This window comes from Phymastichus coffea, unplaced genomic scaffold (assembly GCF_024137745.1).
Source record: "Phymastichus coffea isolate CEN01 unplaced genomic scaffold, Cenicafe_Pcof_1.1 PCOF00053, whole genome shotgun sequence".
Lineage (NCBI taxonomy): Eukaryota > Metazoa > Arthropoda > Insecta > Hymenoptera > Eulophidae > Phymastichus > Phymastichus coffea.
In genome coordinates this window covers 898,267-1,011,003 of record NW_026706864.1, presented here as the reverse complement: position 1 = coordinate 1,011,003, position 112,737 = coordinate 898,267, and the positions used below count along the sequence as shown (strand labels likewise).

Genomic DNA, 112,737 nt, shown 5'->3' with positions numbered 1-112,737 from the left:
TCGAGGTATTCAATAAGAAAACCAAACGAGTAAAATATCCAATGCAAATAGCTAACGTCCTAATTTATAAACTTGGTGGGAAAACCTTTTATTTTTCGCTAAACTTGAAAAGCGGATTTTATTGAGATGTTTAGCTTTTTGAAATAATTAATGGAAGGGAGTAACTAATGAACTTTAATTAGTTTTGTGACGGACATGATGCATGCGCAATGTTGTTGCGCAACGTCCAAGTACGCATGGACATCATCACATATAATAAACAAGGCTCCTACTCTGGTCTATACATCATTGCATTTTGATCAGGGCAGCTAGGGATATTCAACAGACCTGGTTAAATGTCTCAGGAACTTAATCAAGTCTAAATTCCAATCTAACTAAAATTTTCTGTCCTGAATGCGATGCGAGAATATTAATTATTTAGGTTAATTAGCTCGCCAAGTCGTACACGTGCGTGTGACTACGCGTAAAATGTTTTGTAAAGCATTAGCATTTAGGATAAAGTGTAAAATTTTAATTAGTTATTAATTAAGCATAATAAAGGAACAATGCTTTCTCAAAGTCAAAATGCACAGACGTGTGTTGTTTGTGGTGGCAACAATTTTTTCAAGGAGGATGGATACTTTTTTTGTAGCAAATGTCAAACTCAGAATGAAGTAAGTTCATTACTTTTGAGTTATACATTAAATGGTTTAGAATATTATAATGTTCTTTTAGGAAATAAGAGAAGAAATACACGATACCAAATATGACCCTACAACCAGACTCCGAAAAACTAGAGTCAAAAATAAAAAGTTAAACGATAATAATGGTAAATAAGTTTTATTCAAAGTCTATGTATTATGATATTAATGTTTTGATAAAATAATTTTAATATTACAGATGTTATTGGCTGGACAAGTTGGGAACTGTATAATCTTGTACTTATTGGATTAATTAATGAGTTAATAGAAATTGGTGCAGATCCTAAAATAAAATTAACAGTTTTACAATTATGGACATATTATTTATCAAAATTAGAAGTATCATTTACTTCTAAAACTAAAAAATGTATACCTAGGATGGCTCGAAGGTTTCATAAAAAGTAAGTTAAACAATTTATTTAATTACTTTAACCAATAGCTATGTATTACAATAAGAATTCTTTTGAAGGGATGCTGATATAATTTATGGTAAAATTCAGCAGAGAAAAAGGAAACGTAAACAAAATAAAAGCAACACCAGTGCATCTTCAATGAATTCTATTTTTAAAAGTGATGGAAGTACGTCAGTGAGAGAATTAAATAAAAATAAGGTAAGTTCAAATGATATGGTTTTTCAAATATCAATTAATAATAAATAATCATTTTTTTTATTTTCAGAAATTATTAGCAGCTGCAGAGTATGATAATTATGTACAAAGCCAAGCTAGTTCAGATAATGATGGAATGAGTTCCTTAAATCAAAGTTTGATGAGCCTCAAATCAAGTATTAGCCAATCTTCTAGTACAGCTATTAGGTAGTAGTTTATTTCATTCACTTATGGCAATTTTTGATAATTTAATGATAATTTTTAGAATAAAATATACCAAGAAAGCTAAATCTGAGGCAAAGAAAATCAAAGTATTATCAATGAAACTACCTCGCCAAAAAAGAATGGAGTATAGAAGGACTCATGTCACTACACAGTATGCCATAGGACCAGACATTATCACTCCAATGAAACTATGGTCTATGATTTACTTAGCCCTACGAATAAACTGTCAGGAAATTCATCTTGCTGATATGTTAAGGTATAATGCTTCATTTGTGACTCCTTAAAAAATTCTTTTTAACAACCAATTATTTTAATAAACGTTAATTTACAGATTTAGTAAAGAAGGTCATCTTTCATATTACAAACTAGATCATTTGTTACCACCAGAAGTTGCACTCACTAAAACTGATGTACATCTTTTAACACAAAATAGTGATATAACACATAAGGGTATGCGTAGAACTATCGCCAGTTTGGCTAAATTTTTGAATGTCAAAGAATTTCCCACACCTAATTTGTTGGGTTTGATTGAAAGATATTGTGAAGACTTAACATTGCCAAGTACAACAATTTCACATTTTAAAAGTACTTACTTTTGTTATAGTAGACATTACAAGATCTTTTATCTGTTTCAGAAGGTATTATGTTATATGTTACAAGAGTATTTTTATCTTCTCCAAGTCAGATGAGGTTCACACACAAATCTTCATTATTTCCAAATTATGAAGGCAGAGCAATGGCTTACATCATAGTGGTATTGAAAGTTCTGTTTGGTTTGGATGACATTACAGAAAAAGAAATTAGCCATGTAACTGATAAAATAAACAGGTAAAATGTTATATTTACTTTCAATAAATGTTATGGATTTCCAAATGATTATTTAATCTAAATGTAACTTTCTTAATTTACAGGGTGGCGAATGAAAAAGAAATATTGACTTCAAGGCTATTTAGTTTTTGTGAATGGCAAAATTACATTGAATGTCGAAAAACTGTTCTAGTCAATCTGCATTATCCATCAAAGATAAAATATGATCCAGAGCGTGTAGGAACATCCCACTTATACCTCAGGTTTATGGGATTAATGAAGTCAAAAAGAGATGCTGAGCCTCCTGAAATTTTAAATTTCAAGCACGTTTTGCCACAAAGCCTTGTTGATGCATTTTATCAGAGTATGGATAAACTTAATGATACTACAATACCATTAAGAGAAATGGAAGTATTTGCTCCTTCTTTCACACCACTGCGATCTTACATTGCTCAATTATTAGATAATCCACATTATGATATACCAAGAATTTTAAGGATTAACTTTCAAGAGACAAAAGTTGGTTTTATGACAAAGCCATATATGTAAGTTTAAAATTTACTCAAGGAATAAAACTTTCTATTACAACGTATTGTCATTAAAATATTTTACACTTTTCTAGGTTGACTGAATTGGCTTCACAATGTGGTATAGAACTTAATATTGTTGATAGAAGTTTACAGTATTTGGAAAAAATTGTTCCTCCTTTTGAACAACCAAGAATGCCAAGTTTGAAGACATTGAGTGAGCTGGTAGAAGTAGAAAATTCCAGCTTAAATATAGAAACTAAGCTACCAAAAAGTGAAAGTTTGTTAGATTATAGTCATAAAACTCGTCCATGTAAAATGAAAATAAATTTTGAAAATTTAAAACAACTCAATACAGTGAGGCATAAAGTACCTGAACTTGATGAAACATTTAATTTAGAAGAGGATAGTGGTTTTGATCAAATTTTACCAGATGGAAGGCTGAAAATTTTTGAAAACAGCGATTCAGATAATGAAGTTAGTGAAGTTGAATTAGAAGCACATGAATTTAACTGGACTGATACTAGTTGTTTGCTGAAGCCAGAGTTTTCCGTGAAGTATAATATTAAATTGTATAATCATGAAATAGATTCAATATTAAATGCTAAAACCATTTTGAAAGACAAGTACATTCCAGTAAGAGACAAGACAGGTAAATTTGTAAAAGTTGCATCTAGAAATTTAAGGAGGAACCAAAAGAGTTTTTCAAAGACAGAAACTGAACAAGCAGAAGAATCAAGCGAAGATGAAAACAAAGTGCCTAAACGTCGCGCTAAAAGAAAAAAATCCAAAGATATCAGTCAAAATATTGTTGAAGATGATTTAACACAAAATCCTATTGATTGTTTAGATTTAGCTGACTCAGATATTTCAATTTTACAAGATGATAACTATGAAAATAAAAATCTAGAAAATGCGCCGATGAACGATACTGAAACGCTTTTCAGACCATATAAAAACTATTGGATGTATCATGGCATTTTTAGTAGGGTTAAGAATAAAAATTTTGAACTATTTGAAAGAGAGTTACCAGAGAACTTTTTATGGCTTTTAAATGAGTGTGCTAGTATTGTTGAAATGACGACTGAAGATTTATACGAGGAAGTCTGTTTAATTGAAGCCTACCATTTCAATATACTAAAGTCAAAAGAATCTAAAGACGATATAGATTATGAATTTTATGACTGCAAGTCGAAATCATACTCAAACAATATTCTAAACAAATGGTGATAATGTGATTCATATATTTTCTTTTGTAATACTTAAGTATTCAATGTGAGAAAGTGTACAAAGCCTATTTTTATTTTTGTCAACGCTTGTCTAGTATATAAATTAAATTATTTGTTATGTTTTTTTAATAAACTTCGTTTTATTTATTGATTCGAGATAGTGCTTGGTTTCAGAGCACAATCTTGAAATTTTTGTATTTAAAAACTCACAACATGCATCTAAGGATTCCATCCACATTGGCAATCGATAGAGCAAGAAAAAATAAGCTGACATAGTCATTTTCGAACTTTTTCCGCGGTTTTTCAGCAAGATAATCGATTTTGAATTTGCTCTCCTCTCGACGAGTCCTATAAAAAATAATTTTTAGAGCGCCAAACGCAATCTCATAGCCTCTCTCATTTGTGCATGTTCGAATTTCTATTTATAGCTTCATAATTTTTTCTTTTATTACCAAAAAGTACGAAAAAAAATGCTGCATGCAGTGTTTAAGGACAATATTCATTATTCATAATCGTGAATGTGATTGTTAATTTTTTTAATAAAAATATTTTTTAACTAAATTTCTCGCCAAAACCAGATGTCAAATAAATAAATATTATTGTTTTTGTATTAGGATACTATGAATAAGAACTGTAAAATATGGCCTTATAACAAAATCCGATATAGTAATTTATTTTAAAGGTAAAAACATTGTTCACGTTTGTTCATAATCGAAAAGTGGTAACATTTTTTTATTATAAATTGAAAAATGTGTCAATCAATGAAGGGAAAAGAAAGCCAGTAAATACAAATAAATTTACTCCTTATTTTTCCAGCAACGTTTCATCAACAATTTCGCTTACCATCAGACTGGTCTATTAATATCGCGCTATGTGTAGGCTAAAGAATGTTTTTCATTGTTAGTCGAAACTGAATTTTTTTATTATAATTAGAACTTCTAGGGGCAAAAAAAGGGTGTGACCAATGTTTGCCAAGATGAGTCTGAGTTTTTTTTGTATCTAGTTGTCAATGACTTGGTAAAAATGACTTCAGAAAGAGCGTATCCTTAAATTGAAAATTTCGCGAAATGGTGTTGAACTAATGAATTTTTTCGGGGATTTGGTCATAAATTAATTTTTAACTATCGTTCAATTTTTAATTTTACAAATTTATTATTTTATATAAATAATAAATATATATTACTTTATCGAAAACTAATAAAAATAAGTTATTAGCTGTTTAGTAATGCTTTGAAGGTTTTATAAGAATAGATTATTTTCAAGTCTTTTGAAGAATATTTGTCCATCTTACAATTATGTGTTATATTCAAGAAGCAATTATGAAATATCGACCACATTAACGATACCATCTCTATAGAAAAAAATCGATCGATTTATTTAGAATTTGACAATGCGAAATCAAACCTTTTAAAGCAAATTTCCAAAAGTAATAAGACGTTCCGTTTATAGATTTTTTAATATAGTTTTACATAAGAAAAGCGAAGGATCTCTAGGTCACCAATTTACCAGCAATTTCAAGGAATGCTTTTACGTATCAAAAGATGTGAAAAGTCGGTCATTCAGTCGAATACTCGATCCTTTCATATCTATAAACTATTTCGTATATATAATTCGAAAAAAAATAGCTATCTTTTAAAGAGAAAATAGTATATTAACTAGGTCGTGGACATTTTCACAATGTCATGCCAAATAAAAGCTAAGATCGAATCACGTGAATAAAACAAGATTTATGCAAAAGTAACGTGATAATGAAATTTTATTAAATAATAACTAAATTTTTGACAAAGCATTTTCTGAGATTTCATTGAATATTTTATAAACAGCATAACTTTTGAAATATAGAGCTTAACTTGATAAAATAAGTTCATCTTATTTAAAATCTTATACTCTTTAAAAGGAAATTACGATCGAAATATTGAAATAGGTAAATATGTCTAAAAAAACCTGTTGTTAAAATAAAAATTAAAAAAAAAACAGTTGTCTTTACATTAAATTTTTTAACGAAATCGAATTATTGTAGATGGTTTAAGAAGCTCTGTAGCAAATACTTGATTCCTAGAAGAACTCTGTTGTTCGCATGCCAAGTCTTCGAATACAAAGGCTAACACCGATTGTATCGTATCGTTGTTGATGAAAGTAGTATTAAAGAAAAGTTGATCCTATTGAATTCATCATTCTAGAAGCTTGTTAAGTAGTGCAACTTTTAAAATACATTTTGAGTTAAACTTTGTTGATTATAAAATAAAACTCTTAAAACTATTAAAAACATTTCATTTAAGAGCATGCTGGTTAATGATAAAATTTAGCTTGAAAAACAAAAGAACTTTATTTTATTTAGCACAAATGATATTACAAGAAGGAAACTGCTATTGCAAGAACAAAGTTCAAATGAAATTGTTTTATCGGTTTTCAAATTAATCAACTTACAATAAATGAAGAAGGCTTATAATGTTGATCATTCAGAAAACACAATAATTTTATCAAACTGAAAACGTAAGCAGTTTACAATTGACCCCAAAACTATATGGCGGTGTTGCATAGATCACTACCTATTTTCAAAACTTATAAAACTACAAAAGCATGCATCTTTTGTTATGTTAAGAAATTAATTTGAAACGTCATATTAATAAATATTGAAGAATTACCACAATTAATTTAATCAAATATAATCTATGAGATAATTAATTCGTTACTCACAGGTAACTAACATTGAAAATGCAAGTAATTAATGAATATCATAAGTGAAAAATCTTGAATTTAATATTCAAGCAGTTCGTAGAATAATATGGATTCCACTGTCAGTGTCTGTTGGTTGTGAAATTTCGCCTACTTTGAGGGCAAAAGCAGCCTCCTCAAATGGCTTTTGCATAGCACCACGACAAAAGGGACCCAAATCTCCATTGCGCTTTGCAGAACTACAGTCACTGTATTTTCCAGCTAGGTCACCAAAATTTGCTTCTCCTGATACAATTTTTTCCCTGTAAGCTGTTTGCAACAATATTTCTTTAATTTTAATGAGTTATTTGGACAATATATCAAACACAGTTTTAGAATATTTAAAGGTCTAGCCGTAATATTTAAAAGCAAAGCGTGAATATGAATTAAAAACTATGAATGAAAATAATTTGTATGAATAATATTTAATTAATAACCAATATTAAAAACTGAATTTGATCAGAATATGAAACTCACATTTGACTAACTCTAAAGCTTCAGCTTTAGATCTGGTAATATTTTGTTCTCGCCAAGATGAGGGACGACGAGAGCCAGAATGCTTGACAAGTATATGTGAGCATTGAACCTCTTCAGTTGAAGGAGGTTCAGCTGCTTTCTCTGGTCTATCCCATTGGCTTTCTTTAGTATAGACATTCAAGTAATAATGTTGACCTACAAAATAAATAATATACCTACAATCTGACCTTGCATCTATAAATATAGAGGTATAAATATAATTATTGGAATTAATGTACATACCAGTAGAGCGGCTCAAACGCTTCTCCCAGCCAGAAGGTAATTCCTCATCACTCATGATTAAAATGTATGGAAACTCAAGGTTGCTTCAATATCAGTAATTTACTCCAATCTCCTATAGCCCTGCACACCCACACTTTCAAAATGTCCAAGTACTCTGAAATCAGTAAATCGACCGTTAATGAATATTCTACTATGGGCACTTAACAGACTACATGTCTCGCATATAAAAAAGTTTATCCTCTAATCATGGCTATCGCTGTAACTACAATCTAAACAAAACAAGTATAAGTCAATGGAAAATTACCAAGGAAGCAACGTGAGTTCAACGTGTGCGTACGAAAGGCATTAATGCATATTCGCTTGAACTCTGTTAAATCGTAATCTTACACTCACCTTTGACTTCCTATTTCATGTCTCAATTTACCCCAAAGATAAATTATCAAGCAGCCACTCTTTTATTTTGTAAATCACAAAAAATCTTGATTTTTTCTTATTCGCGAGAAATGCGAGCATATATTTCCATGCAGTTAGCACACCGGCACCTACACTACACCATAATCCTTGCGCGCCGAGCGCCACGCTCTCTCGTGAGGGGACGGGCATGCATCATATATGCGTGTACTTTCGTCGATAAAGAAGTACAAAGACGCCAGGTTATTTCTGTAATTCTGTTCTGTATAAAAATGTTTCTGTTCATAAAATAAGATTTTTAATTATTGCTCTACAAATATTATTTATTACTTTAAATTAAAACATGAATATTTATTATTATTTGATTAATAATAACCGACAATATCGTTGATAGATATTAGTAATAACAGATAATATTTATTGGTTACATGTGAAAGTCGCATCTTGAAATTTAGCGCGTTTCAGCAGACAATTTTTTTTCTAATTGTCAACAAAATTATATATCACACTACGCGTACACATTGGCGGTGTTCTGTTATTATTACTTTTGATGCTACAAGAAATGAAGTTTTACTAAACTTCAAGAGAATAACTCAAATATATCAGCTTTTACATACTAAATCACCGATTTCATCAGGATTGACAAAACGTGAATTGACCCTTTGCGAATAGTGTATGATTACTAATGCGTTGAGTTTGATAATGATACTCGCACAAATGATAAATTATCAAGTTAAATATAGTTTTTAGTTTGTATTTTCAAATGTGATCGATAGAAAAATGTTTAACAGTTCATGACAGCCGATTGTAATCTATTCCAGAAGCACTAAATTTTTTGTTACCAATGTGTCAAAAAGAAGAGTCAATCATTGAGAAATTCAATACTGACCTTCACCTTTCCTATACAAATTCCTCACTTGCTGCATCAGCAATCAGGCACTTACTAGACAATGGAGCAAGTCTCAAAGTTAAAGACAAAAATGGAAATAGTTTGTTACACTTAGCAGTAAAGAATGACATCAAAGATGTAGTTAACTTACTTCTACACAGAGGAGCTCCTGTGAATGATCAGAATGAAAATGGTAGAACACCTTTGCATATAGCTGTCGAATGGGGAAGAGAAGAAAACATAAAGCTTCTTTTGAAAAATGGGGCAAATATCAATGCCAAGGGTAAAGACGGTAGAACAGCTCTTCATCTTGTTGTTTGGAAAGATGTTTACTTTTATGGCAAAAAGATTGTTGGAAGATTTGACAAAATTACAAAATTACTACTTAGAAAAGGATCTCATATTGATGAATGCGACAATATCCAACAAACTGCCCTTTTCACTGCTGTTATTGCAAAAAAAGTTCAAACTGTACAGTTACTTCTGAACAATGGGTCTAAAATTAATAGAACAGATCATTGTAGTATGACTCCACTTCATTATGCTGTTATTTCTGGTAATAAAGATATTGTGAAAATCCTTTTGGATAGAGGAGCAGATATCTTAGCAAAGGATAATGTTGGAAGTAGTCCACTTCATTTTGCAGTTGAACGTAACAATGTAGAGATAGCAAAGTTTCTATTGGAAAAAGGATCAATTATTGATGATATAAGAAGAGATCGTTACACAGCTTTACACATTGCAGTAGATCTTGGGAAAGAAGACAGTATTATACTTTTATTGAATGAAAATACGAATGTTAATGCAAAAGAAGAAAGTGGCAAAACTTCATTACACTTAGTTGTAAGAAAATGTTTGCAAGGTAGTACCAAAGAAGAGGTTCAAAAATTCAAAAGAATAGCAAAAATGCTCTTGATAAAAGGAGTCAACATTGAAAGGTAATAGATTTAATTTTTAATATTTTAATTTATGAATTACAAAATCATAATGTATTTTTGCAGTGTTACAGATACTGGTCAGACTGCATTGCATACTGCTGTATTAGCACGTAATAAAGTAATGGTAAAATTATTATTAGAGCATGGGGCAAGCATTAACAGTAAAAATAATTATGGAGAGACACCACTTTACTGTGCTGTAAAGTCAAAAAGTGATAGAGTACTTCTTTTTCTACTGAAAAAAGGTGCAGAGGTAAATGTGAAAAGAAATGATGGCAGAACAGTTTTACATGCGGCTGTTGAAACAGAAGACATGAATATAATTTATATTCTTTTAGAACATCATGCAGATATAAATATTAAAAATGATCAAGGTAAAACACCCCTATCACTTGCTATTATGACAGTAAATTATACCTGGCTGTCCGAATTGTTAGCAATGTATTTGGCAAAATTAACTACTAAACAAATATGTGAAGAAAATTTAAAATTGCTTATAAGTAGTGAAAAATTAAATACATTTTATAATAGCTGTCTACTAGAAATCAATAACATGAAGCAGCATAAAATTTGTTATAAAATAACAATTTATAATGTTCTAAGTAAACCTGAGAGAAACTTAGGAGCATATGCAAGAAGTCAAAACTTAGTTAGATTTTTTAAATCTAATGAATATAAACTGCAATATCCAATTTATTGTACAATTTTAAGAGAACGATTTTACAAAGGCTTAGAGAGAAAAGAACTATTAGATCTAGTAGAATATTCCTTGAATTTTTTGTGGAAGTATTTTAATCTGAGTGATCCTTTGATACAACATATTTTGTATTACTTAAGCTTTGAAGACTTGCAATTTATGGCAACGTCTATTTAGAATGAAAAATAATATTGTAAATGAATCATTATCAAATTATTATTAGATAGTTATGAGAAATATAAATATTCTAATCTATAATTCATTTGATTTTTTCAAATAATTCTATTTACAATTATCTGCTATAATTAAAAGACCATGTGTATATTTTTGTAATAAAAAATATATTTGTTTGAAAAATATTTATAATTATTTATTATTTTTTACTTTTATATTTATTCATGATTTTTTATTGAAAAATAAGTAACAAATTCGTTTTCATTTTTCTATGTTGCTCAGCTATATTTTAGGCATGATGATTGACGAAGTAACGGTATTATGACGTCAACAAACAGCGCGGGCTGCCTAGCAATTGTTTATCCGTTTTCGTTGAGCAAAGTAGCTCTCACAAAGACAATGATTATTTATTAATGTATGTGGTTTTTGTCAGTATAAATGTGTGTATAAATTATTTTATAAGATTCAAGACAATGTTCATTGATAAAGCTGATAATTGATTTCAGTATTAACGTGTAATAACAAAAATAAGAAATTTATTTTATAGGTTAGACTAATGAGATAATGTAAGTTTTGTTTATATACTTTTTGTTTGTTTGTAAATTTTTAAGTAGTATCGAATAAAAGTAACTATTCAATCGCTAATCATTGTATTTTTAATAATTACATTTTATTATCTATGTAGAGAAAAATATGTGTACATAGGAAAAGTTCAGTGATACTTTGCAAATAGATTTTGTTTACAAAAAACAAAGATGAGTGATACAGAGCCAATGTATGGGACAACATTGTCCACAGAGTCTATGAAAGTTATTGCAGAGAGTATTGGTGTAGGTAATTTGCCAGATGAAGCTGCAAAAGATTTAGCAGAAGATGTTAGTTATAGGTTAAAGGAAATCATACAGGTAATAAAATAAAATATTGCACATAGAACAATTATATATCTAGGTGAGTGTTCATTAATTAAATTTGAAGTTGATTATATTCCCTGTATTGTTGTAGGATGCTACTAAATTTATGAGGCAAGGAAGACGACAGAAACTTACAACACACGATGTTGATCATGCCTTAAAAGCAAAAAACATTGAGCCAACTTATGGCTTTTTTGCCAAAGATCACATTCCATTTCGTTTTGCATCTGGTGGTGGTAGGGAATTACACTTTATAGAAGAAAAAGAGATTGACTTAAACGAGATCATTGGTATGGCTGGTGGTGCTAACTGGCCAAAATTACCTTTAGATACTAATTTGCGTGCTCATTGGTTGTGCATTGATGGCATTCAGCCAACAATTCCAGAAAATCCTCCACCTGTTACTAAGGGTAAGATATCAAATTGAATATTTTGTTATAACAAAAAATATTTTTGCTAAACTTTTCCCTCATGTGTACCAGAAATACAAAAATTAGAAAGTGTGGATCCTATAAGTAATAGAAATCCTAATTCAAACATTGGTAAACCTGGTGGCAAGAGTCATAAACTACGTAATGTTGAGACTGTACATGTGAAACAATTAGCAACACACGAACTGAGTGTTGAACAACAATTATATTATAAGGAAATCACAGAGGCTTGTGTAGGTTCTGATGAAGCAAGAAGGGTGGAAGCTTTCCAATCACTCTCTGCTGATCCAGGTCTTCATGAAATGTTAGCAAGGATGTGTACATTTATAGCTGAAGGTGTAAGAATCAATGTTGTCCAAAATAATCTAGCAATTCTTATTTATCTAATGCGTATGGTAAAAGCATTACTTGATAACCCAAGTCTCTATTTGGAAAAATACGTAAGTCTCGTCTAATATAAAATGTTACTACCTGAAAAATATTAACTACAATGGAAAACAATTTACATTGTTCAGTTACACGAACTCATACCATCAGTCACCACCTGCATTGTATCCAAGCAATTGTGCTCTCGACCAGAAGCGGATAACCACTGGGCTTTGCGTGATTTTGCTTCGCGTCTTATGGCGCAAATTTGTAAAAATTTCAATACGTCTACAAATAATATACAGACGAGAGTTACGAGAATGTTCAGTCAAGCACTGACAAAGAGTAATCAAGTAAGAATTTTCTTTATCAATCTTAATTAGCTCTAAGCTTTGTTTACATTCTAATAAACGTTTTGCAGACGCCATTAGCTACGGTATATGGTGCAATGCACGGACTTTGTGAATTGGGTCCAGAAGTGATAAAAGCCTTAGTTCTTCCTAAAATAAAGTTACTGTCAGAGCGCATCGAGGCGAGCATTGATGGGCCAAATGCCACTAATATAACTAAGGATGCTGCTGGTCACATAAAAACACATATTATCGTCAGTTAGCAATATCATAATATATATATTTTCGCTTAAACATTTCAACTAACACCGAAAATAAATGTATAAATACTTTGCAGAAATCGTTAGCTCCAGTGATAAAGACTCTTCGATCTCCTCCAGATATCGTAGAAGAATACAAACAAGATTACGGATATATAGGTCCAGCGTTGTGCACAGCTGTAGCTAAAGCTCGTACTCAAATAATACCGTCAACCCCGGCTACCTCCGTGACTATCGCCAATAACACCAATCAACAGGGCACCGTTAATGCTGGTAAAATAATGTCACAAGGTACATCAGATCTATATTGATGTGCTTTGTTTTTTAAGTTTTTTTCGATTCAATGCTTTATTTAATCATATATTGTTGTAAAATTATGAATAAATATTCGTCGCGCTTATTTCAAACTTGTGTGCTATCGCTATTCAGTCAGATTTATATTTTTAATACGCAAAAAATATTCAAAGCGAAATATCATTAGTTAATTATTCATTTCATTATTTAAGGAGCGTATTCCATGTGTTCAAACAAATTTATGCATTTATGTGAGTGTTGAAGACAAAAGCATATTTGTAATGTCATATATAGTGAGACTGCCTTTAAAATATTAAACTAATATTTTAAACCCAGACTAAAATACAGCGAATTCTATCATAAAATACCTTAAAATAATAGAAAACTAAACAATGAATAAAAATGTTAATCAAATGTATAAAACAAAAATATCGGATTCAACAATAATTTTGTAATATTAAGAAAATTATTTTTTAAATAAACTATAACGTAAATATAAATATTAAAAAATTATTAATAATGTAAAATAGCTTTACAAATCTTGTCAAGAATTTTATTTAATAAACAAAACTTTAAAACTAATGTGTGTGAATAATAAAGTAATATCCAAAAATACTATCATCTTTAACTCGAGTATTTTAAAAATATATCTTCAATGTTATAACAAATCCGTGCTTTGACGGTATAATATCCGTTTAAATAAATACATGATGCTAACACTTTTTGTGACAACAGTCAATAAAAATAAAATTTAATATAAATAGAGATATGCATAATTAATCAATTAAAACCCATTCCATCCAGTTTGCAAAATAAGTCATTGTAAGTTTGTCTGACTTATACGAAAATAAATTCATACTCCGTTTAATTTTTTTAGTTGTAATTGGAACGAACAGAAACACCGCAGTACCAACAACAAGCGGAGGTCAAAAATATGTGATTGTACAGCAAAGATCGCAAACTCCAACGAGTCAACAGCAACAAGTGCAAGTACAACAAGTACAGGTGCAGCCAAAACCTGCCCAAGCTACGAAACTTGTCGTCGTATGTATGCCTTCGGCAAGTCACGCACAAACTACAGTCACGCAGGTATGCTAGCAGGAATAAATTATTCAAATTTTTGTAATATTATTTTGTTTTATTCAATTATTAAGTAACTTGATACATATTCCGATTCGCTTGATAATTTTTTCAAAAAATGTTGTTTTCTTAACTTACTATTATCATTTATAATTACATTGTTCTCGAAGAAGAATACTGCAAAACCGTAATCGTACATTATAATTTCCTGGAGATTTTAGCATTCCAATATACATATATCCTATTAACGAGAAAATATTTTTAATTCCAGTCGAATCTGTCGTCGAAACCACAAGTTTTCGTCACGCAAAGTAGTGTTGATCAGTTTTCAAATAAAATGGAAGAATGATACACGGCGAAACTTTATGGAATAAATTATTCTTGTACAAGATCTTTGCTACACAGATGATAATTAATCATCGACGAATTCTACACTTAAATTATAAATATCCTATCTAACACAAAAGGCAAAAAAGAATCATGTCACTTAATTTTGTATGTACAGTCTTTGTATAATTTAAAAATCTTTTTCGAATGTGTCACTTTAAAAGTTGTTTTGTTTTTTTTATCGAAAAAAAATATATAATATGATGTACATATAATGGTCGGTTTACGTTATTTCTATAATCGAGTGTAGGAATTTTCCGATTCGAGAGTCAACGTACTGTCCGTTGTCGACTCGTCGTTGATGTCAAGACTACGCTGTTGTACGTTCTGCAAACAAGCTTCTTCGGCGAGTTTCGCCAACCTTTTGGACATCTCTTTTCCCGTTTGGTTAACCATCGTTGAAAAGGGGCCGTTTGGATTATCCGTCAAAAGATCATGCGGGCATCCAAATTCCTAGATGAAAAATTATAAAATTGTTGTCATATCAATTTCTAATTCATTTGTACTCTAGTTGATAATTTTAAAATTCAAGTAAAAAATACATTATGGATAAACGCAATCGTGTACGTTAAAAGTATAATAAACTTTAAGAAAACTTAGATAAATGTTGAAATAACAGACAATTTAAGGTTTGCATAAATGTGCGTTAGAATATCGTAATACATATTCACATACCACTATAGAACCAGCATCCATGACGATTATCCTATCGCTGTCGATAATAGTGTTCAGCCTGTGAGCTACCGTCAATACTGTGCATTTCGCAAACCTCTTTCGTATCGTATTTTGTATAATAGTATCAGTGCTGTAATTGAATATTATAATATTAAGTTTGTTATATATTAATCCGATTTTGTTTATAGAATTCCAAATGGACGTTGTCCTAGATTTCAATATATTTCTAAATTAATTAGTATTATATATTTACAGAAAAATAACGGTTTTAATGTACAGTTACTAAATCGCTTACAAAAGAATGAAATCGCTAATTATTCAGAGCAACTGGTGATCGTCATGAAGTATTCTTTTCTATACATATGCAGCTTAAAAAAATCCAATAAAACTATTACTAACTTTCTTAATTAGCTGTTCTGTCACCGATAACCATTTGAATGACAAAGTAATCTTTTGACTGTTAATAATTAAAGACATTTCCTTCTAAAAAAACTTAAATGAATAAATGGTCACAGTTTTTATCATTAAGATATCCTGGCGGCATTTATATGGTTTTCTAGGCGTCCTGCCTAGAATTCAAGGCTTGTATATTCCAAGATAGTTATGCGTATTTTTTTTCGATCGAGTATAGTTACATTCAAATTAACCTCGTGAAAATAACAATTAAAGTCAGCTAACTCATGAATATACGATTATTCCAATCGCGAACGCGAGTCTCCCGTCGCCCTCGATCTTTGCTGTTATCTTGTCTAAATCAAAATTGCATTGTCGTGAGCATTGAGAAGAAAACAATTACAAATAATCTCGAAGGCTTGTGTAATTGCAGCAGTTATCGTAGAGGAGAGATTTCAATTGGTTGATCGGACTGTAATAACAATAAATCTGCGGAACGCTTAAGTATATCAATCACGCCTTAAACTGTTATTAAGATTACTTCATTGCCTTAGCAAATTAAACAGTTTTTTGAATATTTTGCTTTTTATGTTATTTTATGCAAATACAAGTGAAACTAATTGACGTTTTTCGAATTAATTATGCCTTTCTAACATTACGATTATTGCAGCTATTCAGATTGAAAAAATGCATCACAATTGTAACTTATAGCATCTTCTTGCATCAGCGAGTAAATACGAACTCGCTCAGTAAAAAAAGATATTACCAAGTCTTACCATATTCGTTTGTAGCTACTCAATTTTTTATTGAAAGCAACTATTACTATCAACTGACGTTCACCGATAGAACGAATACAAATTTTTTTTTTCTCGTATAGCAAGCCTGATTAAGTAACGTAAGTCAGCCTGATTTTGACGTAGCTGTACATAGCATCAATCAAATTAATTTAAAGAAAAGAAAATTGACTTCCGAAATTACTACTACGTATACAGGAAAAAACCTTCGCATAATAGTATACTGACTGGGTGTCGATGTTTGCGGTGGCCTCGTCGAGTACGAGTATCGAGTTCTGACGAATGATTGCTCGTGCAAGACATATTAACTGTCGTTGACCAACGCTGAAATTACTACCCTTCTCGGCAACTTGCTGATCCAACGACAACTCGTTCAACTCTACCTCGCGCAATGCCTGCCACAATGTCGTGTCGTCATATTGGCCGAATGGATCCAGATTGTAACGAAGACTTTGCGAGAATAGTACCGGTTCCTGTCGATCACACAAGTCACAATGAAAACAATTGTCGTGTGCAGAACATTTTTCTGAATTGAAGGATTAGAAAATCGCAAATAATGAAATTTCTTGTTTTCAAAAAAATGAAAAAGAGATTTTTTTATTTGAATAATTCGTAAAAGAATGTTCCTTAGCAAAGCTGAATCTTGAAAAATTCTCTCGAAGCAAGAACACTGTTCTTGCTATGAAAAATGTGATTTAGAAATGATGTAAATAATGGATAAAACGCGTACGTACCTGAGGAATGATCGAGATCCGCGTACGTAGATCGCGTAGTCCGATATGGGAGGTGTCAATTCCGTCGATAATGATCTCGCCTTCAAGATTAGCGCCGGTCAAGCGGAATAACGCTTGGATTATCGATGACTTGCCAGCTCCGGTTCTGCCAACGATGCCAACCTTCCAGCCTGGCATCACCGTTATGTTGAGATTCTGCAAAGCACTCGGTTGATCACTCTCCATTCACGCGATTGTATTCTCACTGCTCTCACCTTCAGTACGTACGGCTGATTGCTGTCGTAACGCATGGAAACTGCGTGGAAGACAATGCGTCCGCGCTTCGGCCAAGCGTCCGGCAGTGGAGTCGGCGAAGTCAACGGATACTCTTTGGGAAGATTGGTGTATTGGGCGATTCTCTCGACCGAGGCCAGCTGAGAGACAACCTCGATGAACAATCGAAATCCATACTGCACCATGCCGGTGAGAATCATCGCTTGGGATAAGGCCAGACCAACGTTACCGCCGAGCATGTCGCCTATCAAGACGATCGTTTTTACGCCAAGACTGTGCATAATAATAATGATAATGATCGACGATGATCGATCCAAGTACCTTACCCGCATTGCCTCCTATGAAACTGAAAGCAACGACAGCCTGGAACGCCACGAGTAGAACGTCGAGAAACAATCCGAACGATATCGACGTGATGATGCTCAAGAACCATGCGCCCGAATGTTCATCTTGATAGCGATCGAATTCACGAATCAGTTTCTCTTGTATGTCCGGACCATAACTGTGTATTGTCGTCAGTCCGTTGAGAGATGCGTTCACGTGCGTAAATACAGGACTTTTAGCTTCAAAAAATGAAAGCGAAAATAAAAAAACCAACAAAGTCATCGTTATTCCCTCGAAATTCTTCAAGCAGGAATATAACAAGTGAACTTACCGGCAGTTTCCAATCGTTTGATCTTCTGAGCGCAATTCAGATAAATCTTCTTGGAAATATAGAACAACGCCATAACTAAGGCGATCGGTATTATCATCCAGTAATTTACGGTGACGATCACCACAAGAATGCCAATCATCACGGAAAATATTTGCACAGCCTCGGTAAAATTACGCGATAGTAGCTCGTCCATTGCACCAACGTCCTTTGAAAAGCGATTCAATATACGACCTACGAGATTCATTATTTTTTTTCAATTGAACGATCGTTAGTCCCGTGCGACATGAGATTTGACGCAAAACTTCACGAAGTAAATATAAATCTAGGTACAATACAATCTGATGTATCGTTTGAATATAAAAAAGTTGTTTTTTAGGTAAAAAATAATGCCGACTTACCGGATGGATTACTGTTAAAGAAGTTCATAGTGGTCTCGAGTAAATTGGAAAACATGCTAAAATGCAGATTAGCGCTCGACTTCATGCATATCTTGATGACCAGATAGTTCCTCAGCGAGCACAAAATCACGCAAGTTATCAAAATCCCAGCGTAGATGTAAATGCAGTCGTAGGTCGACAACAATTCCACGTCTTCGTCGTACAGCTTCTCGCCCGTTCCGGAGTACGAGAAATACGCTTGTCTGCTCTTATTGTCTGCTCAAACGAATAGTCGAATTATTGTCCAGCTCGATTTTGGGACAATTGACCAACTAACCATCGTCCCGAGTGATCGACTGGTTGCGAAGTTTTTCGCGAAACATCTCGACGTTAGTCCAGTAACCAAGCCAATAGTCGACGCCGCTGGTGGATACTTGAGTGACTATCAAGACCAAAACGTAGAAGGCGACGAGGAACCACGAGGCACCAGCTCGAAAGTAAATTTTGAATAATTCGAGGTTGCCGTGAGCAAAACTTGTGTCTTCTTCGTTAGAGCTTGTCGTTGTTGCTGCGCTACCTGCACTTTCGGATACCTAGAGTCGTTTTTTCATATTACATATTGATAGTCCGCAATAACCTCGGCAAATATTTTCCTTTCTCCTATTTAAAGTTTGCTTATTTTTTTTAATACTGTACTTTGAGTCGCTCTATTGTCGAGCTCAAAATTCTCAATGGGTGTACTTTGCCACATAATAAACAACTTCACGCATGCAGTAGAAGAAATATTAATTTGTCGAAAAGACGCATTAATTAGAAAAAATGGAAAAAATATTTCATGAAAATAGTCTGAACTTAGATATAGCATGCCGAAAGATACGATGAATAAAATGTTCAGCCCTCTACGGCTTTCTCGAGTCTGGGTGAAATTTCATAAGTGCACTCTCTCTTCCTAGAAAATATTGTCAAATAATAGTCTTTTCTGAAAAAAGAAGAAAACACGCGAAATAGATATCTCCGAATTGACACGTATTACGTATATTGTAGAGCATTATCAATATCATTGATATTATAACGAAGAGATCCATGGTTTTACTTGATTCCTAAAGCTTATCTTGTGTACAATTTCAGGGATTTCCAGATTCTTTACGCTAGTTTGCTTTCCAAATTTAAATATATTTGGAATAATAATGGGATTATGAGACTGTATAATCATCATTGCTTTTTAATCAATGCAACGACGAGAAAAAAATAAAAGAACACTTGAACTACTTTGTCTAAAATGATATGTAACTGTTCTGCGCAGCTATATATGAAAAAAAAAGATAAAAATCCACGTTCTCGCTCACAACGGAACAATCGTCATTAATTACATAACGGAAGAATATATAAATCTATAAAGATATGTGCATTTGAATTGGAAAGTCATCGCGCGACATTCATTCCTAACACATTTACGCTCGAGAAGCGAAGAGAGAAGATTCTAATCTCATCGTTTACGTATATTAGAAAAAACGAACAATAGACTCGGAAAATTCTCTTACGCACTAATATACGTATACATGTACTCACGTCGATGGACTTGATGCTGGGTGTATCCGCGTCCTTCGTCGTGATTTCCGTGGGAACACTTGCGTCCCCCTCGTCTTTTTGCTCCTCCTCTTCTTTAATTTTACCCAATAGGTTCATCATTCGTGGATTTGAATTGCTGATGTTGTCGTAGCTACCGTGATAACTTACGTGACCCTGTTGAATTTATATAAATACTTTCAGAATTCACTCGAAATTAATATTTTTTATCGCGATGAATTATGAAAAATTGAGATTTTCGAAAACGAATGTTGCACGCGCGATAAAGAATTCAATAAAAAAGGATACAGCCATTATAATCGACGTCGATTCATCGTTGAACCAAGGCGCGCGAGTCCATTCAACTTCGTGATTGTGATTGTAATCCGAATGACGACAGCATCTTTGACGCTCAGTTGCAATCTGTTCTGTTTTGTTTTTTTCCCTTCTGCGCATACGTGACTCATCTCGCGAACGCCCCCGCACCTACGGATACGAACTTGCATGCGCGGCCGATGATTTACGATGAAACGGAAATTATGGAAATATAGTTGGAATTTTTTTTTTCTGGACAATCTGTAGTTTAATAAAAGTAAGAAATTTGTTTCTACTTTGAATTTTCATTCAACATATTCAGTTGTTTTGTGCCCAATCTTATAAAAAATGCAGCATCAGTCGATAATTAACTATTTGAGAAAATCGAATTTTTCTGTGCATAAACGTTTACCGGGAAGCGCTAAAAACACTTTCAAGGAGTGAAAATCTCAATCAGTGTTTCTCGGCTTCGATTGTCTTTCATTTGAAGTCTGAACGAGCGACGTCAAATGAAAATCATCCGTGAAAAAGTGATTGCTCAGCCCCATCGCATACGTAACACACCGTGTAGCATCGTCGTCCCTCACCCGTTCGAGATAGACGATCGTGTCAGCCTGCCTGAGAAACTGCAGCTGATGCGTGACCAATACACGCGTCTTGCCACGCAGATAGCCGTTGACGCAGCAGTCGAACAGGTGTCGAGCGACCTTGGGGTCCACCGCGCTCAGCGGGTCGTCCAGCAAGTACAAATCGGCCTGCCGATAGACGGCGCGCGCCAAGTTGATGCGCGCACGCTGGCCGCCCGATAAGGAGGTGCCACGCTCACCGACTATCGTCATGTCACCCTTGGGCAGAAGCTCGAAGTCACGAAGAAGGGCGCACGCCGAGCTCACCTGCGACAAATTGGTTATTACGAGCGCACCCGCGTCAAATCTAATTGTATTCCCGTGAGCAGTCGCGCGGCGTACCAACCTGCTCGTATCTCTCGGCGTCGTAAGGTTGCCCAAACAGAATATTACTCCTGACAGTTCCGGAGAACAGCCAAGCATCCTGACTGGCATAAGATATCTGAAGATTGTCGTTGTCCACGTGAAAACCCATCCGTCGATGGCTACCAGGCTCCTGGTCGTCGCGTCGCTGTCTCAGGGACACAGCTCCCGCGCCCAATGACAACTCGCGAAGCAGTAGATTGAGTATCGCCGTTTTGCCGCTGCCAACGCTACCAGCTAACGCGCACAGTTGACCTGGCTCGATTCTGAACGTTACCTCGTTCAGCGTCGGCGGTAGATTACTCGGCACCCAATTGGCCGAGGCGCGACGGAAGATTACCTGCAGCTCGGCAATGCCAATGTCATGTTATCCGGAGATGATCTCTGACAGCATAGAGAATGATCGTATACCTCGACAGGTGGCAGAGCTTTTTCGGGCACTTTGGCTTTGTCGACAGTCACAACTTCGCTCTTCGTCAACTTGTCGGGTCGGTTGTTCAGCTCGCACTTGGCGCTTTTTATCTCCTCCAGCAGCAGAAATTTCTGCGAGTCAACCAAGGAGAAAGTGTACGAACGCTACGGGCAATGTTTGCGTCGGGAAATTGGTTCGCTTACCTCGATACGCTTAATAGACACCGAGGCTTCACCCGCGGCGATCAGTCCGCTGGGCATCATGTAGATGATGGAGAATTGCAGGATATTGAAGTAGGTCGCCATTACGAAGGACACCTCCGACGTAAGTTTATTACCCAGCAAAACGTAAAGCACGAGGGTGACGAACAACGCCGTGCGCTCGGTGTACACCATCGAGCTGTAGAATATCGCCCTGACGTGCGACGTCGTCGTTATCTTCTTCATTTCCGACAGTCGGGTCATGTTGACGATCTTCTCGAACGGCTTCTCCCACGCGTACATCTTCACCACCTGGTGCACGAAAGGGACAATCGCATGACATTCCTTGTCCACGGCTGGTCACGGTGTCACGTGATCATAAGTACCTGGATGCCCGAGACGAGCTCACTCATGAGCTGCACGCGGCTGTCGGTGAGCAAGGCGATTTTCGCGCGTAGAATTTTACTGGTGTATACGACGATCGACTGCAGTGGCACGGCTATAATTATCAGAATGGCTATACCGACCAGCAACATCTCGCCTATGCTATCCCACATTATCGACACGATTATTACGATCTACGACGAGGAATTAAGTTTTGTATCGTTTGTTTGTTGATAGCCGATGCCGAATAAGACTACGATCTTACTTGTATGGGTGTTATCCATATGAAGTTAAGAAATTGGAATAACGAGTCGAAACGACTGACGTCGTTACTCAGCAAATTCACCACCATTCCGGCTGCCGTGTTGTCGACGACCGATTTGTTCAGACGGAGCGTCTGAAAAACAATTCGAGCGCGTGTCCTTATCGTAGACGAGTTAGTCTTGGAAAGAGAATGCATGGTTGAAAGTGACTCATTATAATGATATACAAACCATTCATTTTTCAATCTGTTAATTGTTACTCGCCGAGGCAATTTAAAACGTCGCGGAGCTTTTTTTCTTTTTTCATTGCTCATTGATCGAATTCTAACGTAACGTCTCGTTAGCAGTTTGCTCGTACCAGTCGCGTCGAGACACTGGACGTTATAGAGCGTTAGCGAGAAAAGGACAAATCTTCGCTCAAATCAAGGATAAGAGACAAGTTTCGAATCGCGCATCGTTATTCGTTGTCCAAACGGTTCGATGCGAATGCCTTCGTCGTTGATGATCATTTTTTAATTGTCCATAGCTGAGCGCAATTTTCGGAGCGTTTAAAGGCGCCACCTCGATTATTCGAGAACGCCTTCGCGAATGTATACGCAAGCGCGCGCTTATCAGCACACTTGAACTCGAAAAAGCTGCACTTGAGAAGTATACGCTCTCTGTCGATACACATCTCCATCTGTCAATTTTTATCCAAGCGACTGATCTGCGCTGCCATTTGTCAATTTCGATTGCTTATGAAGCTGTCGAATTTCGATCGCTAATAATGAAAAAAGAAAAACGATGCTCGCCGGGCGACAAACTTGCAGCCGAACGCCCGAACACGTCGCCATCAATAACACACGTACGCCTTCGCTATCGTTTGCGCGCTCTCCCTACGAGTTACTCCGCGGTTGACAGTGTATCGCTTGCACGTAGAATCAAATCTCACAGTGCGCATTACGGCAAAGTGAATGGGATGATTTACCCGCGTGAGAGTTGCCGTGAACCTTTCCGGAACTACTCGCTCATGAGATGACGTGTTACTGGTTCGTTTTGCTCTATCTCTCTCGAAATGATTTTTTTTTTTTTTTTGGCAGACGCACGATTGAGCGACTCTTGAGTTCACGGCCTTCGATTTACGTACATCTACGGGAGAACGAGCTTTATAACGCAGGTACAATGGGAGGGCTTTGTGCAATATTTTCAAATAACCTTGGCACGTTTCGATCTTTGTGTGTGTGTGTGAGTGTGTGTGTTTTGTGCTTTCTAAACGATTCGATTGTTTGTCTATGTAACTCGGATACTATGTGAATCTTGAGATCAAGGAAAAGTATTTTACGAACGAAACGTACTTCGAGAATGTTCTTTTCATCCTTTTGTTTAACGTGTTGTCAGTACTCAAGATATGTGGTTTTTATAGATTTTTCGACGGACTATGCGCTGACAAAATTAATGAAAATTTGAGGGAGAAAAAAGATTGTATGTAATGTTAACGAAGCTGAAAATCGATTTTAAATGGCAAACTTGATATCTTGGGCCGAGAGTTGTCGAAATGTCGATGAAAAAGGTACATCGAGCATTCGAAGACCTCGTGGGAACAATTAAAATCACTCACCTTTCTGTAGATCAAGGCGCAACAAGCAACGCGAGCGCGCAGCCCCATGCTCCACGAAATGCGAAAGCAGTGATGCATGAGGAAGGTGGCGATGAGCTTGGAGAGAACCATGAAGCTGGCGTTGGCGTAGGCTTTATTGCGCTCGACGTGGTTTGGATCCTCTTCGATTTTAAAGTAATTGATGAGCATACCTTGAAAGATGGGCATCATTACGGTGAAGACCGAGAAGTTGACAACCGAGAGCAGCGACAGCCACGTATTTTCCCAGAAGAACACACGAACGAGAGCCCAGGCGAGACTTGGTTTTTGCGATGATCTCTTGATCTTTTGACCCTCCTCGCCTACATCGTACTCTTGCGACTGACCTTTCAATAACTCGCGCCTCCATTCTCTGCGGATCAATAACACAAGTATCGTTATACAGTCGAGTCGGATGAAGAGGCCGATAGCGATGCACGTTTTTCATTTCGTAACTACCTTCATTCGCCGCGCTCTGAGGATCTATAAGGATCTTGTGAATTTTTCATCGTCGCAATGTAAATGAAAGACAGTAATTACTGTATATACTCACTTCTCAAGAATATCTCCCAAACGTTCCGATTCGTCAGTTTTCATGGGATCGTAAATGTCATCTAACGTGATGTCTCGGTTGTTGCTCTTCCAAAAAATCTCACGCGTGTACCTGCGCGCGAGAGAAAATTCGTAGTCAGAGCCATTGTTTCCACGGATAACAGCGTGCAATTGTGCTGTGCACATTAATGAATATTCATTCAAACGTGTATGTTAATTCGCCACAGAAATCATGGAAAGTAATCAGTTGAAAGTGTGTCAGAAAAGCGAATTGAAGTTATTGGCGACATTTTTATCGATGCTTGGTTTAGCTCGCGACGTCAGATACCATTATTTAATCGAATAAAAATTAATATCACATAAAATAATACTTTAAGCGTAAATACGAATTCATATTTGTGCTACCAATGCCCCCATAAAGCCGTGACTAAGGATTAATTAATTTTCATTTTCAGACACAACAATTAAATAATTCATATTTGCCCAACAATTATTTCGTAATTTAACGTATGTCGAGCGTTCAAACAATTATCATTATACATTTTCTTCAAAACTGTAATTAAAAACATTGCTGCGATGATAAATTTAACAACAATTGAATTATTTTCAATATTCATGAATTAATAATTTCACGCACGATGGAATAATTTTACATGTGTAATTTTAGATTCTATACGACAGAAATTGACAGCATGATATGACGATAATAATTGTGACTAAAATAACAGCGAGCAATGTCGATATTAGGTAATTGATACAACAATTAAATAATTTAACAGTCCACGTGTATCGTACTGCATTCAACTTCATTTATTTAAATTAACTTTATTCTTTGAACATATGTCGAAAGAATATTTCTCAATTGATTTAAAATTCAATAACTAAAACAGATGCGAAATAATAACAATCACGAAGCTACTTTCCGTCAAAATATTCCGATTGGTTTTCCGAGTATCGATGTCTGAGAGATTTTTTTGTACCACGCGTCACTTTGCCATAAATATCACCTAAAAAAATCACTCACTGAAAACCATCTCGCAGTTGTAAATGGTAAGCAAATACCAGCCGCGCGCGCGTTTTTCGATAAGCTGCAAGGATATCGCTTGCAAAAGAGGGAGAAAAAATACTGCAAATATATCAAATATCTCATTGTGCCGTACGCACCAAAAGAACAGCTTGTTCAAAGGATTGGCCGTAGCCGCGGGATTGATCTTCACGCTGCGGGTTTTGCTGTCCATGCTGTCTGCGGAAGAACGCACGGGCGAGTTGTAAAAAAAGCGGAAAAGCGAGCTGCGCGGTGGTGCCCGCGACGAGCGCCTACGTGACACTAAATGCTCCTACAGTCTATTATGAGTCGTTACAGGTATGTCTTGGAAGTCAGAGAGAGAGAGAGAGAGAGAGAGAGAGAGAGAGAGAGAGAGAGAGAGAGAGATAGGCTTCACGTGACCGTATGTATGCATGCTTCGACATGTGCGCTTGATAAAAGCCGATAGTTGCCAAACGGCCGTTTGTTGGCTGCTTATGGTTGTTTGTATTTTAGTTTCACGTGAGGTTTTTTTTTCCTAAAATTTAGTTGACATATGCTTTCAGGCCGAATACAGTAGTGGCAAATGGTCAAGAGAAATTTGTTTGTACGAAATGCAAATTAATTGGATTATTATAAGTTACTATTGTATCTAATTCATGCTATGTTGATTGTTCGTTGGTAACAGTCGAGCTTACGAACTTTTCACGTATGTATAGATACCACATAAAGACGTTATGCAAATGAAGCAATGACAAATAGCGGTCCGATTTTTTAAGAGATTTCCAGGCGAAAGTGTATATCGGCAATGCCCTTGAGTGCGAGTTATATCCTTGCCGACGGCAAATTGACCACCCGTAGAGACTAAATGTATAAATAAGTGCAGTTCGCTTTTTATTGCGCGCGTCAAAAAACTTCTATATATGCCTGTATCGAGTGATTTCCCTTGAGAAATGTCCATAGTCGCGATGAACTTCTTCCGCGAACGACCACTGAAAATTACAAAGATGCAGTGTTACAAGATTAATCACATTTATTCATTTTTAACGGTCCAACGTTCATGAAATTTTATTGACACTACTCGAAAAAAATTACACATTCAATTTTTGTGCAATTACTTTTGTTTTTTTCGACAACGCGAGTTACCGTTGACACATTTTTTTCACATTTACCAACGAACTTCAGCATTTTACTCAAGCCTTTAAGTTTCTTTTATTTATTTTAATCTTTGAGTTATTGGGTTATTTAATTATTCATTCACTCCTAACCGGATTGTATTTTTGAACTTTAAAAAGTATTTTCATGTGGAATATCTAATTGTCTTGCAACTAGAAATTGCTAGTATTTGATTTCTTAAGTGGAACATGGATGAGAAGATGATCATAAATAAGGCATTTGTCTTGATATCTAACATTCATGCAAACAAACTCATTCACTTTTCTGCAATTTGAAATTGGTTTTTTCGTATTATTAGTTTTGTTCGTTATATACATGCAAAGTTATCATATCATCATTTTCATTTTTATCATAGTTCGTCGGGAAAAAATTCTAATAGTAATTCGTCGTAGTAACAGAATGTGAAAACATTCTCAATATTCTACGTACAGAAGATCGGACAAGTCACTATATTGCCTAGCTATATGTGGATATAGTGTCATTAAAAAGATAACTTTATCTAACAGTCATATTATAAACAATTAATAGTCATCTATTGTTGAATTCCATACAATCATTGTATGAATATAATAAGTGAATATATAAAACATCAGCATCGAATGCATGTGCAGCTCTGCGAGTTTTCAAAATCCTAATTATTTTTCAAGCTTTCGCGTCCTCACGAATAAGTTCTCGTACATGGTTCCAATCACCCGAATACTTTTGCGCTTAAAAAACATGCTCTAATAGTTTTAATTATCCAAGCTTTTGTTAACGCGCTCGAGTTTCAACGTAGTTTTCATCGGGCTTCAGGAATAAAATAAAAGTAACTAACAGAAAACTTCGTTTAGCTCTTATACTTGATGCAACCCTATTCCATCATATAAATGCATAAATCACTTCTACCCTTTACGATAATAAACTTCTACAGTTGCCCGCAACAGGCGCCACCAAATAGGTATAGTTCCGCGCGTACTTACAGGTTAGTGAGGTTAGATTAGGTTTCGCCGTTTGGCATGTGTGGTGCGCACGAAGTGGCGAATGGTGATATTGCTATAGATTAAGCGCTGCAAAAACGACTAAAGTGGATTGTAATGAACGTCGAGTAAAGACAATTTATAGACAACAGAAAGAAAAAATGCAAAATATAACAATACAGCCAAAGAGGCCAAGAGAGGACGATGTCCTCGAGTGCTTCCTCTATCCGCGATTTTGCTACACCCTAAACCCTGACGAGGTCAGCGACGACATGCTGAGCCAAGAAATTCAGACTTTCCAAAAAGACATTGAACCGTTTGTCAAGGATTACCTTTGGCACCGGGATGGTTTGAAGTTTCAAGCAAGGACCAAGCAAGCTTTGCAACTTGATAGTGTTGTAGAGGGTTCCTCCAGGGCATCTGGTAATTCTTCACCTCTGTTTATCATTATATTAAATTAGCTTTTTTTGCTCCTTAGCTTCAATTTCAAAAGTATATATAATTTTATAGTGCAAGGAATTAAGAAGAACTGAAAATTGAATACTAAATGCTGAATAGATCAATTAATTATTAAATAGCACTTATGAATAAAATTTTAATGATTAAAACTGTATGGGATCTTAAATTGCAGACTTTGATCTACTGCCGCACATACATGTGTTGTTGAGATTTGATGAAGATATAGGTGATGAGTGGTTTGTTGTCTTCCTCGTTATGAATCTCACCAACAAATATGAAGGCCTTATTGCGAGAATGGTTGATTCCGATGGTGAATTTCTACTAATTGAAGCAGCAGATGAACTTCCTGTCTGGGCAACTCCAGAAACTTGTCACAATCGTGTCTTTATTCTAAATGGTGCCATTCATGCAGTACAGGATAAACAGAAAATTTGCATAAATATTTTAAACAGTGTCTATCAACGTTCTCATATATTCAAGATGTCTGATAAAGTATGTGATTATTATCTGTTATCCACTTGATTAGTTATTTGTCAAGCAAATGTTACAATATTTTTATGAATCTAATTACAGGTTCAAGTTGCCATTCAAAAAAGAATTAACATCTATCCAGGAGAGACTAAAAGAAGAAAACATAAAGCAAGAGCTTACTTGCCTGAAAAAGCTGCTCATATTCTTCATAGAGAGCCTCAAATTATTGCAGCAGCGATAAGATCTGTTTGTCATTCAGATCCTTTGGAAAGAAAAGTTTGCCGCGCCATGCGTTATTTTCCTCCAGAACAGCGCATCATGACAAATGTTAATATGACCAAGTGCCTATATGCAATGGCCATGCATTGCAGGTAGGAATTAGATATATTATGCAAGAAAAATCAATGTAATATAATCGTACTAAAGATTAGTTTAACACCATTATTCATTCACAAACTAATTTAAGTATCGATTGATAATTGTAAATGAAATAGGGCTGGTCAGCGTGTATTACCAGTATGGTAAGTTTTTGGTAATTTAACTCACTTAAATATTCATGTGAATGGGTGAGTTAGGTAGAGCTAGCTGATTTCTAGTTTTCTATGTTGACTAAAGTACTGTACTTGATAGTATTGTAAATTTATAAAATTAGTTATATTCTTTTAGAATATGTATAGAAATATTCATAATTTTTAATGCTTGGATTACTATATAATTCTTTTACATTCAAATTTGATATACAACATGTGAAAGTAGATAGGATAAATAAGTCAGATTTTTCAATAGCTAGTTAAATAGTCATTACATGAATGTTATCAATGTTATCATTTGAAATGGATATGTACCATGTTAAAAGTAGTTCAATTATAGTTAGAATATGTAGCCAAGGCAAAAAGATTACTAGATTTCTTTAACAAAATTTCTTCTATTTTTCTGCAATGTTTTTCAAATTGCAGTTCTAAACCAGTGTCTATGTTTTTATTTCCCTAAAATTACTAAAATATAACTCATTTTACTTAGGTATACAGGCGACCCGCGAACAGGATGGAATTTACCACCAGCAAGTAGCCCAAAATATAACGCCTACCTACTTGGAATTAAAATTGCTTGTGGTCTAGAGATGCTGGTATCTCGTGGTCACGAGAAACGTCGTAAGCATACTACTGATAGCGAGATGAAGAATAGTGTTAACGAGGAAGTTTGGACTGCTTATTTGAATCGCGTCGAGGCAGCTGGTTACTTCCAGGACCTGTTGAAGGGTAGTAAGGAACACGAACAACGGTTGAAAAAAGCTAGAGACTTTTACGAGGAATATGTAAGTCCTAGCGAAGCAAGCAAGAGGTTGGAAGACAACGAGGCTACCAACGTGCTTGAAGTATACAGAGATATTCAAAGCAATGATATCGAGATTGAAGGTAAGAACATTGCTTCTATGAGATATTCTAGACATATTTTTTAGTTTATGAGGTCTTCATTAAAAATTGTAAATATTGATTTTGTAGCGGAAGAAATAACTACTTTGAGTCCCGAAGACAGTGATAGTTGGTTGAATGTAGACCCTACTCAACTTGAGGCGATGTTAAGTCAACAATTTGGACTCAGTAGTAAACCGGCAGAACAACCTTTAGGTTTGCAAGGAAAAGTTGAAGCCTTCATCAATAAAAAAAGTGGTATCGAAGGTGTTCAATTTTATGGGTAAGAATAATACGCACAATCTTTTATTTTAAAAGCATCTATAGATTATCATTAACGAACTCGCCTTATTGTAGAGAGAACGATGCTGATTCGAAAAGTGAAGACGTCGAAGATAACGGCCGCATTGAGTTCGATCCAGATGTCTTTGACACTGCTTTACGAGACATTTTAGACTTGGTAGTGCCAGGTGGTGATGGCGAGTTCGACGATAGCTCGGAAGGATCTTTAGGTGGTGATGATGAGGAAAAAAGAGAAATGGAAAAGTATATGAGATTACTCGACTCGGAGCTTCAAGAACAGATGCTCACTGCCGATAGTAATAATGTCGAAGCAAATCTCCGAGGCAGTATTCAAGAAGAGGCAGGTGGTTCTGGCCCTCTTGGAAATATTATTGGTGGACCTATCGAAAGATTGAAACACCTTCAACACGATACTGCTGACAAATAAACGTGTGAATTTTCAAGGACAACGCACGCTGTAGTGAAAGTTCGATCACTCTTTTAATCACTCGGGAGCCTTCTTTTAATGGTGCCATTTAGTCGTATATGAGACTGAGTTCACGAGAACTTCTTTTTCTAGGAAATGCGAATTACATACAAATTGTTTTATTAAGTATTCGGGTGTTTTTTTTAATTTTTATACTAGAATTTCATTTTGAAAATTATTGTATTGAAACTTGCGTTACTTTTATATTTGAGTATTTTGCGTAAATATTTAAGTTTGACGAATACAACTACAAATATACAAATACGCATGCACGCATGTGCGCGTATATCCAGTGGTTAAATTGTCAGAAATCTAAAGAACAGTCATATAACGCAACTGTGTTATTTATACATAATGATACAGTCGACATTTTTTTAAATTGAAATTGTGTTTGAATTAAAAATCGATAACATTTCTATAATTGATCAATCAAATCAAACATATTCCTAAGTTAGAGTGATTTCATATTACCGAATAAGACAAATATATAGAATAGAATTTTGTTACTTGACAGAACATTTATTGTTTTCAAAAGTTAATATTTTTTTTCAACTAATTCAAATGAAAAAGAGGACAATTTCGAAAACATGTTTAAGGAGTGGACCAAACTTACATCAACTTTGCAATCCAATAATTTTTCAATAAATGGTCTACCTCGAAAACGATCAATCATATCTATCAATTAATTAATTATAAAATGACGTTATTTGAATAATCTAATACTCTAAATAATTTATACAAACGAATGAAACGTTCGCAATGATATTAATGTTAATCTATACATATCATCGAATTAAGATAATAAGATAACATAAATATTTTGCTGTTGAAAGTGACATAGAAGCTTTAAACCTCGAATTTGTATTTGAAAAACATATATGGATGCCTATGAGCATAACTGAAATAGTGTAGATGTAAGATGCAAATATTCAAACAATTTTTCAACCGTAAGATAAATCTGTTTTTTAATCTAAATTTCAAGTATAAAATTTGTCGATACAGAAAAAGTATGCTTCAAATGACAATGCCTTTCAAATAGCAAAATCTTACAGACGTGAGAAATAATTCTCGAAACAAAAATAAGTATATAAATAAAAATACAGTCGCTTAAATTCATTCAAAAAATAAAAAAGATATGAAAGCCTTGGCGTTTAACGCATCTCATAAATCGCATTTTTATCTCTTGGCTAATCTGTGATAGATTTTATAATATATATTGCTGAATCTAAATAAAGTCTAAAAAATAGAATTTAATCATACAAAATTACCCTAAAAATATTATTTACAGTATTAATATGAAAACTAACAACCTATAACATTTATTCTGTAGTTCAATAAATTATAAAAAGTAGTCAGTATATAAATTAAAAAAAAATTTCGATCTTTTTATAACTGCTAAAAGCTAACATTTTTACAATAATTCGCTTCTCAAAAATAAAGAAAAGGTCCAGAAAGAATATAACTTGCAAAATGATCCACTTTTTTATAAATATTTTAATGAACATTGAGAAAAGTAATAAATATATAGAATTGCCATTTTTTGAAAAAAAATATTTTCGATTCCTTGCTCAATACCATAACGAGAAATCTATTAACAAGTAGTATACGGTCAATCACGCGCGCCTAATGTACTTACAATAGAAATAAAATTAAAACCTTCGCTCAACATGCGTTCGATTAATACTCTTCGAGCTCGAACCACTGTCGTGCTTAATCTTTTTTGGGTAACGGACGGGCATTCGTACCTTCCATTTCTGGCATTTGCTCAGGTATTGGAGTCTCCGGAGGTTGAGCAACATCCACCGTCATTTCTGTGTCATTTCTTGTGGTTTTCAGCCTGCAAGTCAAATAATAACGATTGTAATTAGTCTTAAGACAAATCATCTTTATTATTTCTATGAACTCTTTTGATACAGTTTTGTTATGCGAATTAAAGCAATGTATCGCCACACACACACACACACACACACACACACACACACACACCATATACCTGATTTTAAGAGCCTGAATGCTAGCAGCAGCGGGATCAGTCAGTTTGGATTTGATGTCAAGTCTCAAATCGGAACTGCCGGAGTAATGAATTATAGCACTTGGTACGAGATCCTGGTCAATCAGATTTTTTTTTGGGCTCAAATTACAACGAGGCGGTGCTGTATCTATGGCAATAGTATACAAATATAATTATTATACGTTGTATCTCTGAGATATTTGAATAAAGACTTATATTGAAAAGCGTTTTCAAAAACAAGCGTATTTTCATGGTACATATACCTACATAGCGTAAAATCACTTTCTGGATTTTCCAGATATTTCCGAACAAAATCCTTGACCGCCTGTATATTCTCCAGAGGCCTGAAACGTCCTTGTAGTATCAACTGATTTGGAAATTGTATTCTTATAATAGTCTCTTGATACTTATATAAACGATGTAATCGTCCTTTATTTTTTTCCAATTCTCGTTGAGCTTCTGTTAACAAAGGTGTTTCTTCCAAAGTTGATTGCATTTTCTTTACGTCACGTAACAGAGCTTTCGCGTCATTTCTTGTTAACTCGAAAAAATCATCAGGAATATCGGCTTGCTGAATCGTTTTTGCACCTGTTTGATTGAACAGTATAGCATCTCTGTCACCCAACTATGAAACATTTATTCTAAGAAAATATTTTGTTTTATCCAATTGAAGTCATTATGGATAAGTACTTACATATTCAACTTTCGGCTCTTCTATCAATTCTTCAGTTGGCAGTGAACATGATTCTACATTGCCATCAATTTCCATGAGTGTTTCATCGATTTTTTGAATTAATTTATTTGATCCATCATTTAATACTTTCTGATATGTTTCTTTAGTTTTACATTCTTCTGATTTTGCTTCTTGTGATGTTTCAGGCTTCTGTTTTTCAGATTTAATAATCGAAAGAGGATTTAAAGCTTTATTTTTGGGATCAACCAATGGAGCACGTTTTGGCTTAGTTTCGTCACATTCCTCAATCTTTGGAATTTTTGGTTTCTGTGATATGTTATATACATGTGCTTGTTCTTGGAATTTTTTAGGATCACGTTGTAGAAGTCTGAACAGGGCTTTACCATTTGTTAACCCTAATGATTTTATCGTTGTTGTTTCAAATTCTTTACTATATATCTGAAAACAAAATGTTTCCAAAAGTTATCAAACTAGTTAATTATACATACAATGAACTTCCGTTTTTAAGATAAAATCTTACCTCTTTATGCATAAAAATTATAATTGCAGTCTCAGTATTAAATTCAATACCTAAATTATCAAGAATTTTTTCAATAGTTACTGTTGCTGAAAACACTCCTATCTCTCTTTTTCCATTTTCCAACTGAACACAAATGGTTACATTTGATACTTTTCTTGGAATTTTACATTTCACCATTTCCAAATAAGCATTATTTGATATATTGGCATGCGCAAAAGTTAAACTAACATCAAGTATTGAATTATGATGCCTAAATAATAACAATTATAAGTATACTATTAATATCACTGAAATTAATATATTATTTAGAATTTTTTTCTTACTTTAAATCATATTCATCTGCATTGAAATCATATTTTTGACAAACTTCCTCGAGTATCTACAACAAATAAACCAATAATTTTGATAACTTATTAAAACTTTTTCATAGCTACACAAACATACTTGCAATATTGTCATGGAGGGTAATACTTTGACAGTGGGTCTGCGACCATGAGGTGTTAGTACAATGACACTTTTCTTAGCAGCCATTGTTGTTTCTGTCTTCTAAAAAAAACACATTACTAAATTAAAAAATGTTTCATTATCATCAATTTTTGGCTTAAACTTACAACTACTGTAAGTATCACATTCTAGAATATTATATCTTTTCATAATCCAAATTTTTTTATAATCTTATTTTTACGTGACAGTGAAAAAATGAGTCATATTTAACAGCTGATCGTTTGAAAAGAAAATTAATTGTCATTGCCTAGAAAAGTTGCGAAGTAAATTTGGTACATGTGTATAAAGTATTTTAAAAAAATGTGATTTGCGAAATAATTTACGGTTATATATATATATACCTAATGAATTTTTTGAAATGATAACTATTGTATTTACACTTTGACTCCTATTTCATCAAGTTATAGCAGTATTTTTCGTATATACACTAACCTACAAAGTCATTCCTTCATCACATATATATATTACATACACAGCAAAGCTCAAGGTGTGTGTATGAACGTGAGGGCGCAAGTCTTCAGGCTCCGTTTCTACCAAACGGAAAATTAGCCGATAAATTTTTTTGCACAACTGTCATTTTTTAATATTTAATAACACCAAAAATTTTTAAAAAGTAAAGAATTTTATTTATTGTTTTAACATTTGTAGTTTATACAAATGTTTATCGATTGCGAGCATTGATATCGAGTCTCTAATTGACTATTGTATTGTCATTGTAATTAGATAAAAGCTAATAGCTGATAAATATAGTTGAGAGCGAAGAATTCCCCATACATATACACAAATCACACTATTATATAAAAACAGTTGAAATTTTATCCGCTCAACGCTGTGCAGTGCAGACGTATATATTTTACCGTGAAGTCGCTACCTAGGTAACTCCTGTCCATCCTTCGTTCGACATTGAAACGTCTTTCTCTAATAAAGTGCGTTAAATGTAACATCAGTGTTAAATAATAAATAAATATAACGTGTTTCAGTGCAAAGTGAATGATGGCTGATCCTGTAGCAAATGTCAATAATGTCTCATTGTTAACGTAAACATTGATCGGAAGCATCAATTTTTTCCGCACTCCCATGCTTTAGACAGAATCGTCCTGAAGGTAAATAATCGTGCTACGGAACAATCTAGAACGCATCCGTATTCTCGCGAGGTGTAACGTACATATAGTTCTTTTCATTTGGATTTAACTAATTTTCTTTTTCGTTATTTTTACTTTTAACGCGTTTGTTGCACTCATATCGCGAGTATTCATGCAATTTATAAACAATGCAATTTTGTTATTGTTTGTGTATAAAGTTGATCAGGTCATGCTTCGTAATCCCGTCGCCATATAGGGGTCACAGTGGCCTTTTTAATTAAGTTGGGGCCATCATGACTTTTGTATTTTGACCGGCTGGAATTTGAAGAGTGGTTTTTGATCCGACGGTTGGGTAATTTGTTAAACAGCTTGAATGTTTAAATCGCTCTGTCTTTAGAACTAAAAGGGACATAAACATTTGCCCTAGAAACGCCAACTAAGCACGTATATGGTCGCGACTATACTGATGAAACGTATCTTTCAAAAGTTTTTTTTAATGTTTTTTTATGTATTAACATCACCTTTAATAAGAAAAGATCTCAAATAATTTGTATTTTGTTTCACTACGAAGTCAAATATAAGCTTTATAATTGAATTTGAAATATTGAACACCCGAAAATTTGAAAAGGTTATTCAAACGCAGTTAAAACAGCGCTTTTGTGCACTAATTGCGTCGTTTCTGTCTCTGTAGCACGGTGAATCCTCATTGTTTTTTGCTAGACGAGCGTCGTGTAAATTAGCAGATACAAACATAGAGCAAGAATAAGCCAGTAAAAAAGCAAATCTTTTGTTATTTCATTCAATATATTTTTCATTTCGGATTACATACGTGTATGTGTGCGTGTGTGCGTGTGTTAAGTAACGTATTGACCAAAATATATGGGGAGTCGTGAAATTTGTACCGAGTGTTTAGCGAAAATGACCACGATGAAATTTCAAAATTAGAAATGATGTTTCCGTTGTATTATAATTAAATCGTCCTAACATTAGATAGTTCAGGCAGATTAGGAGAGTCATCAGTAATATCTGTAAGTAGCTACATAAGCTTTGGAGGGAAGATGTGTACGTCCGGCGAGAAAAAATGACTACGCTAACAATAATTAGCGAAAAAGAGGTAAAATCTGATTTTTTCACTTTTTGACGATGAATTTTCATATGCAATATAATAATTTCCATGCGTAATTTCTATCCTTTTTCGGCACTAAATTTACCTGCTATGCGAAATAAATAGTCAAACGTTAAAATCGAATAAATATTTTTTCTTTTTTTGTAAAAAGAATCATACAAATCAGCTATTTGTTTATTAACTAATGGCTTTTGCAAATTGATAGATATTAATGGAAAAGCAATATAAATTGCGTTATGACTGAATGAAAATAGGTTATAAATTTCAATAACAAATATTAATAACTTTCGTTGTCAAAGTCACTGTTGCTAAAAAAAAGGCTTCGATTAAACATAATTTCTTGCCTTTGGAGATGTCCAAAATCGTCGCCAAGGCTATATAAAGTAAAGCGCAGGCTAGTTATTTCCGTGTACGAAAATAAAGTTTGGACAAAGTCTCTTTTCAATATAGTTTCTTTTGAACCATATTTCTTTCACCATGATAGTATACACCTTGCTTTCAAGAACTATATCTACTTACAGTTATTGTTGATTTTGAATGTTGTTATTTCCAGGATGGCTGGAATAAGAGGTTTCAGTCCTTCCACGGTTAATTTATTTAGTTTTATGATCGATATTTCTATAAATTTGATATATAGGCATTCCGAACTCGAGCAAAGTTACTTGCATATTTAATTAATTCAATATACATCCGTGTGTATGTAACGCGCCTACTTATAGCTTTTTCTTAGATTAACGTAAATAACTTTTAACACGAAACCGCCAATAAAATTTAATCCAATCTTGGATGAATCTCGCTGTTATTTTATTTCTGTCGGATTATTCTTCTTATATCCTTTCTATAGCTATTTAAGAAAATCACTTGATCTAAAAATATAGAAAAAAGGGGAATAATAAAATATCGTGGGGGAGTTATAGCTGTTGAAAATTTTCCACGGCGGAAAAAATTTGTATATATTTGTCAAGAAATAAATACTTTAGTGATCAAGCAGTTGAAGAGTCGTCTTGCATATATAATAACAAAAAACACTGTGTTTTCGTAGTTGCCTTTAGAAATGTTGCTGATGGAACCTCACCTGCGACGACCACACACATCTTCCATTAGCTCGCTTCTGATAAGCGGAATGCAGCAGCAGCAACAGCAGCCATCTACGAGTGCGACTGAGTTATACACCGAACCGAAGAGACTTACGGCACTGGAAACTTATTTGTCTCAAGGAGTCCAACATGTCGACTCGAACTCCCCGTTGTACAGTGCTAAAACTTTCGAAGAGCTTAATCTGTAACTTCATTTTTGATTATGTTACTTTTAATTGGATGTTTAGATATATACATGTGGAAATTTAAATTTATTCTAGGAAGACAGAACTACTAAAGGCTATTTATGAGATGAAATATAACGCACCCTCGAAAATTCAGGAACAGGCCCTACCCATTCTGTTAGCTAATCCGTAAGTTTCTTTTTTAAATGCTTTTTATTATAATGATAGTAATTATACATGATTTTCATGTCTAAAATGTGACAGAGACATAATACATCTACGATTTCGGATTATTACAAAAATAAATGATACTCTATACGTTTATTAATTTTTTCATTGCGTGTATTTTTATGTATTACATATTACCATAAATGTTTTTCGTTTTATTGTATTTTACGTATTGTTAATATGCTTAAAACAATATCAACTGCTAAAGCAATATAGCAAGTATGTTACTGATATAGTCAAGGAAAATTGTGTGCCAAGTTTCTTCTTTTCGTGCATTTTTAATAATTTTCCTTATTCCTTGTGTGTCTTTAAAACTTGAAATGCGCCACAGCGCTAGCCTTTTCGAACGAACTCTTCCCGAACTACTGTTATAGTGAAATTAACAGTTTTAAACTGATCTGTCCTCTTAATGTTCTACTCTATAATGTAGAATCTAATTATTCGCAAACTGAAAAACAGAAGGTACAAGGAGTAAAACTGAAAATATGCATTTTTTCCAAGAGTTGATGATGCAACTTTGATTGTCGATAAATATTACGCATATATGTAGGACGGCTCAAATAAATAGTCTTGTCTTCATAGGTTTTTTCAAATTGATAGTTTTTTACGTGTATTTGTTTGTTATATGTAATGAAATATCAAATTCTATAACGTTCAATGCATTGAAGAATCGAGGGACTTAGCGTGAGAATGTCACGGAAAATCGTGAACGTTTTGTACATGTACATACGAAGTCCTTACTTCGACTACACGTTACATGTGATAAATTATTTATAGCTTATAAAACTAAATCGCTCGTATAATATTCAGCAAAACTACCCTGAGATAAAAACAAAAAACTTGTTTCATCCTACCGCCGTAGCCCAAAAAACTTGATCGCGCAGTCGCAGTCAGGTACAGGCAAAACAGCAGCATTCACATTGGCACTGCTCAGTCGAGTAGACTCTAGCAAACCGTATCCACAAGTTTTATGCCTCTCACCAACTTTTGAGCTTGCACTTCAAACAGAAAAGTTCATTGCTTCATTAGCTAAATACCTTCCTGATATTAAACTAATATTAGCTACTAAAGGAGAGAATCGTAAGTTTATTACGATACTTGAATTCCAGTTAAAATGTATACATATGAAAAGGTAACTTTCGAATTTTCAGTACCAAAGGGTACTCAAATCAAAGAACACGTGGTGATTGGTACACCTGGAAAAGTTCTCGACTGGGCGTTAAAGTATCGCTTTTTCGATCCCAAGATGATCAACGTTTTCGTTCTGGACGAAGCCGATATTATGATTTCTATTCAAGGATATCAAGATCAATGTCTCAGGATTCACGGGTCAGTAATATAAAATAAACAAATACCACAATTAGTCGACTTTTCCACGAATTTCCGTATATACGTTTTTTTTAGACAACTTAATTTCGCATGCCAGTTAATGTTCTTTTCAGCGACATTTAACGACGAGATAATGCTATTCGCCGAAGCTATCGTCACCAATCCGGTAATTATTAGGCTGAAAAAGGAAGAGGAAAGCTTAGACAATATCAAACAGTATTACGCATTGTGCCAAACTTTGGATGATAAGTACGAAGCTATTGATAACATTTACGGGGCTATATCGATTGGACAAACAATTATTTTTTGTCATGTGAGTAACTTATACGACCAAATATACTTTTTATATTGATAAATTTCTCATTTTAATTGTAGACGAAAAAGACGGCAAATTGGTTGTCGGATAAAATGACAAAAGATGGCCATTCTGTTGGGATACTCTCTGGCGATTTGACTGTCGAGGATAGAGTGAGGGTTTTGCATAGGTTCCGGGAAGGACTTGAAAAAGTGTTGATTACTACAAACGTATTGGCAAGAGGTATCAATGTCTTTCTTTTTCGTAGAAAAATGTTCATTTGATCAGCCTCTATAAGCACAATAATTTTGCAATGCTGTGAATTTGTATTCAGGAATCGACGTGGAACAAGTGACGGTTGTCGTGAATTTTGACATGCCAGTTGACCAAAATAACAAAGCGGACTACGAGACTTACTTACACCGTATCGGCAGAACTGGCCGATTTGAGAAGAAAGGAATTGCCATTAATTTGATCGACTCGCAACATTCCATGCTAATCTGCAGAGATATTCAGAATCATTTTCGAAAGACAATAGCTCTACTAAACGTCAAAGATCCCGAGGAGATTGAAAAGATAGGATCCTGAAAAGCTATCTTATCAAAATAGATGATCACAGTTTCATTTGTTCTCTGATGTGTACTAAGTATTATTAAAAGTAAGCTCGATCACAATTTGACTGCTACCTCACGTATAAATAATTGAAACTATATATCAATTACATAAGGTTTAACTGGGATATAGTTATATAACTTAACAATAACGATCGAAATGACTATCCTTTTTATTGTCTTAATGATTTCATAATAAAACAATGTTAAATATTAAAGTTAATATTAGACTTATTTCAATTCCAATTCCATGCGTATCAATGGACTCCGTCGCGCGAATTGTTTGTCAAGGATGTGCAGATTTCAAAATGAACGCCATCAAATAATAATTGGTAGATGGCGACATCTTGCGTTCTGTCGTTGACATGGTTCACGCCTTAGGGTGCTCTTACATGGGAGCGGAAAGCGGACAAAAAGAGAAAGTTTTGTCCGCTAACGGACAGACGCACGTCTTACGTGGTGTAACATCCCCACCCTTGCCGTTGGCGCGAACAAGGAATAATTTGTATTTAGTTGTAAGCGCGGGATGAATTTGAACGTGACTCGATAAATAAGGAATGAGAGCGTTCATTGACCGACTTTATAATTTGGGTAGCGTGGAAAATTCAAATGAAAAGAGAGATCAGTGATACTTCAAACTGCCAATTGCTTTTAATGATGTAGAATACAAGAAAAATGTCACAAGTTTCTCTCGTGAGGGCTCTGCTCTGACTGACTTGTCGTTGTCCTGGAGCGTCCTCCTCGGCGCTCCCCTCTGTCACTCCCAAAGGGGTAGGTTTAGCATCAACACCTCCAAAGAGAGGGAGGAGTAAGAGTTTTTTCGGCATCCAGTCATTTGATGAAGTGGGCGTCATCCTTTCTTCGAGAAAGGCCTCGAAGAAAGGATGCAGTAAAAAGGGAAAGTTTTCGCGGCACGTTCGGACCTACGTGCTTCATCCTTTATTGCCGGTTTAGAGCATTTTTTCTGCTGTTTGCTCCGATGCCAATCTTGCGCTCGCAATTTGTCCAGGTGAGCAACATGTGTAGCGCAGACGTCGGCGCGCTCGAGTAGATGCCGTAGTCGAGATTTATTGTAGTGCAATAAATCTTTCTTTATTCGTTTGTTTTTTTTTTTTTTTTTTTCCTTTGAATATTCGTAGTAAGAGTTGCATTTTCAAGTGACCATTTACACGTTTTCGCTTATATTATCGACGTTCATAAATCTCGCGGGTGTACATATGCTGTTTGCGCTTGCGCCTTATTTCATACCTGTCATATACATATGTTATAGACGCAACGTGACGTGTCCGTTCGTCACAGTGGTGCATCCCTCTCCCCCCTCTCCTCTTATTCGTAGCGTCCCTTTCTATTATTCTAAACATGCTATAATTATAATTTTTCGACACTCCGTGTGGAAAGTGCGTTTTTCTCGCACGCTCGGCAAAAAACGTGCGTTGAAAATCGCACTTTCCATACGTCATATAAAAAAATACGGTACGGAATATGTTCGGGAAAGAGTTTCTCGTCACCTTTCTTTCTCTTTTTGTCCGCTCGAATCGGCTATCTGCAGCTGTCCGCTGCCGCTCTGTCCACTTTCCGCTCCCATGTAAGAGCACCCTTACGGTTACTTCGCCGCAAAAACTTAACCTCTAAAATATATTGTCAACATGAATGGTATCAGAAAGTGGGCATCATACATTTTTTTTATTTAACGATTGACTGCCAAGAATCGTCAATCAACTTTATTAAATATGGATCCCCGGATTCACCGTCGAGTAGAGCCACAAAAGAGTACCGGAGATACAGTAAATATTCCACAGCTTGTTATTTTCATTACCGTTTTTTTCTGTTGATTAAACGAAGAAACTTCGATATATTTTTAGTTGTTATTTGTTATTTTGTGAATTTCGCAGGTTGTAGAATGGCTTAACGAAGCCGCTACTACGAATGATGATAATTTAAAGGTACAAAACTTGTACAAAGTGCAGGAAATTATATTAAACAAGGAGCCACTTTTGTTGGATAATTGTTTAGATGAGATTTTGCAATTCGCGGTTGACAGAAATTCAGATGTTAGAAAAGCTATTGCTGGCTTTATTGAGGATGCTGGGTATGAAATATAATCATTTTTTTACCACTTTTATTATGAACAAAAAAAAAATACAAAAAATTTATGTATAATTTGACAGAGAGAAAGCACCAGAAACAATCCCAAGGCTCATTTTAGTTTTGATCAGACTAGTAACGGATACCGCTGCAGTTGTAGCCAAACGTGCTTTGCGAGCAAGTGGAAGAATATTTAAAGCCACTCTGAAATGGGTATCGTTTGCCCCAGTTTTTACACCAGATATGGAGAATGCATGGGGACAAATAAGTAATTTGAAGATACAAATAATTAACATGATTGACAGTGTAAATGATGGGTACAAATTTAACATTCCATTTTATTTTTAACATATTATTATTTATTTATATTTCAATTGTACACTTATTCCTCAGTATAAGGACTCAAGCGATCAAATTTCTCGAAGGAGTGATTTTGATCCAAAGTTACCCTCAAGAAAATTCTCTCAAAAAGGATGATGACTTTTCTTTGGAAGATGTACCTTTGACTTTGACAACAATTCGTAGAAGAAATTTGGAAGCTGAGGCAAAACATGTAATAGCTCTCTTAATAAATTTCTTCCACTCGGTTCATGTCAGCAGTGTTAATCTTATAACATGCATGGGATCTTTGTCGCTCATTGCAAAGATGAGACCTCAATTCATGTCAGAGATCATCCAAGCAATGCAAAAGTTGTTAAGTAATCTACCCCCCACTTTAACAGACTCTCAAGTGACAAGTGTACAAAAGCAAATGAAACTGACTCTGCTTGGTTTTCTAAAACATCCAGCTTGTTCAGATTATCAAAATGTTGGTAAACTTTTACTGCAGCTAGGTTGTAAAGAAAATGAAATTGCTAAGTTCATGCCAAAGCCTGAAGAGTTGAGAAAAATTAAGAAGAGACAACAAGAAAGCATTGCTGCTCAAACTATTAAAAAAGCTAGGATTGAAATACCTGTTATTGAAGAGCCCGAAATAGTACCATTACCTGTTCCTGCACCACAATTACCGGAGTTAATTGAACTGTCAGAAGGATACATAGCTGATAGACTGAGCGTTGAGATTGCTACAGAATTGGTGATGAGCAGTATGGTAAGTTGTATAGAAAAAGATATTGATACTGTTATTTGAAATTGAAAAATATCTTAAATCATGTAATCATTTACAGCCATGGGTACCTGATTCAGTTACTGTACCACCTACCTTCATGAGGGAGTACCAACCAACATCCACAACTGATATTACAGTACAGCGACGAGTAGTGGCTAAGCTTTTAGCTAATCAAATTAAGCTCACAAAAGCAAAGAAGTCTAAGCCAGATACAAAAGATGAAAGACTAGAAACTGTGATGGAAGATTTAATTAAAAATCCATCAATCAGTGTTGCAGAAGTTAGAAAAGAGAGAAAACGTGAGAAAGATAGAGAAAAGGAATTACAAGCTAAGGCTGCACTGGAAGCTCATGAAAAATCTCTGGCTAAAGCGAGAAGTAGAGTTAAGGCACTTAAACTTTCAGAAGTAACAAAGCCCCTTACTAATAATATCAGAGATAAAATGCTGCTGATGGCTGTAGACAGGATTCTTGGCACAGAGAAGAGTGTCATTATAGGAGGTGTTTCAAATATCAGGTAAATAATCATTTCCATTGTAAAAATAATTTTCTGCCATAGTACAATTTTCATTTGATTTTCAGATTGAAAATTTTGACGACTCTCGCAGCGACTTTCAATCCTTACGTAAAGGAGTTAATTCTACGACACATAACCGAGGATATGCGGACGCGTCTTGAATTAGCCATGTGTTGGTTATACGAAGAATACGCTTTGCTACAAGGTTTTCAACGCCGAACAATTTTACATCAAAAGCCATTGGAGGGACCACACCAAGCGTACAACAGTTTATTTTGCACTCTCGTCACAGCAATCGACAATATCACTGGCAAAGATCGTGATATTTTACTTGCCAGACTATACTTAGAGGCACCACTTATCACCGAAGATGCTGTGGAATCATTGAAGATGATCTCGTGCGATGAATCCAGAGGACTCGGACCACTACACCTTCTGAAAGATTTAGTAATTAGGAGGCCAATCAAGCAACTGATTTTCTTGAATGTAATAGAGTGTCATACAGGACACGAGAGTAGTATGGTGAGTTGGTCAAGTGCTCTAGAAGCATTTCAACATTGATAACTGATCTTAATTGTAGATTCGTGATTGCGCCATTCAACTAGTAGTCCAACTCTACGCACGTCCTGAACTCAGCAAGCTTATTGAAGAATACGCTGTCCTCTATCTTGGTTTCCTACGAGTACCCAATCCACCGGAAATAGTATTCGGCTCGGATCGTGGTAGGCCAAACATCGAGGAGCATTGGACTGAGTCTACGACGCGTGCCTGCCTTGGACTTTATTTGGCATTGCTTACCGAGAATCATAAACTTATCCACGAGCTTGCACGAGTCTACACTTCTATGAGCGCTGAGGTCAAGAGAATTGTACTGAGGCTTGTTGAAGGTCCCGTGCGTGCTATTGGAATGGCTAGTGTCGAATTACTCGAACTCGTTGAGAACTGTCCAAAGGGTGCAGAGACGCTCATTACCAGGATTATTCACATTTTGACAGATAAAGGTAAGTTTTTACTTTGATAAATGGAATCGGTGAAGTATACATTTTTCTTGTAGGCGTTATGCAAATAATACATTTAGTTATAACTTTTTTTTTTATTGAACAAATTCATTATTTATTTGTCGTTACAGCTCCTCCTAGTCCAGAGCTTGTAGCCAAAGTCAGAGAACTGTATCAAACTAGAGTTTCGGATGTTCGGTTTTTGATACCCGTACTCAATGGTTTGACCAAAAAAGAGGTCATAGCTGCACTACCCAAATTAATCAAATTAAATCCGATTGTTGTGAAAGAGGTTTTCAACAAACTTCTAGGAACTCACAACATTGAAGGCGGAGCAACTCATACTTCACCCATCACACCTGCCGAGCTTATGATCGCTTTACATACTATTGAGCCGAATAAAGCTGAATTGAAAACGGTTATTAAAGGTAAGTTCAATTGTATAAAAATTATTTATTAGGGTAGTTTAATGAATTCATTCGTTTTATTATTTTAATTTTAGCAACGTCACTGTGTTTTGCTGAGAAACAAATATTCACACAAGATATAGTAGCAGTAGTAATGCAGCAACTTATGGATATGACTCCACTACCAACGCTTCTAATGCGTACAGTAATTCAGAGCTTATCGCTATATCCACGATTAAGCGGTTTCGTGATGAATATTTTACAACGTTTGATATTGAAGCAAGTATGGAAACAACCGAAAGTTTGGGAAGGTTTTGTTAAGTGCTGCGAAAGAACTGAGCCTCAAAGTTTTTCTGTAATACTGCAATTGCCACCGGCGCAGCTAGTCGAAGCTTTGAAAATGGCTCCTAACTTACGTCAACCTTTGATCGATCATGTTGAAGCTTTTGCGGATAATCAGGTATACGTTATATATTTTATTGTTGCATATTTCAAATGTTGTTAGAAAATTTCTAACGTTTGTCTTAATGTCTTGTTATTTATTTGTAGAAAGCTCATATACCACAATCTATCATGGATGTGATCAAAGGGAAACCACCCATACTTATGCACGACGAATTTGACATCGTAAGTTTTCTGTTTATCTGCGAAGAATATGATTTTATAATTTCTATAAATAATTGCATAAATCTATTTTTTATAATTACAGGCTCCTCCTGGAGATTTTCACGAGCGTCAAGATACTAATGATCTCGACAATCTCGAGCCTGCACCTCCTGGATTAGACTAATAAATAATTGGTATAAATGTATATAATATAATTAAAATAGACGCCCAAGCGTAGATCTTCGTTGACGTAATTAAATGTTTTTTTCTGCTTTAAATCTTAGTTGTGAAATATAAAATTTTATGAATTGTCAAATGATTGTAAAATAGTTTTACTATTTTCTAAACTTCTTTCAATAGATCATAAATTTTACAGAAAAAAATATGTATGTGCATACAAGTGTATGTTTTAGTTATAAATGAAATATTAAAAAACTCATTCTTTCTAATAAAAGTATCATGAAGCAATCATGAAATACGCACTCAAATTGAATCAATTTATTTCCTAGATTTAATTCTTATAATTTTCTCTAAATTACAAAAGAAATAGATTTTAAAAAGTATTGCACAAAAAATATTAGACAGACAAATAAATGAAATTGAATATAATTTACTGTATGACAAGTATAAAACGTTTAATTTGATTTATATTTTTAAAATATGATATAAGTAAAATATAAATAATAAGATGTGCACTTAATTATTTGATTCAAGATTACATTTCTGATAATTCGTAAGCGATTTACAATTCGATCCATCAATAGAAATTTCAGAAATAATAGTGTCTTTTGCTTTCTCGCAGTCTGTAAATTTCTCGAAAAAGTACAAAATAATATAATATATTTCATGCAGAATGTTTCAATAGATTCTAATTCTTTTTCTATACTTATATATTATGAATATACAATCTCAATGATCACTGATAAAAGTATGTTCTTTGAGATTTTCTTGGTTTAGCTCTATTTAATCTGATGAGGAATAGGCTTGATTGAAAAAGTTTTTTGCCGAGCGTGCGTTGAAAATCGCATTTTCCACACGTCGTATAAAAAAATACGGTACAACACATGTTCGGGAAAGAGTTTCTTGTCTCGTGTACCTTTCCACGTTCGTTTCACTCTAGCGTAAACGTCACACGAGACAAGAATCTACTTTCCCGCACTTGTATCGTAACGTAATATTTCCGCACTAGTTAGGTAATGTACTTATTACATTCGAAAGTTGTTCATATTTAAAAAAAAAATTAAATGTATTTGACCACACATGTAAAATTAACTCCGTATTATTAATAATAATGCATACAAAAATCAAGTCGATTGCAAAACCTCTGTTTTGAAGTCGGCAAAGAGATATATAATATATAATGAAAAAAATCAAACAAGGGTATAATAGTAATATAATTTACAATATTTTTACAGATTTTTTAATCTATATGTACGTCTTTATTACTTATAATGTTACTCAAATTGCAGTGAATCCTTAGTTAAATCTATTAATATCACTTCATTATCATATAAAATAAGTCTCTTTTCGTTTATATTACAATTAATGTATCAAATGTAATAAATCTTATTGTTTGATAAACAGTTATGATGCATTCATTAAAAGTTTTTATAAACGCGAAATTATGCAAAATCAACACCAGTGTCTAACAAATCTCGTAACATAAAAGATACTTTCTTTGGCAATATCCTATAAAATAAAAATCAATATTATTAAAAAATTTAATGCCAATTGACACAAAAATGTACTATCAGTTACCTTAAGATATGTCCTAAATAAAGCAAATACCCTGGAACACTAAATTCTGTATAATTTCTCCTGACACCATCTAAAATTTGTTTTGCTGCTTCATTTGCTTGCATAGTACCAAAATAACTAGGTATTCTGAAACAAATCGTAAAATTATTTTCTTTAATGCACACTTGGTATAAAAATCTTATGACAATAAAAATTTAAAATTTCAATAACCCACCTGAATCGAATATCTTTAGCAGCTTCAGCTCCAATAATGAATGGATAAACATGAACCAAAGTTACCATTATATTATTATTGGAATGTCTTAATTCAGTCTGTAATGATTCAGCAAAGCCTTGTACAGCAAATTGAGCAGTAGACAGAGGTATCCTAGCTCCTCGACTTGTTCCTCCAGATAAACCAGCAACTGATGATAGAACAATAATGTGACCTTTACCCATTCTCTGCATACTTGGAAGTATTGAGTTTAGTAACTAAAATGTAAAGCTTTGTAAGTTTGACTTGAAATAATTTAGAATTATATGCTGATTTAATTGAGCTACCAACCCAAAAATGACTTAAAATTGAAATATCCATAGTCTGTCTAATTTCTTGTGAATTTTGAGTTAAAGTACGAGGACTTGGAACACCACAGCAGTGAAAAAGCATTGTAACCTCACCTAATTCGATTCTTATTGCTTGTACTATATCCTCTACTTGTTTTTCATTTGTAATATCACATGTGTATGATCTTGCCGATCCAGACAACTGTAGAGCTTTGTTCACTGTAGTTTGACAACTTTCCATATTTAGATCAACACAAGCTACAATAACTCCAAGTTGTGCAAGTTGAATTGCTATTTCTTTGCCAACCCCTCTGCCAGCACCAATTACCTAGAATGTTACATACTTTGTATTATTTAATTTTGAAGAAAATGAAGTCGATTGATATGAAATTATATTTTTATATACCATTGCTACTTCTCCATGAATAATTTTCATTGTTGGTGGCCTAAAAGTTCTATAGACAGCCAATATCACAGCAAACCAAATACCAATGAATAATGTTACCAGATCTAATCCAAGAACAATTAAAGAGTATATACGTAGTAGCATTTTTGGTGGTTGAAATTGTCTTATGGTAGCCTGCAAAAGAAATATATTTCTTGCTAAACACAATATTATTTGATACAAAAAATAAACTGCAAAGTGCCCTAGCATTTCTACAAGCAACATAGCATTCCATGCTTTTTAGTACAATTTAAACGTTAATGACAATTATATTCTACTAACCATTTTGATGTAAAGTTGTTGAAGTAGTAGATCATTCAGTAAGTTTTCTGAATAATTTATGGATAAATGATACAAAATATTACCTATATGAATATTTTTATGTTACATATTTTGATCCAAGTATGTTGCACTTACAGATGAGACTGTTTAAAAATAATTTATTTAAAAATAAAAATCTTTTAATATTTAAAATAGGAATTTTTATATTTTTATCACTAATTGACTAGCACTTTTAACAACAAATCTTACACCAAAATATCTAAGTTAACAAGCAGGAACTTGTTTCACTATTTGAACTAAAACTTGCACAATAAACTATTACAAAGTTTCTTTATTATACAACTTTATGTTAACTTTAATAAGAGACTTTTTCACGTAAAACAGATATCAATACCTTTATTCGTAATTTTTTCGGCGACCTTAGCCGGTTTATTCTTTTCTCCCTCACACACAAAATAATGATTACTTAAAAATTGATAAGACGAAATCAGTAGGTGTGGTATATGTAACGCTGATTTGGATTTTGTTTGTTTCCTCACTTGAATTGAAAAAAGATTAGGCTCCTCAACGAGAAACGTCGTTTTAAGTCATTGACAAAAACCTTTGGATATAAATATAAAAAATAAATCTCACACGTGGTCACAGAAAAGTCTCACATTCTAGTTTGTAATTAACACAGAAAGTCATTTTTCAGTCTAAAATCAGGAGTAATGAAGAAAGTTTGTTTAAATGAAAAAAAAAAATAATCGTGGATTACTTAGTTATTAGCTTGCGGAGACAAGCATGATATTATGCGGCGAACATGATCACATTAATTAATTTTTTTTTACTCTAGGTTAGGTTCATCGCGGCTTTATAGATAGTGTAACGACATCAAATAATGTATTGCGCGCTTAAAAATTCTATTTTTATACTTCTATTTTTCCAAGTTATTTGATAAATTCGATTTTATTGTTTGACGATTGCAATTTTTTTCACTTACAGAGCTGTGATAAATAATCAATTAAAGCTGATTTATAAGTGAAACATAATTGCAATATCACTTCTAATCTCTGTCGTCTCTTTAGATAAAAAATTTAAGTTTTGATGTTAATGCCCTTAAATTAGTTTATAATTCACATGAGTGGATTTTCAATGCTTTCTGACAATTAAAATTTATTTTAATTTATTCGTAGAAATAAAAACGTAAATATCGAATCAGAACATTGAAATTCATAATAATAAAAATGTTTATTGTCCTTTCAATAACAAACTTTAGTTTTTCTATACAATAACTTTTTTACACATTCGATTTACAAACCGTCTAAATACAAAATTATTACATGCATAAAAGTGACTATAATAGTTACGAAAAACAATTATCTTATCAAACATAAACAAAATAACTTAAAAATTGTAATTTTGCGCGTAACTACGACGCATGCACCAAAATTCATGACGTCTGCTAAGTCATGCGCATTTTTGCCGATTTTGATTGGTTGCTTTCTAGTTGCTTTTTGTTAACCAAAAAAAATCATAATCGACAAGTGTTGAAAATTATTTTAGATAATTATTTTTAAGTTTCCATCAAAATGTGGTACGAGGTTTTACCATGCATGTGTATCATTGGCACACTCGTTTATTCTTATCAAATCACTGGTTGTCTCATTAATAAGGCTATGTTTGGAAATGTAAGCATTATTTACGTAACTATTTTAGGTTACATTAGAACTTTATTGAGGTTTTTAATGAATCAATGTTCAATTTTACGTTGCTTAGAAGGTATGCAATTATATTTTCGTGCTTTTCAAGATCTTGCTTAGTGCATTACATGCATTGTCGTGAATTTTTATGTAAATCTAATTGTTTGAATGATACAAACATTGTATTTCTAATACATATAGTTGTAAATATGCTCACAATACTGACTGACTTACAAATTTTATGTACTGTTTACAATCGATTATAAATAATGTAACAACATATCCATGTTAATCAATCATCTTTGTCTTTTATAGCCATACCGTAGAACACTGGAAGAAGTATGGCAGAGAACTTTCTTTGATAGGGATGCCAGAATTGCAGGTGCACCATGGATAACCCCTGTAAGTCATACTAGACTATGTAATTGTGAATATTAATAAAAATTATACAATTAATTCATTTATGTAGCCAGTTATAAAGTGCTAAAATACAACATTCATGTAACTGTCTTGAGAACATAACAATTGTTATATTATACAATTTTTCAGATAGCTTTAGGAATTTCATTCTTTGTATTAAATACAAATACATATTTTAAAAACTACTTTTACTAATTGTTTGTATTAGAGAAAATTTTACTACAGATTATCTATAGTAGAGATATGTTGAAACTTTTGGTTGAAACCTTTAGTTTCAACATACGTAGTTATTTTTTAAACAAATTTCTCTACAGCAACCAAATTATTTATCAGTTATTTAATTTATTGAATTTTTTTGAATAAATGACTTCAAAAATCTTATTAAATTTTTGTTAAGTTTAATTTTTCATTTATAAAATATTCTAATATTTTGTAACAAAATATTCTGATATTTTGTAATTGAAAAATTAAATTTAAATCCTGTTACCAATCAGAGTATTGAAAGGTTTTTGCATTAAAATTTTCATGATTTTAGAAAAGCAAAAACAAAACTGATCTAACAAGCTAAAACAATTTTTTGATTCATATGATATCATTTCAGGGACTAGAGAACATTCCCGACGACTAAACGAAGTAAACCAGTCAAACAGCAACAAATAGAGTAATCATCAGATTACAATTAAACAAAGCTAGCTTCGCGAATTGTCTACATCTAAGCATATGTTTTTGTTAAAACAAAAAATAAATAAAAATAAACGTGAAAATGAAAAAAAAAGAAACTGTCTACCACGATGTGTTGTAATGAATGTGCCCGAGCGATACGAACATGCAAAGAGGGATTAGTACACGTGCGTCTGTAATACCATCTTTATTCCTGAAAGGAGCTTAGTCGTGGAGGGTAGCAACTCGATACCGCATGCACCACCTGACGACGCCGGCAACGAACAAAAAAAAAACGAGCCAAAATACCTCGTTGCTGCTTCTCTTTATCGATCTGTGTCTACGATGAATCAGCCCAACCCCTTTTTTCGTGTCAGTTCCGTTTATTGTTGACTGTGGAATTAGGGTGGTGTCATGGTAACTATGGTTTGTCCATATTACTTTCGCGAATCATCGTGCATTTCCTTTTCGTTTCAGTCGCTTTGTAAAGACTATAACTTATAAAAATATATAATAATTTACTTTAGGATGACGTAATAGAAATTAGGATAGCTAAATTTTTTCAAATTAGAAAAATAAGTAATTGCTCGAACATAAGTTTTTACTACCTATTGCATTAATGTTTTGGTTATAGGGATACTTATAAAATATAATGCTTGAAAAATTAAAAATAAATAATAAAGAAAAAAATACCTATAAAATCTAAATTGCACTCTACCAATGTCAATCGAACATTTTGTTTACTCCTCTATTTTTATTTATATGTATTGACATAGCAATCATTGACAATACAAAAACTCATTCGACAAAGAGAGAAATGTAGCTTCTGTCATTTGCACCTGCGCACCATTCCATATAAATCAAGTGCTTTTCGAAAAAAGAAGACCGAGTTCAAAGAACACATATATTTCAAACATCAGCGCGTTACACGCGATACTTAATATGATTATTAGATTGCAACTTATACGAAATATTGTAATGAGATAGGACATAACATGAAATGTCAGCAGGAGCAAAAAAAAAATGTTTTTTTTTCACTTCATTGCCACGTTCGAAGCTATCCGTTGCGATGAAATATATCCGAGCATACGAAGCATATACAGTTACTGTGCTGGCGTCAGTAGAAAAAAATGCTCGCGCTGTTGCTGCTTACTTTGTCTTTATAAATTACGCATATATTAGTCATTTGACGTATTCATCATTGAAAATAAGGCAAATATCATTTTCATGCGCTTGTCAATTAAAACGCTCGGCCAAGTAGTTACTTCCTCCGTTTTTTCATCCATTTTGCTTTTTCGTAAAAAGGTACGCTTTAACAGTTACAAGCACATTTAAGGAGGCAACGAAACACTTGTTCATAAACTGAACGTACGTTCGTTTGTCGAGTCGAGAAAAGCACGACTTTATGAGCGGCATGTGAAATAGCACTTGGTATCGCACAAAGGCTGGTGTAGCCAAAGTCTCAGTCGTCGCCTGGCAATCTGGAATTCCGGCAGTATATATTCTGGGGAAAAACATTTCCAATGCAAAACTCCGCCTTCAGTTCTCTTCTCTCTTGGGGTATTTGTTATTTTATTTACGTGTCTACGGAAAAGCCTCGTATAACACGCTCAGCTCTGTCTCTCAAAAGAGGAATCGAATTTTAAATTTAAATCCAATTGACACGTGAGAGAAATTCTTCGGCCCGCATGTGTATACCCTCTCTCTCCCTCTATTTCGTTTCAAACGGCTTCTGTGTGCATGCACGCGTGGGCGCGTGTATTCGACGAGCGGCGCAAAATTGAGCCGCAACTTTTTATCTCTGCCGTTCATCAAATGCGCGCTCGCGCGAGGATCGTATCACCTAAAAAGGCCCCGTAAAACGGCTCTAACTTTCAGCGAGAGGAAAAGGGCTGACCGTTTGAGAGAGAACGACGCTAGAGCTCAAAGCTCCGCTCCTATAGAATTATTTTCTTTTCTGGTACGATCCGATGGGTTTTTAATTTTTTTAGCCTTGTTTTTATGGGACGGAGGCCGACATCCAGGCATTGCAGATGTTTTATCGGCATTTAGAAACGTATTTATTTTCTTTTATGATTGCCCTCTGCGAAAACTTATTCTCTTAGGCAAGTCGATTTATGATCAGAATTGTAACTTTACGTAATCGAAAAAAAATTCACAAACGAATTATAAAATCTTGTTCAATTGAGTATGAATTAATGTATAATGATCGTGTCCGTGATTTACAGTATGCGTACTTGCATGCGCATTACTTCTGTATTATCATTTTCCAAGTGGTACAGTTTCTCGGTAAAATATAAAATATAACCACGCAGAGAGCGACTGCTGAAAATTTTCTATTTATTAAAATTGAAGTTCCACTGTTGAGTGCTTCGAGTTCACAAGCCTCGCCTGATCGATGTATGAGCGCTTTTGCGGTTTTGCAAAGCACTCGTTAGTGATGACCTGTGCACGTACATACCGTAATTATATGCATTATTTTAACCATTATAGGTTTGTTACTGAGGTAGTTTTTGAGCAAATTTATATCTTTCATTATCATTGGCACGCGTGACTTTATTACAAATGATTTCATTAATTCGTCCAGTTTTTAAACATCTGTTCATTAGAAATTTACCATAGGAAGTATTTGACCAATATTTGAAATTAAAAGTTTTTATTTTGTTGAAAATTGAGCAAAGTTCACCTTTATTAACTGCATATTGGATGCTTTATGAGATTATTAAATTAGCAACCAATTACACAGTAATATTTATGAGCTTCGTGCAATATCGATATTTCATAAGAATTCGTCATATGAAACGAATTTGAACTAGTAATAACTCTTCATATACAATTTAAAATTATAATATTACCTGGAAGTTCGATTGTCATTCAATTATTATACAAAATTTTCGATTAATTGTATTTGCGAATCAACGACAAACATTACTTATTAGAGTTAATCAAAACCAATGACATCGTCATATAAAACTTTCGTGCATAAAAGCTAAATATTCCGACGCGTTTATGTAAAAAAAAAGATGCAAAGGTTCTCAAGAGCTGCCAACTCGCTCATAGCAGAGAAAAGAAAACTCGTGTGCAAGAGATAAAGCGTTTAAGATTAAATCCATTCTTCACTGCGTCGCCACCTTCCTTCCCTTCTTATCTTTCTCAATTCTCTCAAGAGCCTTCCCCGGCAGTTCTTTTATAAACTCGCCTATGAACGACAATTATATTTCCATATCGCTGTTTAGTAGGTTTCATTGGCAAACACGACAATCCTTTTAAAAGGCCAGCGGCAGAAAAAGAGAAACGACAACAAAGAGTAAAGCCAAGCATCCATATAATTAAACTCCTTTCGTGCGGTGCGTATACGTATCATTACACGTGCAACTGCACATCACATATCCGCACGACTCGAGTGGAAGCTCCCGTCGTTCTCTCTGTTTTTTTTTTATGCGCGTGCAAACGAGATTCACCGTAGGCTCTCCTGCGAGGATAGTTTTTTTCCATTTCGTCGTGAACGTCGGTTCGTTTATTGCGGATTACCGTGTGGAATTGGAATTCAGTCGCTCGGACACGTGTCCCTTTGTCACGTCCAAGAGACAGACATATTACAATAGCGTTGATTAAAATCATTCAACGCAGCAAAAGACGATATTTATAGTCCGCGACGCTCAAATGCCGTAATCAATTTTCGAAAATTCCATGTGCGCCGTATGATACTAATAGCAGGTAAGATCGAGCCATAAACATGGGAAGGGGCGACATGTGTGTATATACCTGCAGCTGAATTAATTAAATGTCTGTTTGAGCAAGGCTCGTCAACCGAGATATTGCTCATCTGACCAAACAATTCGATTGCGAAGACGCGATCGAAGTCAACCTGCCGCGAGATATGAATTGATATATGGATAACAAAAAGAAAAAACGGTTGGTTTCTTTTATTGTTCATAGATTACGCTTCATTACTCTCGACTCTGCTTTATATATATATACTGCTGAGATAGAAAACAGCGAGAAGAATAGTTCCGTCATAATTGTTCTTGCGTGAGAACAATTATCGCAGTTGGAAAAATACTGAGTTGCCGTTGAAGGGTTTGAGAAGGATAAGCCTGTATAGCAGGATCACGTGTGAATTCGCGAAAGTAAGGCGGGTCGTACACTTGGTCAGTCAGCCGGGTGCTGTTTTAGAAAATCGCAATACGCGTCGTAGATCAACTCTATACAATACTACGTCTACTAGATTTTTAGCCGAAATCGAATCATTCTGTTGAAAAAAAAATAATAATCATTGTGAACAAAATCACTATTTATGAGATTTTCATAATAAATCCATACGTTTGAATTTTCGTAAGTTTTGGGTATTTGTCATGGATAGAAAAATTAAACCAGCTCAATTACTTAATGAATCATAAATTTCCAATTATTTTAGTTTTTTTTTTCTTTAGTTTACGACATTCCTGTTAGACTTTATTTCTACTGTCATGGCGACACAGGAACAAGAAAAGAATACTCACCTGTACGCGAAGAAAATTTGATAATTTCCAATGGCAGAGCCTAATTCTAGTTGTTTGATTGTTCGATTTTCAGTTAACGTGAACTTATTCGATATTTCGGTAAACTTAGAATAATCGACCATTCCAATAGAGTTATTATCAATTTGCATAGGTATGCTAAATCAATTATTTATAAGTCAATAATAAAGGCAAGCATCAACTCTCCCGCATTCACGTCCTCCGTAATATTCTGTAGTGTTGTTTAACGAACGTCAGATTCGAAAGAGTATGTTCATATGCCACAGTAAGCTTTACTAAAATACAAGTAACTTCCTTGAGTGAAAATCGACCAATATTTGATGAGCAAAGCAAATAATGATAAAGTAATCCGAATAAAACTGAAATATGAAATAACAAAAAAAACAAGTGCATAAAAGGTTTCCTAAGAATATTTACTCGAGCAATCTGCAATCATTTTAAGGAATCCACTCGTAGGAGAGAGAATAGGCTACTTCCGAGCATTGGTGCAGCCAACAGAAAGTGTGCCTTGCAGGAGAGCCAAGATAGTATGATTCCCAAGAGAGTAGAGTCTCTCGGAAGGAGCGTGCGGAGGGAGAGAAAAAAAGGAAAGTTTCACGCGCGATCGAATCGGAAAACGAATAAGCGGCGCCCTCTCTTTTCCCGCCTGTGCACGCTGCATGACTCTACAATTTAAGGGAGCTCTTGTTCATAATGGCCAGGCATTACCAACAAAGCCAGACGCAGTGGCGGAATTTCACCTCGCGCCTTTAGAGCGAGATCAAAAGCGCGCGGCTCTCGCCAGAAAGCCGAAATGTCGCTGCTCGTTTCCTCGTCCCGATCGCAATTTTCCCCGTGATTATCGATAATTTTTCTTTGCGCCTCTCTTACGCCGGTCCTTTACGTAATTCGTCCGAGCCCATTGTCGGATGTATTATCGATGCTCCCTTTCACAGTGTCCGTCAGATTCGCCCGGAGCTGTCAGTTCCCATCCAACGAACAATCGGATGACTGCAGTGAGCGACGGGACAGTTGTATTTTATGTGAACATTCGGTCGAGAACACGACGATTTGTCATTTGCCAAACAAGTCGACAGAGAACCAAGTACAGATGTAGATAAACGTCGAGGGCACTCGGTGATTTGTGGAGGTCGGAGAAGCGGATAAACTTTGCGCCGAGGAAAATGAGCGCGAAACCGAGTCGTCGATAGCGAACAAAGTTTCTCTGTTCGCGCTTTTTTGTCTTGCCTCGCGAGCGCGCGATAGATTCATCATTACCGTCACGTTTCATACGTGGTACGTACAAATGATACGCTGCCTCCTCTGTGCGGAGTGGCACACGCACGCGCGAGATAAGGGATCAGATATGAGATGTGGGGCACTTGTCAAACGTCGCTAGCTTCTATACGACAGTTAAAAAAGCCGATCGCTACTACCGAAGAGTTGCGATAATGATTGAACTTTATCGCCCGAGATTCAGTTCGTGCTCCTCTTTTTCTATCTGCCGGGGGACAAGAGATATTGTTCTCCATCCGCCTGATTTTTGGAAATCATTAAAATGCAAGTGGCGCAAGTACTTTGTCAACTTTATTTTGCGTTAAAAATATTTCGCCGAACTACGATTCAGCCGCGCGAACTTTCTGCTGATGGCTTTTTCTCAGAACGAATCCAATTTAGAAAACTCATGAAATAACGCGCGAACAGGACATTAACTTGGTTTCTCTCTTCAAACGATGCTGACTTGACTTATTTTTGCGTGTCTTGGCTCGTTAATGGGATTGCCGTCTGTAAACCGCTTGGCAACAACAATCCGCTTGCAGTTCCCGTAAGCTCAATGGCAAACGTTCAAATTACTCGTGAACGGATTGATCGATCGCAATACCATAAAGTCCGTCCATCTGATAAGCCCACGTCGCCATCTGATTTCTTTGATAGGGCGCCCGCGGCTAAATGTTTTAGCGCGATCAATGGTCATTAATCAGGACGTCTTATACGTTCACCATGTTCAACGCTCGGTTTCGCTCACAGACGCTTTTGATTAGATTGCTCGGCCTCGATAAATTATATAATAACAATTGTATTATAAGGACATTGCTATTGAACGAGTTAATCAATGCCGACAATCCAGGTATACAGACGATACGAGTTGCGCTTTACTTCATTCTGCAATACAATTAAAAGTGATATCAGCCGTAGTACGATCGCATGTTTACCCTGAAAAATGAAATTAACGAGTGCGCAATGTGCGAGAGGCGTCGATATAGTGCCGTGCCTCGCTGGATTCGCTAGCGAATAAAAATAATGAAAAAGTAAATTGAACGAAGCGCAGTATTTTCCATTAGTGCTTTACGTTGATACCGTTTAATTTTCCTACGGCATTCGTTTTCTTTTTCCACCAACAAAACAGAACGCCGCGCTTTCCAATCAATGTCAACGTTATTTTTCGGAAACATCGTTCGCAACGTCCTTCGGAAAAGAAGAAAGCGAAACGGCGTGATCACCCGTAAAGGAAAGGAAAAACTTGTTTGTGAAAGAGACAAGAAAATACGGCGCAGTCGTCTCGTTTCATCTGCAAGTTGCGAGGGACCCAAACTCGAGACAGTTGATGCGGGCCACTCAGCAGGGTCCAGTCCGCTTTTTCCTCTTCCCTGAACGCTTAACAAAAACCATTCTCTCAGCCGGATACACGTATATATATACCTGTGGACCCCAAATCTCGTTCATGTATTTCGAGGATGTCGCGAGTCCATCCGACTTTGAGTTTGCGTAGCTTCGTTTCTAATCGAGTTTGCACTGCTCGTATAATACCGTTAGTTTGTATGCTGCAGTTGCCGTCGCACTATAAATTATAAATACATCTTCTTCGTGTACGTATATTAGAGAATGATGTACAATGGAATTATTATTTTTAGCTCGTGTAATTTGGAAAATGACAAACATGCGTTTGAATGCTTTGACGCATGCATATAAGCTTTTATTTAATTTATGTTTGAAGCGAAAATTATTATCCTATAAATACATGTATTGTTATAGCAGTGTTTTCGCAAGGAAATTGTGTATATGTGTGTGTGTAGTAGTAGTAGTAGTAGTAGTAGTAGTAGTAGTAGAAAGGACGCAGGTGAGCCCTCCCCGCTCCTTTTTCGTTCTTCTTCACTCCTCCCCTGGTTTAGGTAGATTTCTTTATTAGCATTTACGTACCATTCTAATCAAAATATCTCCATGGAATTTTTCTTTCTTTCCCTTGAAGTGTTCGGGATACGCTTTACATTTTTTGGTCGCAAGTTAAAAATCCTTAAATGTAAGCCTCGGAAGGGTAATATTAGCATAGCACTTAGTATCACATTTTTATATTCATTGATAAGATTCAGCATCGTTTTCGAACTTTAGCGTCAATACGAACAGAAATCACATTTTTTCATGTCTAAAAGATAGATTATTTCGAATTTTATTGAAAAAAACACATATAATTTATTAAAAAACCATTATTCAAACATGAAATAAATGATTTTATTGAAAAAAAGTTCGACTCATCTCAAAGTACATATTGAAGCGAACCAAATCAGCCCCCTATAAAAGATTTTCGGTGACTTTGACGCCCAAATTCATGCGCGGTGCTAAATCTTTTCAATAAATAAAGTCATGTTAAAAGTGAGTTTCCGTGGCGTGTATTTTTTAGATTTTTGAAATTGAAAAAAAAAGTTTCATAACGATATCTTCACTAGCACGATTTTACAAGCAAACGGAGAAAATTTTTTATTTTTAATTGTTAACATTGGCTGATCCCTTAAAACACAAATATCTCAACAACAATGCAAAATTTACACGGCATAAATAATATCACATCGGGGGCAGCAGTCACAACGTCCAACAATCCAGCGAATTCGAGACTCAGATTGCGCGTGCTAAAATAGGAAGGTGTCGAGACAGTCAATGTTACACATGGACCTAAGTACATCTCTCGCGAGGTTTGCGCGCGCGCGCATCCCGGCAATTTCGATCGACGATGCACATCTCGCGAGAACTGTTCGGTACGCGCTAATTAGATCTCACACGAAACTCGTGCAGTAGTGCGACAAGTCCAAGTTCGGCGAGAGCGACGACTGCTGTTATTTAATTGACTGGCATTAATTCCCTTTTAGCAAAGTTATACGTACATCTGCGTATGATTAGCGTTTGAAAATTAATAACTAATCTGATTCTGTATCACTCAGCCGTGACGCCCAAATCGAATTTCATTGGTTTACATTGGGCACGTAACGAGATTAGCAGCCTTTAACGAGGAATATTATTTGCACCGATCATACTTCTTTTTCCGACGCGACCTCATTGCCACAAAAGGATGCTGCGGCTCTGGACCGCGAGCAATGGATAATCAACCGTATCTATACGCGCACGCGCGCGTATAAATTGGCACGTGCAAATGCCGCGTTAAAACGAAGTGACAGAGCCGTGTACGCGTATATAAAGAAACTGTTCGGGCCATTTCGCAAGGCGGCTGCGTGCAGCATTCTGATAATCCAAGAGCTGGCCTCAAAAACTGCACGTCAGAGCAATGCATCGTTGACAGTTGATGAATCCGCCAATTAACGTTAGCAGACTGCCGAACTAGATTTCTGCCCGTAGAAATGTTTGGCAGTAAATGTACATTGATACCTGGATTCATCAGCTTTTCGCGATGCATTGTTTTGTGGTGCGCTTTTTGGGAGCCTAGCTCTTGGATCGTTTCGCGCGTGCGTGGTATGCATGATTTATTCACGGCTACGTCGTCCCAGACAAGAGATGCTATTTAGAAACTAATCAATTCAGCAGAGATATGCATGAGATACACTCTGTGTATGTACTTGGAGGTCAAACGTATACGTATGCGTCGAGAGATCAACGCCGACATTTCTTTTACAATTGGTTATTCGAGTTTGCGTTCTGGAATGTCAGTGTTTTAAATTTATGAAATCAACGATTATCATTTTATTATGTTTCAAGAAAATTCTCATTTTCATTAAACGTGTTTCTTGAAATCAGTAAAAACTACTATTGTTTCAAGATTAAATTTTTCTTAATGGCGATATTCTTCAATTGTGTCAATATTACTTTTTAATGTAATTTCTATACATACATTTTTGAAAATTTAATTTTTAAATGAACTTTCTTTCTTCGGAAATATTTGTTGTTTCCTCAGTTTTAGTTATCTCTTGAGTTGTTTGTGTAGTATCACATTTTAAGAATGGAAATTCTTTATTTCAAAATCATTTTTCTTGCAAGATAATATTATGACAAATTTGAAAGCTTATATATATTTCATGATATGTGGTTTGAATAATTATTTCGAAAATTATTCACATGAATTACCGAAACTACCAGTCCGTACAGACATTAATTATTAATATTTGCATCAATAATCAAGACTGAAAAAATGCAAACGAAAATCTATAAATGACTTTCATATTTCCTCATTTACACATATATTTCAAAGAAATTTAATTTTCATGTAATATAAAGATTTTTACGTAACAAAAAAAATTTATTTTAGTAACATATTGTAAGGATGAATATATTCAATGAAGCCTATGTACGTAGTGTATTCACTGCGAATACATATAACACTTGGAATGTACAAAAGCCAAAAATAATGGAGCATTATTAGCCATGATTGACTGTAAAGTAGCCAAACAATATGAAGAATGAAATGTTGATATTTGTAAGTTGATCTCCAAATTGGGCGATTCATTTTCAATTTCCGATGTAAAATCGATCACAACGCTTTCATTGTAGTACATTCAAATACCTATAATGCTGGGTAAACACTCTATATTCGTGTTGAATTAATCCCTATTTATCATTGGTATATACATGATCCTTTGATCTCTCTTGAAGATAGTAACGCTAGGCTACGTGTATAATTCCATCCAAATTTAATGGAGATAATACACCGAAACTAAAATAATTATGCATTAATGATAATATATATCGTTTATTTTACGCAAACTCTGAAAAAAAGCATGCTAATATCTACCATTGATTAAAAATAAACAGCCGTTATCAAATAGAATTTTCTTCGGCAGTACACGTGCAGCATGAACTTCTCACATAAGTTCGGCGAGAAAGTGCGTAATAAACAAGAAAGAAAGAGTTGACCTAATTCTTTCTTTTCTTTTTGTTCCGTAAAACAAAAGGGGGTCGAACGGAGCGCTGATAACGCGAGAGGGATGAGACAACCAAAGCCTTGCCTTTCGTATAACGCAAAGAATGGACAGGTCTGTCTCGCTCCACCCCTCGCCCCTCGTCAAAATATTAAAAAAGCTCTCTGTGTCATCCCTTCTCTTTTGGCGGCGTTTGCTTTGTAATTATTCCGCGAAGAGAGAGAGAGAGAGAGAGAGAGAGAGAGAGAGAGAGCCGCCCCGAAATCGACTCTTTCGCCAAGAGCACCCGCCGATCGCGCGGTAATTAACTCCCCGCGGCACGGGCGAACAGCACGAACGAACGCATCTTGCAAACTCGCGGGCGTGGCGTTGCATTAACAATGCCGCCCGATTGGCGCTCTCGGCGAGCGGGCGTAAAATGTGATTCATTGCGGCTGATCCCGCGATCTGCTTGCGTTTCACCGATCATGAGTTTCCCTCTTTTTCCTACTTCTTCTTTTTCGATTATTTTCTTTTTTTTGGTGTTTCCGATAAGCTCATACGTAAATAATCACCCCAAATGGTAACGCTGTCCACGCGATGAATTAGACATATGTTGCCGCGCTTTACAAGATTACATTTCCACTTTCTATTTACAAATATGTGTTCGCTCTACAGCACAACAACAAGTCGTTAAGAAATCACATAATTATAGATAAAGCGCATTGTTAAACGCTAACGACTAACGGTGTACTAATTGTAAGTGTCGTGGTGTCGTCAGTATAAGTTCATTAAATGAAATCAAGCTGCAGATTCGTAGCCAAAGTTGATAAATTATATCTACCATTTGGTATAGTCACAAGTTTATCCTTAATTAAGGTTTTTGTGCGTTGCACGCGGCAAATGCAAAAGCGGAATTCAGTGCCGCTCAGGCTCACGGGATACGCGAGGTATGACGCTGCCGTTCAGAAAAAGGAAAAACTTAGTCACGAAAGCCATCTCGTCATCGGCCAAGTGAGTCAACAGATTGCGCGTTTTCGCTCGTCCGTCCTAGTTGATCGCGCAAGATCTGCTCGCGCGAAAAAGCTGAATGAAACGCATAGAGAAACGCGCGAAGCGAAAGGCCAGCGAGCGCACATTGCAAGGTCGCGTGTCCGTACGCAGGCGCACGCGTATACGTAATTGCGCGTGGCCCGCGCTCGCGCGCCCGAGAGCACATTGCGGCGTTACGTAAAGGAGAAAAAGACACAGAGGCGAGAATTGGCGCGGAGTGACGATCGATCATATCCCGGCGAGAAAACTTTTTTCGGCTCGTGGCTTGCCGATTATTCCGTTGATTTATGCGTGCCGGAGTAGCGCCGGTAGCCGTCGTCGCGGCCAAGTTGAAATATCCACGCCACTGCCTTCTCCTCTTTTTTCCTCTGCACGTTCGCGCCCCGAGCTTATGCGTTAAGGTGAAATATTATAATTGTCACCGCACGTTCTCGTGAGGTGGGCTGTTGGATTGTATCTTTTTTTCCATGCCATTTCGCGCTTTGAATTCCTATTAATCGTGTCGTGCCTGACGCGACTTTCATCTGGATACATACAAGCTCGTCAACGTATTAAATGCGAATTCAACGACTTGTAATTGCGTGCAACGCAATATCACCTCGGGATAAACATTTATTGTCGTGCGTTTTAACGAAAAATGCAACTTTTAATTCAGCTGTTGGCAGTCATCCGAAATGTATAAAGGTTGATCACTAATTCAGCGCTAGAAGCATAGTGCAAACATAAAATTTACTTCCGATGTATAATTTTGGAAGAATAGGCGCGGTCTGCAATCCATCTGCGGACAATCGCAAAACAATCTCAATCTAAAACCATAAAACGTACGATCACACAAAAAGTCGAGCAAAAAGCACCCTCAAAACTGAAAAGATACAGATAACATCCTTCACCGCTACATCGCGAATTACAGTGTCAAAATAACACACGCACACATCCCTATGCGGTGGCACACACACCCATTACTGTGAAGAGGCCAGATAACAGCAAGCAGCCCCGAAAAAAAGAAAAAAATTTAGCCCAAAGGAGGAAGTCCCTTGACACGACAGGCATGAGCAGCCCTCGAATAGCTTGCCGCACACATACAATAGGGCATTCCTCCCTTGCGGCGACGCAACGCATGTGGCTCTCTTTCTCTCTCTCTCTCTCTCTCTCTCTCTCCGTCTCTGTCTATCTACTCGCGCGCGCCGGCCGTTTTCACCTTGGCGCTCGAACGAGCGAGCGCGTCGCACTACCAGTCAGTCGACTGCGAGACACCAAAGTGAACGCTTCGCATGCACGATATTTGCAATTTGTTTAGCGAGACGAGGCTCTGACGATCTTTCACCAAAGTTTATTTATCGTACAAGAAAATCAACGCTGGTGTTTATGTCAGATAATTACATGCAAAAAGCATTTCCAATTTTGAAAAAAGAAAAAAGTGAGGGTGGTGTGATCGTGTATCTACAAATTTTTGTGTAGGAGGATTACATTTTAGGAACAGGGTGAAAGAAGAATATTTTTTTCCCGACCTTGTTTTCTCCCACGCTATATATATATATATATGTACGCAAAGGACTTTTCCGCGTGCCCTTGAGGAGGAGAAGTTTACTGCCAGAACGGTTCTTTTTGATCTCCCCACCAAAACCACACGCTACGCACACAAAGAGAGAAGCTGCGTGTATACAGGGGAGAGCACGTCCGCACGCACAATACTTAGCGAAAAGGGGGAGAAAGTCTCTCTTACTCAGCTCTCTCTCTCTCTCAAAGAAATCGATGAGGGTGCGTGTGGCCCGTTGCCCAGCGTGATTCGCAGTGTTGTAACGTGCGTAACTACTTTTTACCTCTGTTAGAAAAAAATTTTCGTACGAAATAGTAAATGAGTGCAGTGCACGTGAGCAAGATGAAGTGTGAATTTTGTCATTGAAGAGGAAGGTAAAAGGTCGTGCGGTGCAGTGGTGTCATATATATATATATATATATATATGTGATCGTTTTGCTTTTCCAAGGATTTCAACGCTGCGATTAAAATGATGCTCATAGGTATATATCTCTATATCTTTATCTCTTTCTTTAAAACAATCCCTTTTTCATTATAAGATTTTTTTATTGACTCGAGTTCAGTTACTTTGTGGAAATCGAAAAAAAGCGAGAGATGATATTTTTGAAGGTTAATGCGCGGGTGAGAGAAAGCCAAACGTGCGCATTGCAGGGAGAAAGGCTTTGTTTCGATATTGTATGTTCACAGAAATGTTTGCAGACATAAATATTTACATTTGAGTGTATTAGAATGCCATGCACAGTTGCAGCATAATATGAGGTTTTCGCGAAGCGAGGTTGCGCGAAATCTATTTTTGATAACAGTTGGCAATTGCAAATTGTTGTATGCGCGTTATGGAAGAAACTTCATTCAAGTATCTGCTCATGCCTCTTTTTACTGTTTTTAATTTCACCACGTTAAAGGTTTAACGATCAGATTGTTTTTTTTCCGATTTCTTTATGCTTCACACAGTGCTGTACCGTGGCTTGTTGTGTTAAATTTTTGTCAATATTGTTTTTTCCACACCGTATTTTAAGTCGTTCTAAACGTAGAGTAAAAAGACAGAGACGCGTCGCACGCTATAAAAATATGAAAGTATTTTTAATATGTAAAAGCCCGCGAAAAAAATGAGTGGCGCTCGCGCGCTTAGTTTGAAAAATCATCGCGAAAAGTGGCTCTTGTGTGTAATCGAGCAAATTGCTGAAAATGCCGCAGGTGCAACCCAACCACACCAAGCGCGCGTCGACCGCAACTCTATATATCGCCTCGATAATTTAAAATGAACATTCGTGCAAATCATACTTAGTATATTTAACACGACTTTGTTTTATGGGTTGGTCGCGCGATTCTTTTGTTGTTAGATGAATTAGAGAGATGTGTGGGTGGGTTCTGAACAGTAGATAGATAGATGGAGTACGCGTCGTTTGTTCTGGATAAATTATGTGGTAGAAATGTGACTTGCACAATGGGGAAAAGACATTCAATAGTAATTTTTAAGTTTCGGTAAAATTTGATCATGAACTTTGCTCCGCTGCTGTTAAAATTTAAACACTATTTTAGGCTTGATGTTTAAGCGTTTCTCTGTATACTTTTCATTTTCTGCGGTTAATCTATTTGGTCAGCAAAAATGAATTTTTTGCATCCAACGTCGCCATATCAAAGTATATTCAAATGAAAACTTCAACTACATTTAATGTAAAACCCTGGTGGTGCATTTTAATTAGAAATAACACATGATTCTACTCGGCTGAACGTTCAACGATGAATTTTATAAAAACGTTCGTTAAGCATATATGAAAGAAAGTCGATGCTGTAATACACAACGGCAACATTCCACGTACATAGGACGACGACGTTTCACATCCCTGTCACACACTTTTTCACGAAGGTCTCCATTATATCGGAAACCTTATCTCATATGCTCGCCATAAACAATAGCCCGACTTTGCGCAAAAAAAATGCTGTAGGCGAATCACTAAAATGATAGCTTGTAGCTAAAGAGGAAAAAGAAATTACGAGCTCATTACTCAGGCTGCGACGCGTATAACAATGTTTCTGGTAAGTGAGGGCGCCGTAAAAATTAAGTCGCCGTTAAGAATACTAATGGCCGAACGAGAACGTATTTTATCGTTTTCGCGCGGGATTTAACAAACAACTCTTGACTGATACGAAATGAAATCACGTGTGTAACTATCTGCTCTCTCGTCAAACGATATCGTATACTTATAATAAATACCTATTTCATGACCTTTCAGATAAGTTTTGCTTCCAGCTTTGTTTCTCTTAAAAATACATCCCTAAAATTATGATCTTGCATATCTTACGCGAAAATCTTATCTCGAACATAGAAATCTATAGTAATTATTGCTTTTGTTATGTTTCGTCGTTATTATCTCAAAACCTCGACATTTTCGTTTACATCTTGGAAAACGTCGACTGCTTTTACATTATTTCCAATGTAATTCACTTTTTATGTACACAACCTTCAAAGCCAAAGCGAACAATTTATTTATATTTATTCAAGGCAACACTTTTATAAAGAATGATGGGCTTGGCGTTATCGTAAAGCCAAGTGTATATATATTTTTTTCCTCCAGAGTAACTTTTTTAGCAGTTTATCTCTTTGCGTTCGCGCGCGGAACTTCATGCAATATTATAACTCAATTAGGCAAAAATCAAAGTCCTATGACTTTTTCAGAGAGAAAGAGAAGCAGCGCACGTTGACTTTTAGAATTCATGATTAGTACACCCCCTCATCCGTCGTCAGTCTTTGATTCATTTTTCAACAAACAGAATGAGAATTTAATAAACGAGGAAACAATTTTTTCGCGGATCTTAGTATAGTTATATTGAAAATCCGTAGTCACAAATACTGTCGCTTTCTAATAATAACGAGAAGGAAAATCAGTGGCAAATCGTCATCATGCTTCGAATGCTATCACCGATGCTGAAAGTGCGAGTGTACGCGCGGTCACGATATGCAATTTTCCAAAGATGCTTGTTTTTGTTTTGAACGTTAGCTCATTAACGATCACTAACTACGAAATGCCGTGTGCAGCTATACACACACGCGAGCGAGGAATCAATCATTGTATATCGCGAAACAAAGAGCCACGTGAGCTATCGACAGGCTATATAAGCTTATCTCATCGAGAACGATCGTATTCTGTATTGTTTACAAAAGTTGAGAGCTGCAGAGTTCGAGGCGCTTTGGTTGTCTATGAGAGCTGTGTATACACGAGCAATGGGAGAGGATGGTAACGGCAAGGCGAAACTTGTAGCTTCAAGAATTTTCCAGAGAGGCGGGCGCGGATAGTTATTAGGAACATTTTTTTTTGTCCAGAGGCCTGAAAGTAGCATTTTCCGACCGCGGCTTGGTCGGTAACATCATCATTTCGGCCTCGCGGGACGCAGAAATAGTATACGCACCACTGCCGGGAAATTGATAAGCCCATAGCTCGGCTTCGCCTCAGTTGTCAATTCTCACGTGCTGTGGAATTATCAATTCTTTCCCATTCTAGGAACGTAATTTACTATTTTTGGGTGATAAAGTAGGGAAATATATAAATCGACAAAAGTCGCTTTGTAGCGTTATTTCGAAATTTATTATCTTTTTCACATCAAACGTTAAAAATTGTAAACGTTTATTTAAAATCGAAATTTCGATGCGTTGCTTGGATAACTTTCAAAATTTTTTATCATTGTCAATTTTATTTATTTATTTATTTATTTTTTTTTTTTGACGACCAATAAAGACTATATTAGCGAGGCATTTTAATATTTAAAAATGTAATATCCACTACTTGTTAACTCTGTATTCTCTAGTTGGTCGTTAAATTCTGTATTTGAGGACTTTTTATGTTGGATAAAGTGTAAAAGTTAAATTTTGTATTAAATATCCAGTTGAGTTAAAACTTTCATCTTTTGTTAATAGAAAAAGTGTAGATAAAAAAGTTCGCGCAGACGCTAACTTTCAGTAAATAAAATGCAGCTGATTTGCACAATGGTTAATTGAAAATTAGAAAAAAAGCATTTATCTAAGCTTCGTAATATAACATCAACGCATTTTTTGTACATTGTACGTACAGGCTCTTACAGGCTTGGAGGTTTACGCTCTCAATAACAAGTAATATCCTCCTCAGCAGAAAACAAACTTTTCCACGAGTTAAATGCATCAATTCGACATTTAATCACTACTTTTTCGCTTTCTTTCTCGACTTCTCTCATAAAGTATTATTAACGACGTTACGTTTCTTTCTCTCTCTTTCTCTCTCCCTCTCTCTCACGATCGTCGGCAGCAGAATTCCTTATTAAAAGTACTCAAAGGGATCTATCCCCGAGAAATGAAATTCCGATATGGCCTTCTTTTTCTCTCTAGTTACGCGCACGCAAACCTCTCTCACTCTTTATATGTTCTGCTTTATCGACTTGTAGACGACTCGAGACGCTTCTCAGTTTTTTTCACGGTGGAAGAGGGTTGTGACCCATTTACCGACGCGCGATTCTGTTTATTTTTGCCCAGCCAAGTATATGTACTGATGATGGCCGTTTCAAAGACGCCTTTCTCTCTCTCTCTCTCTCTCTCTCTCTTCTTTAAGCTTTTGCAATTAAAAATTTAATTTCTCTCGAGGTTTCTTTCAAGACTCTCTCTTTCTCGCTTACGGAGAGAAAACGTTCTGCATGAAGATGGGCTTTAAATTCCGTATGTATACGGGTGGGAGATCTTTTTACCCCTTCTTGATTAAGTTCGATTTAATCTGCGGTAAAAAGAATATTAAGGGACTTAAAATTAAATGTGAGTATTGTAATTGGATGTCAAATAAAAGGAACGAGATGTTTGGCGTTGTAAAAGCAGACGCAAAATAACGTACAATTGTTTCGTTAGATGTATCAAGGATGACGCACAATACTGAGACTTCATTCAAATTCCGACATAGAATGTTTGATATTGAAATGATCTATGTGGAATTTTTTTACGTTCAGATGTGTTGAAACACATTGTTTGCTTTCAACATAAACTTAAATTCTATCAAGCTACGAAATAAAATTCTCATTTCTATTGCATACTTTTCTATATTCTCAGTATATGAAACAAACGCAAGAAAATTTCTCGTTTTTAGCAAGAATATTTCTCGAGTAAACATCTCTTTCCTGAACATGTGGCAAAATATATTTCTTAACAGGTGTGCAATGGCTTTTTTAACGAAACAAGAAGGTTATGGCACTAGTCAAAGGCGAGTGCTGTAATGAATTTCGTTAAAAAACCATTTCGATACTCCGTGCGCAAAGTGCGTCTTTCCCGCACGCTCGGCAGAAAATGTGCATTGAAAATCGCACTTTTCACGTGTCGTACCAAAAAATACATTACGGCACATGTTCGGGAAAGAGTTTCTCATCTCGCTTCGCTCGGACGTAAACGCCACACGAGACAAGAATCTACTTTCCCGCACTTCTATCGTAATGTACTATTTCCACACGTCGTCTTGAAAAATATGGTACGGCACATGTTCGGGAAAGAGTTTCTCATCTCGTGTGCCCCGCACGTGACAAGAATCTACTTTCCCGCACATGTCTTGTAATGTACTATTTTGGCATGTAGGCCGGAAACAAGTGTGCTGGAGGTACAATTTGGAGGTTAGAATGCAGAAAATTGAATTTCTTTATTTCCATATTATTTCAATAAAACATTGCACACTAAAATCAATTTTTGGATTTTATTTTTAATAATAACTAGTTCATTTATTTGTATTCGCAAATATTCTCAAAAGAGAAATAAATGACATTGAAAGCAATTACATTTCTTTTCCGTTAGTGAAGTGTAGTAAAAACCCACAAGTTTTCGAATTCGAAACACACGCTAACTCTATAATACGTCACTGTCGTACAATTTTGTTCGTTTCCTCGCATCTCTCCCTTGACAATGTCCGGATATATGCAAAGGCTTTCAACGCTGACAAATAATGTGTGAATATATTGCACCAACGTAAATTTGGACGAATCATTGTTTGTTCCGAAAACAATAATTGAAGATTCAATTATTTTTTCGTTTGATGGTTGGCAACATTTTAATGAGATGAAAAAAGTAATTAAAGCTGAGTAAATATTTCGATTACTCAGAATAATTCGGTTTGAATGAGGATATGTAGCTTTAATCTATACTATTAAAATTCGATATTCTGTAACTAATTTAAGTTTACCGTTGGATATGATATCTCATCAGAACAGACAAATAGTAGTTCTGACACTCTCTTCTTACAAAAAGAGGGTGCCCGTTTCGAAAGACATTCGTTTTTAAAAAGTAGAAACAGTCGTTGAGCAATTAAAAAATAATAAAGCTTGATAATGGAAAAGTAGCGAAGCGTTGAAAAATAAAGAAAAACTTTGAAGATTCAAAAAGAAGAAAAAAAGGAAAAGAAACGGATATAAGAATAATGAAAGAAATTAAGAACAGTGGTATGGGGCCTTAACAGCAGAAAAAGAGGAATAAAATCACGCGGAAAAAAGAAAAAAGTTTAAGACGAACGAAAGTAAGAAAGAACCAAGGTGGGTGGAAAATTGAAGCGAGTAAATACTCGTGCCAAAGCTGAATGGGAGAAATAAAGTCTCGAGCGAGAGGAGAAGAAGAAAGGAAGATGTGTGTGTATGCGTGTGGTCGTGTACGCGAAGAAAAATTCAGTAGTTCTAACGAGACGTCGCCATACAACTTTCTTTTCTTTTTCTATTCCTTTTTTTGCAACTCGAAAAAGAGTTGAAGCGCATTTTTCATGCGGCAAGTTATACAACATTGTTCGGCTTATAATGAAGTTCCTGACGGGGGAAAGTCTGGATGATATAGCGTGAATGACAGACGCTCGACCGAGCCGATCGAAACTTAGCTTTTTAGGTCACATTTCGAAGCATTGGCAAAGCTATCTTTTTATTTCTTTTTTGTTTTAAATATTGATGACGAAAATTTACTTTTCTTCCGACATATGATATTACGAAAGCGTACGATACGGTTTTCCATTAATGATTTACGCTTTTAAAATCCACTCTATAATGCCAGGTGGATTTTACTCGGGTATAGTTTTGTAGATAAGTATTCGTCACTATTGCAACAAATTTTGAAACGTGAAATACGATTCTTGTTGGTATTGCAGCTCGAAACAACTCGTCGCAAGTACACAAAATGTAAAACTTTAATAACCTTATCGTTTTGAAGAAACGAAAAAACGGAAGGATGAAGAGAGCTTTTGCCTGAAACGTACACAAGTAGCTAAGCGTGGATGAATGTCTGTTAGCTAGTTTCGAGGAGATTCATTAAAATCCACACTGAGCTACTTACGTACGTAAAATAAAAAAAAAAAAAGAAACAAGTAGAGCTAAGTGCGCTTGGCTCGGACAGCTCGACTACTTGGTGGCGTGAATTATAAAATCAATAAAATGTTAAGCCGCAGCTGTATATCGAACCAATCAGTTCCCTCAACCGACAGCCAGAACAATATAAAGTTCCAAGCTGCTGCTGCTGTCACTACACGCGAGCCATGCTAGTGGCGACATCGTCAATACAAGCTCGAGAAAAGGAGAGCCCTACAGCAGCCCAGGAATGATCGTAAAAGAAGGAATAGACGACAACTGCCAGTGAAATACACAAAGAGCTAAGTATTTTTTTCATTCCGTGAAAAAGCGTTTGTCTGTCCGGATACGAGCTATTTGTTGATTAATTAAAGAGTTTCGCATTCGTTGTTCCTTGTTGTCTTCAACGACTCTCAACCAGTTTCTTCCACACTGATCAAGATTATTTCTTCGTTTGAAGAATAGAGTGGCTCAGAGGTAATTAAATCACAAAGACTTCAATTTTCGAGTTACCTTCTTTTTGCGTGATCGATTGTTGTAATGAATGCAAAAGTAAGAAAACGCATTCTTTTCATGACCTCGAGCGAAATTTAAAAGACGACAAACGTACAAATTGGAAATGTTTCACCGGAATATTTTCATTTCATCGGAGCAATATTAAAATAGCATCTTTTCCACGACTTGCCTTCAAGGTAAATGCAGAGAAATAGGAGAGGTTATGACGAAATAGAGATTGCAAATCAGAAATACTTAGTGAAGCGAGGGAAGTCTAAGATAAAATTAATTTAATGGATTTATTGTGCCGTTTATTATTTTAAGCGCTCGCAAGCTTTCAATGACATCGCGGCGGATATTGGAAAAATTGAAACTGAAAGCTTGGGGGGTACAATATTCGACCTCCCTCTCGCAGGGATTCACTTTCAGTTTCGCAAATTTTAATTAATGAACTTTGAACAATTGAGCTGCAATGAAGGTGTACATCATTAAGGCCGGAAATTATGATATAGCTAATAGTTATAGCTTCGATAGCTTTGAATTTCTCCCTCTTCAAAATTTGACTTGGCTAAAATTCATTATCAGAAGAGGCCGAAAATCGAATTAAAATCATCCGTCATAATTTTACCTCATCAAAGGATTGAGGTCATATCTGCGATAATTTAAATGCATTAAAAGTTTAGAGAAGCATTCCCTCAAAATCTTCTTACAATTTTCAATCTTTATCTAATTTTTTTAATGTTCAACTATCACATTTTGATTTTTATTCTTATTATTTAAACAAAAGGTAATAATTTACAAGTGAATTTCAAAAGTATAGTAATGCGATACGTTTTTTCATAGAAAATATGCGAAAACCATACTGTAGGGATATTGATCAGACATACAGATCAGCTCCAAGGAATATATGGAGCAACAAAGCTATATTTTGCTATCTATGCCGATTCTGCCGCACCAAGCAGCTAAATTATTCACATTAACGCCTCTCGTGTACACACACACACACACACACACACACACACACTAACATATATATGTTTCGCTGTGCTTTAAACCAATACCATTTACAAACGCGCGCACTATTAATTTTGCGCATTTTCAAAGGATTTCACGTAAACACATAGATGTTTATAGTGAATAAATGTTAGAAACTTAATTGACATTGTTGTTGGTCTAACGAAGATTAATTATTATACATTTTTTTGCACTTTTTCCTCAGGATAACATATTTCTCGTAAATATTGTTGTTTTGATACACTAAAAGAATTTTTTATCATCCCTAAGAAATCTTCGCAAATCAAATTAATCATTTAACGGAAAAATTATACGAGCACTTTAATTAAATTAAACTAATTACGTACAGTTACGGAAGACTTTGCTTTGCGTCGTCAACAGCGTGCGTATAGTATTACATCCTCCTAAAATTTAGGTGACAGAGGGAGTTTGCGTATGCCGTCGTTCTATTAGCATAATAATTATTCAAGTATACTAAGTAGTTACGCTCTGCAGGAGGAGAGTTCTAAAGTTGCATTATAGAATTATATATTGTATTTAGTACTTACATAATCTGATGATAATGGCAGACCCTTCCAAAAATTTTATACACTATAGCTAATCCGATATGCGTATAAGTAACTTGGTTATAATACGTCTTTTAAAATAATACTATATTATGCAATGAGTGCTGAAAGGCTTGTTTCACGAATCAAGGAGTTTACGGCACGAGCCGAAGGCGAGTTACATATGATAACACTAGTTACATACGATATTTTATGCTACGAGAGTTCGAAAATACGCAACGAAGTTAGAGTGGCATAAAATTATTTTTTATAACCAAGAAACTTAATTAATTTTATTTTTGACCGATCCTTTGCGGTTGCATAGCTGAACTGTAAAACGGATCTAATTTATCGTAAAAAAATGTCGATAAATATATATATGAACAAAAAAATATAGAATACAACTAATTAGGGGTTTTCGTGCAAGGCTGATTACAATAGAGGGCATTGTCTTTATCTATAGTTTTTTTTATACAAAAGTCTCTTCTATTACATTTTTCTCGCTGACTCACTAACTTCTATTTATCAGTTAGATCGTTGAAGTTTTTTTTTATCATGGATTTCGTTAGGGAATGCGATTTCGTACATATAAGACTAGCCTTTATTTTTTTTGTCGACGATGATTTATAGATTTATGAAAAGATTATTCTTCTTATCAAAAAGTTTTTTGGCTATAAAAAATTTTCCTTTCTATAACGTGCGGGTTTATAGTTTGCATTGCATTTTTTCGTGAAAGCTTTTACTAATGAGCGCTGTAGTATGATAACATTGATATTGATGGTAAATCAATGAGGAGTTTACCTCGAGTGTTAGTTTATTGTAACCTTGTTATTTAAGGTTTAGGTAACATTTGGATAAAAAGCGTTTTTTTAATTAACAGTCAATATTGACTCGTGAAAAACTATGTTTTTGTGAATTTTAGAACGGTAATTTTATAACTACGAACTTAGAACATAAGCGCTTTGAAAGTGTTTAAAAATGTTTTAAACAATTAAACTTCTCAGCAGGAATTGAAAATAAACCTGACGTTTTAAAACTAATTAGTCAAAAGCCTTTTCGGATTACGATGAAGCAAAGTGTAGGAATTTAATAATGCCCATCGTTTAAATTTAGAATAGTTGAATTACCGCTTTCAATTGCTTACAGATCATATGAGATAGAAGTTACCGCATATCAAGAATGCAAAACCTTTCTTAAAAAAACTCACATAGTGAATTTGATTAAATTATAGAACTTGTTTAATGAACAAACAAATTTACTGAAATTTTCGTTCAAAACTTTATCATTACGAAAAGAAAACCAAACATTCCAAAATAAACGATACCTATAATTCTTAAAACGAAATGAGGTCACACACACATACATCAAATTTAAAAATCAGCTAATCAACATATTAGAAACTATTTCAAGAAAAGATTTAACCCGAGAAATAAGGAAAAGCTCACATAATGAAATCGAGGAATAATTATAATAAGTTTAATCATACGCAAGCACGCAGAATGCAACAGCTTATTCCATAAATGTGCTTAGAAACGCGAGGAAGGCTTGTTTATTAATCTTCCACGTTGTCGCAAGCGCATAGGGCATTTTGTTACTATATATCTCTATCTCAATTACTGCATTTTCGCCCTTATTCTCTCCTTAAGCGTTTTCTCAGTAAAGTGCTTGGAGCAAATTTAGCTTATCGCCCAACGACCAGCCACCTATCTACTACCGCGTTTCCATATATTTCAAGTTGCTACTACGCGACGACGACTATTTCTTTATCTGCTCTTTATTCTATCTTACTGTAATATAAATCTTTGCTTGCTGTTTTCTTTTCCGACTGCTTGCAACAAATAGCGACGATTGAAGAATCGTTAGTTCGTGGAAAATTATGCGTGCTGATGAAATTGAAACGATTGCGTATATAGGATAAGAATAAAGATTGATCAGCTTGGATGAGATGAGATGATGAAACCTGATAACAAACGTTTGGCAAATAGAGTGGAAAAGCAAGCAGACTAAATATAGCGAAGGCAAGTGTACACGATGAAGTTTGCCGTTTGAAGAGGAGACGTGAACCTGTTAAATATCCAAGTATGAAGCGGGGATCCCACCATCACGGTTCTCCCTGATACGGGTAAAGTTATAGTGCCACCCCAAAGTCACGTAATCCTAGCGAATTTATAAATAAGTCAAGAGCCTAGTTTATCTCTGTTGTTGTAGAGAGCAAACAAAAAATTCCGATCAAATGTAACATGAATGTATATAACCTCGACGTCTTGTAGATTTGACACTACAAACTTGCTAAAGGGATGATATTGGAGCTTTCGGAATATGCTTACGGACCAAAGTTAAGGTGAGAGTGAGAGGAAACAAATGAGCAAGTGTCACGTAACTGTATAACTCTTCATCCTAAGTGTCATTGCTATTACCAACTAAATGTTTGGCCAACTTCTCTCGGATGTCGAAAAGTTATAATGCACAACACCTTTTGAAAGTAAAAATTTATTGTTTCAAAGATTTCCGGATGTATAGATTTGTCAACATATCTTTACAATTTGGTTTCTCTAGTTTTCTCTCTTGTTTTCTAATACATTACTCAATTAAAAACAGTAGCCTGTTATAAACATCGGGTGGATAAAAAAAAATAACGCTTAGAAAAACAAACCGTTTTTGTGAATATGTCGAATGATAGTCCATTATAAAGAAGTTTTACTCCTCATTTATAGACTATAGAGAAGAAGCTTTTATAGCGGAAGCATTCTCACCTCTCTCTTTCTCTCTCGCCTTTTTCCATGCATATATATACAACGCACGAGCGCACACCATGCGCCAGATACAAAATTGAGTTTTTTTGCACATCTATATGTATGCTCTTCGTCTTCTTTTTTCTCGCCAACAGAAGCTGAATATTCGAATGAGTTTCGTATATGTAAATAAATATTTTCATTTTCAGTTTGCACAAAGAAAAAATGTTATAGAATTGATATTTGTCAAAAATTCGGTGAGTTTGGCGCAACTGCCAAAAGCTTTATTATCGCGCATATAAAGTTTGTGAGCCTTTAATAAGGCAGTTTAAAATTTCAAAATGCAAATCTAAATGGAGAGCAATCCACTTGGGTATGTCAAATTGTAATCCTTCGCTCTCCAACGTTGTAAAAGTCCACTTGGATAATAGTACGAGAATCGGTCGTTCGCTTTCCTCTATCCGTTTGATGAGAGTCTAATAAACTACCTACAGCTCGGTTATAATGTGTAATCTCGGGTATTATTCACTGAAATAAAACAAAAGGTATTATACTTTTATTGAAAAAGTATTTTGATATTTGATTATTGTTAAATGAAAATAATTACGGCAAACATTCTTGCGCTGTAATTTAGAAAATTTTACTTCTTTATGAAAAACAATTCTGGGGTTGAGAAAAAAATGTTTCAGGTGTTGAAAAAATTCTGCAGTAATTGCAGCAGTAGAACTCTTCAATTTTGAAACGCTGAAAAGGACGCAATACTGATTAAGCAAACCACGATATTTTTATTTAATGCAAAATATTTTAATTTAAAAAATTTTCATTCAGATATGTAAATAAAGTAAAAGCTTTTTCTGTATACCAGCAAAAGTCCTCTTATAACAAATAGATTCCTTTTTCAAGAAGAAAGATTTTCCTTATTATAAGGTGATTTGCCCAAAATCAGTGTTCTTGTGTTCTAAGAAATACTATTCTTTTAGTGTAATTCGTTGTCGCAAGAGAAAAAACAAAAGAGGGAAATCTTCCGCATTCTTCTACCTGCAAAAGAATAGTCCTTTTGTGATGAGAGCACCGTTTAACAGCAGGAACATTTTCTTTCAAAATAAGATAAATCCTCTTAAATATTTTCCTAAGCGGAGTGGCGAAACGATGAATTTCTCAAAAAAGAAAAAAGATGTTCGAGATATGGCTATTGCACAGGCCTTCTTTCTCTCTTCGTTTGAGCAATGCATTTTATCTTGCGTTCCGATTCTAATCATTGCTCAACATTTGATTGTTTTTTCAAGCATGTCTTCCCAGCAATCACCTTCCTCCTTCTTTCTCTCTCTTCGTAGATTAGATAAGAGAGAGAGAGAGAGAGAGAGAAACTTGCGACGCGCCGCAATTGTAACGCGCGCCGGCGCGTCGAGGAATTTATCTCACTCGTTTTCCCCTCTAGTCGTCGTCATTGTCGTTCCCTTCGTTTCCCGAGTGATTGATGACGCCCGAGTGTGCTCGGTAAATAAAAGAAAGAGGAAAACGCCCCGCGGAAAGATGACAGGCTTGCTGCTGCTGGATTAGTCGTGGAAAATGGCGCTGAAGGAAGCAGCAACTTTTGCACGCTGACAACACTGCAGAGCAGGAAAATTAGTGAGAGTACAACGCGTGAGCATAGTTTTTATTTCTCTTTCCTTCGGGCGACGGCTTTTCGCTGTTGTTTGTCGACGAAAGTTGATTTAAGCTTGATCCCACCTATCCTGTATCGTGTTTTATTAAACTATACAGCTTCTACCTGCACTCGGAAAACAAGTCCTTGTCTCGTTTCTCTTGACACCAGAGAGTATACTCTTGCTCTAAGCGCAAATTCTCACCGGTCGATATTGTCCGATCGCGTTTGGCTTTTTCTCTCGCAACAAGAGGAAACCTCTGGCGCCAACAGGATTTCGTTGCGAGCGTGACTCAACGAAGAAATCATATATCGAACGACCCTCTTCTGCGGAGAAAAGTTTTATGGATACGTGACTAAAGCGTTGGACCGCATTGTTTTTTGTGGATCCGACGGTGTTGTAACTTTTGCGAACCACTTGTCTCTCCGGCTGCTTTGTATTGACAACTTAAATTACAAAGTTGCGCTTGGTACGTAATGTAATTGCGATATTTTCGGCAGCAAGTTTTAACGAATTTTAGAGATCGAAGAACGAAAAACAGTTTACGAGTATTGGCTGTTGTTCCGTGTTGTGAAACAATTATTTTACACTTTTTTAAAAAGTTGAATTCAATGAAGTCTTTTAGAAATTGAAGTTTTGCAAATAATCAAAAAAGTTATACTTTAATTGAAAACAAAGCAGCGAAAACTAAATGTCTTTTAATTAGAAGATAATCTTTAAAAGCAATGATAAGAATTCCTATTGTATCAAAATATCACAGTTGTAAGATGTCTTGAATATTGCTGCATCCTTGAAAGAATTTTCTCGAATGTAAAACATTGTTTCTTTTTCGTTTTGTAATCGTTCGTGTAATTTAAGAAATGATTATTTTTAAATATTCTTTATTTTTTAAATAATTGTTTTTTGCGTCAGCCTTCCATTGATGCTCTGATACCAGTAGTTGATTTTCTTTCTCGCTATGGTCTCCAATGCCTGTCAGTTTGTCCTCACCTCATAGAATACTCGGATTACAGTTGTTATCACATCAATATATGCAATTTTTGTAGTATTCGTATTGTAACAAGAGGATACCTATTACGACAAGAGAGAATTCTTGTGGACCAATAGTATTCCTCTCAAGGTTATAATCCTTCCTCATATGATAATAAAATTCGTGTTTTACAAGAGGATTTTTATTCGGTGTTTGTGTAAATTCTAAATTTCAAAACCCTATAAAAAAATTTTCTCAAGTTAATATAACTACTTGTAATTAGTGAATGAAATAGTAATATCTCGTGATATTTCTGAATAATGGGAAAGACGTATTGGTACGTTCGTTTTCTAAAAAAAAAGAGATGTCATGGTGACTCTTGAACGCCATCCGTCATGGTCAGAATAGAATGAAGGCAACGCGTTTGTTAAAAATTCACATGAACGAACTATTTCTGATTCGTGTCAAATTTTTTAATTTTAATACAGATTATTGTGAAATATGAATTACGTTATTTTAAGAATGATGACTAAGATCCTCTTTTCAAAAATGTCAATACACTCAAAAATTTATCGATGAATTTTTGGCAATTAATAAGCCTGAATCTTTCCAACGTCAGAGAACTTTGGGTGCGCGATATAGCCGGATGGAACCTCGATGCCGGGGTTTGCGACCTATTAGCGTGATTTCGCGTTCGAAGGTTAGTCGCTGGAGCGTTAAATTAAGATGGGTCATGATTATTTTTTCATCCATGGAAAAAAAAGTTCTGACAAGCTCTGAGCGAGTTTGCGGAGGCTTGAAATTAAGTACAAGCTGGAAAACAAATTACTTTTTGATTGAACTTGCGCTAAAAAACAAAAACTCTCTTACTTTGGTTTTATTATTCTAAGCGAATTTGCATTTAAACTGAAGTTTAGACAGGCAGCATAAAGTATAATGGACAATTACTCATATAATGACACATTAACGCTTCAATTTAACGCGTAAATCAATAAGCGTCTTATTGATGTCAATGCATGCACTCTGCTTGCAGAATCAAATTATCCCATTGAATTTATAACGGCTGTGAATAGCAGAATTCGATATTTTTGATAAAATATAATTGCGGACTCTGCTACGGCAAGTGACCAATCATAAATTCATGTCTATTGATTTGCTGTCGAATGGCGCAGAATGAGCCAATTATTCTTCCTATTGATACTTATTACTGAAAATGTCTTTATTGTTCAAATTTATCAAATTAATTAGTCACGCTCTTACTGGATATCACAAACGCTGTATGATGAACTTTTCGTGGCGAGGTGAATGGACAATGCTGAAAATAGAACACGACAGACAAAGAAGTTGGTATATAAATGCAAGCGCAGTAAAATCGTCTTGGAAAAAACCCATTTATTACATCAGTTAGATTATACTAAAGTTTTGCGGAAGGAAAGGAATTATATCGATCCAAAGTATTTTGCATTGGTAATTTTTCAGTTGAATTTAATACGCTTCCCGAGGAAATAAATTGCTGTAATTGTAATTCGATGGTTGTTACATTTTCGAGTGGGTATTTTACATTAAGTTTAAAGATTAAATTAAAACGAAAAAGATTTTTGATAAAAATATATTTCCCATTGAAGAAAATTATAAATTCATTTTTAATCTTTTTTATTTGATGTTGAAAAATAATTTTGATGGTTAGTCTAGCATCTAATCGTCGCTAAATTTCTCGTGACTTCTTTTTATTCGTTTTTAAAGAGAATAAAATAATAAAGAATGAAATTGGCGAGATCTACGCGAGCATGGAACTGAAAAATGTCATTCTACAAATAATTCGCACATTTTTTACATTTTTTTAATGTTGAATTTCCGACGGAAAAAAATTATTTTTCGTGATATAAAAAATACGCTTGTTTTTTAATTTCAAAAACATACATATCCAGACAACAATGCCTTCATTCCATCAACGATTTTGTTCGTAACATCAAGAACGAATATGGAATTCGACCTATTTCAAATTAATTTGTTTCAGTAAGAGCACAAAAACATTGAAATATTTGAATAACAATTCATTCAATTTAACGAAGTAGAATGTCGAGAGAACATCATACGCTTTATTTTTTGTAAATATTTACAAACGAAAACAATTAACAATTAAATAAGTAACATTTTATTTTTTTTAATTTCACATTTTAAGTAATAGTCACCAATATTAATTTGAATGAGTAAAGTTGTTTACTGCCTAGACGAAATATTCACGCGACTAAAAAATTTCATGAGAAACTAATATTAATGGTGTAAAAAAATATAGCTATCGGGAGGGAGAGGGGAGGAGAGAGAATGGTTAAAAATATGACGAATGTTGGTGAGGTACGATAAAACATCATAAACGAGAGTTCACTTAATGCAAAGTTCTTACATCGTCGCCTGCGCCCAAGCCTACGTATATCATATCGATCGCGCTTGAGGTGAGTGGATGATGGTTGGCGCGAAAATTGCAGCTCTTGAAGTATGCATAAGTGGTGCGAACTGCACGCGAGCGATTTCTTCCTCCTCGAATTAAGCTCTCTCCCATGGGAGAATGGGAGACAGAGAGAGAATTATCGTATATCCCCTGGAAATCACGGAATTCTGTTACTGTAAGAGAGGACCAAGAAGATTCATTGCTCGTCGACTGAATATGATGATCACAGTTGATAGTCAACTTTTTTGCATATTCGATTTGATCGATAAATTTGCATTTAATTGGTTCGGAGCTTATACCCTCTTGCGAGTTTTGAAGGAAAATGATGGAATTAGACGCTTTTTGCGATGATGGAATTCATACCCCCTTTATTGTGCAAATGAATATGCGTGTCACGGATTTTTACCTCACGCTATACCCGTTCGGCCTAATCGCAATTTATTGGATTTCCAAGTGAATTTCAGCACAGAGAGTTCAATGGACGACAGTGATTTTCAACTATTGCATTTGAGCAGTGCTGTGTGACAGAAACGTCGAAACTTCATTAAAAAATGTTCATGTTTCTTATAATTGATCCAACGTCGCACGGAATTTATAATCTGATCCGCGTGAAACTCGACGATTTATTCGTCAACTCCATCAGTTAAGGCAAACACGACAGCGACAATTATAAAATTACATCTCGATAATCAGAATATCAAATGCATGTTATTTAGATATCGAATTTCCGGAGAGAGACCTCCGAAGTTTATATTTATAATCTACATTTTCCTCTCGAAGAAAAACACTGGCACCAGTCAAAGTCCGACATCGAACATACGCGCTTCGATGCCGGACATGAATTCAGAGCAAAAAAGCTACACACACGTGCACGCCTGTAGTGATTTATCGACGCGAGCGAAGAAGATGCGCAGAGTACATCAATCAAGCTTTTGCACTTCATTAATAACCCCTGCGAGGCTGGAGCAAGCGCTCAGTGTATGAAAATAGAAACCCGGATTCCTCGAAGAATGAAAACGTAAAGCAGGCGTACGTACGCGCGCGAAGGGAAAATGGACTTGCGCATTTGATAATCAACATTCGCGGCCGCGCGCACCGACTTGTTTGATTACTCCCAAGATCTATATATTTTCACTTCAAACCACGCCCCCAAGGTCTATAAATGCGCCTGTAGCGGAATTCTCAGCGGACGTGCAATGGGATTTTTTTCTCCAGTCAGCCATGCGTTGGCTCTTCGTATATTCGAACCATGTTTAATTTATTCCGCGTGGATGGGATAATATTTGATCAAGTATGGCACATGTTTGTGTTTATACGCTGACGGAGATGAATGTCGTTGTGATGAGAGTGTTTTAATTATCGCCTATCGTGTTTTATGTATAACGTGAAAATTGTGTTGTGATACGACATCGTTCTATCGAATTTCATGTACTGCACGCCCTTAACATTCAATCTGATCATTGTATGCTATTACTAAAATCAGTTGACAAAACAAGTAAACATAATTTTATCATCATTTTTTATTTTATTTAATAAAAAATCTGTACACAAATTGATAGTCTACAGTCCGAATATGCCGACAGCTATACATTTTTTCCCTTTTTTATCGGAAATTTCAGATTTTCATTGTAACGTGCCAGCTCTGCAGTGTCATTAGCTTTGACTTTTTAATGCAACGCTATACCTTTCGAAGCTCTGGAAAGGACGAAATTTCGAAGATGAAAAATATAGTTTGCAACTAATTTCGATTTTGAAGAATTGCTGGTATTATTGTTCATTATTTAGTAATTGTTACGACAAATCTTATATTGATTGATTTTTAGCACAGCTACCGAAAAAATAAGCGTGCAAGCGTGTAAAAATTCAATGAAATGGTACCAAATTATGATTCTCTGTTTTTCAGATCATTCCTGACTCACAAAAAAAAGTAATCCGCTAAAGAGCACTTTATTAGATGAATCGATTATTTCTGTCAATTTTCGATTACAGGAAAAGATCAGTCTACGGCACATTGTCGTTAAACTGTAAATCAATGCCACACATATTAATAATTTAAATCGCAAAAGGTCATCAGTACTCTTAAAAGGAATTGATGTACCATTGATTACTATATCCGTGAAAGTATTCATATTATATTCTCAAATAGACTTTAAATAATTAAATTAAAATTCTCTCCTTTACAAATGAAAGCTTACGGAGAACACTCACTGTTAAAGGGATAGAAGTCGAGCAACGAAAATTAACTCCACATCATCGACTATGAACGTGGTACGCCAGAAATCCGATAGCAAGGCATCAGCCTATGCCGCTTATTTTTTTTATTCTACGAGCTTCGACCCTCTCTGATCGTATACCAAATCGTTTCAGAGAAATAGACTGAAAATAATGTTGATCTACGGCGTCATTATTCAAATTACTTTACGTTTTTAGCAGTGGAGATTTGTTTTTTTTTTTTTTTTTTTTGATTCATCACAAATATAGAAAAGTTTTAATAATCTAAGATTACTTTTCTCAATGAGATTTGAAATCAGAAGTTTATTTCGGATCTTTGGGAGATGTATTTTGCTGCTATCCATCTCAGCGACGCTGATACGACTCTTCGATATCTCCTCGATATTATCGATACTTCAACGAGAGTATGACGAGATTGCACGAGTTTTATAGTAATTGAACTTACTAAAATATTAAACTTGTTTTGACGAGTAAGCGAGAGGTGAATTCAAATATGTTTTTCTATCGCGTGATATTGCACAGATAAAAAGAGCTTTCTAGGCAGTCGATTTCCAATCGATCTTATTCATAGTACCAATAAAAGTTTAAAATATCCAATCGTATCGCCAATAAAAGACCTCTATTCAAATACCCGTGATAAGTATCGCTGAAAAAAAGGAAAAAGAATATAGACAGTCGTAAATAGCTTGCGATGAAAGCGGATGAAAATGGCCAATAGAAGTAAAATAACACAAAAAAAAAATGATCGAAGCTCTCCACGGGATTAAAAATTCTCGCGCTCACTGCGCCGGTGGATATATCCACTTGGCGAAACAATCGAATGGCTGACTGACTGACAGCCGCGTTCCATAAGCCCCTCGTTAAAATCCCCTCGAGACTCTCTCGAAGCTCTAAATAGCTTGACGTTCTTCTTCGTTTTTATTTTCTCGTTAGAAACCTCATTTTTTTTAGAGAAGAAGTCTTTTTAATGAGAAAGTTTGATTCGACGTCATCTTTGTGTCGTAAAAAAGGGGTTTCCACGCGCGGAAATTGTTTCGGGAATCAAAGCGAGTTTTATGGCGGGACACTTATATGCGCGCGAGAGAGCTTTTATTAGTCGACTGTGCCCGTTTTAGTTTCACGAGGTTACGTTCGTGCCATGATCCGCGTGCGGCCAGATATCTGACGGTAATCGATTGATCGGGCGTCATGTCAGTGTACAACTGCTTTCATTTTTCCATTTCTTTCTTCGCTTTGATCGAACCTGTCGATTCGCTACAGTCAAACTTTCGTTTGAATAGCTGGTACATCAATCTATCTGCACGCTATTTTTTCGTTTGTGGCTTTATCCAATCGTAAAAAGCCAACGCTGTAAATGGGTTTTCTCCAATTTTCTGCATTCTTAAAGAAAATCATCGACGTGGACCATATTTTTGGCCAATGGTGTAATAACCTTTCAATGTAAAGGTTTGTGCATCATGAGCTTTCCTCGGGTTTAGCTATTACCCATTCGGCTACTGTTGTTACTATGTTAAATTATTGGACAATCGGTTTTCTACATTTTAAATAAAAATGGTTTTCTTTGCATAAAATATAAAAAACTGTATTACCGAAATAAAATTTGGCTGTATTTTTTTTAACAGTCCATCGGAAGATTTTCCAAATACATATATCCAAACCAAAAATGAAATGATTTGGATTGCAAACTGTTAGACCGACTTCATATTTTTTTTAAATACTTCCAACGATTGAAACAACAATCTATCAACAATTTACACAAAAAATACGTTTGCAAATGTATAAGTAGCTTTTAATCCCAATCGTCATGCCACACTAGTACATAAAAAATGAAAACTAAACCGTTTGCCTGCTGCTGAATGAAAGAAAAAAAAGAGTATAAATCTTCTTTAATTCAGAAATCGATTACATTTAATTTACCTAGAGATACAAGCGACAGAACTAAGCCCTCTTCGCTTGCTTCGTTACCGAGGAAAGTCATTAAACGAATCTCGGCCGCAAAGAATGTAGGTGTTGGGGGAGGAGAGTGTTAAATAAAGATAAAAAAAGTAGAAAGAAGTTTCTGTGACGACACAAACGTCTTCTGAGAGAAACAAAAAATTTAAAAAAAATCCTCATGAGAAACGAAAAAATAAAAAAAAAATAAAAGAAACAAAAGAATCTCTTCGGTGATGGCATTAGTACTTTTTAAGGCGGCGAAAGCCGCTGATTTTAACACTGCTGCAATAATTAACGTTCCACTGTTTCTTTGTCTCTTTTTAGACTTAAGAGCAGCTGGTATACAGCTTTTTGTTTAATTAGAATGTATTAACGTCATAGTATGAAGAATAAAATCTACTATGTCGGATGATTTAAATAATACCGTGATTTATGAATAACTCATTTTTCTCGTACTTAACTTTATATTTGAAAATTGCAGTTTATCATTTATTATTTTCTCCGATACTCAAAAGTTCAAAGGTTCATTTTAAATAAGTGTACTAAATCCTCAAAAAGATCATTTTGTAATTTAAGAAACAAAAAGTTATCTTTCCAAGCTGAAAAATTACATCTTCAAGAACAAATTTCTAAATATTATTTGAATATACAATAAATTAAAACACTTTTCTTTAGTGTAGAGTCAATTTTATTTTCTATCTAAATGCGACGTGTGGATGAAAAAAATGTTTTAATTGATTTTTATGATATACAATTTATACAATTGTTACAGAATAATTTTTTAATAAAAGTTGTGTAAAATCGATTTAAAAAATGCGTATAAAATTTGTATAAAACGTTTGAAGGTGAGATATTTTATTTTATTTTAGTCGAATGAATGGGAATATTCCATTTTTTAATTTCGAGAGTCAAAACTTAACCTTAACAATATACCCTTGTCGAAAGTGGCTTAACTTAAGCGATAAATATTGAAAATTATTATAATTGTCAACAGTAATTATTGCAATTTAATAGAGAAATAAACGAATCTTTAAAACTTTTCATCCGTATTTAAATATTTGTTAATTTTTCGTTTATAAAATTCACAAACTAAAAATAAAAAAAGTCAACTGCCTAATATTATTAGAAAAAACGTCAATTAAGCGTATCTGGTACCAATGTTCGTAAGCCTATCTTAATCTATATATCTTATCTTATGCATACTACGTACAAGAGATTTTCGAGTGACAAGTCTGCAGAAAAATGCGGTAAAGCATAATCATATATACATACGTTCGTTAAGAGGTTCACTATTGCTTTGAAAGCATTAAGGGTTGGCGATCATTAGCGTAGACATATAACGAGAAAGGCATAGAGCTTATAAGGCTCTTACAGCATCAGATGGCTTAACGTTTCATAATGGAAATGTCGCTCGCAAGCGCAAGATCAATCGGACGTAATATAGACGCATAGCCGATAAGCCAATAAAATGACAGTCAAAATCGTAATTATGTAAATTAATTATTTTTAACAAAGAGCAGCGTTTTCCCCTCTTTCTTTACACCGACAGAATTAATATTATAAAGTTTACCATAACCAGTAGTTACAATTATTAGAAAATAGTATTAGTTGGATATACTCTTATCGCAATAAAAATTACTAATTCATACAGTAAAATTTACTACAACCTTTACTTATTACTATAAGCAGAATACAGAAAATTAACTCAATCAAATTTAAATCATAATAATTTTTACTAGGTATTCTAATATATATTATTGCATATTTTCATAATTATTATAATATAACATTTCTTTATCATGATACATTATGATTCTTATTATTATTTATAATGAGCTTTTCAATATTGTCACATAAAAATTATTAAGGTAGAAATTGATAAAGGTTTAATACATTTTATAATAACACGTGTATAACCTACGATTACTATGTATTGCATTAAATATTACTGCAATTATTGTATTATTCTGCTGCTTCCACATAACAGTAATTCTCGAATTAGCAACAACGATAATAAGATAATAATAATATAGCAAATTTTATTATATTAATTCTGTCAGTGTAATTATCAGAAGACTATACAGCTGTATTTATTTTTACGAAATAAAATATTGCATATAACAAATGTACTTTTTCTTTTAATTATGATTACAATCACTTTTGCTTTGACACATGTTTTCCAAACTCACCGATTGTTCTTTCTTCTTTCTGTTACAGGTGAGTTCACTCGATGTGTTTTTAATTTATTGTCGCTGATGTTGTGTAAGTGAATTCAACAAGGACATCCAAAGAATGGTAAAGTTTGGTGACCTCGTTAATAATCGAGAGTGCATTGTGAAATTTTAACCATTACAAATGAAAATAGATAATTGTTGTTATTAGCGAGATTATTTCATTTTGATTGAATTTCAAATGAGAAAGAAATTCCATACGAGTGTCGTGATAAAATCTCATAGATCGTTCACCAAGTAAAAAAAAAAGAAAAATATATGTTACAGAAAAGTAATATATTACAGAAAAAGTTTTGATAACTTACGTAACGAAAGCACCATTGTTTTTACAGAAAGTACATACTTTTTTAAGGTGGAGCATATAAGTGGCTCGTTGAATAAATCCCCAGTGAAGTGGTAGTAAATTGATCCGTCCGGCGGTAAGACGTGATAAATTTTTTCCGACACGCGATTTTCAACTCGTTGCCTCTTGTCCGACCGATCGACCGATTTTTCATAGGCTGACGGCTCGTGGTAAAAGTGATTTTTCCATGCTCGTCGGACACGCATACGGGAGATATTGTCAGAGAGCTGAAAAAAATTGCATAATTTTTTTCCTTTCTCTCTATCTCTGTCGGATTCTCGTGTGACAGTGTTACATTGAAATTTCAAATTAAATCATTAAATAAACAAATATGAGATTTTATTTTACATAGATAGTATGTAAATATATTTTTGAAAACATAGAGTAGGACAGATAATAATTAATTAAATCCTTTGCACTGCGCGTCGGTATCTTCAATTAAAAAACAGTATTTTTATACCTTGTATGAATAGTGTCATGTCTGTGCGAAATTTAATTCAATTATTTTGTCTCCTCGTATATTCAAACAAAAAAGCATAACATTTAGATAAAAACTCGTTGGTTTTATTTCATTTATAGTTAGAAACGAATGAGTATTATATTATTTTTACGGTTCTTTAATAATAAATATGAGCCTTTGTTTCGCGTTTGTAGAATTATTTCGAAATAAAAGAATTATTAAATATCAATAGACATAAAAAATGTACACTTGAAATGCTTCAAGAAGAATAACAATAATAATAATAATAATAATGGTTGTGTGAACTTTCCGCAAAATGATAAAATGATACGAACAAAGTTTATTACTGTCTGCGGCAGTCAATTAATTCAGAAAATAATTGTGACACAAATGTCCTGTTAATCAAGCCAATGGGAAGATAACGCAGTCAACAATAAAATTAAAACACTCACCGACGAGTGCATCCTTCGTTACATCAACGAAAATACGAATTATCGTCTCGAGCCCCCATCGTCATCGACTCTTCATTGGTGCAGTTTCATTTTCGTTTGTCGAGTAAACTTCAGCAAATCGAACTTTGCGCACATTCATCGGACGTGATGAAACAAAAAGGATTGGGAGAAATGACGATTAAGCAAATGGAAACCGTCGACCATACGCGCGCTTGTGTATGTTGGCACGTATCGAATTTTCCCAACGGGCGGGAGCAAGAGAGAGTTGTGTTACGCGCACACGCGGATCATAATCGGCATTCGTTCGCTTTTTCACGTCGTCGATAATGACGATGAAACTCGACGAGACGCAAAATATGCGTGCGGGTGAGGCGTTGTTTTTTTATTTTCCATTCGACGGCTAATTTACGTTGATGGATATGTTTTTCAGAGGGGGATAACGACGATGACGCGAGCATAAATCTTTCTCGATTGAAAAAAGCTTTTGCATTGGGAAGAAATTGAATTGCACGCCATGGATCGGAAGTTTTTTCTGTTTATCCTCTGGAGGCGGGTATTACTCGACAAAAATAATTTACTCAGTGAAATACGTTTATTTCAATTGTATATCCTGCTGTATCTAGTGTTATTAGAGTGGAAACGCTCGAGATAAGCCTGAATGAAGGGAATCAAGATTGGCTCGCAGAGAGAAATTAAATTGTTTGCACTTGAAAATTTGTTTTAATGAACTATAATTTCGATTGATATTTGAAAGAATACCTTTTCTTTTAATTTTAAAAGTGATTTGCAAAACAATGTATGCATTCAACGTATTTCCATCACTAATATCAGCATACTTGCAAACTTCAAGAGAAATAACTATTATCCCCTCTACTCTCGCACCTTATCTTCTTTAAATATTTATGCAAAAAAAAAATAGAATATTAACTCGAAAAATTTGCAAGCTTTCTCCATCTCGTGGAAAATGCGATGGACATTGTTACACATAATAGCTCATGATCATATTGATCCAGTACACGTGTAGGTGGTTCACGCGTTTCCATACACACACTTGTCTTTCCATCATGCGCTCGCGCGACTTTTTTTCTCTCACACATAATCGCTCGACTTCATCTTTGCTAGAGAAAAAGAGATTAAGTCTTGCGTGTGTAAATTTAATTAGAACTGGTAATCGATATGCCCTTAGTTGCGTGATGCTCACTCTGACGTATATTTTTAACGACTATACATTAATAGATAGATGAAATTTCGTTTTGACTACAGGTTTTTGTTAAGTCGGCAAACATAAAAAAGAAAAGTAAGAATAAAAGAGAAAAAGGAAAAGGAATGCCCACGAAACCCCGTTAAATTTTAATCAAATACGATACATTCTTTTTCAACCACGTTCGGTTGGTTATACATTTTAAATCGATAGGGTTCAATTTCTGATAGACTTTCGACGAAATAAAAAAAAATCGTTCCGTCCATTGAACATGACAGCATTTTCGAGTGAATATTAATCAAAAGGTTTTTCATCCCGCTGAAATATTCGTCGGAATAAAAAATGTAACAAATCATAAAAATTCGGCCTTACGAGCTCATCCCGAAAATTCAATACAATCAAATAAATCACTGTCACGTATCTTGCTCGCTTGGTTTGCAAGATCTACAAAATGAAATTTCAAAAGTCAATAGACGTCTCAGTCTTACTATTTATTTCATTGTATTGAATTGTGGAGACGACTGAATGATTGTTGCGATTTGTACGAAAAAGCGTGCAGTCACATTTTAATTTTTAAAAAAGAGCAACTTTTCTAACAAAAGTCCCGTGACTTTGATGCTGGTGTACTTCCGCTGACTAGAAAACGAGAAACTTTTTCTCTTTGTATCGAAGGCTAGTGTAAAACGTTCGTCGTTCTATTTTTTTTTTTTTTTTGACTGCGCGGAGCTTTTTACGTTAAATGAATTTGTACGAGTCAGATGCAAATTTGAGCGAGCGAGGGGGGCACGTCGCGAGCGTGTAATCAAGACACAAAGTCAGCAGTTTTCGTGCTTCAATAAGGGAGAAGTAAGCCTTATAAAAACATCCGCTTGTGCCATTCAATCTATGTGATGCCACGTAAAAGCGTCGTCAAACTATCCGTTCCTCATCCGTCCTGTCAATGGCAATAAAAATGTGGAAGGGAACATTATAATTGCTTTTAAGCGCCTTTACGTCGTTCCCTCAGACTTTGCTGTAATATTGCATATAATGAACCACAGAGTGCTTTGATTGAATTATTATGATTCCACTTGTATGTTTTTGTCGTTATAACAATTCCACCAGAAATTATGATTTTCCGTGATGATACAACTAATGGTTTGAGAGTCTGAGATTGTAAAAATTATCGAATTAATCAAAGAATTATAAGTACGCGTATCGCATTTTGGAAATTTGACAATCGGTTCTCAATGTGGGTAGCAGTTATAGTTTTTCACACTATGTTAGTTTACACTTGTCGCACATTTACGGTTTTTTAATACCTCTAGCGTAACTAAAAATAAATTTTCCAATTGTGCAATGTCGACACTCACACGCGTCGAGGACAACAAACTGGAACGTAAGAAAACAAAGAATTGAAGAACTCGTGTGTTTATTAAAGAGGAGGGTGGGCGTACTGGTGAAGTTTTAGCCTAAAGTTGAAAAAAGTGCTTAATTTAATTTTTTTAACCTAGTTTTAAGAAAAATCTCTTCTTTCATCATTTCCGAATGTCTTTTAGATTTTTTTTTCTAAGTCAAGTTACTTGTTGCATTTGTTACAATTTTTGAAATGAAAGTCTCGAAAATTAAGGGGGAAGAAGTATTTTTTACTTTTCTTTTTTTTTTATACTTTGTGGGGAAAAAAACGTTGAGATTCGATAGTTTATTTTTGTTAAATCGTTGATATAAAACAATAATAAAATTTAAAAATCGAGAAAGCAGTAATATATTAAGATTGTAGCGAGCACACTCGATAATCGCTATTTCCGGGGCGCAAACGTCCGCGAGACAGTAGCGCGAAGGAGCAAGCGAGAAAGTTCGCCAACGACGAATGGGGGCGAGGTAGGGGAGCGATCCGACGCACGCGAGGAGCATTACTGAGGCTTGTCGGGGGCAGACACGTGTCGAGACAAAAGTCCGTCCTTTCTTTTTCGACGTCGCGCGCAAAGCAGCTAAGCGTCTCCAAGCTGCAACCTCTCTGGATTCTCTTCCGGTGACGCAATGAGGTGCAGCGAGCGTGCGGAATTGTCCTGCTGGGCGCGAGGACGAAACGCGGGAGAGATCGGCAAACAAGGAGAGACGAGAGGGGAGCAAGGGAATCTCCGTTGGTGATCTCCGAGGTCGCCCGCAGATTTCGGCGATAGTGTCAGGGGCTTCGAAGAGCAGCCCGGAGGCTGACTCCTATTGCAGAGCTAGCGCAACCACAAATTCCGCGAGTGTTGCGCTGACGTAGCTGGCTGCAGTAGCTTATCGAATTCGTACGTAAGTTTTTTCTTCCTCTCGCATCTTCTCGGGAGTGCGGGGTTCAGTTGCGCGCCGCCATTTGTTTCCGTTCTCTCTCTTTCTTTCTCTCCTTCGCGATGCCCAACCGTTTTGTATTTATTCGAACCCACACCCACACACACACAAACACACATATATCACTAACCTTTTCCTCGTCCAAAATTGAACTCGCGCGCTCGACGGAGCGATAGCAGCGTGCACGTTTTTACATGCGCGAACGGAACTACCCATTGGAATCATTTCCACATTGCAGATCGAGGTTGCCGTAAGCTTCGTGTCGAGGGAGCTGCTGTGCAAAAATAGATGTTCACACGTAGGAATAACTAAAATTAAATTATGTTTTTACAAAATATTACATTTTTGAAGATGAAACAATTTTTGTTCACCGTATGGAATTTTACTATTGACTTTAGAATGCCAAGGTATGTTATGAAATCTTTTTTCAATTTGCCCCTATGGTTTTTTAAGCTAATTAGGAATTTTGCCGTTATGCCTCCCTGACCATCTTGAAAGATTTTAAATGACATTTCTCTCTATTTGTATTCTGTATTGATCAAAGTGTATTGATTGATCGATCAATCTATAAGCAGGAAATCTCCTTTGAAAAAGTCTAAGCTCAGTGCAGAACATGTAATCATCTTTTAAATAAGTCAGTAGAAGTCTTCTCTCGTAGAGCTATCGAATTACAGATTGATAATGTGATACGAGAGCTGCGCAAATATCGCGAGCCCCTTCTATGTACGAGCTAGCGACAGCAGCAGCTTTGATCCCTTTTAGCACATGGTCGTCGAGTTATTTTGTCAATTTAGACGAAGGTTATTGGGATTTTCGTTTTTGTACATTACGAGCTTCACGTAAATTAACAGCGTTCGATCGCAAATCGTGATTACCTCTGATAATGACCTGCTTTATGTGTTTTCACAAATTTCGCCATGAAGCGAGAAACGACGATAGCTAATGTATAGTCGTTGTGCGTGCTTCAAAAATTCTGTTTGAAAATTTGCATTTCATTAAGGTTCGCGCGTAGAATTATACAATTATTTTGAATATGGTATTACAGTGGAATCCGATTTGAAGCTGAAGAGCCCATTCGAAAGTTGTTTATGTTGTTATATGTATTTTGAAATAGCGTATTACAAAGCAACTAAATTTTGAAAACGTATTAATTGCAACAAAGTTTTTGTTATATTTAGGATATTTTATTCAGATGAGACAGCAAAAAATCAAGAAACTAGTTACAATTATCAATTAATTATCCGAGCCATTTAATTTCATACCGACCTGAATGAAGTTATTTGCATTGCAAATGAACCTTCATGAACTCTATACGTGTCCGAATAAAAGCTCGACTTCACACGAATATTCCCAAAAAGCCCTCGAGCAGTATACGTGTTCAATAAAAAAAATTCACTGCACGGTTGTTACATTTTTTTGTAAAGCAATCAACACGGTCAACATTTTTATCTTTAGATGTATTGGAAATATCGACTATTACTGATAAAATATTTAACGGATGAAAACGATTATCAAGACATTCGCTTAAAGGTTCAAAGTGGACACATTTAACGGCGTTATTCGCGAGGAAAACTCGATGTTGTGCATTAATAAAAATGTTTTCTCTGCATATATGTAGTAGTCTCAATATCACACTTCTACCGTTCTCCTGATTTAATCGTATATAGAGCATTTCTTGAAAACAAGCAGATCTGCATATACTCGATTTTCAACGTACGATATTTATTTACCATTGGAATCGGAAAGAAGAAAACAACAATGGATGATTTGGTTTTATTCGTTTTTTATAGTAACGTACATTAATCATGAAAGAATTCTTTATTTTCTTGAGTAATACAATTTTTTCAAAGATTATACGAACAAAGCGTATTCGCCAAACAATAGGCGAGAAGGTTATACCGGTTGAATAAACTTTTGATGATAAATCCAATGATATACTTGTTCCGAATAACGAAAACTTTGATTAATAGCCTTATTCCTGCACAGTGAATAGATGAAATTCGCGTTGGAATAAAGATAACCAGACAGCGTGAAATTTCCATTTATATAACGCATTAACCACCCCCTAACTCCACCTCCCTCTAGGCAACCGATACAATAGAAACAGTCAGTTGTTCACCTCCACCAAGGCTTCTCTTACTGATTTTCTTTACGAATAAAGTTCGGTAAATTAATTTGAGCAACTTGCTGGCGCCCACATTGTGCTGCTCGTTTTTCATAAGTCAAAACATTCCCGGAGTAAATCGACTATCGATCACGCAACTCGACTCCTATTTTATTAATTTTCTTCTTTTTCCTTTCTCGCGACACATGCAACGAACGTACTGAGTGCATTTTTGTTGAGGCGCGCCGAGTATAATTCTTTGTTGGGCTCTTTTTAGGTGCAACGCCGCGTCGAAAAATTATTGCCGTAGGAGTTATTTGGACGCCAGCACGCCTGTGTGCGGGAGCTTGTTTTTTTGTGGCAGCACATTGTAGCTATACGTGACTACTAAGTTCCTCTTTTTATAAGTTTTTTAAAGCCAAACTCGCAAGAATTTTGACCTGCTACGAATTCAAAATAGTCAAGTGAAAACAAGATATCGAGCATGTTTTTTTTATTTATTTTTTCTATATTTTACGGTTTTTAGAAACTATAGTGTTTTCAGTAGTTTGCTTTGCAATAAATGCAATTAAATTCAATGTAGACAAGACAAGCGCAGAGAATGAAATGCAAATTTTCAGTGAAAATTAAAACAATGTATTTATAAACGAATTGCAAAGCTGCAAATATACCACATTTAAAAGGCGCAGCTTTCGGGTGACGAATATTTAAAACGAAATTTTTCGTTTGCAGCGAGCGTTTTCGTCTTTTTCTTTTGTTTTACGTTATAACATGCACCGACCGCGCAAAGAACGTTGATAAGATGCAGCAGCTCGAGCCGTACGTGTGCAAATAAAAGGTAAAGTTGTAATATTGTGGTGTAAAAGAAGGCAGCGGATGATTCAGCAACAAGCTCTATTTTAAAATAGATTCCGACTATTCTCTCCGCCCGAGCAAACATTTCATTGTCATTTTTATCGTTGAGTAGCGTGAGTGCACATTCAATCAACTATACATAAGAAAATATGATATAGTACAACGAAAGGAAAATATCGCTGTCATTTTCAATTACCTCATCATAACCAGCTACACTATTGGTGTATACTGTGAATTTCTTAATCATATAGACAAATACGATGTAATTTAACAATTATACAGTTATTCTTAGCATCCTCTTTAACTAATACGAAGAATGTCATGCTGTAATTTACCATGTAATTTATCGAGTACTACTACTTTGATACATTTTTGATTTTCCATCCGATCTGGCTTTGCCACGTCAATCCACGTGAAATGAGTATTATTACTGCAATAGCCAAATCCCTGTTGCATTTTCAAGGAGCATTAATCGGCTAAACCCACTGGCAGTACGACAGTGGCACGCGAAAATATTTTCACGTATCACAGATGCTACCCCGCAAACGCACATGTAGTTCAGTGGTTCACGTGCACAGGAGAAATTATTCCGGCATTAGCGCGCTAATTGCGCTCGAATACGGTGCGTCGTCCTAAAATCCAGACCAACGCGCCGCTCCTCCTCGAGCTCGGCCTTTGCAATATTAACGAATGTAGCCGGAGCGCGTCTCGAGACTAAACGACCTTCCGCCTCGAAGAGGAGTACTCCGCGGCCAATAAATAGTTTTGCAATAAGCACTTTCGAAAACTCGTTCCCGGCGGAGCGTGCCGGCAACGCCTCCGCCTCGCTTCCTCCTCGGAAGGCACCGTCCGAGGCCGTTTCCGACATTCATTTGCACTTTTGCGCGCGCTACGCCCGGCTACAGCGCCAGGCGGAACACGCCGCGTCTCTGCGTTCGCCAGCGCGCAATCGCGTCTAATGATTTCTTCGCCACGGCGATCGGCTGCGCTTCGTTCTCCCCCCGCGTAATTTTCTCCAGCGCGTTATTAAGCTCGTTCTCCTCGGTCGCGCTTGCTCCCACGGGGGCCAGCTCGAGTGGCTTGCTTGCGAGAAAGTGGACGCTCGTGATTCCAACTTCGGACGCCCGGCTTCTCACCGATGACGAATTCTTCGCAAGCCAGAGGTGAGTTTTCCGCCGATCAGGCAGTTTTATTCCTAGGCAGAAGTTGCTCGTTTCGAGGTTCCATGTATATTACGTGTCTGCAGATGTGAGTTCCAAAAGAGGAGAAAATCGAGGAAAAAAGAATGGAGGAATTGTACCGTACAATTTTTTTCTCGTTCAACGAATAAATTTAACTTCACTCGAGAGAAACAACTAGTTGGATTTTGTGAATATGAGATTTGCGTCGGTGAATTGTAAATTTGACTGGAAAATTTCCTCGTAGCATTCTCTCGCCCCTCGAACGGACTCAGGACAACAAACGAGCATCGAGCCAATCTTCACGTGCGTGCCTGTGATTCCATTGCTGATCAAATGTCCACGATACCATATCGCATTTCGAACGGATGATAGAGGCGCGCTTGCCCGTTTCATTTGACACATAAGACCGATACGGCTTTAACTTGGGTTTTTCCCGACACGCAATTTGTCGAGCTTCGCATGAAACGAGACCTATCTTTTGCCGCCCTTTCCTTTTTCTGTACTTGCCTTCGTCGATGTTTTGTACACCGCGCGCACAGGAGAACTAGGTGTTCGTCATTGAAATGCTCCTCACCTGGGAGTTAATGGGACAGAAGACCGAGGAGCGGTGTTTTTCTTGGCACCTAAGACAAACACGACACTCGTTAGAGCCCTCGCTGCCGCAGAGTCGAGGTAGATTGATGCTTCTCCCGCCCGGTTGATTCAAGAACTTGACGTTCCCGAATCTCATCTTCGTGCGTTCCAAGCAAACTTTCGACAATTATGCACGAAAATATGTAGGTTTTCCTTCTCGCGCTCTATAGCGACGTGAAAGATTTGAGCGCCCTTCCTCGAGCCAATTTCACTTTGTGCCACGCATACGTTGCAATTATCTCCAGAAGCTTTGATGCCCTTGGTCGTATAAAAAAAGACACTAACCTTTCCCGCTCCAAACATGTCGAATCGTCCGAAATAAGAAGACAAGCGCGGAGACAATATTATCAGAAAGCATATTTTTCTTGGCGCTCGTAAACTCTCTTCTCGTGAGTGTATTTATTTTCGAAGCACTCGCAACGTCAATCAAGCCACGCGGCGCCTTGGCTATCCCCTAATTGCCTGGGCTGCTCCCGATTTTCTTTCTCAAGGGGCAGAGAGAAAAACTCTCTCGCGCGCGCGCGTGTTTTCACTTTGCCGACACGTCAAGACACAAGAGTGAGAAGAAGAAGCACCCAAGGCGACAATTAAATGGGAAGCTATATATATATATTTTTATTTTCGAAAATTTGACGACAGGTTGCTTGTGATTGTCGCAAAGTGAACTGTAATGTACGATACGAGTACTCGCACGACCTGCTTACTCGAGAATAATTGGTCGTGATAAGAAGCTTGCGCGTCATTCAAGTCTGTCGAGGAGAGAGAGAGAGAGAGAGAGAGAGAGAGAGAGAGAGAGAGAGAGAGAGAGAGAGAGAGAGAGAGAGGGCTTCGTTAGTTTACACACGCGCTCGACTGCTTGTACTAATTAATGCGTGCACCAAGAGAGCGACGTGCTATGGAGAGGCATCTAGGCGCACGAGCTTATGGCGATCGGACGACGGCGAACATCGTGTCGCTTAGCAAAAGAAATTGTTGTCGTGTCATCCCGGCTTGAGCGAACCCTGCTCTGTCTTTTGTGGCTGCGGGCATCGATGCAACCTGACAATTACGCGCGCGAAGTGAAAACGCACCGCAACAATTCCGATCTCGTCTATTTATTAAACCATTGGTTTTTCGAGAAATAGAAGCAGATAAAATAAATGAAAATTCAGAGCTCACCTTCAGCGCGAATTTTCTCGGCCGTTGCATGTACAGGAGAAGCTTGGCTGACTCGCGAAAAAGAAGAATACGTGATGTTTGGCCAGCAACGAGCTTATTTCGGACGGCTATAACGGCGCGCGTGCAGAAACTATGCCCAAAAGGGAGCACTATAAAAACACCCCCCCTCCTCTTCTCTCTCTCTCTCTCTCTCTCTCTCTCTCTCTCTCTCTCTCTCTCTCTCTCTCTCTTTTGCTCTCCAGTAGAGATATTTCGGGAAGACTGTTATGGTCGCGCGCGGCGATCATGTTTTTCGTAACACTTGTGCAATGGAAATTAAATTGCATGCGCTCCCAGCGATATCTATTTCTAGCTAAGAGAAGAACGCTGGAAAATACTTTGCGATTCGCGAGTAACGGTCAAATTAACGCTGAAGTCTCGCCGGCAACTCGACGTTTAGTTTAATCATAGGAGCGCCGAGGGAATCGAATGCGGAGTGTGTGTGCCTCCGATGTGCACTGAGTGTTTCGCGTCGGATTAATTATGCAGGGCAAACGATATACGCTTTAAAACTTTGTTGAGCCTCGTCCGAGATTTGTCATCTAGATTTGCGCGTAGGCCACATTAGATAGATTGGAGCTCGGAGTAATAGCCCTGCGGAATGATTCGTAGGCTCGCGATACATCGGAATCAGCTTTTCCTTTATTTTCAATTGAAGAAGAAAAAAGAGAAACAAAATCGGATAGCCACCGAGCGCGGGAGTTCTATTAGGTTAGTAAACATCTATAGCCACGGTGTTTCGGTTGGACAGCCCACTTAACCGCTAAAAGGACGCATTCTGACATTCGGCAATTCGTCTCTCGCAAAGCCAACTTGCCTCGAAGAAGCCTCGAGCGGCGGCGGCGCGTCTTCGCCAATTATATTCCGCATTGATATCCACAGGCGGAAGTCGACGCCGCACACCTGCGCGCCGTACGTGAGAATCATTAGACTCGGCCTATTGATCGCGCAGTCGTACGCGAAAGAAGACGACGTGCATCGTCGACACGGGCTTTTGACCTCGATTTCTCCCCTCAAACGCGAGAGAGAAAAGGCGAAGAAGCTCCGAGAAGCGGTATAATTTTTGAAGACGACGACGCCGCCGTTTTTAGATCGCGCGCCGCGAATCGTTGTGGCTTTGCGCTCGGGTTTCGCGCGAGCGAAGCATCGTCCTGCTGTGCCTCTCATTAAGCTGCGTCAACGTCGAATGAGCAGCTTCTTCCCGCTTTGTAAGCTGCTGTAACGTGCGAATCCGATCCACAGTCGCGCGCGTGTGGCAAATTAATTAGACCAATTCTGCAATAATGGGCAGCTCACCCGTGCATAATCCCGTTATCGACTACGAAACCATCGTTCCGCAAATTCAATGTTTGGCTTGCTATAAACTTGCTTCCTCCTCTATTTCTCTTTAGCCTTTTTGGAATCGTCGATTTACCGCCAATAAACTCCGATCTATGTCGAGAGAAAAAAGAAATTTGAAATGATTGCACTGCATTACATTCCGAAATCAGAGGATTTTAGTTAAGTCTAGTGATCGACTATCTCGAGTTTATGGCACGACAGTTGCAGAGAGGCAAGAAATATAAATTAAATATGACAAGTGGGAACATTTGGTTGATGCGCTTGTTCGCAGTTGATGCTGCTCTGTCAACACGAGCATACGTACCGTTCGACATTGTTCGGTGCACGTTATTTTCCGTCTCTCTTTGGGCATCGGGGTTTGCACCGTCGAATCTCCAGTTGCTAAAATCCCATAGAACTCATAATTACCAAAGTTACTTGGCGCACAAAGATTTCATCGCTGCATGATTACAAGCCCGCGGCAAACACAAACGGAAAACTTCATTAAAGCCTCGGGGAGAGCCTCTGGCTACTTTTTCTCTAGAAAGATAGTCTGTGTGACGGATATTTTAGAATTCTACTCGATGTACCGTCTTTCTTGATTACACAGCTCTATCCCTCGAAACAAATTGTCGTAGTTCGCACTTGTCTCCAATGCGAGGAGAGACGTCTTCTGCCATGATTATCCCCGTCGAAAAGCTTAACGAATTTATTTTTGTGAAGGAGCTGCAGCTATACTACACTGCCGACGGCTTACAAGCCCTGAGAGTCGGCTTAATCCACTGAGCCTTGATTATTTTGGGTGATGCTGCTGCTGCTGCTGCTGCTGCTGCTACTCGAACTTCGCCTCGTTTCAAGTGTTAATCGAGTTTTGCTGTATTGACTCTGAAAGCTTCGAATGGTTTTTCTCGTTGCTTTAAAGGGGGACATGCAGATGTCGTCGTTGAGTTACTTGTTTACTGATGAGTGTCAAGTATTGATTTGAGATGTATACATTTTTTTCAATTTTACGAGCAGTTGCTCTGTACATAGTAATAAAAATTAACGATCTCAAAAACGTATAAGTAGCAAGAGTAAAAATTAAATTAATGCACTCATTGTACGGCTGAAAGAGCTAAAGAGGAACTTGATTATTCATGATATTAGCTATGATGAACCACGAGTCCTGAGAAGAGAGATGATTTTTATTTAAAAATAGTTGAAAATAGAATTTCTCTGTAACAAAAGGATATCTTTTTGATAGAAGAGGATATCTTCTTATTACTTTCGATACAAAGAAACTAATTAAGATAATGAACAAAGTTTGATCGATACCCCATAAACTTAAATGATAAGAAAGAACAAGCGTTGTCACCGAAGTATGCGTTTTAATGAGCAGCACCTTCCGTGGTATAATGCAGCTCTATAAAGTTTCGTCGCTTCAGAGAAAGACTTTATCAATGCTGCGAAACTTTCGTTTGCGTCTTCCAAGTTACACACCTAGTTGAATATATGATCGAGGAATAAAAGACACATTTGAATGTTCAATCAACCCTAAAACGCTTAAAAAACAAGAAGAAAAGTTTGTGCGTTGGAGCACGCGACAAGATGGCAATTTAACATGTAAATTCAATAATAATGATAGAAATCCAAACTTGCGAAATATTCATGTATGCGATAAGTTGAAAAGTGGCAAGTTTCGACCGATCGATATTCCAGTGGAGCAAGTTTTATCTGCTCTCCCCTAGTTTTCAGACTCCAACACCTCCGGGATTTGCATAAAACTTGTCACTTTTATATGGGGCAGAAAAAAAAAATATGATTTTCTCCCTCGCCCTATCTCGGTCTCGTTATCTTTTTTATGCGATTAAAGAATATTTGATTAATTTTTGCTATAAAAACTTTTAATTGAAATCGCAGCTGCCGAGAGTTTTATTATTATGTTTTAGTATTTCAATTATCCGCGACGCTTTTTATGAGTATACTCGTCGACAGAACGACAAAAGCGATGAAAACCAGGTATATTATGAACAATGTTTTTTCCAAATGGATAAGATCCAGTGCCAATTTTTATTTTGAATTGAGATTTCCGTGGCGCACAAGAAAAGCAAAATAATAAATGCTATAGATATTCAAAAGTATGCTTACGTTTAAAATGATTATTCAGTTTTCATTTTAACAAATAACTTGGATTTATCAAGCAGATTTTATATTACCGTGAAAATTCGTATTTGTTTTATTACTATTTTAAATAATGAATTAATCTTAATATCTTGTTCGCATTTTATCGTTGCGAATACAACATCTCACCTCGAAGCAGATTACAAGCTGATTATTATGCGAAATAGCCAACTAGCAAATGAATTTTAAATATCAATGATCTGTTGATTGATGAGTGGCTTTTAATTTTCAATCAGTTCCATCTACAATGTTGTCATTAATCTTAAGTAGCGAATGCGATGAAATTCAAAAACTGTTTGCGAGTATTCTTCATAATGTAATTAACATTTAAAGCTCTTTTAAAATAATAATTATCATACTTTAATCGTATTGATCTCATTTTCAAGTCTAAATTTCACCAAACATATGTCGTACGTATATTTACGTTACTGAAATAGTTGTTCGAAAACTCAATTCTTTGGATGAAGCAAGATTTATAAAAGTTTATAAAATTATTTAGCGAAATCTGTTTTAAATTTTGATAATTTTAATTCGTATGACATTTGGAAAAAAATGTTAACTAAATTGTCGTATAAATGAAGATGGAATCATGATAATGGCGCCAAATGCCCATTGGAATGTTATTTTTATGAAATACATCGAAACTTTATGTTTAAAATCATATTTTTGTTGAAACGGTCAATTTTTAACGAGAGTCTGCGAATCCTCGGAGCGTTAAAAAAAAAAAGTTCAACAAACTCATACACAGCGTATTTTTACTAGCGCACGACCGGTTTCTCGCAAGAATCAAACGGAAGCATCGGATAAAAAAAAAGCGGATTTCACGGTCAGTATACAGACAGACCATTCTGAAGAGAAAGAGAGAGAGAGAGAGAGAGAGAGAGTATAACGTTTATGCCTGACTGAACTTGGCTGCGGGCGGTTTGTGTATACGCATGTACCCACGACAATAGTGTACTGCTGCTGTTGGTGGCGAGCGTTTTGATTAAAATTTGAAGCCGTTTGTTGGTCATTGTTCTAGTATCTCGGGCTTAAACATATATATATATATATATATATATATATATATATATATATATATATATATATATATATATATATATATATATTATATGGCACGACATGTAAAAAGGATTTTCTACCTTGCTGTGGATCACTATAGTGAAAGGCTTTGTTACTATGCGTTGCGCTGCGGTAGTTTCGAGATTGACTTTTACATATTGGGTTTTAACAAACACTTTTTTTTCAATTTTGTTGCAAACTCGCTGTTGACATTTTTCATTATGATGGTCACTAGTTTTCGTTGATTACTATTTGACAGCGTCAAAGATCAAAATCTTGATCATTACGCGCGTTGCGAAAACAATGTATATGATTCCCTTCGGGTTTTTGCTTTCCACTGATTGTAGCAACGGCATTAATTATAGATTTAAGCGAACAATAAAGTCTTTCGCAAGACGAGAAGTTACAAAATTGATATTGTCTCGTTCGATGACGATTAACGGTTTCATTGATACGAACTGACAGCCTTCTCAATGAGAAAGTGACAAAACAATACGAGTCGCAAGGAAATATCCGACAGCCGATTACAATTATACACTTTCGATTTCGCATATTGCGTCGTTTGCTTTACTGCGACAATTAATTCTTACATAAAAATAGAAAGAGAAACTAAATCGATTTCCGTCAAGTCGAATATTGCGTTTCGCCCCCTAATTTCGAACACCTGCGAGCATCGAAAAACCGCATTAGCTGCCACTGCAAGAGAAATATTCACCTCATAAATCATTGACTTCCTTTGGACTCGAAAGAAAACACGCTTCTCGCAGGAATTCTCGAAGGAGGGAACGAAGCAAAATCGCTTCGAGCTTTTATACAAAAGCTTCTTTGATCGTTGTTTTACACCTCCTGTCTGGGTATGTGAACACCGGAGCTTTGATGAGGGTTTAGTTAGACACGACGGAAAGTAACTTTAATCGGTTTAGAAAACTGAATGCCCAAGGCATGCACTTCATTATGAATTTTTGCCTTTGAGCCACAAGTTAATTAATGTATTATGCTGATGCTGTCTCGCTTTTGTTCTGACTTTTACAGCACAGATATTAATATATTTTAAGGAACATTAGATATACTCAATTTCCCTTGGCTCTACCTAATTATTATTATATGGATTCAGTTCTTGGCTGCTATTCAATATTTAATGTGCAAGTGCCGGAAGACTATTGTTTACATTTATTATTAGTTACATAGCAATAAGAATTGTTCGCATTATTGGTTTCTTTTTATAATTAAAAAAAACATATTTCGATGAGAATAATGTTTTCTATTGTAAAATTTATCTCATTACACAGAAACTACAGCCATATGCTTCTAACAAATTACGACTGAGAATGTCGTATTTACGATCGAAGAAGCTAAATACAGAAATTATGGCAATGGCAACAATTGTCCCCACGCGAACGGAACTAATCCAAAGTTCGGCACTATTCGACCGATACAAAGCTCTGTTTTGAATCCCGTCCAATTTCACGCGGCTCGAAACTTCTCTTCTATCTGTGTGTATATATATTTTCCCCTAATTCTCCAATTTTTTCGTTGCAGGTATGAATCTGTTGGCGCTGCTGACTTTCCTACAACTTGCCAGTGGAATGTTAGTGATGGATTCCGAAATACCACTTAAAAAGTGTCGGTATTTCGAGGATCGTAAATATAATCTCAATCAAGTTCTCTGCAAGGATCTCAAGCTACTAGATATACCTGATAATCTGCGTTCGAATGTCGAGGTTAGATGGTGTTACTGTATTTATAATTTTTTTTGGTCGAATGAAAGAAAGATGACGAGATTCATTTTTGAAATCTTTTTTTTTTCATTATTACGGTTTTTCAGTAGAGCATGCTAATGGCTCGGAACTTTTAACGTTCCAAACTTTTAGTTTGAAACTTCAATTAAAATCGCGTGTTAGTGAAAAAACAGATTAATGGTAATGACGATGCACGCGAATTTCTTCTTTTTTTACCTGGAGAGCTCTAAAAGGACCATTTTTCATTGTTGCACTTCCTCTCATTTATATGTCGAGTGGAGTACCTTTGCAAGCGTGAATTTTAGCACTAGCTGAAAGAAAAAAAACACAACAAAGTTAAACGCGATCCAAAAGTTTTCAAAAGTAAAAAAGGAGTGCAACTAATTCGCAGTTTCATTCACACATGCGTTGTTTTTGTCTTGTCGTGCGTTTCTTTTCTGTCTTTGTTTTGCAACCAACTTGCTCACCACTTTTAGATGGGTGTGGAAAGAGAATTTTAATGCATCATAACTGGACCTACAGTTTAAGCTTGAAAATTCAATGAAAGTCGCGCTTTACTGAAAAAAAAAAAAAATTAATGGTAATGACGATACACGTGAATTTATTTTTTTTGTCCTCTTCTCTTTTTTGTTTTAAATAAATAAATTAGTCGATAAAAAACTTACAATATTTATTTTTTTAATAGGTACTGGATGCCCGAGAAAATCGAATTCGCGAGCTACGCAACAACTCGTTGAAGCGTTACTCAAATCTACGTTTCCTCTATCTAGCTGACAACTTTGTGCAAACGATTCCCGAAGGAGCATTTGAGTCGACCTACTACCTGGAAGTGCTAGATCTATCGAAAAACGGGTTGACAGATTTACCAAAAAGTCTATTCCGCATGAATAATTTGCGCAACTTGTATTTCGAAGAGAATCAATTGCACGATCCAGTATTTGAAGTGACAGGTGTGACAGCACCACTGAAATGGTTGTACTTGTCGGGTAACAAACTCACGCAGATACCACGACTCAGCCCAATACCATTGGTCACGATATTGAATGTGTCACACAATCAAATCACTCGAGTGACCACTGAGGATATCGCCCCATTGTGCTTGCTTGAGTACCTCGATCTACGCGACAACCCAATACAATTCGATCAAAAGACCTGCGAGTGCTACACTTTTAAGGAGTGGATCAAGTTCCGCAAGATCAATGTAAGTTTATTTATGCTTTTCTGCTTTGACTTTTTTACTCGTTTTACCTATTTTTGAAGGGCCTACAAAAGCTAATCGAATCTGTAGTGGAAGAGGTGGAGAATGAGCACGGGTTTTTGTAATATTTCGCTTATGTTCCTTCGCGTTTTTATTATATTTCATGAACTGGCTTAACGAAACTGTGACGACAAAAATGTATAAGGAGAGAGCTTCATAATACTCACATTCAATTAATATTATATAATCTTATGATCAATAGGACGCACAGAAAAAGCTAATCAAATAATGTTTTTTTTTTTTTTTTATCAGCTGAACATGACGGTGGACTGCCCAAAAAATCTACAGAAGAAGTGCGCATTCGGCCAACACGTTAAGCCAGAGATGCGCTTCTCCAATCGTACAATGACCCTGTTCAGCAGCTGCCAAGCAATACTGAAAACACGCGCCGAAGCCATGAAAGCTCGTACAACGTGGATCTGGATAGCGTCGTGCGTTGGCGCATTCATTGGCTGTATTTTCATCGCCCTCTGCTGCATGCACCGCAATAACAGGAACAAACGACGCCATCTCAAGGAACAAAATATACTCACGGCCAACAATGCCAACACAACAGAGCAGCTGCTCAACAAGGAGACCAAGCATGAAACCGCGTAATGGTTGCTAGGGATGGACTTTTGCGAATGCATTGTTTTTCTGTTCGACTGAGTCAACGCTCTTTCTCCCTCTCTTTATAGCGAGACCTGCTGAAATGAATTTTAATTGTCGGCCAAATTCGTTTAGGCAAAATTGTTCTTTGAATGTTATTCCGTGTCGTCATCTCGCTGTAAGAATCATAAAAGCTTCCAAAATTTTGTGTTATGTAATAATCAATAGCAGTCGATTGTATGAAGCTCACGCCTATATACACAACAATATTGTATTTACGGAAGTATAGCTTTTGTGTTCTACTCTTCCTACACTTCTAGCTAATTAGTCCTCATATTTTTCTTTCGAAGATGGGCAATGCGAGCCATGTACAACCGGCTGTTTCGATTACGGCGAAGAAGAGACTCGAGCTATCGCTATCGGTTGCGCTTATCGTACGAACGTGAATAACATTGCTGAATGAAAGTTTCGAAACAACAAACGATGCATTTTCGAAGGACCATCCTTTTTGGATAGTAAAATCGCCATTGTGCAGCCGTGACAAAAATTATATACAATGTTTTGCGAATACCTTTTATGCGCATACAAATACAACATACATGTCTTTGTATGCATTGCTAATTGAGTAAAAAATATATTTATATCGTGCACAGGGCGCTTCGTTTATTTATTTCGATGTAATGTTAAGCTCTTTTAGATAGAATAGTCGCTCACTATCTCGTGAATACTTTTATTAACTTTCTTTTTATATAAGTGCGTGTATATTTTGGTAAGTAATTCAGTGTATTAATTATTACTGTATATATTCGAGAGTAAACCTACTATCTGCGAAAATTATACAGCGTATAATTTTCTTCGCGGATCGTAATATATCTCAATTTTTCCATTCTTAACGAGCTACAAACACGTTAAAGTTGGTAAAACTGTTTTTGTGAAATGATCGTGAGAATGTTATTAATGCGAAATATATAGTTACGTGTAAGATATATGATAACTATTAACATTATTGAACTACGAAATATCTTTGGAGTATTTCAAACTTATATAATGTCCACTGATGTTTGTACGATTTTTTAAGTAATTGTTTTTTTTATCTTGTATCAATTAAAAGAAGCAGCATGCATTTTCACTTTTGTACGAGACGCCAAATACCTAAGGATAACTCATCTTCCGAATTTGCATAATAAAATTTTCTACTGTCAATTTTTGAATATTCAGCTACATAAGAACTACCAACAGAGTTTAGACTGTTTATATTTACGAATTTTTGCAACTCACTTGTATAAACGTAGCGATATTTGTAAAATGAAAAATCAAAATGTTTTTCCAAGAAAATAAGTAAGCTTAAAAAAGTGGACGAATAAGCCATAATTATTACCCTTGATAAGCTATACAGAATAGGACTGAATGAAGCTGTAAGGATTTTTTGTGATCCACAAGCGAACCATAGTTTAAGCTTTTCGTTCAATAATATTTTATGTATCCAGTAAATAAAAACAACGATCAACGTAGTAAAAACTCGTTGGTAATTTGCATATCATAGGTGCAAATTCAACATATCTAAAATAAAAGAAATTTACTGTATACGTAAATACTGAAATAAGTATGAACATTACTATATATATATATTATATCCAAAGATATAAATTAAACATTATATTTGTTGTTGAAAATATAAAATACTTGATATTATAAAATGCAGAGTTGTTATAGAAACCATACAACTTGCTACTAATAACCTGCTACTGATAACTAGAACTTTAATATGCAAATGTTTGAATAAAAAATGAGTTCACTCTGCAAATTCACTTAAAATCTCATAAAATATAAATAAAAGAACATGCATAGATATTCGTGTTATAAAAAATTCTACTAGATAGAGATGTGAGAATGACTGCATCTTTGTTTTTGTTTACTGGATAAGGTAGGCGTCTCTACTTATTACATATAAGTTCGATAAAATAAAATCTAAATACTTAAATCGAGTATAATGCAAACATGGAACAAAAAGAAGGTAACAGACTCGTATGAATGATTGTTTAAAAATTTAGATTAAATTAGAAAGTCATTCTTTACGTTTGAATTAATGACGACTTTCTTATAACTATTCATGTTATTTTTTATACACAAAAAATCGTGAGAATCTATTGCATAACAGTCATTAGTTTATAAGAGCTTATTCATCATTTCCATGTGTATGGGTATAATTATAAACGTAAGTAACATGTTATTTTTTAGTGCGAAGGCAATAAAGCCTTAGTAATATATACTTGTATATTTAGAGAAGATATTTTGATAATTACAACGATTCATTCAACGATTCTGCTGAAAAATTGTTGTAACTATCTTATTTTTTGTGTGTACTTATGTAAGTTGCATTTGTTTCCTAAAAGTCGTACGAAAAACCAATGTTCTTTCTTTACATCCCAAATAATGATTTATTTTCAAGTAGTCCTTGAAATAAGTTACCGCTGAAGTTCGACCGTCTTTATTTTGGCATGCGTCAATTAGCTTTATTTTGGAAGATTTTATCGTATTATGTTCGTAAAATTATTCAAAATTACTCTCGGTATTATTTTGTTCGTGAGTATTTTTTCACTACCTCCAAGTACATAATTTCCAAAATAAAGCGAAGTATTAATTACTAAGTAAACCGAAGGTATAGATAATATACCTTATATCAATACATGCTATTGTCAAATGGTTTAGTTACTTTTTTAATATGCGTTAAATGGCTTATCGCGCCACTACACCGGCATTTCATGTAACAATACCAAATCACTTCACGTTTGACAACGCTGTTTGTGTACCACTGAGATTGATGTAATAAACGTTTCTATTGAAATCACTCAAGCTATTTAGAATCCTCTCACCACTATTATAAATTTACTGTATACCACAGTATTATATAAATAACACAATTTTTCAAAATTCTAAAATGATATATGTGGTATAAAATAATACGTGTACAATTATGATAATCACTAATTATTCAATCCTTACTGAGCTTTTGCCACATTAATTAGTCTTTCATAATTGGCCTTTGCTTTTTGGCGATCCCGTTCTTTTTCTATCCTGATAAAAAATAACTTTCTGCGTTTGAATCTCATTTTAGGTTTGCAGAATTGAAATTTGTGTGTATATAATCTAGTTAGTTTGTTTTTAAAAAATGTATGAAAAAGTTAAGGGTAATAAAAAATGTATCGAAGATATCAAACGATCGTCAGTTATAGTTATCAAAGAGCAAGGTATAACCTTTTCTATGATTTAGATGACCCAGTCAAGACTTTTTTTCTCATTTTGACTCGCTGAATCTTAATTTTTTTTTATCGTCGGGCTGTCAGTTTCATTCTCAACGTGGTTTATTAATTTGTTTGAAATATTTGAAAATATTTCATTATAATACAAGAAACTGACATTTTTTATTCCAACATAATCGTATGATATTACCGTTGGTTACAAGCTAAACTATTTTCCAAGAATACACCATGCAGCGACTTTGATCTTCCTTCATCATATTTGATGGTTGATGACATGTCCCTATTGTTCAATAATCAATTCTCCATTTCGCTTAGTCACTTTGTGCTTATTTGATCTTAATCCTGAAAGATACGTAACTTATCAAGTGTACCTGCGCTATCGATTATGACGTCTGTTAATTTTTGGTTAGTGACATCATCTATTTTAATGTAATATTGAGTCATTAAAGTAACGCGCAAATAGCAAGTTATAAAAATATCTAAAGTATGCACTGTATTTATTGTATATAACGTTTAAAGGCTCATGTTAAACAGTGACAATGAAATTTTTCTTTGTTGGTTTGTGAAGACCGTTGTAATGAAGGTATCGTTATGAAGTTTTCTCGTGTTAAAGTACTCAGTATGAGCTTTAATTTTCTTTATTGCAAGCCTCAAAATCTTTAAAAAAACCACTATTAACATAATTAACATTATTTTTTATACAAATCATTTAAAGAAAATAAGCCCCTTAAAAAGATTTTCATTCACTAGCTTATATTTCTTATCATTTACAATCATATTTAAAATATAAATATATTTGTTTACTCTAAGGGTGCTCTTACATGGGAGCGGAAAGCGGATAGAGCGGCAGTGGACAGCCGATTCGAGCGGACAAAAAGAGAAAGTTTTGTCCGCTGCGTCCCTAGCCGGCGTCTTGCGTGGTGCATCCCACTTCCCCCTCTCCTCTTATTTGTAGCGTCCCTTTCTATTATTCTAAACATGCTATAATTATAATTTTCTCGACAATATTAATTTATATGTCGTATATATGTGTTATATGTACACATGTATATATATATATATAAGAAAATTATAATTATAGCATGTTTAGAATAATAAAACTTTCTCTTTTTGTCCGCTCGAATCGGCTGTCCGCTGCCGCTCTGTCCGCTTTCCGCTCCCATGTAAGAGCAGCCTAATTCGGCATCACCTAGTTATCGACTATAGTGACTCAATGTTTGAATCTCAGTAAAAAGAATAGGATCTTACGTCGAATTATGTTTTGAAAACAAAAATTTATGCAATTATGTAAATATTTATCTGTTAACACCATGAACTTTACATTTAAATTTAAATATTTCTAGAACTTACAAGTTCGCATGTAAAGTGAGTATAATATAGAATAAAAATATATGGATATTTTTAAGAACTGTCTATAAATTCACTAAAAATGATGGGTACTGTAGAATTGTATACCAGACGATCCAA

At 35.5% G+C, this 112,737-nt stretch overlaps 10 protein-coding genes and 1 pseudogene across 22 annotated transcripts; 7 read left to right on the top strand and 4 right to left on the bottom strand.

The window, feature by feature from the left end:
* Positions 1-263: 263 nt before the first annotated feature.
* Positions 264-4,154, top strand: LOC131665601 (TATA box-binding protein-associated factor RNA polymerase I subunit B). The gene is made up of 10 exons (XM_058937612.1): positions 264-653; positions 715-808; positions 880-1,081; positions 1,150-1,291; positions 1,359-1,495; positions 1,554-1,769; positions 1,845-2,074; positions 2,149-2,341; positions 2,425-2,865; positions 2,943-4,154. Exons 1-10 carry the CDS (start codon positions 546-548, stop codon positions 4,075-4,077), a joined length of 2,898 nt encoding a protein of 965 aa, XP_058793595.1. The 5' UTR covers positions 264-545; the 3' UTR covers positions 4,078-4,154.
* A 2,241-nt stretch (positions 4,155-6,395) lies between these two features.
* On the bottom strand, positions 6,396-8,095 carry LOC131665615 (peptidyl-prolyl cis-trans isomerase NIMA-interacting 1-like). The gene is made up of 4 exons (XM_058937641.1): positions 7,944-8,095; positions 7,551-7,704; positions 7,269-7,463; positions 6,396-7,061 (listed from the first exon to the last, which is right to left on the bottom strand). Exons 2-4 carry the CDS (start codon positions 7,603-7,605, stop codon positions 6,841-6,843), a joined length of 471 nt encoding a protein of 156 aa, XP_058793624.1. The 5' UTR covers positions 7,606-7,704; positions 7,944-8,095; the 3' UTR covers positions 6,396-6,840.
* A 248-nt stretch (positions 8,096-8,343) lies between these two features.
* Positions 8,344-10,789, top strand: LOC131665603 (putative ankyrin repeat protein RF_0381). Its single transcript, XM_058937614.1, has 2 exons — positions 8,344-9,788; positions 9,852-10,789. The coding sequence occupies exons 1-2, from the start codon at positions 8,806-8,808 to the stop codon at positions 10,660-10,662; spliced, it is 1,794 nt and encodes a 597-aa protein (XP_058793597.1). The 5' UTR covers positions 8,344-8,805; the 3' UTR covers positions 10,663-10,789.
* Positions 10,790-11,024: 235 nt separating this feature from the next.
* Positions 11,025-14,755, top strand: LOC131665604 (transcription initiation factor TFIID subunit 6). 2 transcript variants are annotated; one of them, XM_058937616.1, is made up of 10 exons: positions 11,025-11,074; positions 11,166-11,225; positions 11,345-11,564; positions 11,662-11,980; positions 12,053-12,441; positions 12,517-12,720; positions 12,789-12,971; positions 13,055-13,268; positions 14,149-14,360; positions 14,623-14,755. In XM_058937616.1, exons 3-10 carry the CDS (start codon positions 11,415-11,417, stop codon positions 14,698-14,700), a joined length of 1,749 nt encoding a protein of 582 aa, XP_058793599.1. In that variant the 5' UTR covers positions 11,025-11,074; positions 11,166-11,225; positions 11,345-11,414; the 3' UTR covers positions 14,701-14,755. The 2 variants fall into 2 exon arrangements, with proteins under 2 accessions (XP_058793599.1, XP_058793600.1); XM_058937617.1 differs by having other exon boundaries at positions 11,031-11,225; positions 13,055-13,250.
* A 208-nt stretch (positions 14,756-14,963) lies between these two features.
* Positions 14,964-26,264, bottom strand: LOC131665598 (ATP-binding cassette sub-family C member 4-like; annotated as a pseudogene).
* Positions 26,265-28,125: 1,861 nt separating this feature from the next.
* LOC131665595 (protein ecdysoneless) lies at positions 28,126-31,164 on the top strand. The gene is made up of 6 exons (XM_058937600.1): positions 28,126-28,514; positions 28,723-29,042; positions 29,124-29,392; positions 30,042-30,436; positions 30,524-30,716; positions 30,791-31,164. The coding sequence occupies exons 1-6, from the start codon at positions 28,253-28,255 to the stop codon at positions 31,161-31,163; spliced, it is 1,812 nt and encodes a 603-aa protein (XP_058793583.1). The 5' UTR covers positions 28,126-28,252; the 3' UTR covers position 31,164.
* A 36-nt stretch (positions 31,165-31,200) lies between these two features.
* Positions 31,201-35,749, bottom strand: LOC131665596 (tether containing UBX domain for GLUT4). 4 transcript variants are annotated; one of them, XM_058937602.1, is made up of 10 exons: positions 35,706-35,749; positions 35,273-35,461; positions 35,039-35,178; positions 34,872-34,973; positions 34,751-34,806; positions 34,428-34,677; positions 33,908-34,345; positions 33,481-33,838; positions 33,196-33,361; positions 31,201-33,039 (listed from the first exon to the last, which is right to left on the bottom strand). In XM_058937602.1, exons 4-10 carry the CDS (start codon positions 34,956-34,958, stop codon positions 32,913-32,915), a joined length of 1,482 nt encoding a protein of 493 aa, XP_058793585.1. In that variant the 5' UTR covers positions 34,959-34,973; positions 35,039-35,178; positions 35,273-35,461; positions 35,706-35,749; the 3' UTR covers positions 31,201-32,912. The 4 variants fall into 4 exon arrangements, with proteins under 4 accessions (XP_058793585.1, XP_058793587.1, XP_058793584.1 ...); XM_058937604.1 differs by lacking the exons at positions 35,039-35,178; positions 35,706-35,749 and having other exon boundaries at positions 35,364-35,440; XM_058937601.1 differs by lacking the exons at positions 35,039-35,178; positions 35,706-35,749 and having other exon boundaries at positions 35,273-35,389.
* On the top strand, positions 34,915-41,059 carry LOC131665597 (DEAD-box helicase Dbp80-like). Of its 5 annotated transcripts, none has more exons than XM_058937609.1 (9): positions 35,027-35,045; positions 35,912-36,034; positions 38,182-38,420; positions 38,497-38,589; positions 39,491-39,708; positions 39,780-39,957; positions 40,033-40,270; positions 40,333-40,495; positions 40,587-41,059. In XM_058937609.1, the coding sequence occupies exons 3-9, from the start codon at positions 38,194-38,196 to the stop codon at positions 40,838-40,840; spliced, it is 1,371 nt and encodes a 456-aa protein (XP_058793592.1). In that variant the 5' UTR covers positions 35,027-35,045; positions 35,912-36,034; positions 38,182-38,193; the 3' UTR covers positions 40,841-41,059. The 5 variants fall into 5 exon arrangements, with proteins under 5 accessions (XP_058793593.1, XP_058793592.1, XP_058793591.1 ...); XM_058937608.1 differs by lacking the exon at positions 35,027-35,045 and adding an exon at positions 35,674-35,806; XM_058937607.1 differs by lacking the exon at positions 35,027-35,045 and adding an exon at positions 35,789-35,857.
* A 1,420-nt stretch (positions 41,060-42,479) lies between these two features.
* LOC131665572 (symplekin) lies at positions 42,480-47,058 on the top strand. The gene is made up of 11 exons (XM_058937541.1): positions 42,480-42,647; positions 42,756-42,952; positions 43,032-43,265; positions 43,342-44,038; positions 44,115-44,572; positions 44,638-45,094; positions 45,153-45,573; positions 45,702-45,998; positions 46,073-46,437; positions 46,527-46,604; positions 46,687-47,058. Exons 1-11 carry the CDS (start codon positions 42,594-42,596, stop codon positions 46,765-46,767), a joined length of 3,339 nt encoding a protein of 1,112 aa, XP_058793524.1. The 5' UTR covers positions 42,480-42,593; the 3' UTR covers positions 46,768-47,058.
* Positions 47,059-48,014: 956 nt separating this feature from the next.
* On the bottom strand, positions 48,015-50,658 carry LOC131665573 (17-beta-hydroxysteroid dehydrogenase 13-like). 5 transcript variants are annotated; one of them, XM_058937543.1, is made up of 8 exons: positions 50,151-50,649; positions 50,006-50,076; positions 49,612-49,754; positions 49,291-49,464; positions 48,886-49,212; positions 48,556-48,812; positions 48,342-48,467; positions 48,041-48,272 (listed from the first exon to the last, which is right to left on the bottom strand). In XM_058937543.1, the coding sequence occupies exons 3-8, from the start codon at positions 49,612-49,614 to the stop codon at positions 48,206-48,208; spliced, it is 954 nt and encodes a 317-aa protein (XP_058793526.1). In that variant the 5' UTR covers positions 49,615-49,754; positions 50,006-50,076; positions 50,151-50,649; the 3' UTR covers positions 48,041-48,205. The 5 variants fall into 5 exon arrangements, with proteins under 5 accessions (XP_058793529.1, XP_058793526.1, XP_058793525.1 ...); XM_058937542.1 differs by having other exon boundaries at positions 50,006-50,212; positions 50,369-50,649; XM_058937546.1 differs by having other exon boundaries at positions 48,015-48,272; positions 48,556-48,745; positions 48,999-49,212; positions 50,006-50,658.
* Positions 50,659-65,299: 14,641 nt separating this feature from the next.
* Positions 65,300-110,919, top strand: LOC131665645 (tsukushi). The gene is made up of 4 exons (XM_058937685.1): positions 65,300-66,060; positions 105,965-106,146; positions 106,850-107,365; positions 107,675-110,919. The coding sequence occupies exons 1-4, from the start codon at positions 66,048-66,050 to the stop codon at positions 108,017-108,019; spliced, it is 1,056 nt and encodes a 351-aa protein (XP_058793668.1). The 5' UTR covers positions 65,300-66,047; the 3' UTR covers positions 108,020-110,919.
* The last annotated feature ends 1,818 nt before the right edge of the window (positions 110,920-112,737 follow it).

What these genes read in the sequence shown, in the direction of transcription:
- LOC131665601 (XM_058937612.1), top strand. Translation starts at nt 546, where the DNA reads ATGCTTTCTCAAAGTCAAAATGCACAGACGTGTGTTGTTTGTGGTGGC. An exon ending in AATGTCAAACTCAGAATGAA is followed by an intron (nt 654 to 714) that starts GTAAGTTCATTA and finishes ATGTTCTTTTAG; the next exon opens with GAAATAAGAGAAGAAATACA. An exon ending in GTAACTGATAAAATAAACAG is followed by an intron (nt 2,342 to 2,424) that starts GTAAAATGTTAT and finishes CTTAATTTACAG; the next exon opens with GGTGGCGAATGAAAAAGAAA.
- LOC131665615 (XM_058937641.1), bottom strand. Translation starts at nt 7,605, where the DNA reads ATGAGTGATGAGGAATTACCTTCTGGCTGGGAGAAGCGTTTGAGCCGC. An exon ending in GCGTTTGAGCCGCTCTACTG is followed by an intron (nt 7,464 to 7,550) that starts GTATGTACATTA and finishes TTTATTTTGTAG; the next exon opens with GTCAACATTATTACTTGAAT. An exon ending in AGCTTTAGAGTTAGTCAAAT is followed by an intron (nt 7,062 to 7,268) that starts GTGAGTTTCATA and finishes TGTTGCAAACAG; the next exon opens with CTTACAGGGAAAAAATTGTA.
- LOC131665603 (XM_058937614.1), top strand. Translation starts at nt 8,806, where the DNA reads ATGTGTCAAAAAGAAGAGTCAATCATTGAGAAATTCAATACTGACCTT. An exon ending in AAAGGAGTCAACATTGAAAG is followed by an intron (nt 9,789 to 9,851) that starts GTAATAGATTTA and finishes GTATTTTTGCAG; the next exon opens with TGTTACAGATACTGGTCAGA.
- LOC131665604 (XM_058937616.1), top strand. Translation starts at nt 11,415, where the DNA reads ATGAGTGATACAGAGCCAATGTATGGGACAACATTGTCCACAGAGTCT. An exon ending in GTCTCTATTTGGAAAAATAC is followed by an intron (nt 12,442 to 12,516) that starts GTAAGTCTCGTC and finishes TACATTGTTCAG; the next exon opens with TTACACGAACTCATACCATC. An exon ending in ACATAAAAACACATATTATC is followed by an intron (nt 12,972 to 13,054) that starts GTCAGTTAGCAA and finishes AATACTTTGCAG; the next exon opens with AAATCGTTAGCTCCAGTGAT.
- LOC131665595 (XM_058937600.1), top strand. Translation starts at nt 28,253, where the DNA reads ATGCAAAATATAACAATACAGCCAAAGAGGCCAAGAGAGGACGATGTC. An exon ending in GGGTTCCTCCAGGGCATCTG is followed by an intron (nt 28,515 to 28,722) that starts GTAATTCTTCAC and finishes CTTAAATTGCAG; the next exon opens with ACTTTGATCTACTGCCGCAC. An exon ending in TATTCAAGATGTCTGATAAA is followed by an intron (nt 29,043 to 29,123) that starts GTATGTGATTAT and finishes ATCTAATTACAG; the next exon opens with GTTCAAGTTGCCATTCAAAA.
- LOC131665596 (XM_058937602.1), bottom strand. Translation starts at nt 34,958, where the DNA reads ATGGCTGCTAAGAAAAGTGTCATTGTACTAACACCTCATGGTCGCAGA. An exon ending in CCTCCATGACAATATTGCAA is followed by an intron (nt 34,807 to 34,871) that starts GTATGTTTGTGT and finishes TATTTGTTGTAG; the next exon opens with ATACTCGAGGAAGTTTGTCA. An exon ending in AGAAAGTGATTTTACGCTAT is followed by an intron (nt 33,362 to 33,480) that starts GTAGGTATATGT and finishes CTATTGCCATAG; the next exon opens with ATACAGCACCGCCTCGTTGT.
- LOC131665597 (XM_058937606.1), top strand. Translation starts at nt 37,095, where the DNA reads ATGACTACGCTAACAATAATTAGCGAAAAAGAG. An exon ending in CAATAATTAGCGAAAAAGAG is followed by an intron (nt 37,128 to 38,181) that starts GTAAAATCTGAT and finishes GTGTTTTCGTAG; the next exon opens with TTGCCTTTAGAAATGTTGCT. An exon ending in AGCTACTAAAGGAGAGAATC is followed by an intron (nt 39,709 to 39,779) that starts GTAAGTTTATTA and finishes TCGAATTTTCAG; the next exon opens with TACCAAAGGGTACTCAAATC.
- LOC131665572 (XM_058937541.1), top strand. Translation starts at nt 42,594, where the DNA reads ATGGATCCCCGGATTCACCGTCGAGTAGAGCCACAAAAGAGTACCGGA. An exon ending in AAGCTTTTGCGGATAATCAG is followed by an intron (nt 46,438 to 46,526) that starts GTATACGTTATA and finishes ATTTATTTGTAG; the next exon opens with AAAGCTCATATACCACAATC. An exon ending in TGCACGACGAATTTGACATC is followed by an intron (nt 46,605 to 46,686) that starts GTAAGTTTTCTG and finishes TTATAATTACAG; the next exon opens with GCTCCTCCTGGAGATTTTCA.
- LOC131665573 (XM_058937543.1), bottom strand. An exon ending in TTCATGGAGAAGTAGCAATG is followed by an intron (nt 49,213 to 49,290) that starts GTATATAAAAAT and finishes GTAACATTCTAG; the next exon opens with GTAATTGGTGCTGGCAGAGG. An exon ending in TATTTAGGACATATCTTAAG is followed by an intron (nt 48,273 to 48,341) that starts GTAACTGATAGT and finishes TTTATTTTATAG; the next exon opens with GATATTGCCAAAGAAAGTAT.
- LOC131665645 (XM_058937685.1), top strand. An exon ending in ATCTGCGTTCGAATGTCGAG is followed by an intron (nt 106,147 to 106,849) that starts GTTAGATGGTGT and finishes TTTTTTTAATAG; the next exon opens with GTACTGGATGCCCGAGAAAA. An exon ending in TCAAGTTCCGCAAGATCAAT is followed by an intron (nt 107,366 to 107,674) that starts GTAAGTTTATTT and finishes TTTTTTTATCAG; the next exon opens with CTGAACATGACGGTGGACTG.